The sequence below is a fragment of the Bos mutus genome, chromosome 28, assembly GCF_027580195.1.
Source record: "Bos mutus isolate GX-2022 chromosome 28, NWIPB_WYAK_1.1, whole genome shotgun sequence".
NCBI classification, from domain to species: domain Eukaryota; kingdom Metazoa; phylum Chordata; class Mammalia; order Artiodactyla; family Bovidae; genus Bos; species Bos mutus.
Genome location: NC_091644.1, coordinates 32132954 through 32274725, shown reverse-complemented (window position 1 = coordinate 32274725; position 141772 = coordinate 32132954). Strand labels below are relative to the sequence as shown.

At 52.7% G+C, this 141772-nt stretch overlaps 1 protein-coding gene across 1 annotated transcript; it reads left to right on the top strand.

Annotated features, from left to right (window-relative positions):
- The first annotated feature begins 83456 nt into the window (after positions 1-83456).
- On the top strand, positions 83457-140517 carry RET (ret proto-oncogene). The gene is made up of 20 exons (XM_005906264.2): positions 83457-83713; positions 107696-107959; positions 109709-109996; positions 112365-112606; positions 113890-114085; positions 115418-115617; positions 118033-118291; positions 119009-119134; positions 120635-120745; positions 121541-121663; positions 122609-122865; positions 125339-125486; positions 126882-126989; positions 128183-128397; positions 128480-128602; positions 130714-130784; positions 132036-132173; positions 133231-133330; positions 134788-134935; positions 136256-140517. Exons 1-20 carry the CDS (start codon positions 83644-83646, stop codon positions 136411-136413), a joined length of 3345 nt encoding a protein of 1114 aa, XP_005906326.2. The 5' UTR covers positions 83457-83643; the 3' UTR covers positions 136414-140517.
- The last annotated feature ends 1255 nt before the right edge of the window (positions 140518-141772 follow it).

Genomic DNA, 141772 nt, shown 5'->3' with positions numbered 1-141772 from the left:
GAGGCAGAGCTCAGGTGTGCAGGACGCAGGGTTCCTGGCCAGAGGTGGAGATCCAAGGCCCAAAGATCCCGTCTTCTGGAAGGACAAGGGACACGACACCTCCAGTGAGTGTAATGAGGCCGTTTTAACCAGGCTGTGTGTGAGAATGGGGTCTCAGTTGAGACCTACTGATTAACACTCACTGTGGGGACACGTCATGGGCAGATGAGAAATTCTTGACAGCTTGACAGTCAGGGTCCCTGTGCTCCTGTATATCAAGGAGAGGGAGATGGATTCCACACACCACCCACCCGCCCAAGGCCTGTGTATCAACAGACAGGCTCTGCAGAGGGCGATTGATGGGGGCTGTGACTATGGCTGCGGCTGCTTCCTGAGCACTGGGAGCATTTCTGGAGGGCTCTGGGGTTAATGCAGCCCTCCTTATCTCCAGCTCCACTGGGAGAGGACGTTTTTGTATGATTCAGCTGCCAGCTCTCCCTCCTGCTGGCAGATAAGATTGATATAGTGAGGCTGTGCCCCTGGGAAGCAGAGCTCACAGAGGGTAGCTCTGAAGGGGACAGAGGCTGAGCCCCCTGAGCAGGGGTGGCCTCACTGTCTGGAGTGAGGGCCAGGGCCAGCTGGGACCAGTGCATGCGGATGGAGGCTGGTATTCAGGGCACCACATTCGAGCCCTGCTCCATGTTCTAGACTGGGCTCCTGGGAAGGTTATTAATTCTCTCTGAGCCTTAGTCTGAGGCTTAGTCTCTGAGCCTTATTGCCCTCATCCATATAAGTGTGTTGATGATGATGGTATCTCAGGGGGGATGGGTAAGGAGGAAAGTCTTTGGTGAGAAGTCAGCAAAGGTGACATTTTATGGAAAGTGTTGGTCACTCAGTCGTGTCCAACTCTCTGTGACCCTATGGACTGAATCTGCCAAGCTCCTCTGTCCATGAGATTCTCCAGGCAAGAATTCTGGAGTGGGTGGCCATGCCCTCCTCCAGGGGATCTTCCTAACCCAGGGATCAAACCCTGGTCTCCTGCATTGCAGGCAGATTCTTTACCATCTGAGCCACCAGGGAAGCCCTGGTTTTATGTAAATGCTTGTTATTAGGCAGCCTAAGAAAAGACCAGGGCATTTGGCTCTGCTCCTGAGAAGACCCTGGCAGGTGGGGGGCGGGGCGGGGTGCAGGCAGCAGAGCCTGGGGATAGCCCTTCCCTGATTCAGATCCTCTGGTGGGAACTTCTGCTTTCTTCAGACCCCTGGGATCAGAGCACCTGGATGGACCCTAGATGGGGCTGGAGGCCACAGCAGGACATCATCCTGTACTCAGAGCCCTCTATCTTGTGGGGAAGCACAATCCCCACTGGTGCCAGGGCTCCTGGGTTGGAATGCAAACTCCAGGTCCCACTTGTCTCTGTTTTTGATTTTACAACTTTAAAACAGGTTGAGTGAAAAAGAGCTGTGCAAGTGCTCATTTGCATTAAACTTCTTAAGTGCTAGCAAATTTGGAAAACTCAGCAGTGACCACAGGACTGGAAAAGGTCAGTTTTCATTCCAATCCCAAAGAAAGGCAATGCCAAGGAATGCTCAAACTACTGCACAATTGCACTCATCTCACACGCTAGTAAAGTAATGCTCAAAATTCTCCAAGACAGGCTTCAGCAATAGGTGAACCGTGAACTTCCTGATGTTCAAGCTGGTTTTAGAAAAGGCAGAAGAATGAGAGATCAAATTGCCAACATCCCCTGGATCATGGAAAAAGCAAGAGAGTTCCAGAAAAACATCTATTTCTGCTTTATTGACTATGCCAAAGCCTTTGACTGTGTGGATCACAATTAACTCTGGAAAATTCTGAAAGAGATGGGAATACCAGACCACCTGATCTGCCTCTTGAGAAATTTGTATGCAGGTCAGGAAGAAACAGTTAGAACTGGACATGGAACAACAGACTGGTTCCAAATAGGAAAAGGAGTATGTCAAGGTGTATATTGTCACCCTGCTTATTTAACTTCTATGCAGAGTACATCATGAGAAATGCTGGACTGGAAGAAGTACAAGCTGGAATCAAGATTGCCAGCAGAAATGTTAATAACCTCAGATATGCAGATGACACCACCCTTATGGCAGAAAGTGAAGAGGAACTCAAAAGCCTCTTGATGAAAGTGAAAGAGGAGAGTGAAAAAGTTGGCTTAAAGCTCAACATTCAGAAAACGAAGATCATGGCATCCGGTCCCATCACTTCATGGAAAATAGATGGGGAAACAATGGAAACAGTGTCAGACTTTATTTTGGGGGGCTCCAAAATCACTGCAGATGGTGACTGCAGCCATGAAATTAAAAGATGCTTACTCCTTGGGAGGAAAGTTATGACCAACCTAGATAGCATATTCAAAAGCAGAGACATTACTTTGCCAACAAAGGTTCGTCTAGTCAAGGCTATGGTTTTTCCTGTGGTCATGTATGGATGTGAGAGTTGGACTGTGAAGAAGGCTGAGCACCGAAGAATTGATGCTTTTGAACTGTGGTGTTGGAGAAGACTCTTGAGAGTCCCTTGGACTGCAAGGAGATCCAACCAGTCCATTCTGAAGGAGATCAGCCCTGGGATTTCTTTGGAAGGAATGATGCTAAAGCTGAAACTGCAGTACTTTGGCCACCTCATGCGAAGAGTTGACTCATTGGAAAAGACTCATGCTGGGAGGGATTGGGGGCAGGAGGAGAAGGGGACAACAGAGGACGAGATGGCTGGATGGCATCACTGACTCGATGGATGTGAGTCTGAGTGAACTCCGGGAGTTGGTGATGGACAGGGAGGCCTGGCGTGCTGGGATTCATGGTCAGACATGACTGAGCGACTGAACTGAACTGACGTACTTCATGTTCTTTTTTTTTTATTTTTTGGCTGCATAGGACTTTATTTGTGGCACATGGGATCTTTGTTGTAGTACACCGGTTCCAGATCGTGTGGGCTTGCTCAGTAGCTGCACACGGCATGTGGGGTCTTAGTTCCCCAACCAGGGATCGAACTGGCATCCACTGCGTTGGAAGGCAGCTTGTTAACCACTGGGCCACCAAGGAGGCCCTGCTACTTCAGGTTGATTCTTATAGATTACGTAGAATTTTATGGTTGACCAAGAGTTTGGTCATCCTCAACTCTCCTTTGTTTGCCCCGTATATCTGGGAAGAAAGCAGGGCAGAGACAGGCAAAATTACTTGCCACTGTTTTACAGAACACAGGCTGTCCAAACCACAAAGTCTTAGAGAGTACCCAGGTACCCTGAGAACTAGATGAGTTACCTCTGCCTGGGTCAGAGACCAGGCCTGGAGGGACAAGAGAAGGGGGCACCGAGGTGCCTGGGTTCTCAAAACAGGGTTTCTTCCCTCCTCATCAATTTCATTAGTATTTTAAAAAGTAGAAATAGCTTTCAGCCTTATTTGTGCTTGTTTCTTTTAAAAAGTTTTGATTAATCTCAGCCTTTTAACCCTTCTTTGCTTGCTTTTCCTGTTTTTTTGATTTAAAAACTTTAGAATTTTCCTTCTGGTTCAATGAATGTATTCAAGGCTATACATTTTCCTCTAAATTCTGATTTAGCTGAGTTCCACAAGTTTTATATTCTACAATATATAGTAATTTATATATTATATCCTGCCCTACTATGCTGAATGGTTTGAAATTTCATCTTGAGTTCAGTCAATTAGGAGTATATTTATAAATTTCCAAGTACACTTTTATGCAAGTACTTCAAAAGTTGATTTCCAGCTTACCACACTGTGGCCAGAGTGTTGTTCAATCACTCAATTGTGTCTGACTCTTTGTGATCCCATGGACTGCAGCATACCAGGCCTCCCTATCCTTCACTGTCTCCCAGAGTTTGTTCAAATTCATGTCCATTGAGTCAGTGATGCCATCCAACCATCTCATGTTCTGTCACCCCCTTCTCCTCCTGCCCTCAATCTTTCCCAGCATCAGCGTCTTTGCCAATGAGTTGGCTCTTTGCCGAACTATTGGAGTGGCCAAAGTGGCTAGGTGGCCAAAGTATTGGAGCTTCAGCTTCAGCATCAGTCCTTCCAATGAATATTCAGGGCGGATTTCCTTTAGGATAGACTGTTTTGATCTCCTTGCTGCCCAAGGAACCCTTAAGAGTCTCCTCCAGCACCATAGTTCGAAAGCATTAATTCTCCTGTGCTCAGCCTTCTTGGGCTGTATCAATACCATCCTCTGAACATTCATGAGACTTTTCCTTTTATTTACTAATGTTTGTCTCCTTGAGCTATCTGTCCATTTCCGATTTTTAAATATTTCAAACTTCCATTGAAGGGCAAATTTGTTAGTTTTATGCAAATTCTTGCTAATTTGCAACATCATATTATTAAGTTCACACAAGTCCCTGGTCAATCAGTCATATTGGCAAACATAACCGTGGTTTCTTTCTTTATCCTCAGTATTGCTCTCTGCCTTGCATTCTGTTGTGTCTGAAATTACTATTGCCACGTCAACTTTTTTTGACATTTTGGTCTAAGATTTTCTGGGCATATATTTTATCCCTTTTCCTTTTTTTTTTTTTTTTAAGAGTATTTTATGTGGACCATTTTCAAAGTCTTTACTGAATCTGTGACAATATTGTTTCTGTTTCATGTTTTGGTCTTTTGGCAGCGAGGGATCCCAGTTTCTGGACCAGGGACCAAAGCTGCACCGTCCATTTATCGGAAGGTGAAGTCTCAACTACGAGACTGCCAGCAAGTTGCCCTTTACCTTTTCCTATGATCTGATTAGGTGCATCTGTGATGTCCACTGCATTCATGGGAACCAAGATCTGCTCTGTTGGAGGGACCCTGACTGTCCCGAACCCTCAGGAGGAAAGAACCCAGAAGTATCTGTGCTCAAGTTTGTGCTACAAGTACATTACTGCACGAATACACCTCACAAACACCTACACTCTTACAGCACATACATGTACACATATACACACACACATACACACACTTGAAGCAGTTTTAATTAACAGAAAATTTCCGTTTAAAAATAGCTACTCATTCCTACCTGGGCATTATAGATCCTGGAGGAGATGAAGGAGATTACTGTAATTAGCACAATTCATTATACACAGAAGGAGCCTCAGTGTGACCCTTCTCTCTGGGGCCTTTGTTTTCCCTTCACTAAATGAGGCCCATCTGAGGGCATTTCCTGCTGAGCCACTTCTAGCCACCCTGATGGGGCCTGCTGGGAGGGAAAGTGCTCCCTGGGGACTTTGGTTAGATGGATGTTAACTGCAGGAGGAGATTGGGAGGGGCCTTTGAAGCAAGTCACCCCCTTACCATCAGCCACACACCATGGATGCATGGACACAGGGTTCTGCCTCCAGGTATCAGGCCAGGCAATTTAATTAAACACAAACTGAGCAGCCAGCAATGTGACATAGTTCCTGGAAGCTGAATTGTAGCCATAACTCTAGCAGCTTTTTATGTCCTTTAAGAGTTCTAAAACAATTTTTTTGTAATATGTATCTTTTCAGTGCCCTGGGCTTTGTTTGGTCACCTTCACAGGGGCTGGCCTCTTCATGCGTGAGGCCCACCTGCTTGTTAGCAACCTTTCTCTGGCCTCACTGTGGTCCCACCAGTAATTAAGCCTTTTAAGAGATGTGGGAGCTTCAATATCAGTAATTCAATCTTCCCTGTTTACTGATCTCTGCCATTAGTAGAGTTGAAAGCAAAATGTTTTAATTAAAAAGATTGGCAATAAGTTGGTGTAATGCCATAATTTGCACAGGGCCCTCTAGAAAATGACTTCGCCCTGTCTTGGTTGCTATGACAACTAATGGACGTGATTGTTCCAGCCTGAGAAGCAGCAGGGTGCGGTGGGGACAGGGAATGGGAAGAGGGGCTTCTGAGGGGGACAGAGCCCCGAGGTGAAAAGACCAGGCCTCTTAATGAGCTCCAAGGGCTCTTTCTACTCAGAAATTCCTTCTGGGATCTTCTCTTCATCCCGTTTGGCTTGGAGAATCCAGGCCCCTGGATGGGAGACTCAGCAGTGTCTCCAGGTACCTTAGCTAACGCTGTCACTGGCCAGTGCTGTCGGAAATGGACTGTCTGGCCCGGAGCAGAGGGTGAGACCCAAAGCAGCTCACTTTGGAACAAGCCATGGGAGCCTCCCTGCCTCTAAGCTGTGCAGATATGCAGAGGGGCCATTACAGCTTCAGGTAAAGGCACCGTGTGCTGCCCCTGCCCACATCCCTTTTGCACACAGGGGAAGGTCAGGGCCAAGGAAAGGGATGCTGGTACCCAGCCTAGGTACTGAATGGCGGCCGGGACACCCAGGGCGCAGACCCCGGAGGCCAACATACCACATGTCTCCCCAGATGCTTGGAGGACTGAACAAAGCAGGAGATACTCAGTGTCTGTCCGCGGGGGCAGGCCCACCTGGAAGAGGAATGCTCCTTTAAGGAGCAAAGAAGGAGAAGGTCCTCCTTTCAGAAGCAAAGAAGGTCCCTCATAGAAAGGGACCAGGAGCTTCTGAATCTTAATTCCTCATCTGTGAAATGGGAATAAATGTATCTTTCTCTCGAGTCACTCTAAGGATTGACCAAGACCTCAAGTTGAGTCCTACAGCTCTGCTGGCGCATACATGGGGTGAGGAGAAGGACTGGGGCCCCTGCCGGTCAGACTCTATGATCCCCATCCTTGGCTCAGTTCCAGTCTGCACCGAGGGCCACAGGGCAAAGCTGGGGACTCTGAGGTGGCAGGACACAAAAAGTCTGGGCTTGAACCCCAGGAGAGGGGCACATGTCCTGTCCAGCCAGGATCAAGGAGGGCTGGGGGAAGCAAAAAGTATACAGGTGAGACAGAATGAAAAGGGCTGGTCCTCAGTGTCTTGAGCCATAGCTGAGCAGACCCTGCTGTATTCCAGGCCCCCCAAGTCTGTGCTGTGCCACACCCCCCATGCCCGGCCAGGGCAGGGGACTCTATTCTGTTTTGTTTGTTGTGGGTTTTTGGCCATACAGCACAGCATGTGGAATCTAAGTTCCCTGACTAGGGATCGAACCTACACCCCCTGCATTAGAAGCATGGAGTCTTAACCACTGGACCATCAAGGAAGTCCGGGGAGGTCTATTCTGACAGGTCCAGGAAACACTCCCCAGGGGGCAGCCCTGAGCATGGTGAGGTAGCAACCTTGTGCACAGGGAGGATGACTTATGGGCAGAGGGGGGCCATTTCTGAATGCTAACTCAGGTGTAGGGCTCAACAGTGATGGGTGACATGTGAGAACTAGTGGCTCTCAGCCAGGAGGCCAATGAGGGGTGGCCTCCTCCGCCATGTAGGAGCATCCTCCACCCAGCATCCTCCACCATGACCAGGGCCCCCTTGTTCCCAGGCCAGTCCCAAATCAGATGCCAGGGGCTGCTGTGCCCCCACCACAGGAGCTCCCTTCTGAGTCATCCCAGGCTGGAGGGCCCACTGACAGAGGGCAGAGCTTTCTGAAGCCAGGGAGGTGGGGGGCCAGGAGGCTGCGGGGTCTCAGCTCTGGCGCCTGAAGGCTTGTCTGCCCGAGCGGAGAATGTGCCTTATCAACAGCCAGGAGGGCGATCGATCACTCTCTGCTGTGCTGGTGTGGAAGGACAATAAAACAGATATTGACCGCGATCCTAATCTGGCACGCGTGCGCTGGGCCCCACAGAATGGAGCGTGCTGAATGTTGGATCCTGATGTGAGTGGAGGCCAGCCCACTTCTGAGCAGGAATAAGATAAGAAAATGCCCTGGTTTATTCAATTTAGTGGAGCAAGCACTTAGAATGTCTACTCTTTGCTAAGTGCTATGGGGGTACAGTGACAGATGAGATAACGTGCGTCCTCTTCTGTTCTGATAGGCAGGCCCAGGGCACCGTCCTGGTGGGGATCGGAGGAGGCGGGTGACATATGCTCGGGGGGCCTGGGCTCCAGCCCAGGCAGGGGAAGGAAGGGCAGCACAGGGCTGAGGGGAGCTATGTGTGGAGCTGTGTGAACTGGCAGAGCCCAGGTAGAGCCAGGAGGGTCCTGCTGTGGTCTCAGCCCCGCTACTCCGTTGCCACCTTGCGCTGGCTACTTGGACTCAGGCTTGGGCCCCGCCTCTCCCTGGGCCCCCCTCTCCTAGGCCCTGCCTGTCTTCAGCTGAGTCTCACCTGCCAAATGCACTCTTTGCATCCCCTTGACGCCTGTAGCATGTGGTACCCAGGACCCAGAACCCAGAACCAGACTGAGATCCACCCCCGGTCTCCCTGTCTGAACTGACCCACTCCTGCTACTCAGGTCAAACCTCCTTTGAGTCCCCTCACCACCATCCCCTCACCCCCACACCCAACCAAGGAAGCTCTGTTGCCCACCTCCAGGATAGCTCAGCACAGCGACACCTCACTCGGACCCGTCTCTCGAGGATTCGTCTACTCTGTCACCTCAGCTGCCATCCCAGTCCAGCCAGCCTGCACACTCACCCACCCCCACCTGACATCCATCCCCCACAGCATCATCTTCCCAAATGCACACTGGGTCCCATTGCTTCCAGGCTTGATCCCACCACTAGCTGCCACTGCAGCCAAGACAACCCCTGCTGCTCACTCCTACAGAACTCTCTATGGGCCCTCGCTCCCCTTCCACTTTCACCTCCTCTCCCACCTCTGTGCCTGCATCAGATGCTCCGGCCAGGCTGCCCTCGCCAACCTCACCGCGTCCACCCAGCCTCTGGGTCTTTGCTTTGCTGTGCCTTCTGCTTGGAGCACTTTATCTCCTATCTCGGCAGGCAACCTCCTTCCCTCCAACTCAGACATCCCCTCGGGGGCTTTCTCTCCAGCCCAGCCAGAGTCCCTCCCTGGGGTCCCCCTCTGTACATCCTTATCACCGCCTGAGCCAAGCTGGCCTTGTTATTTGTTTTTACACTGATGGTGAGTTTCCCTCTTTCACTCTGATGTGTCAGCTGTTTGACTCTTCAACTCATTTGTTGTGATGCCCAGAACAGGGCCCTGGAGGTGCTCAGTGCCCTGCATATGCTGACTGAGTGGCCTCCTGTGCCTCTGTTTCCTCATCTGTAAAATGGGGGCAGTTACAATGTCGTTGTGAGGATGAAATGAGGGATACATCTAGGTCCTTAGGACAGTGTGCAGTCTGATTACTATTAATGCAACTCATGTTGAGCTGCTTAGTCTGTTTGGGGCCGTGGAGTCAGGGAGGTGAGCAGGCGGCACAAGGCCACAAGGCCACCATCCATTTGGCTCCACTCAGAGCAAAATGTACCTTCAGCAGAGTCCCTCTTTTTTGTGCTGCTTGTGCCTGCCTGCCGCTGCCTCCCTCACTCAGCAGTCCCCTTGGTCAGCCTGCCCCACACCGCTTCTACTAGCTGGAGCTCTAGTCTCTTTGGTTTGGGGCTGGGAGAGTAGCAGAGTGGCACCATTGAGGGTCCTGGCAGTCCCCATGTACATGGATGCCACGTGGACCCCAGGGCCAGACTCATCTCCAAAGAACCAGGTCCTTGATTTGATTTGGTGCTGGTCTCCGAGCACCTCTCGCCCGTGTCCCAGGGCCTGTCTCTTTAGAGGGTAATGGTAGGAAGTAATTCTATTTGAGGAACAATCAGTCCAGCAACATGACGACGTACTCTAAGCTAACAGATCCAGCGCCCTTGCATACTAAGGACATGTTTCCATTGAACACAGGGTGTTCTTCGAGAGAAAGATCTCATTGCCTGTCAAGGCGCTGCCCTCTGAGCGATCAACTGGCAGGCTGAGAACAGGGCCACCGAGGGGAGGAGGAAGCTCAGAGGTGCGGTGTGCACTTGGCTCCTTCCAGGGTCCGCAGCAGCGCGGGGCAGAGGCTCGGCCTGGGGGCCTGGGCTGTGAGCAGGTTCTCTGCACACCTCCCTCATCGAACCTCAGTCTGCCCTGGAGAGACTCCCACTGTCAGCCCATTTTATAGGTGAGATAATTGAGGAGGGAAAAGATAAAGGAGGGCTTCCCTGATAGCTCAGTTGGTAAAGAATCCGCCTGCAACGCAGGAGACCCCAGTTCTATTCCTGGGTTGGGAAGATCCCCTGGAGAAGGAATAGGCTACCCACTCCAGTAGTCAAAAAAAAAGAAAAGATAAAGGAACATGTCCAAGTCCACACAGCTGGTGAGCAGGGAAGCTGAGAACCCTCCAGAAAATTGCTCACAAGCTCCCTCACTCCCACTCTCCTTTGGCTGACTCGTTTCCCACTCCTGCCTGGCTCATGGCACTGCCTCCTCACTGTTTGCCCTGCATTTTGTCTTCCTCCAATCTGTCCTGCCCACCACCAACTTAAACCTCTAAATGCAAAATCTTCTCACTCCCTCTTTTTAGGTGTCTTTTAAAAATTTATTTTTATTGAAATATAGTTGATATACAATATTGTGTTAATTACTGCTGTATAGCAAAGTGATTCAGTTAAACATGTATATACATTCTTTTATATATTCTTTTCATTCTGTTTTATCATAGGATATTGAATATAGTCCTCTGTGCTATACAGTAGGGCCTTGTTGTTTATCCATTGTAAAAGCTTACATTTGTCCATTGTAAAAGCTTACATCTGTTACCTGGTGGCTCATATGGTAAAGCGTCTGTCTACAATGCAGGAGATCTGAGTTCAATCCCTGAGTCAAGAAGATCCCCTGGAGAAGGCAGTGGCAACCCACTCTAGTACTCTTGCCTGGAAAATCTCGTGGACGGAGGAGCCTGGTAGACTACAGTCCACGGGGTCACAAAGAGTCGGACACGACCGAGTGGCTTTACGTCAGCTAACCCCAACCACCCACCTCTCTCCCCTCTCCCTCAGCAGCCCAAGTCTTCTCTACGTCTGTGAGTCTCTTTCTGTTTCGTAGGTAAGTTCATTCATGTCATATTTGAGATTCCACATATAAGTAAATCATATGGTATCTGTCTTTTTTTTTCTGACTTACTTCGCTTAGAATGATAATCTCTAATTGCATCTGTGTGCATGCATGCTAAATTGCTTCAATCCTGTCCAGCTCTTTGCATCCTCGTGGACCATAGTCTGCCAGGCTCCTCTGTCCATGGGATTCTCCAGGGAAGAATACTGGAGTGGGTTGCCATGTCCTCCTCCAGGGGATCTTCCCAACCCAGGGATCAAATCCAGGTCTCCTGCATTGGCAGGTGTGTTCTTTACCACTACAGCTGCATCCATATTGGTGCAAATGGCACGATTCCCTTTTTATGGCTGAGTAGTATTCCATTGTATATATGTGCTACATCTTCTTTATCCATTCATCTGTCAGTGGACGTTTAGGTTGCTTCCATGTCTTGGCTGTCATGAATAATGCTGCTTTGAACATCGAGGTGCGTGTATCTTTTTGAGTTATAGTTTTGTCCAGATATATACCCACTCACTTTTGCTATTAAAATTCTTCACTGCAGTTCGGGAGATGCTGGGGCTCCATGATGCTGTGCTTGCACCCCTGTGACTAGTGCCTCCCTGCCTCGGGTTCGCATTGGCCAGCCCTCCCCTGGCCACGCTGCACTCCTTGCAGACTCTTGTTCAGACCTGGACACTCTCATTCAATACACACTGACTGAGGGCCCACTGTGCGTCATGCCCAGCTCTGGGCACTCAGACGCCACAGTGACAAAACAAACCAGAATCCTGCCCAAAGGGCTTCAGTGTTCACCAAGGCAGTGTGCAGGTGCCAGGCAGGAGGAGACCCAGGGCCAGGTATGCCCCGGAGGGTTAGAGATGAGCTCGGGTCTAACAGAGCGCAGGAAGTGGAGGGTGAACAGGGCAAGGTCCAAGAAGCTGCTGCGGGGAAGAGGACGGCCACTGCTGGGTTCTGACTTTAGCCTCCAAAGGACTTGTGGCTTGTGGGAAGGGACAGACTGTAGGGCAGGTGGGCACAGAAGGACAGGCACGGGCTGGTGCGGGAACGGAGTGAGAGAAGATAGGGCTCAGGTAGGTAGGTGGGCAGGGGGGTGAGTGGAGGTCTGATTCTGGTGTATAGGAAGGTACAGGTCACAGGGTCTGCTGGAAGCCATGCTGTGGGGGAAGGGAGGAAAAGGCACTGGGAGACACCAAGGCTTGGACCCTGAGAAACTGGAATGTTCCACCTGGGGTGGGGGGAGGGGAGGGAGATCAGGCAGGTGCCTTGTGAACACCTACCAGCCACCCCAGTGGAAGTGTGTCTGAGTGGACATTGGATCTGTGAGCCCGCGGCCCCAGCCCCGGCCCTTGTCCCTGGCCTCCCACGGGGTCAGCACACCACCAAGATGCAGCCAGTCCCCTGGGGACCCTGCTGGGTGTCATGGACCTGACACCGCACCCAGGCCTGGCACACAGGGGTGCCTGGTGGGTGTATTGTCCCTGATGGCTGTTTCTGCTTTAGTGGAAATTCTCTGGGAGCCAGTGCCCCAACCATTGTGAAGTGAGGGACAGTTTTGTGCCTTGGACTGGACACCTCGGTACTCCGACGCCTGCCCTGTGCATCCCAGCCTCCGCTCCCAGAATCGCAGCTGCGTGCCTTCCCTGGGACCAGACCCCTGGGGGTTGAACTCCCTGCCTGTCACTATTGAGGGATGACTTTTCTTCTCTTCGCAAGCCGGCAAATTAATTCATACCATCTATTTCCCCGACTCGGATCAAAGGTTGTCAAATTCCTTCACCCACTTAATGATCTGTAATATACCTTTCTATTTCCTGACCAGGCTATTAGATGAATTAGAATTCATAATAGCCTGCTGACAGCCTCCGTGCACCTGTGTACATGTGTGGGGTCAGGCAGGACCCCAGCATCCCCCTCAGCCAGGACTCAGCATTTTTCAAAAGATTCTTCAAACCAGACTTCAAGCCATGTGGTACTCTTGGTGCCAAATGGATTCTATGGCTCCTGTGAAGCTACAAATATATCACACATGTTCCACAACTGCCAATTTCGTGCCCATGGCAGACATTATTGATTAATTATAGGCACTCTTCACCTCTGAGTTCAGACAGGGGGCTTCCCTACCCAGTCATCAACAGATGATTTAAGTCCAAGCCTGGACAAGGAAACCTCTTGACCATCTAGACAAGAGAAGTAATTGATGGCTCTTCACACACTGCTTTCTTTCTTTCTTTTCTCTCTCCCTCTCTCACTCTCTCCCTTCCTTCTTTTCTTTTTAATGTGCATTACCACTTCTGAGCATGGATAACATCAGGTGACTGAGCTCCTCCCACTGGGCCTCCTCCACGCTGTTAACAGGGGCCCAGCCAGGACCCTATTGCAGGGCCAGGAAAGAGCAGCCCCAAGCCTGCCTACCTCCCACCTTACAGGGCTCTTATGTAGACCACCCCAGCTTTGGGGCCTGGAAACACTTTGCTAGACAAGGCCGGGATTAAAGGCAGTCAGCAGTGAACAAGCCGTGCTCTGTTAGCTTTGTGACATTGAAGCGTGAACACCCAGGCTGACAGTCAAAGCCGAGAAAAGCCTGCGGCCACCCTGTCCTGCCTTCTCCCCTGTGAGGAGGGCTTGCCCTCGGCCTGAGTGTGACACTGGCTCGGGGCCCAGGTTGCTCATCATCTCCCTGGCTGTTGGAGAACTGTGTCAGCTCTGGCCCCTCTGCAGCCTTGGTCCACTGGGACCTGCCTGCTCCCTCCCTTATGTCCTGGCTCACAGGGCCCAGCCTCCTCTCCTGGATCTTCTGAGCTGGACCCGTGGGATGAGCTGTCCAAAAGAGCAGAGGAGGTCAGGACAGAGGTCCTGTGAGTGGGGTGAAGGGAGCCGGGACCTCCCTCTTGTCCTGGCTTCAAGAGAAGGGCTTCTGGAAGAAGAGGCGAGGGACGGAGAGGGAAGCTCGGGGATTGGAGGGGACCCTGAACTGGCTGCCACATGTCCCTCTGTCACCCAGCCCCTTCTGTTCCCTGTTGATCCAGCGTGTTCTTCCTGGGCCTGCAGCCACGCTCTCTGGAGCCGTGAGGCCCACTTCCCTCACCCCTGCCTCAACCTGAGCCTTTTAAGCAAATCAGCAATGTAATTATTGATCTGTAAGAGAAAAGGAATTAATACGGCCGCCCACATCCTTTGTACATAAGAGTATTTAACAATGAACTCTGCTTAAACTTCATAAAAGCCTCTTCAGCAAATCAGCACGCAAGTATTGATCTGGAAGCCCGCCTTCGAATCCCAGCTGTCTGCCTCTCCCACTGAAGGACCATTAGTTGGTCTTGCCGGACTCCTTTCTACGTTTATGGCCTGGCGCTTACCTCCCGGGATGTTTCCGCTGCATCTCAGCGAACGCTGTGCTGCCCTGTTTTGCTGACCCTCCCTTTTCCTGGAGTCCAGGGTATCGACTCAGGAGTACCAGGCGGGTGCTCCCAGGCTGGGTTTCTGCAGGCTTGTCCTGGCCCCATACCCAGAGGCTCACCCCCTCCCCACCCTGCCCCCTGCACAGCCAGGACACCTGAGCACATCTCCTCGCTCAGCCTCCCATCAACTCCAGGCTTCCCATCTCCACCTTGCAAAGCAGAAAACCAAGGCTCGAGGTGTCCTGACCCTCCCAGGATCCCATGGATGGTGAGGGCCAGGTGCAGGAATTTGAGCCAATGGCCTGAGCAACTTCCTTTTCTTTAATTTTTTTTTAATATTTATTTATTTTTTCTGTGCCAGGTCTTAATTGCAGCACACAGAATCTTCGATCTTTGTTGCAGCATGTAGGATCTTTTAATTGCAGCGTGGCTCAGCAGTAAGGAATCCGCCTACAATGCTGGAGATGTGGGTTCAATCCTGGGTCGGGAAGATAGCGGGAAAGAGGGCCTGGCAACCCATCCGGTACTCTTGCCTGGAGAATCCTATGAACAGAGGATCCAGGAGGGCTACAGTCCATGGAGTCACAGAGTCGGACGCGACTGAGCGACTAAACAACAACAGCAATGCCGAGCTCTTAGTTGCAGCATGTGGGATGTAGTTCCCTGACCAGGGATCGAATCTGAGCACCATGCATTGGGAGTGCTGAGTCTTAGCCATTGGAGCACGAGGGAAGTCTCTGAGCAACTTTCTTCTTGGAAATGAGTCCAGGACTCCAGTCAAGCAAACTGGGCCCATTGTTTATGATACCATGGGCTGTAGGGCAGGAAGTGTCCCTCCTTGAGGAGGAATATTTCTCAGGAATGTTTCTCCCTGAGAAAACACTTCATGGCTCAGAGCATCCTGCCAGCTTGGAGTCTGGGACCCCTAACTTCTTCAGGCCTCCCTTAGGGCTTCCTTTAAATGCAGACTGCATCAGGAGGGTGTTCAGACCTCGGCTCAACGGGTTGGGGGAGCATCAGATTTCTCAAGAAGGAAGCTGAGGGGTCCCTGCTGCTCAGGACTGGGAGCCTGGAGGCATCACTGTGCGGGAAGTGTTTTAAGGAGTGTCACTGCAGCTCGTAGTCTCCTAAGGGTTGTAACTGTGGCAAGGGCAGGGAGAATTCCAAGAGAGGTTCTGGAAAATGATCAGCCCAGCCTCCCAGAGCTGACAGCCCTCATGATTGGTCAAGGGATACTAGGGTGCACTAAGCCTGCTCTGGGGTGCCCCCCAGGACCTCCCTGGACTGGCCCCTTCCTCTGCACGCAGTCCCATTCAGGTCAGAGGCCTGCCTCCATAGCCCTGCCCTCCTGTCCCCTCACCTGCCACCCCCATGTCCAGGACAGTCAGGGAGCTGCTCAACACTGGTATCTGTTAGAAGGGCAACCCTCCTTGACCCTTTGCTTCCTGCTGCCCTGAGATCAAAGGGTGTCTCCTGGGTGGCAGTTCCTGTCATCGGCCTTAATGGGAGCTCTCCCTATTAGCACAGGGGCTGGGAGGAAAGGCAGCCAGGAGAGAGGCAGGGGCCTCAGACCTGGGCCCCAGACTGAGAAGGAGAAGGAAGGAGGCTCAATCCCACCCAGGTCCAGCACAGGATTTGAGAGTGCTCGCGTACTGGGCTGTGGGTGAGCCTGGGCCCCTCCAGAACACAGTCTGCAGGGGGGACTCCCCTGCGACCCTGGTGTCTCAGAGCCCCTGCGTGGAGGGGACATGGGGTGATAGGGTAGGAGACTGGGATATCCAGCCTCTGCTTTTCAGAATCTCCAAAGGGTGGCCATTTCCCACAGCGGCCCTCATGAGTGTGCAAAGAGCGTGAGTGGCGGCAGGAGCCAGGGCCTAGGCCTCAGTTCTCTCTGTAGCCCGAGGCCTGAGATCCCACCTCCCTTCACCCATCTCCCCGTGGGTGTAGCAAGGACAAGGTGAGTGTGGGGGGACCAGATGAGACCCAGAGCTCGGAGAACGTGGGCCTCATGGCCGCCTTTGCCCTTGTCCTTCCGTGAGCCCCTTGCTCAGGCGTGTCACAGACGGTGGCCAAGGCCCTGCCTGGAGAAGCTTGTTGGGGAGCTGCACTGGCACCCACATCCCTGGCAGAGTGTGAGCTGGGCCATGTGTGTGCTCAGCAGGGCACTCGGGGACAGCTCCCAGGAGGGCTTCAGGGGCCTGGCAGGTGGCCGTGGGGAGACGTGAGGACTGCTGACATTTCTGCCGAGCGCAGAAGGCTGGCCGTGATAAGGTGAAGGACAGGAGGGACGAGGCCTGCCCAGGAGGTCTCTGGCCAGGCCCGCTGGAAGGGCCCTGCCTGACGACTGAGGCAAAGTGTCCTCCGTGGTCTTGGAGCTGAGGGTTGGCCAGCTCAGCTCCGCAGCCATCACTTGACTCTTCTCCCTGGGCCTCCGGCAGGACACTCCTTATTCCCACAGAAGCCCCTGCCAACAGCAGCAGCTGGAGGAGAACCTGGTTTCCTTGTGGCCAGTGCTGGGCTCGGACACTAAGCCCACCCTTGCAGCATCACTGCACCCAGCACCCTGCCGACTCCAGGCTGTAAAGGTGCTGGAAGGAAGGCCCATGAGACACACAAGCCCTGGGCCATCGAGTGTGACCAGTTGTGGGGAGTGGAATCCAGGCCAGGCCAGGCCAGGCCAGACATCAGAGAGACAGTGGCTCACAACTCAGGGATCTCCCGCCTGGCCCGGCCCAGCTGGCTATGGCAGCCTTGAGCAGGTCCCTTCATACAGTTGGAGCATGAGGGTCACAGCACCCTCCCCCAACCCCGACCTTCGGACACTCTGCGGGCCCAGTGGGGCCAGGGGCTCTTTGTCCCTCATCCCCGCCCCCCATCTGGGCCTGCTGTCTGGAACTTGGAGACTCGCCAGGCCGGGAGGTTCGTGTCTGTCAGCTCCTAGCATTTAGCTGCCTCTCACCAGGTCCCCTCTGTAGTTCAGTGCAGTGATATATGAAGACACGTTTACGGACAGCGCTCCTGTCGGGGAAGAAATGAGGGGATAGTGATGACCATCTGCACCTTCCTTCACAATGCTGGGCCAGGGGCTGGCATCCTGTTTCCACAGACCCTTGTGGTAACTCCAAGGACAGGGAGTTGATAGAAGCCTGTGTGGTTTTTGCTTGTGACCTCGTTTCATTCCCTGGAGTTGGGGATGGGGCAAGGGCAGCAGATTTCTCCTGGACTCCTGATTCCAGAAAGTTTGGATCCCTGTGCTGGCCCAGATAGAGGCTGGGGGCTGAGGGGCAGCTGAGTGGGCTGCACCCTGGCACCCAGGGCCGGACCAGGCCTAGGAGCCAGAGGGCCTGTGCAAAGTGGTGGGGCAGCTGGTATCAGGGCTTCCCTGTGGGTAGGGACCAGGGGTGCCAGTCAGCTCCATGGAGGAGGAGCCCATGTCTCAGCCATACAAGCAGGTGCCTTAGCTGTGACCTCCTTCTTTCACCCCCAGCTCACACCACTGCCTGTTCTGGGCTGCAGAGTGAACCCCGCATGATTCAGAGACCAAGGTCCCTTCCTCTGAAACACCAGCTCAGAGAAACCAGCTGGAGAGCTTAACCCCAGACTTTCAGCAGGATGTGAGCACTCTAGGGTGGACCCGAGAATGCTGTGGGGACCCCTTGTCACATCTAGGCAGGGGCAGGCCCAGAGGGGCTCACTGTGTGGGGGGTTCAGGTAGACACAGGCCCACACGGAAGAAGGAACTCCTGACTGAAGGCCGCCCCCTCTGCCAGGCCCAGGCCCATCACCCCCTCACGGCCAGCCAAGAAGCCCAGACCTCTCGTGGTGCAGCGACTGCCAGTGGAGGTGAGGTGTTCCCCATGGGTCCGCTAAATGCAGCCCTGCAGACCCCTCTCCAGGCTGCATGGGACACCCATGTCCACCACCTGCCCTGTGGGCTGCTTCACAGAGATGACCAGAGGGCAAGCCTGAGGGGGCAGCAGTTGGCCAGGGACTCCCAGAACTCCCTGTGTCACCACGAGGAAGCAAGCCCCCCCGCCCCCAACCTTGTCTCTTCATCCAAACAGGTCCAGGTCAAGGTTCAATTCTGGGAAAGGTAGATTCTGGTCTACCCAGATTCTGGTCTGGGAAAGGTTCAATTCTGGTCAGGAAGCAGGATCGCGCCGGCCGGGCCCTGCAGGCCACAGAGATGGCTGTACAGGCTTCTGGACAAGATGAAGCTGCCGCCAGCTCTCCTGTGAGAGCTCCTTCCACCAGTGCATTCTCCCTGGTGTGTCGGCCACCAGTGAGGACACTCTGTGAGGTGTTGCCTGAGCTCGCTCAGGGTGAAGGTGAGGGTCAGTGGCTTAAAGATCAGCTGATTGAGGCAGCCAAGCCTGAGGCTTGGGGGTGACAGAGAAGGGGTGCAGCCCCAGGCAGGGGTGGGTGAGGCAAGGTGGGTCAAAGAAGGTCACGGCGGCCTGTGACCACCACTCCAAGGGGATGGGGATTCAGAGGCAGCCCCCACATTCCCCTTGCTCTGGGCTGCCAGCTGGGCACAGCTGGGCTCTGCTTCCCACAGCAATAGCTCAGGTGCCCGGAGCTCTGGCCTGCAGTGGACAGGAAGCCTGTTCCTCTGACATTAAGTGTTCAGGGAGGACCTCAGGCTCGGTCTAGCCGGGCCTTTCCAAGGTGCGATCAACCCAAGAGCCGAGCTAATGGGACCCTCCGGGCATTGAGTCCAGGGGCTGGGTTGCCTGTAAGCAAGAATCTCGGGTGCTTTATCAGCAGGCTGCCTCATGCAATATGTAACAGCATATTAACCCGCATGCCCGAGAGGGAGCCAGCACAGCAGAACCTGCCACCACTCAGAAGAAGAGGCCCAAGAACCAGCTGGGGTGGTTCCATGGGGTGCCAGGCTGGGGCCAGGAGATCTGGGCCCACAGCAGAGCCTGCGGGCCCTTTCCTTCTTGCTATACCTTCATCACAGCCATCCGTGGAGACGAGGTGGGCAGCGAAGCTGGCACTTACACAGAGTCACCCATGCCCCCCGAGGAGGGCATTGTTGTAATCACTTGCAGCCCAGATGAGCTCTCAGGATCTTTCTCAACACAGTAGTCACAACCAAGATGCCCAAGTGGACAAGCAGGGTTGAAGCTGTTGGCATTCCCAACACCAGCTCTGGTCCATCTGTTTCCAGCTCTGGTTCATCCCCCCACTAATTCTGGGAGGTTCCTGACAGTCATTGCCCATGGCCTCTGCACTAACACCTTCTCAGGAGTGGGGAAACCAGGCACAGCAAAGCCTGGACTTAAGAGAAGTCAGGGCAGGCAATCCTACCCTGTTCTATATGCCAGGAGACTGAGACCAGAGAAAGCCCAGCATTGGGCTGCTTTCCCCAGACACGTTGGTGGCAGTGGGGGTTGGAGGAGGCTTCCTAACTGGAATTCAAAGTCCCCACATGGATTCCCTGGCTGGAAGCCTGGGGAGGTTTCTGCTCTCCCGACGCCATAAGAGGCACCCCCACTCACCGATGGTGGTGGCCCCACCAAGGTGTAGGGAACCGCAGCCATCTCTCTTCGGGCCAGGCTGCCCTGAGCTGCAGCGCTGGCTCAGGCCTGGCCCCACCCCCTGCGCCCTGCCCTCTGTCTCACGGGTCATCTTGAACCGGAGTGTGAGAGTGGAGACACATCACCGTGGACACTGCCAGCTTCGGAGGACTCAGGAGACTGGATGAGCATTCCAGCTCTGACATTCGCCAAGCAGGGGAAGGTAGAGGCCGTTTTTGCCAGTCTGAGCCTCAGTTACTCATCTGCAAACTGCACGAGTGCTGAGTGTCACACCTGCGGTGACAATCTACTGAAAATGTATATCGTAGGTGCCAGGTCCCTGCGATGGGTAGAGTCATCTACCCATCTGCCCAACTAGAGAGCCCTGGAGCCACACGGGGCTCACAGCCCCTCCTCCTCAAAGCCACTCTGTGGACCATGATGAGGATTTGAATATTCAAAGGAAGATCCTTTGAACCAGGAGGCAGTGTGTGCGTGCTAAGTTGCTTTAGTTGTGTCCGACTCTTTGTGACCTTATGGGCCATAGCCCACCAGTCTCCTCTGTCCATGAGATTCTCCAGGCAAGAATATGGAGTGGGTTGCTATGCCGTCCTCCTGGAGATCTTCCCAACCCAGGGATTGAACCCACATCTCTTATGTCTACCTTCATTGGCAGGTGGGTTCTTTACCACTAGCGCCATCTGGGAAGCCCTGAGGAGGCATACCCAGGGTCAAATCTCAGCTGCACCCCAGTGACTGCAGGACTGCTGTAGGGTGGGTTTCCTGATGCCAGCCTCAGCTTCCTTGTCCACAAAAAGGGCACAGCAGGCTCTGTTTCAATCCTGGAGACCTCAGACATCTTTTACCCCACCCCATCCCCCTCCACACAGGACTTAGAAAGACTGGGATATATTACAAACAACCTTTAAATGCATAGCTGAGCTTTCGAGAAGGTGAGAGGCATTCCCAAGAACAGAAATGAAGAGTGAGAAATCAGAGTGGAATCCCAGGTGCTGATCTGATGCTGTGCTGACTGGAGCCGGGCAGAGGAATGGCTGCCTAGCCAGGACCAAGGCTTGGATACACTCACAAAAGACTAACTGCACTCTGCGACCTCAGCATTCAGTGAGCTGGGCCTTCCTTAGGGGGCTGCCAGGAAACACAACAGTCAGCTAAAACTTCACAGAAATCTTTAGAAACTGTTAAAAATTATACCACCCAATAGCTGCACACTTTATTATCACCAAACAAACAGACATTTCTTAAATTAGTAAATTTGGCATATTGGTCATCTGGCAAATTCTGTCTTCAGCAAATTGATTTTTTGAAAAATTGAGTTTCAGCAAATTGATTTTCCATAAATTGGCCCTTTGGTGAATGTAGCATCTTGGCCTACTTCCAGTTTTAAAGGTACCTACAGGAGAGGTGTCAAGAGCTTGGGCCCATGAGAGAAAATGGGAATTGATATACTGAGGAGCAAAGTCCAGCCCACTCAGGAGGACCAGGGAGTGATGTTAACTACGTCCATGAAGAGTCTACATGCTCCAGCACACAGGCAGAGAATTCCAGCGCAACTTACTAAAGTAATAGAAATAGACAAGATAAGTGCTGTATTAGTTTCCTGTGACTGCTCTAACAAGTTAACACAAAGTTGGTGGTTTGCAACAACAGAAATGTATTCTCCTACAGTTCTGGAGGCCAGAAGACAGAAAGCAAGTGTCAATCAAGAAGGCTCCCTCCTGAGGATTTATGGGAGAATCTTTCCTTGCCTCATCCAGCTTCTGGTGGCTGTCCTAGCATTACTTGCTTATAGTTACTTCAATCTCTGCCAGTTTTCATAAGGCCTTCTTGTCTGTGCAGTTCAGTTCAGTTCAGTTGCTCAGTCGTGTCCGACTCTTCGAGACCCCATGAATGGCAGCACGCCAGGCCTCCCTGTCCATCACCAACTCCCAGAGTTCACTCAGACTCACGTCCATCAAGTCAGTGATGCCATCCAGCCATCTCATCCTCTGTCATCCCCTTCTCCTCCTGCCCTCAATCCCTCCCAGCATCAGAGTCTTTTCCAATGAGTCAACTCTTCGCATGAAGTGGCCAAAGTACTGGAGTTTCAGCTTTAGCATCATTCCTTCCAAAGAAATCCCAGGGCTGATCTCCCTCAGAATGGACTGGTTGGATCTCCTTGCAGTCCAAGGGACTCTCAAGAGTCTTCTCCAACACCACAGTTCAAAACCATCAATTCTTCTGCGCTCAGCTTTCTTCACAGTCCAACTCTCACATCCATACATGACCACTGGAAAAACCATAGCCTTGACTAGACGGATCTTTGTTGGCAAAGTAATGTCTCTGCTTTTTAATGTGCTGTCTACGTTGGTCATAACTTTCCTTCCAAGGCGTAAGCGTCTTTTAATTTCATGGCTGCAGTCACCATCTGCAGTGATGATTTTGGAGCCCCCCAAAATAAAGTCAGCCACTGTTTCCACTGTTTCCTCATCTATTTCCCATGAAGTGATGGGACCAGATGCCATGATCTTCGTTTTCTGAATGTTGAGCTTTAAGCCAACTTTTTCACTCTCCTCTTTCACTTTCATCAGGAGGCTCTTTAGTTCATCTTCACTTTCTGCCGTAAGGGTGGTGTCATCTGCATATCTGAGGTTATTGATATTTCTCCTGGCAATCTTGATTCCAGCTTGTTCTTCCTCCAGCCCAGTGTTTCTCATGATGTACTCTGCATATAAGTTAAATAAGCAAGGTGACAATATACAGCCTTGACATACTCCTTTTCCTATTTGGAACCAGTCTGTTGTTCCATGTCAGGTTCTAACTGTTGCTTCCTGACCTGCATACAGGTTTCTCAAGAGGCAGGTTAGGTGGTCTGGTATTCCCATCTCTTTCAGAATTTTCCATCATTTTATTGTGATCCACACAGTCAAAGGCTTTGACATAGTCAATAAAGCAGAAATAGATGTTTTTCTGGAACTCTCTTGCTTTTTCCATGATCCAGAGGATGTTGGCAATTTGATCTCTGGTTTCTCTGCCTTTTCTAAAACCAGCATGAACATCTAGAAGTTCACAGTTCATGTATTGTTGAAGCCTGGCTTGGAGAATTTTGAGCATTACTTTACTAACATGTGAGATGAGTGCAATTGTATGGTAGTTTGAGCATTCCTTGGCATTGCCTTTCTTTGGGATTGGAATGACAACTGACCTTTTCCAGTCCTGTGGCCACTGCTGAGTTTTCCAAATTTGCTGGCATATTGAGTGCAGCACTTTCACAGCATCATCTTTCAGGATTTGGAATAGCTCAACTGGAATTCCATCACCTCCACTAGCTTTGTTCATAGTGATGCTTAAGGCCCACTTGACTTCACATGCCAGGATGTCTGGCTCTAGGTAAGTGATCATACCATCGTGATTATCTGGGTCATGAAGATCTGTTTTGTACAGTTCTTCTGTGTATTCTTGCCATCTCTTCTTAATATCTTCTGCTTCTGTTAGGCCCATACCATTTCTGTCCTTTATTGAGCCTATCTTTGCATGAAATGTTCCCTTGGTATCTCTAATTTTCTTGAAGAGATCTCTAGTCTTTCTCATTCTGTTGTTTTCCTCTATTTCTTTGCATTGATCGCTGAGGAAGCCTTTCTTATCTCTCCTTGCTATTCTTTGGAACTCTGCATTCAAATGGGTATATCTTTCCTTTTCTCCTTTGCTTTTCGCTTCTCTTCTTTTCACAGCTATTTGTAAGACCTCCTCAGACAGCCATTTTGCTTTTTTGCATTTCTTTTTCTTAGGGATGGTCTTGATTCCTGTATCCTGTACAATGTCATATACCTCCATCCATAGTTCATCAGGCACTCTATCTATCAGATCTAGTCCCTTAAATCTATTTCTCACTTCCACTGTATAATCATAAGAGATTTGATTTAGGTCATACCTGAATGGTCTAGTGGTTTTCTCCACTTTCTTCAATTTCAGTCTGAATTTAGTAATAAGGAGTTCATGATCCGAGCCACAGTCAGCTCCCAGTCTTGTTTTTTGCTGACTGTATAGAGCTTCTCCATCTTTGGCTGCAAAGAATATAATCAATCTGATTTTGGTGTGGACCATCTGGTGATGTCCATGTGTAGAGTCTTCTCTTGTGTTGTTGGAAGAGGGTGTTTGCTATGACCAGTGTGTTCTCTTGACATAACTCTATTAGCCTTTGCCCTGCTTCATTCTGTTACTCCAGGTGTTTCTTGACTTTCTACTTTTTGCATTCCAGTCCCCTATAAAGAAAAAGACATCTTTTTTTGGGTGTTAGTTCTATAAGGTCTTGTAGGTCTTCATAGAACTGTTCAACTTCAGCTTCTTCAGCATTACTGGTTGGGGCATAGACTTGGATTACTGTGATATTGAATGGTTTGCCTTGGAAATGAACAGAGATCATTCTGTCATTTTTGAGATTGCATCCAGATACTGCACTTCAGACTCTTTCATTGACTATGATAGCTACTCCATTTCTTCTAAGGGATTCCTGCCCACAGTAGTAGATATAATGGTCATCTGAGGCTGGGTCATGGTGGAGAGGTCTGACAGAATGTGATCCACTGGAGAAGGAAATGGCAAATCACTTCAGTATTCTTGCCTTGAGAACCCCGTGAACAGTATGAAAAGGCAAAAAGATAGGACACTGAAAGATGAACTCCCCAGGTCAGTAGGTGCCCAATATGCTACTGGAGATCACTGGAGAAATAACTCCAGAAAGAATGAAGGGATGGAGCCAAAGCAAAAACAACACCCAGTTGTGAATGGAACTAGTCATGGAAGCTGGGTAAAGAGCAATATTTCATAGGAACCTGGAATGTTAGGTCCATGAATCAAGGCAAATTGGAATTGGTCAAACAGGAGATGACAAGAGTGAACATCGACGTTCTAGGAATCAGTGAACTAAGATGGACTGGAATGGGTGAATTTAACTCAGATGACCATTATATTTACTACTGTCTGTCCAGGTCTGTTGGAAAACTCCCTCTGCTTCTCTCTTATAAGGATATATGTGATTGCATTTAGGGCCACCCAGAGAGCCTGGGTGCTCAAGTAATGCTCAAAATTCTCTAAGCCAGGCTTCAATAGTACATGAACCATGAACTTCAAACTGTTCAAGCTGGATTTAGAAAAGGCAGAGGAATCAGAGATCAAATTGCCAACATCCATTGGATCATCGAAAAAACAAGAGAATACCAGAAAAACATCTACTTCTGCTTTATTGACTACGCTAAAGTCTTTTGACTTGTAGATCACAGCAAACTGGAAAATTCTGAAAAAGATGAGAATACCAGACCACCTTACCTGCCTCTTGAGAAATCTGTATGCAAGTCAAGAAGCAACAGTTAGAACCAGATATGGAGCAACAGACTGGTTACAAATTGGGAAAGGAGTATGTCAAGACTGTATACTGTCACCCTACTTATTTAACTGATATGCAGAGTACATCACGCAAAATGCTGGGCTGGATGAAGTACAAGCTGGAATCAAGATTTCCAGGAGAAATATCAATAACCTCAGATACACAGATGACACCACCCTTATGGCAGAAAGTGAAGAACTAAAGCTCCTCTTGATGAAAGTGCAAGAGGAAAGTGAAAAAGTTGGCTTAAAGCTCAACATTCAGAAAACGAAGATCATGGCATCCAGTCCCATCACTTCATGGGAAATAGATGGGGAAACAATGGAAATAGTGTCAGACTTAATTTTTTGGGCTCCAGGATCACTGCAGATGGTGACTGCAGCCATGAAATTAAAAGACGCTTGCTCCTTGGAAAAAAGCTATGACCACCTAGACAGCATATTAAATAGCAGAGACATTACTTTGCTGACAAAGGTCTGTCTAGTCAAAGCTATGGTTTTTCCAATAGTCATGTATGAATGTGAGAGTTAGTCTATAAAGAAAGCTGAGTGTCGAAGAATTGATGCTTTTAAACTGTGGTGTTGGAGAAGACTCTGGACAGTCACTCGGACTGCAAGGCGGTCCAACCAGTCAATCCTAAAGGAAATCAGTCCTGAATATTCTTTGGAAGGATTGATGTTGAAGCTGAAACTCCAATACTTTGGCCACCTGATGTGAAGAACTGACTCATTGGAAAATACTCTGATGCTGGGAAATACTGAAGGCAGGTGGAGAAGGGGACAACAGAGGATGAGATGGTTGGATGGCATCACTGACTCGATGGACATGAGTTGAGAAAGCTCTGGGAGTCAGTGATGGACAAGGAAGCCTGGCGTGCTGCAGTCCATGGGGTCTCAAAGAGTCGAACACGACTAAGCGACTGAACTGAACTGAGAGAGCCCAGGATAAGCTCCTGGTCTCAAGATCATCAACCTAATCACATCTTTTGCTAAAAGATGATATTCACAGGTTCTGGGGATTAGCATGTGGTTGTATCCTTGGGAGGATTTCTCAGGTGGTGTTAGTGATTAAAAAAAAAAAAAAAAACGCCTGCCAATGCAGGAGACATAAGAGATGTGGGTTCCATCCCAGGGTTGGAAAGATCCCCTGGAGAAGGAAATGGCAACCCACTCCAGTATTCTTGCCTGGAGAATCCCCAAGGACAGAGGAGTCTGGTGGGCTACAGTCCATGGGGTCACAATGAGTCAGACACGACTGAAGCTACTTGGCAGGCCTACTGTTATCAGCCAATAATAATTTCCAAACCACTAGGAAGAGGAAAAGGGAAGACAGAAAATTTAGTCATTCTAATAGGAGTTAGGAAGCAGAGGGAAAATAGAAGTCTAGAAAAATCCAGGACAAAAATTAAAAGGTGGAATTAAATTCTCATAGTTCAGTGGAAACAATAAACATACATGTACTCCACAGAGACTGTCAGATTGGACACAAAAGCAAAATCTAGCCTTATATTGGTAGCAAGTGTCACACTAAAGCAGAAAAAGGTAGAAGGCAAGAGGACGGGGGGATCCTGTCACATAAATACTAAATGTGAATGTGTACATCCCAAGACAATGTAGACTTTCAGACACCAGGGATAAAGGTGGCCACTTGGACAAGACACAGGAGAAGATGAAGCCCACTCTACTCTAATGAATCCTCAGTCGTATGAAGATGGGTCAGTCACAGCACATGACCTGGATTTACAAAGAAAAAGACATTTTAACAAAGATTATGGGGCTGTGGTTGAGATCAGCCCAGGGCAGCCTGGCTCCCAGAAAACAGCCTGACCAACCCTGTCCTCCTGGGCTGGGGCCACCTCACGGCAGCCTCGGGACCACCCCGTGGGCAGCTGCAGAACAAAGCTTCACTCCTTAAGTCAGGAGCTATCCAAACCGTCTTCATCTCCATGAATTATCTTTGTGAGGGGAGAAGAAACCTAAGTACATTGAAAGACTGATTTGAAGGCTGACATTACTTAAGATGTTCAGTTCAGTTCAGTTCAGTCACTCAACCATGCCCGACTCTTTGCGACCCCATGGACTACAGCATGCCAGGCTTCCCTGTCCACCACCAACTTCCAGAGCTTCATCAATCTCATGTTCATCGAGTCGGTGATGCCATCCAACCATCTCATCCTCCATCTTCCCCTTCTCCTGCCTTCAGTCTTTCCCAGCATCAGGGTCTATTCCAATGAGTCAGTTCTTTGCATCAGGTGGCCAAAGTATTGTAGCTTCAGCTTCAGCATCAGTCCTTCCAAAGAATATGCAGGACTGATTTCCTTAAGGATTGTCTGGTTTGATCTCCTTGCGGTCCAAGGGACTCTCAAGAGTCTTCTCCAACACCACAGTTCAAAAACCAATTCTTCGACACTCAGCTTCCTTTATGGTCCAACTCTCACATCCATACATGACTATTGGAAAAACTAGACAGACCTTTGTCAGCAATGTCTCTGTTATTTAATATGCTGTCTAGGTTGGTCATAGCTTTTCTTCCAAGGAGTGAGTGTTTTTTAATTTCATGACTGCACTCACAATCTGCGGTGATTTTGGAGTCCAAGAAAAGAAAGCCTGTCACTGTTTCCATTGTTTCCCCATCTATTTGCTATGGGGAAACATCTGAATACTATGGTCTTAGTTTTCTGAGTTTTAAGCCAGCTTTTCCACTCTCCTCTTTCACTTTCATCAAGAGGCCCTTTGTTCCTCTTCACTTTCTGCCATAAGGGTGGTGTCATCTGCATATCTGAGGTTATTGATACTTCTCCAGGCAATCTTGATTCCAGCTTGTGCTTCATCCAGGCTGACATTTCACATGATATACTCTACATGTAAGTTAAATAAGCAAAGTGAAAATATACAGCCTTGACATACTCCTTTCCCAATTTGGAACCAGTCCATTGTTCCGTGTCTGGTTCTAACTGTAGCTTCTTGACCTGCATACAGATTTCTCAGGAAGCAGGTAAGGTGGTCTGGTCTTCATCTCTTGAAGAATTTTCCACAATTTGTTGTGATCCACACAGTCAAAGGCTTTACATAGTCAATAAAGCAGAAGTAGATGGTTTTTTTTGGAATTTTCTTGCCTTTTCAATCATTCAATGAATGTTGGCAATTTGATCTTTGGTTCCTTTGCCTCTTCTAAATCCATCTTGAACATTAGGAAGTTCTTGGTTAATGGACCATTGAAGCGTAGCTTGGAGGATTTTGAGTATTATTTTTCTAGCATTGAGATGATTGCAATTGTGCAGTAGTTTGAACATTCTTTGGCATTGCCCTTCTTTGGGATTGGAATAGGTTAAGAAGTAACTTGATTTACAAAAAGTGATAACAAAGCCAATGTGGTATTTGGACACAGCACAGATGGAGAAGGAGGGGCTGACTCCTGGGGTCCGGTGTGGGGCAGTGACCAGCACCTGGCTGGTCTTGGCATCTGGGGCCTGGCAGGACCCCTGTCCCCTGAGGGGCCGCATCTAGAGGACAGGGGATGGGTGTGCTGATCTCTGAGGCCTGGAGGGTGTAAACGGTGTGGACCTGGGTCTCACCGTGAGCAGCCATAGGCCAGGGCTTTCCCTCCCAGAAATGCTCCTTGTTATCTCTGGGTCCTGAGCCCTCGGGGACCCTGTCAAAAGTGTGCCAGCCTTGGGACTTCCCTGGAGGTCCAGTGGTTAAGACTCTGTGCTTTCCAATGCAAGGGGTTCGAGTCCAATCCCTGGCTGGAGAACCAAGATCCCACATGTTCCCAGGTGCAGATAAGAAAATATATATTTAAAAAAATAATAATATATATTATATATTTTAAATGTGCCAGCCTTAATAGGAACCCTGGATCCACCCTCCAGAACCTCAAAGGCCATCCTCTCTAGTTGAAATCCTTAGGGCCACCCTTACCCCCACCACACACACACACACACACAGAACTTTGGACTCAGTTCTACAAATCTCAGCATGTACCAGAATTATTTCAGTATGTAAGAGCCTGTATTGATTTTTAGAAGGAGTTGTTTTTAAACAGCATGTGAACATCATTCTGTCTGGAATCTTATGCCAAGTCTAGGGTCTCCATGATGGAGGGGGAGTCATCTCGCCAAGACATTGGGAGACTTGCCCCCTTCAAGGCCATCCAGCCTTCCTCTGACTGCCTGTCTTGGCCTGCCCCCTGCAAGGCCAGCCCCTGGTGGGTTCCAGGGAGAGACATGGTCCTCTCTCAGCAGGAGGGAGTTGTCTTCACCCCCAGACCTCCCATTCAGCATCAGCTTCCTCTTCATATCCCAGACTGTTCCAAGGACCCTGACTGGCAGGCCACCCAGCTTCAGAAACAGCCACGAGTCAGCAGGAGTGGGGAAAGCACTCCACCCTCAGCAGGAGGCAGAAGGCAGGACAGTCTGGGGCTGGGAGCCAGAGTACTGGGTTCAGATCCCAGCAGTAACTTGGACCGGACTGTGGAACCTCTTCGAACCCCAGTGCCCTGGTCTACCCTGCCTGGGTCACTGGTCATGGACTGTACACTCATGTCCAGAGGAGGAAGGAGGCTCAGAGTGTGAAGGGTGTGCTCAGGAGACGTGCTGTTAAGTGGTCTCACCCACATCCAGGCCATCCAGCCAAAGCCTGTCCCAGAGCAGGGTGTATGGCTGGGAGCTGGTGCACATGTGGGGCTCTTGGGCCTGGACTCTCTGAGCAGAAGATATTTGCATTTTATGTGTCAACATGTATGTAACTTGGTCAGTGGTGTCCCTGGGGCTTCCTAGGTGGTGCAGTGGTAAAGAAGCCACCTGCCAGTGCAGGAGACACAAGAGACTTGAGTTCAATCTCTGAGTGGGAAAGATGCCCTGGAAAAGGAAATGGCAACCCGCTCCATTATTCTTACTTGGAAAATTCTATGGACAGAGGATCCTGGCAGGCTACAGCCCAGTCCATGGGGTTGCAAAGAGTCAAGACACAACTGACCATGCACGCAGTCCCTGGGGTTATTTCTGGAGGATATTAGCACTTGGATCAGTAGAAGGTAGAAAGCAGATTTCCCTCCCTGATGTGGGTGGACCTCATGCAGTCAGTCATAGGCCTGAATAGAACAAAAGGCTGATGCTCCCTGAAGCCAAAGGGAATTCCTCCTGCCTGATAGTTGGACTGGGACATTGATCTTTTCTGACCTTCAGGCCTGAACTGAAATACTGAGTCTCAAACCTGTCAGCCTTCAGACTAGAACTCAGACCATCAGCTCTCCTGGGTCTCCAGCTGCCAACTACAGATCTTGGGACGTCTCAGCCTCCACAATCAGGTGAGTTAGTTCTTTATAATAAATTTCTCTAGATAGATGCATAGATAGACAGGTAGAATATCTCATTGGTCTGCTTCTTTGGAGAACCCTGACTAATACAGAGCCCAGGCATCAGGGTGATACAGAGCCTTGGGGCCATGGTACCCAGAAAGGATCCACTCCTCCATGCTCCCAGGAAGGGGCCCTCAGGTAGGGAAGGGCCACTCTGCCTCAGCCAGCATTTCCGGGGTCTCTGAGGTCAGCAGCCTTGGGCTGAGGGAACCACCTCCAAGGTCAGTGCTGCTATGAAGAGAGGCACCCTGGGCTGTGAAATTCAATGGGTTGATGTGTAAACTCAACTCAGACACTCAACCAGCACGGCCTGGGGCAAGCTACTTCTCCTGTGAAATCTGGGTTTGAGAGCATTTGCCTCACAGGGTCATAAATGCCCAGAACAGTGCTTGGCACAAGGCTGACATTGGATAAGTATTACTGGTGGCTGAAAAAAAAAAAAATGGAAAGTAGACAGCTGACTTCCACAAAAGGGCCAGACTTGTCCCATGTTTGGCTGTGGACAGAGGGTTGAGCCCCATTTCTGAGGACCCCGGGGCTGCATGCCAAGGGGCCCCCGGCCCAGAACACCTGCAGCTGTCCAACAGAAGCATCTACTAGGAGTGGGAGCCCCAGGGGACACAGAGGATGCAGCCTTGGAGGCCCTGGTGCCTCTGCAGTTTGTGTGCCCAGCACCTCCGGGAGTACAGCAGGGTAAGCCCACACTCCCCACTGGGAGGCAGTCAGGGCCTGCATCTGTGCCGTGGGTCACACCCTGCTGGTCAGAACCCATGGAAACCTTTCTCAGATCCCCAGCCAAGAGCAACACCCCGATCGTGCCTGTCCCATGACAGCTGGCCCAAGAGCTAGCTTCCAGGGGCGTGTCGGTCACCTTGCACTGTCAACCTTCTATGCCAGTTTTGTCATCAACCTGTCATCAGTGGTCTCAGGCACCTTTGAGGACTGTTTAGCAACAGAATCCAGCTTCCCAGTGGTCCCAATATGTCCCCTGGCTTTAGAGGGGTTGTCCAGGGGAAGGATCCTCTCAGGGGAGGGGAATTGCATGAGGAGGGGTCCTGCAAGCCCCGGTCCACATAGGCTCCACTTCCAGGCACCTGTGCTCTATGTGCCTCTAGCTGATCTTACCAAGCAGCCACCTTCTGCTGTGTCCTCACATGCCCTGTCCTCTGTGGGTGAGCAAAGAGGGAGAGAGAGGGGTGGAGAACTCTCTGATGTCTTTTCCTCTTCTTATAAGGATGCCAGTCCTGTAGGGGCCCCACTCTTATGACCTCATTTAACCTTAATCTTCTCTCTTAAGACCCTGTCTCCCAATACAGTCACATTAGGAGCCAGGGTTTCAATACAGGCATTTGGGGAGGACACCATTTAATTCATAACTGTTCTCAGGGTGTGTCCCCTGCCCATCTGTGTGCTGGTGACTGCCAGGAGATTCAAGGCTCTCAGAGAGACTGGGAACAGATCCAGTGCATCCCGGGTGTCCTATCTGCCCTCCCTGGAGTCCAAAAACCCTGAACCAGCCTCCCTTTAGAGGGATGGAATTCATTGGCTCCGAGGGCCCTTAGTCCCCAGTTCTCCTCTCCCCACCAATCCCCTTACTGTACTGACCCCATGCCTGTGCTAACCCTGATGACCCCAACAGGAGCTAGGGTTCTCATGACAGATGCAAGACTTGTCATGGTCCTTGCGAGGGCAAGACCCTGAAAGAAAGGGGGCCTTGGAATCTGCATCCCACCTCCAGTGCTCCAGAGCAGGTCTGGGAGCCTCATGAGGTCTGTCCCCAGACCTCTGGGCCTGGGTCCTCTCCTGAGAGCTCCTTTCGTGTCCCCCAAGGCTCTTACGCGGGCAGAGACCATTACTTCCTTTTAGAAAGAGCTCTTTGAAGAGGGAAGACTTTAGAAGGAGATGTTTCCCAGCAGAGATTTCCAACCAGCCCCTGGTGTGGGATTTGTATCATTGATTTTATTGATAAACAGAGAACACAGCTTGACAGAAAACAAGAAAGGGCTATTATAAATACATGAAGATGGAGCACAGCCTGTTTTCTGAAGGGAGTGGGGCTAGCAGACTGGTCCTGAGATGCCCCTCCCTGCTGCCTGCCTGGGCCTGGGCCCTGCCTGGGGAGAGGCAGGGAGAGGTGCTGGGGGCCCCTGACGTGTGGTGGTGGCCTCGTCGAGTGGCCTCACCTGCCTCCCTGTGAGGGGTCCTGGGTCTGCTGCTCTGGGCTGTGCCAGAGCAGAGATGACGTCAGAGCTGGAATCCAGGCACAAGGAGTGTGCTTAGGGAGTGGTGGTTCAGCCCCAGCAGGAGAGGGGACGCAGCAGAGGGTCCCAGGAGGGCTGGATGGGCTGGGGTAGGGGACTGATGCTCAGGAGAGAACCCCCATCATGGGAGCCAAGCCTTAGTGGAGACACAGCCATCACGCCAGGAGGAGGCTGGGGTGGGGCCACCCCTACTCACCTCACAGCCCCGCCCATTCCCAGGTAAATGGACCTGATTAGGTTGGTGAGGGAGGCTTCTCTGGATTCTAGGGAGTGAATCGGGCTGTGAGCAGGAGGGAAGGCCTGGAGTACACCAAGGCCTGTGAGCACCAGCACCTCCTGCCTGACTGCCCAAGCAGGGCTGCAGAGCAAGTGGACAACAGTGTAGACTCCCACTTCCCAGGACCAGGTGAGCGCAGGGGAGACGGCGGTGCAGGCCAGCAGTTCAGGTGGTTGTCTGCATTTTCCAGGCTATGAGATTGCTGTGAGGGGAAGGCCTTTCAGAGGGACATTCAGTCTGGCCCCAAGTGGGGAGGAACACCAACTTAGACAGGCTCTCGGTGTGGCGGGTCAAGTCTCAGACCAGGTTCTCCTGGCCTGGTTGTCCCCCTGAATAAAACGAGGTGACACCAAGGCTGGCGGGCAGCTGGGAGCCAAATTCCACACAGATCCTCCTGGATCCAGAGAGGGACAGAGCCCTGAGTAACAGAGATGCCTGGAGCCAGTCTCTTAAGTACTTTCTTGAAGCTTCGCATCCCATGTTCAGGCTACTTTGACCTGAGTGACATTGTTTAGCTTTCTTTTTGTGAGGAAAAACCCATGGAATTGACTTCCTTTTTATATTTCCACTGGGCTGCAGCCTACACCTTAAATGTATGTCAGGATAAAGGGGTTCAGGGGACATGCTGAGTGACCCCATCTCCAAGTGGTCCATCAGGGCAATAGGAGCATGCCCAAACTCTGCTGGCCCATTTGAGAATGGGACAGGTGCTGGCTGGCTTCATGATGGTCATTCAGGCTCTGTTGAGAAGCTCCCATGGGCCTCAAAGAGATCAGAGCTCCTATGTAATTACACAGCCACAAGGCGAGAGCTGCCACCTACCTGCACAAGCTAAAGCTCAGAGAAGCTCACCCACGTGGCCATCTTTCCCTCCAGGTAATGGGGTCATGGCTTTCCAAGGGAATCTGGCTTTTTAGGGAGTTGGGGATTCTGACTTTGATCTTTCAGCTCTAGTACTTTATCTGCCCATTGTCTGATTAGTTTTTGTCTGACAGGAGCCTTGGGGCCAGCGTTCAGCCCCAGGCTCTTAAGGTTGGAAAGGTCATGCCCCAGATTTCCTACAGAATATTTGATCAAGTGAAGTCGCTCAGTCGTGTCCGACTCTTTGCAACTGCGTGGACTGTAGCCTACCAGCCTCCTCTGTCCATGGAATTTTCCTGGCAAGAGTACTGGAGTGGGTTGCCATTTCCTTCTCCAGGGGATCTTCCCCACCCAGGGATTGAACCCAGGTCTCCCACATTGCAGGCAGACGTTTTACCATCTGAGCCACCAGGAAAGTCCTTGATCATGGTGGAAGAACCATGAAACTTTCAGTTAAAATTGGCTGAAGGAGCATCTCATTTATTTTCACTCTCTCCCCAAATCCTACCGAAATGATCATAAATAAAAAGAAAACTTTGAAAGCTAGAAAGACAAATAAACAAGGGGGTCCATCAAAACACACAGGAAGAGACAACAGAACAACTGATGTCAACACACTTGTGGGAACACGGAGAGCAGATGGTTTGGTAGAAACAGCACTGACTCCCATGGAGGGAAATGAATGAGGAGCAGTGACTGAGCCCCAGAGTCAGGCCCCAGGACCCCCACCAAACGCCTGCAAGAGGTGGGAGCAGTGTTCACAGGAAAAGTGATCCAGAAAGGTCCGGGTATTGGAAACATCAAGAATTAGTATTGGGATTGTAAATTGATGTAGCCACAATGCGGAGAAGTATGGAGGGTCCTTAAAAACTAGAAACTGAGCTACCATATGACATAGCAATCCCACTTCTGGGCATATACCCTGAGAAAAACCATAATTCAAGAAGACACATGTACCCCAGTGTTCATTGCAGCACTATTTACCACAGCCAGGACATGGAAATAACCTAAATGTCCATCAATAGAGGAAATGGATAAAGAAGATGTGGTACATATACACAGTGGAATATTACTTAGCCATAAAAAAGAATAGAATTGGGTCATTCGTGGAGACATGAATGGATCTGTGTCTGTCATACAGAGAGTGAAGTAAGTCAGAAAGAGAAAACCAAATATCCTATGTTAACACATATATGTGGAATCTAGAAAAAAGGTCCAGATTTGTAGGGGGAATAGAGGTGCAGACATGGAGAACAAATGTGTGGACAGGGTGAGGAGGGAAGGGAGTGTGGGATGAATTGGGGGATTAGGATTTACATATATATATTACCATGTGTAGATAGCTAGTGGGAACCTGCTGTAGAGCCCAGGGAGCTCAGCTCAGAGCTCTGTGATGACCTACATGGGTGGGTTGGTGGGGGAGGGTATCCAAAAGGGAGAGGGGGGGGTGTGTCCAAAAGGAAGGGTATATATGTATATATGTAGCTGATTCATTTCATTGTACAGTGGAACTAACACAACATCGTAAAGCAACTATACCCCAATCTTTTAAAAAAGAGAACCCACTGAGAAAGGGAGGTGTCCTGTTGAAAGTGAGGAACAGATGAGTAAACATTTGCCTCCTGAGCACACAGGCTCCCCATCCCCTTCCCCCAGGAAGCAGCAGCCCGAGTATCAGCAGCCAGTCCCATAGTCTCCAGGCCGGAAATCAGAGGGTTTTTCTCAGGGAAGTGAATCATCCCAGAGAAAAGGCATTTAGGAAAATATCCCTTACTTAAATGCCAGCACATCGATGACATCTCTCTATACAAAGTTTCCAATCCACTTTTTTTTAATAAAAATTTTTCTTTTAGAAGAGCTTTAGATTTACAGAAGGATTGTGAAGATAGTACAGAGAGTTCTTGTATACTCCACACCCAGTTCCCCCTGTTATTAGCTTCTTTTGTCAGAAGCAAGGTACCAATGCTGAGGCACTGTCATCAATTAAACAGCACACCTTGTTTGAATTTTTATGGTTTTATCTGATGTACTTTTTCTGCTCCAGGAGCCCATCCGGCAGAACACATTACTTGTGACCATCATATCTCCTTTAGCTCCACTTGGCTGTGGCGGTTTCTCAGACTTTCCTTGTCTTTGATGACCTTCATAGTTTCAAGGAGTACTAATCAGATATTTTGTAGAATATCCATCAGTTGGGATATGTCTGATGTTATATCATGATTAGGCTGGGGTAATATGTTTTGGAGATGAAGACCACAGAGGTAAAAGGCCCATCTCATCCTATCATATCAAGGGTCTTTGCTGTTAATATGTCTTGGAGTTGTCAATATTGACCTTGGTTACTTGGCTGAGATAGTATTTGTGAGTTTCCTCTACTGTAAAATTACCCTCTTTCTTCCTCCCTTCCTTTCTTCCCTCCCTCCCTCCTTTCTTTCTTCCTTCACTCCCACTTTTATTTATTTTTTTTTGCAAAGTATACCGTATTCTATAAAAGAAAGTAACTAAGAACAGCCCACACTTAAGGAGTGGGAATTACACGCTACCCCTAAGTGTGTAGTATCTACAACAATTGTTTGGAATTCTTCTACATGTGATATTTGTCTCTTCCTCCCATTTTATTTATTTACTCAGTAATTTATTTATATAAGGCTTTCCTGGTGGCTCGGTGGTAAAGAATCCGCCTGCAATGCAGTAGACCTGGATTCAATCCCTGGGTTGGGAAGATCCCATGGAGAAGGGCATGGCAACCCACTCCAGTATTCTTGCCTGGAGAATGGACAGAGGAGCCTGGAGGGCTCTAGTTCACGGGGTCACGAAGAGTCAGACACTACTGAATGACTAACACTTTCACTTTCACTTTTATTTACATCAGTAAGGAATCATCAATATTTATTTTATACTTTGGGTTATAATCCAATACTAGTTTATTTTGTCACTCAAATTATTCCAGCTTTGGACATGAGAACTCCTTCACTTGACTCCTGTGCTCCTTTTAGCTCCATCGTTGTAGATTTTTTTTCTTTTTCTCTTTCATTTTTACCATTTTCTTACTTTCTGGCACTACCAGATGCTCCAGCCTCACCTTGCATGTTTCCAGTCCCAGCCTAGATTCAGCCATTCTCCAAAGTGCTCTGGTTCCTTTTATTGGAGAATGGTTTTAGAAACCAAGATCTGAGTGCTGAGTATGATCATTGCTACTGGGGTGTTGTTGCTTCTAGGCTCTCTTAGCTGACAAAGCAAAGAAATAACTGCTCATACTACATGCAATGGTTAGTTTTTATGTGTCAATGTGGCTAGGCTACAGATCATTCTACCTTTCCCTCCTTGTTCAGCTGAAATCTTGCACTCCAACAAGGAGAAACCTGACTTCCAGAATCAACCACCCTTATATTTAATTGCTCAGTTTCAGTATACATATAGAATGGCTTCAGAACTGTTAACTCATACTTTTGTGAGGAACGACTATATCAACTAGAATGTAGTGCTTGTGTACCGTTCCTTTTTAGTCTTACAAACACCATTCATTTTTTAAAAAATATGCATTTATTTATTTATTTGGCTGCACTGGGTCTTAGTCGTGGCGTGTGGGAATCTTCAGTTGCAGCATGTGAGATCTATTTCCTCAATCAGGGATCGAAGCTGGGCCCCCTGCATTAGGAACACAGAGCCTTAGCCACTGGAACACCAAGTAAGTCCCTCCACTCATTTCTGAAGTTACTTAGATCAGCACTTTCCCCCCCATCCTTTTCATGAAGTAATGTCAGACATTTCTAGCGCAACTAGATTCTTTTGTCACATTCTGCATTCTGTTCTAGCACCTTCCAACTTCCTAAATTATGTATTTATTTGGCTGCACCACATGGCATGTGGAATCTTAGTTCCCCAACCAGGGATCCAACCCACACCCCCCTGCATTCGAAGTGCTGGGTCTTTACCACTGGCCCGCCAGGGAGGTCCCTTTAAATGATTTTTTTTTTAGTCAAAGCTTACTGCATATGAATAGCTCTATGCCTAAGGCATTTGTTGACAGCAATGAGCAGCAGTTCTCACTCTGACTGTCTGAGGTAGCAATAGTAGTTGGGGCAGACAAGAGGCTGAACAAAAAACTGCAAAAGAAAGCCTAGGGAACATGATGCTTATAACAGGGGGCTTTAAAAAGCTCTGGCACATTCCTGGGATGTCATATGCCCGTGCAGGGCTATGCACATGCTTAGGAAAACCTGTCATGAACCTAGTCTCTCACTTCTGATGTAACTTGAAGCTCTCTGCAAGCAGAAAGTGAAAGTTAAGGCAGACTTGTAAACTGCCTGCCTGAGTTTTAAAGATGCTCCCCCCCACTCCGCCCCCGTCATTTCTCTCTCTCTCTCTCTCTCACACACACACACACACACAACAAAGTCCCTCAGCACAGGCTAAAGGACTTATTAGTTCCGAGCATTTAAGGAAATCTTCCCAAACATTAGCTGATCATTAATATGTCCACTGTAATCTGCAGGGATCCATTAAGAAAATAACTTTAAAAGTACAGTAAAAGAAACAGCAAGGACAGTGAAACAGTATGCTAGAATATATAACACAAAAGAAGGAAGTAATGGAGAAACAGAGGAACAAACCACAGGTAGACTGATGAGAAAGAGAGAGAGAGGGAGGAGATGGAGAGGGAGAGACAGAGTGAAAGGATTCAAATTACTTAAGTCAGAACTGAAATAAATAGGGAACATTACTACCAACCTTACAGAAACAAAATGGATTATAAAGAAATACTATGACTGAGTTGCCAACAAATTAGGTACCTTGATAAAGAATCTATTTCACAGATGACTGAAATGGATTCAGGAATAAATAGAACATCTGGATAGACTTATAATAGGTACAGAAGTTGAATTAGTAATGAAAAATATTACCCACAAAGAAAAGCCAAAGCCCAGATAGTTCACTGGTGAATTATACCAAACATTGAAAGATGAGTTGCTACAAACCCTTCACATACTCTTCCAAAAAAATAGACGGGATCATTAACCACCTCATTCCATGAGGTCAATAATGCCTTGGTTCCAAAACTCAACAAAGACACCACAATAAAAGAATACTACAGGCCAATATCCCTTATGAATATAGATATAAGAATGCTAGCAAATCAAATCCAGCAACATGATTTTTAAAAAGGATTACATACTGTAAGCAAGTGAGATTTATCTCGGAATGTAAGGTTCGTATAACATCTGAAAAAGAATCAGTGTAAAACACCATATTAAACAGAACAAAGGAAAAAGATTCAGATGATTGTATCAATAGATGTAGAATAAGAGTTAGACAAAATACAATGTATTTTCATGTGAAAAACAATCAACAAACAAGGAGAAGGGAACTTCCTTAATCTTCAGAAGGGCATCCATGAAAAGCCCACAAAATCATACTTAACAGTAAAAAGACTGAGTACTTTCCCACTAAGATAAGAAACAAAACAAGGATGCCTGCTCTCACCATGTCTATTCAATACTGTATTAGAGGTTCGAGCCAGGGCGATTAGACAAAAAAAAAAGGAAAAGGCATATAGATCATAAAGGCAGAAGTAAAACCATCTCTGCTCACAGGTAACATAACATAATCCTGTGCATAAAAAATTCTAAGGAATCCTAAAAAACTACGAAAACTAATATGAGTTCAGCAAGTTTTTGTGATAGAAAGTCAACAGACAAAAATCCGTGTATTAGTACTTCCATATACTTGCAAACAACAATTAGCAGATGAGATGAATAAAAATTCCATTTAATAGAACCAGAAAGAATAAAATGCTAAGAAAAAAGTTAATAAAAGATGTGCAACATTTATTCACTTAAAACTACAAAACATTGCTGAAAGGTGTGAAAGAGGATCTAAATAAATGGAAGGGCAGGACTTCCCTGGTGGGCCAGTGGTTAAAAATCTGTCTGCCAATGCAAGGGACACAGGTTTGATCCCTGATCCCAGAAGATTCCACTTGTTGAGGGGCATCTAGGCCTCCATGCCTCAGCTACTGAAGTGCAAAGTGCCTTAGAGCCCATGCTCTGCAACAAAGAAGCCATCACAATGAGAAGCCCACGTACCTCACCTAGAGAGTAGCCCCCACTTGCCACAACTAGAGAAAGCCTTTGCTCAGCAGCGAAGACCCAGACCAGCCAAAAATTAATAATTGTTTTAAAAAATGCAAAGGCATCCCTACCACCCCTTTGTCAGTTAAACCCACACATAAGGATCTGAGATGAAACACTGGAAATCCCTGAGATAGAGTCGGTGCCCTGGAAACGGCAGTTGCTCTGGTAATAGTTATGAGAACCCACGTGAGGATTAAATAAATGAGATAATGCATTTAGAGAGCCAGGTCCAGCGTGGCTGTGTGGGAAGCCTGAATTCTCTTTATGTCCACCTCTCTAACCTCCCTGCCCAGCCCCGCCTTGCCGACCTCACAGAACGGCTGTATCACACAAGGTCCTGTGTGTGTGTGTGTGTGTGTGACCCCGGGGAGGGCCTAGAGCAAGCGCAGAAGGGAGAAACCATGTGCCACTTTCCCCCGGAGCTAATGGAGCCACTTCCATCACCGCCAGCCTCGGCTTTAATCATCCACACTTTCAAGTGGAAGGCAGCGCTCCCCAGACACCAGCCGGCCGTCAGCTTCCCACCCGGGCTGCGGAGCAGGGCTGCTGAGTGAAAGGAGAGATGCTGGACCTTCCTCGCAGGCCGGCCTCACTCGGGGCCAAGACGGCCTCCAGGCTAGGGGTGGGGCGAGGTGTCAAATCAAACTGCTTCCCATAACCACAGCTCCCACGGTGGACATTGGTGGGGAGGAGGTGTTCTGGACCTCCAGAGAGCTCTGGGTGCCAGGCTGGAAGGACTCAAGGCCGGTCCTGAACTCATCCCAGGGGCTGCCTTTGCCCCAGGTCTCCACGCAGCCTCCGAACCATGTTCAAGGGAAATGTTACTTGGAGGCAGGATGCATAAAAACTGTTGGCTGACATGAGGCAGGGGGTGCTCCCTTTCTGCCCTGCACCCCGACTCCCAGGCTGTCCCTAAGAGGGCACTAAATGGCACACGAGGGGTCCACTCCACCCTACTCCTCCTCCCTGCAGTGACCACCGCTGGGGGGCAGCCACTGTCCCCCAAGACCACGCTGGACCCTTATCACAGCCTCCTCTCTGACCAACCCCTTTTCCCCCACCTGCTCCCACCTGCCTTTTGCAGGCACCTTGGCTCCAATACAATGCTCACTCAGGCTCAGTGCAGAGTGAGTCATGGGCCCCACCTTCAAAAGGCAAGGAAAAAGTACCGAAATGTGAAGCTTCTTCTTTTCCTTTTTTTTCCATCTTCCTCTTTTGCAGTGTTTTAATTTGTTATTTGATGTTATTCTAAGGAAAGAAAAAATTTTTAATTTTAATTATTAGCATGAACCTTACTGTTTCACCTTTCTGGTTTTAAATGCAAGTGTAAGAACATTTAACTGATACCCAAATTCCCAAGACTTCTATAACTTGTATGTTCATGTATGTTTTTTTTTTCTCATCAGAACAGTGAAAATGCTTCACACTACTAACTCAACTATTTTAATTTCACTTCTTGACACCAGGGGACCAACACCCTCAAACCTCAGCTTACTCATGAGGAAGAAGCCCCTCTCCTATCATCATTCTCATCCAAGTGGCTGGCTGATATGAAAAGTGTCAAAGTGACATGAGAGAGAAAGGACACGATGGGCCCTCGTTTGGGTTTCTTACCCGCCAATGCCCAGTGCGTTCAGATTCTACCAGAAAGCAAGGGCCCTCGGGTCTCACCGCCACCCTTACTCAGTGATCGACAGGACAAGCTCTCTTTGTCCTTGCTGAGTCGCTGGCCTAAAACACTGCCCACCCAGCACCCTATGCTCATGAGGCTTCATGAAGGCCTATGTAGTCCACTGAAAAACTAGCCACGCCCTAAAAGTTGAGTTATATTTTGTTCAGCAGAAATTTTTAGGGCTTCAGGCCCTGGAGACAGCATCTCAAGTAACCCTGAAAGAGCTGCTCCAGGGAGGTGGGGGCAGGAGTCAGGTTATACAGAAGTTTTACAACAAAGGTCAGATAGCCCTGAACATCAAGTGCGTACACGTGTAGTTGCTTCAGTCCTATCTGACTCTTTGCAACCCTAGGACCATAGCCCACCTCTGTCCATGGGGCTTCTCCAGTCAAGAATATTGAAGGGGGTTGCCATTTCCTCCTCCAGGGGATCTTCCGTGGAGATTCAACTCAGGGACTGAACACACACCTCTTGCGTCTCCTGCACTGGCAGGCAGGTTCTTACCACTAGTGCCACCTGTTAATTAAAGGAAATTAAATAAAGGAAAAAGATATCCCAAGTTAAGGCATTTAGTGCTTTTCTATATATGAGAAAGATGATAGAGTCTGGGCTCACTGAATCACTCCTTTCATATGCTATCTGAGGCCAGCGTCCTCTGTTTTTCACATCCTGAGCTCACCGTAGAGAGTGGCTGCAGTCTGATAGCTGCCAGATAGCAGGTATTGTTCTCCTTCCTATTTGCCCTGAAGGGCTGGAATCACTGATGACCGTGATGTCCTTGTTTGTTGATATGGCAGGAAATAATCCATTTCTCAATATTAAGGAAGCTGCAACGAATTTGCATGTCTCCCCCGATCACAGGTGCTCTGTTTTTCTCCAGAGCCTCACTCAGAGAACACAAGTTCAAAGGTAAAATGTTAAGAATTTCAAGATGGCCACACCTGAGACTAGCCATGCCAACCATCCCTTGCTCTCTGCCTTGACTGATTCTCTGTCCATGACCCTGGGACCTCACAGGACAGGGGCCGTCATTGTGGCCCAGGGGTTCTTCTCTCAGGTATCCCTCCTGCCACTCAGGCTGCTGTTTATGGGTCTATCTCACCCTCTAGAACACAAGCTCCGGGGGCAGGGCTGTGTCTGTCCTATTGGCCACTGGCACCACACTGAGCCTGGCACCTGTGCTGAATAGCTATTAATGTTTGCTGAATAAATTCATCAACCACTCACTGAGTATTCATTGAACACCTAGGATGGGCTGGGCATGTCCAGGGTCCAGAGATACAGACAATATAACATCTTCTGCCCCCTGGGAGGCGGGGTCCTCCCAGCCTTATTCCCACCTGCATGGCTTCTAACTTTGGGCTCTGTGATGTAAGTGGGGCCCAAAGGATTGACCCATCTTGCTGATGTAAAAGCCTGGTTGCCAGGAGCGTTCCCAGGACATGTGCCGACTGTCCTTTTGGCCCTGAGCCCTCAGGATTCAGACCCTCGGGAGCCTGAGAATGAGAAAGTCTGGGCAGGCCCCCTGTCCAGTCTGGCGCCCAGCTCCCCCTGGCCTCCTCCACTGCCCTGGGCTGCTGGGTTAGGGAGGAGCAGCCTGTGCCTGGAGGGAGGCCTCCCTGACTTGGAGCTGACCTGCTTCACCTTCCACTTTCCACTTCAGAGCTTCCAGGCCTGTGCAAGACCAAACATGGGTCTTCACCTGAATTTTGCACGATTTGCATTTACTGATAGAACACCTGCTGTGTTCAACTGGCCTGTTTTTCCTATTTGTATACCTGTTCTTTTAAGCTCAACCTTAAGATGTTTCCCCAAAGATGACAAAGACTATTTCTAATGTATTATTTGAACCTGTGCATAATAACATGAATTGATCAGACTTACTGCTCACAAGTTTGTTCTGGGACACTGGGCATGTAAATGAGATGTCATCTGAGAGTTGGCTTCTTGCAGATGAGCCAAGGACATGGCCTCTGAGCAGGGCCTCTGGCCCAGAAGACAGTCAGACTGGGAAGGCTGGACCGCAGGAGCCAGTGCCAGGCAGATGGAGGGTGCCAGCCCCAGAAAGGCCTCAGCCCCACCGGGGCTCCCTATCTAGCTGTGTGCTGGGGTCACAAGGAGTGAACATGATACTGTGGCAAAAGCTTTCGGTCTCGGGTGGTGATTGCATTACTATCCTTTCAGGCGCTCCCCGGCTCCGCGCCTCCCTCCCTGGGGTCCACTGAGAGTAGAAACCTCAGCCAGCTCCTTGGGGGTGGGGTGGGGGATTCAGGGCCCAGAGAGGCCACCCTAGCTCCACCCCCACTGCACTCTGACGTGTAAACATGATGGGCTCCAGCAGGAAAAATCAGATGTGACCATGGAATTCTTTGAGTCTAGAGAGTGCTGTGGGCTGTGGAGAGCACGACAGTATGCCAGGTCCCTGGAACTTATTTCCGTTTGTGCCAAGTGCTGGTGAGAAATGAAGAGACCAGCTCCTGCCCACTACTGCCGGGGGGGGGGGAGGTGAACATGGGGACACACCCCAACCTCTGCCCCTGAGACCTGAGTAGGCCAGGTGGGTGCAAGGGTCAGGTGAAGCCTCTGGGTGCCCACACTGTGAGGCTGTGAGGAGGGACCAGAGCTAGAGAGCAAGGGTCCCAACAGGTGATAGCCTAAGACCTTGCAGTGCCTACATCTCTCAGCAATGCCAGCCTGGATCCTGCCTCTCCTGACCCGAGGGCAACCACTTCCTTCCTCCAGGCCCTTCCTCCTGAAGCAGGAGGAAGTCCCAAGCCTGGAGAGGGGCAAGCACTGGGGCACCACTCATTGTTATCCCCATTCACATGTGAGCTCTCTCTGACTTCCATGTGGCTGGGACAAAAAAAAAAGTCAAATAGTTTTCCCAGCCTTTTCCCCCTCCTTGTCTGTTCTGGGTCCTTTTGTTGTTCCTGGGTCTTCAGTGGGCTAAAAGGAACATGGATTTCCCTTGTGAGGGGTCCTGGTCTCCTGGTGTTTGCTTTCCTAGAGGATGGTTGTGAGAGGTAATTCAGGTGATGACAGGGGATTCTAAGTACAGGATAAATGTAGGCTGTTATTTTTATAGCTTGGGTATATACCTACACCTCGCTTCTCCTGAAGCCCCTGAACAGGAGGGGCGTGTGGAGGGCTGCAGTCTCTGAGCTGGTCTGGGCTCTGGAATCTGGTGTAGGAGGGAGTGGACTGGGCTAATATTGGGCTGGGGCCACAGCCACCAGATCCCCAAGTGGCTTCCATGATGAGGGTGAGTTAGAGGCCAGAGGGGCTGCCCAGAGCTGGACCAGAGCTGGAACTGAAACGATGGCCTGCATAGCCTGATCGAACAGTGACCAGCTCTATAATCCAGGGCACCCATAGATGCTTCCAAGGTTAGCCAAGAGCCTCTGCAAACTCAGACCCAGTCACGGGCTGGGCGAGTTCATAAATGAAGCCCTGAGATCCAGCCTGGCCAGGGCCCTGCACTGTTCTGAGAGTAATGGCAGCTGCCACTTTCTCCAAATCCATAAGCCTTTTTTTTAATAGTTGTTTTTTTCCCCAGTTCATTCCCTTGGTTTTCCTTTGTGTTTTTTTTTCCTGTTTAAAATTTTAAAACTGTAGAAAAGTATGGTCTGTAGCAGACACCAGTGTCAGAATTTGTAAATGTTGAGATCTGGTCATGTTTACTTGAGAAGTTTTAAATTCATGTAAAAGCAACAAAATATTGCAGAATTTTTCCTTTCCTCCTAACTCAAGGTGCGTTCCATAGTTTGAGACACACAGACACAGATGCACATACATACGTATACACACATGTACAAAGGGCCCATGAGCATGTATGGATGGTGAAGCCACACGAGCTGTAAACTATAATCTAAATTTGAGTTCATCTACATTGATTTAATTCACTCATTTTAACTTTTCCGCAAGGATTCTATTTCATAAATATCTCACAATTTATTTGTCTGCTTCCCTAATGATTTAAGCTATTTCCAGTTTTGTTCTATGACGAACTTCATACCATAGTGAACATGCTTATTCAGCTTCCCAGTGGTATCCAAGGGCATATACTAAGAGTGGAATTTCCACATCTTCAGGCATGCACTGTTTCGAATTCACACATTTCTTTTCTTCAAGTGGTTGGATTAATTTGCACCCCTGTCCGTGGGTGTGAAAGTTCTCACAATTCATCATTTCATCCCCTCTTGGGATTATCAGATGCCATTTTCCCCCCAAACTGATGGATATGAAATGATACTCCATTTTTATTTGTTTGTATTTTCTCAGTGGATTACTGATGTTGAACAGTTGATTTCACATTTTTATGACCATTCGTGTTTCCTCTTTAGTGAATTGCTCTTTTTTATCCCTTGCCCACTTTTCCTATCATCATCATCAACAGTTGCTCAGTCGTGTCCCACTCTTTGTGTCCCCATGGACTGAAGCTCACCAAGCTCCTCTGTCCACGGAATTCTCCAGGCAAGAATACTGGAGTGGGTTGAGGTTGTTTTTATTTTTTCTTACTGATTTTTAAAGTTGCTAGTCCTCAGTTTGCTGTATGTTAGTTGCTTCTTATTGAAGCAACATCTTTTCTCTGTTGGTTACTTTTCTTATTGAATTGTTTTTGAAGCATAGCACCACACAGCGACAGCATAGCTCCAAATGTGTAGGTCCATGATTTCTCCAGAGTGCCTAAGTCGGTGTCACCCACCCAGGTCAGAGCACTGCTGGGCCCTAAAGCCCCTTTGCACCCCTCCAAACACTGTCCACCATCTGACCCATTAACGAGTGGACTCTGTTAATACCCTTTCTACCAGTGTTATAGCCTTACTTACCAGATGGATGGGCCTCCTGGTTGTGGCATATTATTTTATTTTCTAATAATTTAAGGTTTTTTGCATCTGTCTTCATAGAGGAGAGTGGTCCATGGTCTGGTGCTCTCCATTGTTTTTTGCTGTTTATTGAGTTATGGTATTCATGTTGGGCTGGCTCTGTAATAACTACCTTTCAAATATGACTTTGTATTGATAATTAATCCCAGAAGCTGTGTTAGGGATAAGAAAAAGCAGCAAAGAAATGCCTGTTTAACTCTGGGCATCGAGTGAAGGATCCATCCCATAAGCAGAAGCATGCAGCCTGGGGCAGGTCAGGCTAGGAGCTCAGGGACCAGGGATGTCCGAGAGCAGAGTGACAGATGCGTCCTGCCCATGGGCTCATGAACTGACTCATTCCCAGGCAGAGGCCCAGAGCTTGGCCCATGGGATTGAGCCTGTGATTCTGACTTCATCACTAGGTCTGTGGTCCACTGGTCCAGCTGGGCAGGGCTCTGGAGGGATGGTGACCTGGCTACTGGACCCTCATTCATCCCACCTGCCAGCAGGGCCTAGGGGAGGGGCAGGTGATGTGTAGCCCCTCCCTGGAGCAGAACAGCCTAGAGACTCAGAGAGGCAGCAGACAGGCCCTGTCCCCAGCCCTGCAGTCACAGGAGGCGTCACAGAGGAGGCTCAACTGGGGACACAGAAGGGACAGTGCTGTCAGTGCCTAGGGCCTGGGTACACGTGAGGCTCAGAGAATGGGGTGCCCCAGAATTGCAATGGGAGGGGCCAGGGCCATGGGCTGGCCAGTGGGTAGGGACTGTGTGGCATGATGGGGTGGCCTCCCCAGGGTCGGCATCCTGCCTGTGTGATGACAGTCACTCTGTGCAGGAGTGCTGGGCCTCAGAGGTGGTGGGAAGCAAAAGGTCTCTGTCCAATGCTCTGTGATGCAAGAGGAGGAGGGTTCAGAGGCTGGCACTAGGCTATGGTCCAGCCTTTCCCTCAAGGAGTCCCACCAAGCAGAAGGCATGACCAGGCAGCCTCGGTTCGGCAGCTGGGTTGTCTCATGCTCTGAGGGGATATGCCCAGGCCACGGGAAACACGGGGTACTGGGTGCAGTGTTCTCCAGATTCCATCCCCTGAGATGGCATAAGCACCTGAAGAGCTAGAACAATCCATGCTCAGGGAAAGCCAGCTTGGACAGACGCCGGAGAACACAGGAAAAACCCATCCCAACTCAGCAGGAGGAGAGCTCAGAGGCAACCCTGTGCTGGCGCCCCGATTCAGAGGGAAAACTGAGTTAGAGGGCGAGGCTCCGGGGCTGCCCGCCGGGCACAGACTGCAGTGCCGCAGGCTGAGTTTCTGGTTGGCTGAACACAAGGAATAAACTGTCCATCGTCTCATTCCAGGGAGGCATTCAGCTCAGCCCGGAGCCAGGGGAGTTAGCAGAACTAGGACATGGAGGGCAAAATAATAACCTGGGCTGGCTTGTGTTCATCATTTTTATTACTTCCATCCTTTCACACAGCACTGCCACTTGGACTTCAGGTGGCCCTGGAGCAGGAAGGGCAGACCAAGCTCCCATGACATGGCTGAGGCCTGGGAGGTATAGGGGCTGCCCCCACCCGAAGGCCCCCTCCCTGGGTGGCTGGAGAGCCTTTTCTGACACTGCTCTTGGTTTTTGTTTGTTTAATAGACTGTAATTGGTTTACAATGTTTTGTTAGTTTTGGGTATACAGCAAAGTTATATAAACAATCAGTTATACATATACATGTATCTACCCTTTTTTACATTTTTTTCCATATAGACTATTACAGAGTGTTGAATGGACTTCCCTGTGCTATACAGGAGTTCCTTATTAGTTATCTATGTTATATACAGCTGATTGGGATTGGTCTTCCCTGGTGGCTCAGATGGTAAAGAATTCGCCTATAATGCAGGAGACCTGGATTCGATCCCTGGGTTGGGAAGATTCCAGGAGGAGGGAAGATTCGATCCCAATTCCAGGAGGAGAGAATGGCAACCACTCCAGAATTCTTGCCTGGAGAATCCCATGGACAGAGGAGCCTGGCGAGCTACAGTCCACGGGGCAGCAAAGAATTGGACACGACTGAATGATTAACACAAAGACCCAGATTGGGATTAACTGCTCTTGTTTTTAATCCTCCCCATATCCCAAATCTGGCTGCTGAGGGAGGAGAGCACCTTGGAGAGTGACATGGACCCTGAACCTCCAGAGGACTCGCCCTGGAGGCCTGCGACAAGAGGTGACAGGTGAGGCCTACGAGAAGGAGGGGTTGGTGTGTGATCTCAGCTACCCTATCCCTGCCCCAACAGCCCCAGAAAACCCACAAGCCTGGATGGAGGGGTGGGTGCACTCTCTCTGTGCGGTGTAGCACAGGTGCTGAAGCTTCTTGCCCCTTGCCAGCTTCCAGGGAACCCCTGGGCATCCCCAAGGGCTGGCACTCTCCATCTTCCCAGGCTGGAAGATCTCAGGAGGCTCCAGGGGAAAAAGCAGAGTCCCCAAATAGGCCCACACCCAGCAGTGGAGGCCTGAACAGAGCTCAGATTTCAGCCGTGAGCGTGACGGTCTCTCTAGCTCCTGGCACCGGGCCGGCTTTCTTGGCCTGTATCCTCTCATGGACCTGAGAGGTTGGGAACGAGGTTGCCTCTGAGGTTCCCGGCTTCCTGAGGTCCCGCCACTAAGTGTGCTGGAGCCCGAGGTCTCCCTCCCGCCCCACCCCGGTCCTCTCCGTGACACTTCCCAGCACCTTCTCCAGGTGGGAGTGGCCCTCAGCACTTGTCCTGCATTTTCATCCTCATGGTGATCCTGAGAGTGAGGTAGAATTGTTGCCCTGTTTTATGGATAAGTATACTGAGACTCTTGAGAAGTTGAATGGAGTGGAGCATCAGGAAGTGTGGCCTCTGAGATTCCAAAGCCTTTAGGCAGCCCATGACACTATCTCTTTAAAAAGCAGACCCAACTGTGCTACCTCTCACCCCAGACCCCTCTGTCCCCGAGGAGCAGCTCCACACACTCACGTGCACATGCATGCATACACACACACACACACATACACACGGGCGCATGTGCCTGCATACACACACCTGCAGGGAAGCCCACCCTCCGCCTGCCTGCAGCTGGCCGCTCCCCAGGCTCCAGGGAGCTAATTACATCACAGGAAATCACAGTGTGAGTCTCACATCACCAGGGGCGTCCCCAGTGGAGGGTTCGAGACAGAACACATGTGGCAGAGCTGCAGGCCAGGCCCAGCTGCAGCAGATGTCCGCCGCAGCTGGAGGGCAGCCAGGCGTCAGGCCATGTGCGGCTGGTCAGGGGCAGGGCCTCGGCTGAGGGTCAGCACAGGTCTTCCAGCCAGTGCTGGCCCCACTGCTGCTCCGCTCACTGGGGAGCGCCCCTCCAGGGCACGGGGTCTGGGAGGCAGTGTTTCCTCGTCTGTACAGCGGGAAGAAGATCAGCACTGTGACTCAGTGAACAGAGCCCATGCAGGTCAGGGCATCACACAGTGTACCCGGCTTGGAGGTGGAAGGAGCACTGCCCTCAATGAGCTGACGGCCTGCGGAGGGAGGGGCGACACTCATGTGCCTGCAACCATTCAGAGCATGGGCCAGACAGGTGAGTCCCCTACTTCTGTTAGCAGAGAGATGGCCAACAGGTCAATAAGGAACATGCTCGCCAACTCTGACCAGCAGGCCCCGTGAAGGGGGCAGACGGGCCAAGGGGACAGGGTTTGCTGGGAGGTGATTCACACAGGATGGATGGGAGTGCTCAGGGAGGGCCTTTCCTGAGAAATGACAGCTGAGCTTGAGAAAGACAAAAAGCCAGACAGGAGAGGAGACAAAGGGCCCAACGGAAAGAAAAGTGCAGGGACCTGCGGCTGGAAGGATGGATGGGCATCAGCGTGGTCCCAGGGAAGGCAGTGGCTGAAGATGGAGAGGGGCCAGGAGGCCATGAAGGGCCCTGGGGGGCATCGAAAGGGATGTGGAATTTATTCTGCTGGCAACAGGAAGCTGCAGGGAGGTTTGCATGAAGGAGTGTCAGGGTCTGACTGTCGTTTGGAAAGCTCCCTCTGGCTAATGCTTGTGTGAAGGGGGGTGTTGGGGGACCCGAGGGGAGCAGGGAGGCCAGTGAGAGGCGTCTGCTCTGGTCTAGGACCGAGATGCTGCTGCTCTCCCCTCCCGCCTTTCCCCTCCCTCTTCCCTCTGTGTCCCCTCCCTTTCCCTTTCTTCCCCCACCCTCCCAACCCACCCCCTCCTGTGAGGAGGCCCAGGCCTGACCCCTCAGATAGGCTCTCAGCATCCCGGACTCCGCCCAACCCTATCTGCAGTCAAGACTAATACTCGACCCACAGGGGCGCTTCCTGGCAGGTGGGATCATCCCCACCTCCAGTAAGTAGAATCTGGGCTTCCCAACCCCACCCCCACCTGCTCAGCCCCACCCACTGGGCCGCCCCAGGCCTGGTGGCTCAGTCTCCTCTCAGGAGGCAGGCAGTTGTACTCTCCTAATCCACAGATGTGGAGCCCTTTCATGAAGAATGAGGCCAAGGATCCCTAATTGTCAGTAGTTGATCTCGGTTAAAATGGAAACACTTCCTGTGATTTGCAGGCAGGAGCTGGAGTGGAGGGTGTGGGGTTGTTTACACAGACCTGGAAGGATGCTGCTTGAAATGGGTCCATGGGAGTGATAGCAATTTATAACTATGAGCCAGGCCCGTGGGTGATTTAATTAAGGCCAAACCAGCGCCGATCTTTGCTCCTCCCTGCCAGGTGTCGCTGGATGACAGTGCCAAGCCTGTCCTTCTTCCCTTTTCTCCAGGACAGGTAAGAACACATAGCATTGGAGTGACCAGTGTTCCATCTGCTTGCAAAGCCAGGTTCCAGGACCTCGTACCTAAACTGCATTCCAGTCATGGTGAGGGAGACGGGGACCCCCCAGGCTGCTGCCCTGGGAAAGGTCTAGTAAGCATCCTAGGGCCCCCCAGGGGGCCACTCTGCAGACAGGCCCTCGTCGGCAGCTGTGCAGGGCTGGGACCCACACCCCAGTCAGTGTGACTGTGACACCTTTGTCTGGTGCTGGGGGAGAGGAAAGACCCCAGTGCGGCCACCTCAGAAGTGCCTGGGTGATGGCTGATGGGGAAGGACATTCCTCTGGCCATAGGTGCCTCTGGCACCTTGAGACAGATCCCACAGAGTAACTAGGTTTCTTAGCTCAGAATGGAGCCCGCCAGCCGTTAACTCAGCCCTTTGACTGCGGGGGACCCCCGGCAGATGCTGACAACAAAGACACAAAGAGCAAAGGGCACAGCACACAAGAGCCAGAGACAGGCTAATAGAGGGCACAGCCGATGGAGCTGGCCGGGAGTCCCCCGTGGGGTCATTGACCACAGTCCCACCGAGAAGGAAGCCGTGGTCTTGCCTGGTCTCTATCCTGCCCCTCAGAGCATGGGGCCAAGCAGAGATTGGGAGGATCCCTGCACCTGTGGGGGGCTCCCTAGCACCCCTCCTTTCTCAGGGAAGAAGGGTGGGGGAGAGGCTGGCACCCCTGCTGCCTTACCCGCTCCAGGGCGCTGGGGACCAGAGGCGGAGGGTATAAGCTGTGTGCAAACATCCTGCCTTCTCCCCAGGATATTTTCTTTAATAAAAGACCATGGAAATGTCAGCTAGTCTAAACAAATAGCCAGGCTTTACAGAGGACGAACAGCCTGCATACAAGCACCTCCAGGGCCCGCTTTCCAGGGTGGCTTTGCAAAATCGTGTGCCAGGAAAGAAGCTCAGAAGCCTTCATGGTGGGGCAAGCCTTTAGTGCCCAGACAGGTGAGGTTTACAGGGTTCCCGGGGAGGAAGGGGCAGCTGGACCAGGGCCTGATGTAGGGGTAACTGTCCCAGGTGGTCCTGAGGACCTGGGCTCCCATCAGACCGGGGCTCGCTCCTGAGGACCCTCAGACAAGGCTGCACCCTGTGGGCAAGGAGGTGGATGAAGGGGCTGTCGGCAGAGGACCCTCAGGCTCTGTTCCTCCCCTCCCCCTACAGGGAGCCCCATCTTCCTGGTCCATTACACAGATCTCTTAGATGTTAGGGGAGGCACCCATGGAGTCTGATCCTGAGGGGCCTCCCAGGATGAGGTGGGCCTCCCTGCTGGGCCAGGGGACCGGGAGGCCCAGAATGGAGGAGAGAACTTACAACAGAGCAGTTAAGTGATGGAGCCACCAGCTCCCCACTCCTCATCTGTGGAGCGAGGCAGTGATTTCCACTGCGTGTGCCATGAAGAAGAGGCAGGCACAGGGCAGGGCACTCAGTCAGTGGAGGTTTGTTCCCCCCTCATGATCCCTCTGCAGCAGGCACCAAGGCTGGTGTTTCTTAAGGCCGAGGACACCATCTTCAGGCCTCCAGGAAGGGATCCAAGGCAGCAGGTGATATCTCCCAAAACTGGCCACAAAAGCGTTCTAGTTCCACATGCTGTCTTAGAAACTGCCCCTCCCCCGCCAACAGGGAGTCCGTTTCCTCTCCGCTTGAACTTGAGTTGGGTGCTGAGCATAGGAGGCTGGGTGCCCACATCACCTGATCCACCTCTGGTCAGACTTAACCCAGCAGAGCCCTTGCCTGTTGGCGAGGCCTCACTCAGAAGACCAGGCCCCCTGACCATTCTGTCCCTCCCATCCCCAGGACAAGACTGAACTCGAATTCCTTGGCCTAGAATTCCTTGACAGTCAGGAATACAGCCCCACCTGCCATGAGCCCTCGCCATGCCACTCACCATCCCACCTCTGTCTCATTTAGTCCACGGGAGAATCCCAGATTATCAGCCCTGTTGTTTTTCACATGAGAAAATGGAGGCTCTGAGACCGGCTGAGTCCCTTGTCTTATGTGTCCTGGTTTGACCTTGGGAGAGGCACACTGGGGAGTGATTTAAAAGCCCCCACTCAGGATCACTTCCCGGTGCCCCCATGCCAGCAGCTGCCCCACATTGCTGGGGAGAAGCAGCCGCTTTCGGCCCCTGGCGCCCCCATCAATCAATATTTTTAATTACTTACATGATTGACTAATAAAATTCTCTACCAACTAATTGATTTTGTGATCAAGCAAGAGCCTCTGTTTTTATTAAAAGGCTACTTAGATGAATTTTTTTTCCCCCACTGAAATGGGAGGTTGTATTTCTTTTGGTCATTTTGGAAGAAGAAAAATGGGAGGGGCCAGGGACAGGAGGAGACCCAGAGGCCAAGAAGACTCCAGGCCCAAACCAAGAGGCCCTGGGATCCATGAATCGGCAACCGGCTCACTTCTGTGTCCTGCCAAACACCCAGAGGCTCCGCAGCGGGTCAGGCACTGGCCAGAAGACCCCTCGGGCGCCCACTTTACCCAACTCAGCTTGGCCAGAGCAGCTTCTATTGATTTTATAAATAAACTGTAAACTTTCCTCTGAATCTTAATGGAAGTATTGGCTTTTCAGTTATAAAGGTAACTCACGCTTGGTGCACAGTTTGGAAAAGACAGGCTAATCTAACAAAACAACAAAGTGATGAGAGGGTTCTCACCCTGGAGACTCGGCTGAAAAGGCAGTTGATGGAGATGCTGTGAGAAGAACTGCAGCGCACATTTCCAGGGGTCCAAAGCCCCAAAGAACCATCACCATAGAAACCACCCAGAGCTCAGGGTCCAGAGAAAGCTGCTTACGGTTATTGAGTCAGCCGACTTCTTCTGGTTTTTGTTTTTTTGTTTTACCGTGTTGATTTTCGACTGGCTTGGAGTTGTCCTGTGATGTGTTTGTAAATGACTCCAGTGTGGCCTGTCCTGTGGAGAAGCCCTGCCTGTGACCTGTCCCTGTGGTACAGGCCAAGGTCACCTTTCCTGGGCAGTATGCCAGGTGGGGCCAGGGGCTCAGCATGGGCAGTTAGGGTAAGGGAGCGTGGAATGTTTTGTGAAGGAGGGGCAGGGAGTGGGCTGAGGCTGGGAGAAGGGTACTCGCTCACGGCCCTGGGCAGCACTTTATGCCCCAGTCCTCAGACTCCTCACCTGCTGTGGAGGAGTCTGAGGAGCCCCTCCTCACCTGGGCTCCCAGGCCTGGCCACTCTCAGTTCTCCGCTAGGAGAGGCACTGTGGACTGGACTGTGGCAGCAGCTCAGCTCGGGGCCTTGGGCCCACCTCTGCTCGTTGCATCCAGGTCATCCCCCTGTTCCTGACCTCTGTTGCTTTTGTTCGGTCGCTCAGTCGCATCCCACCCTTTGCAACCCCACAGACTGCAGCATGCCAGGCCTCTCTGTCCTTCACTGTCTCCTGAGTTTGCTCAGACTCTTGTCCATTGAGTCAATGATGCCATCCAACCAGAGGATGAGATGTTTAGGTGGTCCCTAACCTTACTCTGACTGCATCTTCTCTTAACTGCTACATTCCCAGCAGCCAGAATAGTAGACGGCACAGAGTGGGTGCTCAGTTGCCATGTAACAGGTGAATGCTGAATAAATCTATCTTAACCATGACTACTTGTGATGTCGGTCAGATGGTCCTGCTGAGCCAGCCTTGGGGCCAGGAGACGATGACCTCCACGCCTGTTCTCTGAGGAAGGTCATGGCAGACAAACAGCATGACCAGCAGTGATGCCCCTCTGCTCCTCACCAACCCAGTGTACAGAGGCCACTCTTCCGTCCTCATGGACAAAGGCAGGAGCACCACAGAGGGGTCAAGAGACTCCACACAGGCTGTCTGAAATGGGGCTCTGGTTCTCTCCAGGGAAAGCCACTCAGGATCAACTAGAAGTCCAGCCCCACTGAACCAAAACCCAGGTGAACTGCCCTCCCTTGGGTGTAAAGTCCCCAGATGCACTTGGGAGCCATGAGTTATCACTAGCCCACCACTGTGCCTAAAGAATCTAGAACATGTCTGGAACCTAACTTACTTTTTTTTTTTTGGCTACAGACATGTAATTTGAAAAAAAAAAAAAAAGCAGTGTTTGTGACGCACAGTACAGCAAAGCATGCTGAAAGGAGGTATGTCTGTATTCAGGTCCTTTGCCCATTTTAAATCAAATTTCTTTCATTCTTTTTCTTTTTTTGCTTTTGAGTTGTATGAGTTTGTTGTATATATATTTTGGATATTAACCCTGTAGCTGATATATAATTTACAAATATCCTAACTTACTTTTAAATAAAATAAAATTCACTGTTTTTTTCTTACACAAAAAAATAACATCTGCTCAAAGTAGAAAACAGATTTTAAAAAAGCCATAAAGGAAAAAAGGTCAGTTGTCCTCCCAAGTGCTAATGACACGTCAGCGATGCAGTGGCTCCTGAGGCAGCCGACCCCTCCTCCCTGGATCTCAGGATGTCTGAGGGGTGCGCTCGCATCCAGGCTGTCGCGCCCTCCACACTGCTGGCTGCCCTTGACGGGGTGAGTCACTCCCTCCTGGCAGCGCTCCGCTCCCTGGCTGGGACCCGCAGAGCAGCAGCAGAATCCCGGCTCACACGGCTGGCTCGGAGTCTCACCTCACCTGCCACCCGCCCTCCTTGGTCCCCTGGCTGGCCTCACCCTCTTGTCCTGACATGTGGACTTTGGAATGTCCCAGGAGCCTCTGTTCTTGGTTGCTTCCTCTCTTCCCCACTCCCTCCACAGTGAGCTCATCCAGGCTATGGCTTCATGCATCTGTGCACTGATGCCACCCACGAAGGTCACTCTGACGCTCCAGAAGGCACCTCCAGGGTAACTAATAGCCCTTGCACAGCTCTGCCCGGAACTCTCCTGCATAGCAGCAGGTGGCAACCTCGTCCTTTCAGTGCTCCATTCCAAAGCCTGGGGGCAGAGCCACCATGACTGTGCTGTTGTCCCCCTTGCTCTATCGGCAAACTCTCCAACCCCACCCAGGGGTCCCACCCACAGTGGCCCTTAACTCAACCATGGTAGTTGCTCCTGACTGGTCTCCCCAAGCTGCATGGGCACCCTGGGGCTCAGCATCCCACCAAGCAGGTTGCCTTGGTCCCCACCAAAGCAGGGCCTGAGATAGGACTTGGGGTAGGAGTTGGTTTGGGAGGCGATGGCAAGAGGCAGGAGTAAGAGAGAAGAAAACCCAATAGAGTGGGTGGTCATCATGGGGACTGGGGGCTGCTGGGCCCCCCTGAGAAGCTTTCAGAATCATCCACTAGGAGGACGTGAAGCTGGAACTCTGTCTATCCTCCCCTCCCCTGTAAGGACCACTATAACTATCTCCCAGACCCCCGCTCTGCCTTGGGAAAGCCCCACGTTACTACTTTTCCTTTTGTAATAAACAAGTTCAGTGATTCCACTATTCCATTCAAACTTTCACCCACAAATTTGGCATCCGCTGCTGATCCTTGTCTGTATCAGTTATCATTACAATTGTTGCCAAATGATAATTTTTCTAAGTTCTATTTATACTTATTAGCTGACATTCTACTAGAAGGCTAGCCTTTCCTTTTCTTTTTACCAGGCTTCCCAGGTGGCTCAGATGGTAAAGAATCTGAGTGCCAATGCAGGAGATGCGGGTTCAATCTCTGGATTGGAAAGCTCCCCTGAAGAAGGAAATGGCAATCCACTTCAGTATTCTTGCCTGGAGAATCCCATGGACAGAGGAGCCTAGCAAGCTACAGTCCATAGGGTTGCAAAGAGTGGGACATGATTGAGCAAGCATGCAATCTCATAGGATGCATGGAGTTTCTAAGTTCTAGTGGTTATAATTCATTTCTGTAATTACTTATTTTGATGCTCAAAATATCCCAGGTGGGTCAATGGGAACTCCTTCAAGTTGCCTCCTGTGTCTCTGACACACCCCCATCATAGTTTGATTACTTCCTTACTTTCTGTCACAGCAAGCTATTCTAAGCCCATTAAAGAAAATTATTTATTTATCTGGCTGTGCCGGGTCTTAGTTGTGGCATATGGGATCTAGTTCCCTGATCAGGGCTCAAACCCTAGCCCCCTGCATTGGGAGCACAGAGTCTTAGCCACTGGACCACGAAAGAAGTCCCTCTAACCCCATTTTTAAGTTCCCTGTCCCAACCCTGAAATCAATCACTTCTCCAAGGAGCCTTGGTTCCTGGTTCCTTTCAGTGGGGCTGTATTTAGAAACCAAGATTAGGGTACTGCATGTTGTGCCTGGGGTGTTTGCAACATTTTGAAGTATTGAAAGTATCTACAATTAGCGAGGCATGGATGAGGAACACTCTTGTCCTCAGTCAGTGGGGGAGGGCCTGGGACAGCAGAGAGAAAGGGCACTTGGCCATGCCTGTCACACCTATTTGATGGTGATAGGTGTGCACATGCACACAACCATACCACTTGTCAGAACCCCTTCAACCCAAACTAGCACACAAGTACACAAAAGCAACACATTGGAAACAATCAGTGTGCATGGACACAAAGTTAACTGAGGGAATTGCAGTACTTCCTTCCTAAAATGAGTCCAGAGTTCCTTCCAAACTTAAGTCCATGAATTATTTTTAGAGAAGCAGCAATTTACAGAATGCCATGTATAGTCTGATTTTTTTTAATTTAAGATAAGAGATGTGCATCTTACAAAGGTGAGCACGTTTGTTAGGGAAAACTAAAAGGACACACTCCAATCTCATAGGCAATGTTATCCCTCTTAATTATGGGGAAAGGCCCTGGAGGTTGAAAACATAGGAGCAGAAAATCATACTTTGCATTTCACACACTTCTGAACTATGTTAAGGGTTTATGGCAGCCATGTATTTCTTTCACAATTGAAAAAACAGCTTTAAGGACTTCCCTGGGGGTACAGTGGATAAGGCAAGTAGATACCTGCCAATGCAGGAGTTCAATCCCAAGTCCGGGAAGATTCTGTATGCCGAGGAGCAACTAAGCCCACGCACTGCAACTACTGAGCCAGTGTGCCTGGAGCCTGTGCTCAGCAACAAGAGAAGCCACGGCATTGAGAAGCCTTCGCACCTCAACAAAGAGGAGCCTTGGTTCACCGTGACTACAGGAAGCCCGCATAGCAACATAGCACACTAAAAATAAATAAATGAATAATGAGAAAAATGCTTTAAGTGATAATAGGTGAAGAAGAGACAGCCAGCTCCCCGGCCTATAAGACTCACCAGTATTACTGAATACTAAAGTTGCTTTAAAAATAAATGAAAAAGATGTTCATCAGACGTGGGGTCAATCAACTTGGGAAATGGGAGAAGGAAGAGAATACTGACAGTGGTCACTCGAACATGCCCTGGAGCAGAGGAGGGGTCTTGGCCAAGGTCTTGACTGTCTGTGAAGTCGCCCCACAGGCTGCCCCGGCCTGAGGCTGTCAAACACTGCAGATCACAGTTCCCCAGCTCTGATCCTAGCTCTCCACCCTCCTTTAGCAGGTAGCTGGCTTCCCCGGAGAAGTGCGTGAAAGGAAGGAATGAGGCAGCCATGAAGCTCAGGACAAGAAGCCTCGATCAGGGCTGTGCTGGTCTCCCCTGACTCCTGATGGTAGAGAGAGAGAGAGGGTGAGTATCACATGTGACTGTGAGGATGCATCCTGGAGCCAGGCTTTCTGAATTCACATCTTGGCTCACTGCTTACTAACTTGAGCAAGTTCCCTCCACCTCTCTGTGCCTTAGTTTAACACCTGTAAAACATTCCCCATGGGATTTGTTGGAAGATCAGATGAGTCAATATGCCAAGTGCTTAGGATAGTTGGCATGTAATGAACACTCAGAAATGTTATTTGTATTATTATCATTCCTGGTGGTTACAGCAGACACACCCCTGTCTCAAAATGTGATGGGAGTGCAGGTAGGGTTTCGCTGTCACCTGTGATCCTGGCTGATCCTTTGTCATAGTGGTGTGCGTTAGCCAGCAATGCTTTCAGCTGCAGAAATTCCAGACACAACAGCTTAAACAAATAAAGCTTGGTTTTACCTCAGTTTACGAGGCCTGCAAGTTGACAGCTGCTGGCCTTGGTTCAGCAGCTCAGCCACGTCAAGGCCTGTCTCCATAAGGGCTTTGCCTCTTTTTCATGTGTTCTGCCTCAGTGTTACAACATGACTGCCACAACTCCTGGCGTCACATCCACCTGCAAGGCAGGAAGAAGGGAAATGCAGTGAAAATTAGAAATACCAGCCACCTATGGCTCTTTAATCAAGAAAACAAGTCTTCCCAGAATCCCCCAGCTGACTGCCAATTATATCTCATTTACCAGAACTGTATTATTTGACCACACTTAGTTCAAGACAGGCTGGGAATTTAATTAGCTTTCCAGCCTCAATTAGTGCAGATCATAAGGGAAAGGAAGGTAAGAATGACCTTGCTGAGTCTGCCACTATTTTCTTTACCCCATGAAAGGAAAATCCGTGACCATGTTCAGTGAATCAGGAGTGGGTGGGGAAGTTCACCAAATGTTTTCTCAGCAGCAGAACCCTCTCCTGCTCTTGGGGTCCATCTAAATAGAAGCCCACCTGTTGTGAAACAAGAGGCAAATATCGAGCCATGGGGACCACCTGGGAGCCCACATTTTCTTGAGACTTAGCAAAGCTGAGAACTGTGCAGACCAGGATCCAAGGTTTCCAAAGAACCCCTTTCCAACTTTCAAACCCAGACACCCTTATGCCAGAAATGACCATCACTACCCAGCCTTAGGCCGGTGAGGAAGCCAGAAGTAATCAGGTTGCTGACCCAAGCCCTTGGCAGCAAAGGCATCTCTGCTCATTTCCTCCTGGACTTGTTAACCTGTTTTCCATCTTCCGGGCTCTCAGGAGCACTGGGCAGGCCAGCCAGAGAGTAGGCAGCTCCCATGTGTGACCGCCCTAGATTTCCTTCATGTCCTCTGGGCAGGCCAGGCTGATGGTATCTAGTTCCTGAGACCCTGCAGTGAACTCAGCCCTCAGATACCGCCTCTTGATAACAGCTTCACCTTTTCCATCTCTTTTAACAAATATCAACTCCTGGCCAAAGCCCAAACTCCTGGCTGAAGACCAACTGCTGGCTGAGAGCTCCTTGCTCCTTCTCAGAAGCAAACCTGGTCTGAGATGGCCTGGAGAGTGGGGCAGGGAGAAGCAGGCCAGCTGCCAGAACTCCCTGCCTGCCCCAGGCAGCTCAGCGCCTTCTCTGGGCCTGGTTCCCCACAACAAAAGGGGTGCGTTAGATGCTTCCTGGGGTCGCTGCCCTCTGCATGCCTTCTGCAGGCTCCCCTGGCTCGCCCATCATGGCCCCCGGACTCTGCCCCCGTGCCAGCCACAGACTCTGTGACCAGCCACAGGCCACCTTCAGCAAGAGGGTCCTTGCACGGTCCCAGGCCTCAGTGGAAAGGCGGCTCGTTATTTCTGAGTCTGTGAAAAGTGCACTTTGAACACATTTGCATCAATGCAGGACACAATATCTCTCCCAGGAGGCCAGAAAAGAAGGAAAATTCAATTTGTCAAGACATCCAGCCCTCGGGTCCTGCTCTCACTACCTGCTTTCTTGGCCCATGAGAGGCAGCAAATCCTCCTGGGCCCAGACGAAAAGGAAGGGAAGCAGATGCTGTTTCAGACGGCATTTTTCCTCAGTTCAGTGGCAGGTTTATACTTTCACATATGTGATTTTGCACCCCCCACCCCCATCACTCAGAGCAACACTTTGACTCTCCAGGACACTCTCCCCCTGCCACTGCTGGTGCCACCTGGGTTCCTCTCCCAGAAGGACACAGGGTCACTGCCCACCTCCTGCTCCTGAGCTACAGCCTGTGAGGTAGTGTTCCCAGTCATTCCATTTGTCTGATGGAGAAACTGAGGCTTGGGAAGTCCAGCCCCACAGCGGGTGCCTGACTGGGGCTGGTCTTATAGCCTGGCACACTTAGCATCCCCTGGCTGCACCCTCAGCTTTGACCCATGCACCCTGAGTCTCTGTCCTTCTCCCCACTGACACCTTGGAGCTCACTTAAAACATCTTGGGTTGGTCTCTCCTCCCCTCTGTGAAGCTTATCAGCCCTTTTCTTTTTTTCCCCCAGCTTTTCACAAACCACATGAGACAAGGCTGTAGATGCAACATGAGATTAAAGGCGGAACCTCATCCAGGTCAGGAAATTCCAAAGGCAGTCGCCCAGTTCGTCTCCAGCCCTGCTGACACCCCCAGGGTCACTCGTCTGCCAGTGAAGTGGGGGGCGGGGGGCAGGCACGAGCTGCAGAGGCACCCGGGTCCTTGGAACTTCCCGAGGACCAGGTGCCCTGACTCCCCACCAGCTCCCAGGGCTGTTGCCCTCTCCCTGTGTTGGGCCTGGTTCCCTTGATGCTGTGTCCCGAGTGTGTCCCTCTCCAGCCAGACTGTTCCCACCAGGTCCAAATATACTCTTACTTTCCCATCCTTCAGACAGGCCTCTGTTGGACTCACTCTGCACTGACCGTCCCAGTTGCTAAGTCAGTGCTCGGCCTCAACTCTCGGTAACCCAGCACTTTGGTCCCATGCTCTCCTCAGCTGGACTACAGACTCCCTGCCTTACTCGCACCCCTGGGTCCTCTCCTCACCTCCCCCCACACTCACTCTTGTCCTGTGGCCCTAAACACCGTACACACTGCCTGATCCAACTCCCTGCTCAGCCCTCCGCCTCAAGGTCAGACAGGCGTCTGGGGCCTGTGAACCCCAACCACCAGGTTTCCCCAAACCTGTGCCCTCCACCCGCCCTTAGATGCAGGGACTCTTCCCTCACACCCTCCGTCTATTATTATGGTCACCTTTCAAGTAAACTAGGGACCTAACACCTCTGGCCGTCTCCCTGCTACTGCCCCCACCTTCCCTTAAACCTATTGCCTACCTGGACCCTGTTGAAATGTGCATTTGCTCAAAGTCCCCTTTCCCCAAGTTCAGGGTCCAAAAAAAAAAAAATGTTAGTGTGACATCCTTCCATCCCTCTCTTTCCTACCCCTGCCTCTTGCCCCTCTTGCTCTATTCCAGCCACCCTGGTAAGTGCCATCCCAGAATCCAACTCTGCCCCTGGAATCCCGAGGCTCAGTCTCCCCCTTCTTCAAGTCTTCTCAAATAATTCCTTCCCTCCTATCCTATTTTAAACTGCATCCCCTCCCCTGGCACTCTCGATTCCCCTTTGTGTGAGTTAGCTACTGCTGTGTAACAAGTTAGCCCAAAACGTAGAGGCTTAAAGACAGTATTTGCACGTTTATCTTATGGTTTCTATGAGTCAGGAATATGGGTGTGGCCTTGCCATTCCTCTGGGTCTCTCATAACTTCAGGCAAGCTAGGCTGGGGTCCTTTCAGGGCTGGGTCTGCATAAGGCTGTCTTACGAGGCAGCAATTGTCTCCTCCCAGGCTGCCATCAATCCCTGGCACATGGGCTCTCCCAGTGTTGCTCAAAACATCAAGGTGAGCAAGGGGAAAGGGAGAGTGTGCCAGTGAGACAGACTCACAGACATCTGTTTTGTTTTTAAATTAAGTAATTCGGCTGTGCCAAATCTTTAGTTGCAGCATGTGGGATTTGTTCCCCAATCAGGGCTCGAAGCTGAGCCCCTTGCATTGGGAGTGGAGTCTTGGCCACTGGACCAAGGGAAGTCCCCTCACAGGCATTTGTAACCTAGTCTTGGAAGTGCCAGCCCATCACTGTGACTTTCCTAGTCATTAAAAGCAAGTCCCAGGTCCAGTCCAAACTTGGAGGGGGGGGAACTACACAAGAGTGTGAGAATCCAGAGGTATGAACACCTGAAGCCACTTCTGAAACTGGCAACCCCACAGTTTCTGCTGGTTTGGTTTTCTCATAGCCTTCCTTCCTATCTGACGTACTCTTCTGTTCATTACCTGTCTCCTCGAGTGCCCTGCAAGCTCTTAGAGGGCCAAGCTGTTCTGTGTTGTTGAAGGCTGTGTCCACACCGTTGCAGCACATAGCCAGCACTGAATAGATCCTTATTGGGTTGGTGCTTCAGGAAGTTCCTGACAACATAGAATAACAGCCCTCCACTCTCAGTGACTGTCCTTTAAGTTTTCCCAAAGTCAGCCAGTGACAGGCACTGAAGGCTGACTTCTGTAAGAGTGAAAGAGGCTGGGGTGTGGGATGCCAGTGCTGGACGGTGCTGGATGGTGCCACGGCCAAGGAATGACTGTCCCTGTGCCCTCCCTGAGACTCAGCCTCGCCCTTGTGAAATGACCCTCAGTCCCAGGGCCTGATCTCAGTTTCAAGTGCTCTTTAAAGGAGTGAGGCTAATTCATTCTTTGACATATGGATTTTCAAATATTTTAAAAATTCAAAAATCATAGTTTGGTAAAAAATACTCTTGGGTGACCATTTAGCATTATCTACCAAAGCTTTAAATGCACACACTCCTTGATCCAGCAAGTGCAGAGCTTGGAATTATTGATTTTTCACTATATTCACACATAAATGCAAAGATAGGTGTACAAAGATGTGCAATGCAACTTTGTTTATTGTAGCTAAAGAATAAGAATGCTAAATGTCCTCAAGTGAGGGGCCAGCTAGTTAAACCTAGGCATGTCCACCTGTGGAATAGCACACAGCTACTGGGGAGACCCGGGAAGCCACATGTCCTGATGTGAATGCAACATCATCTCATTTATTGAGTTAATCAACAGCTACTTCTTGAGCATCTACTATGTTCCAAGTATTATTCTAGGCGCCAGGGACACAAAAGAGCAAACTCCCTGTTCTTGGAAGCTTACATTCATGTGAACCCATACACGCATGTGCAAAGCACACCAACAAATACAACCATGAGAACATAACAGGATTCTAAAGAAAGCCCAGTGGAGCAGGGGGAGCATGGGAGACTGCTTCTTAGAGCATGGCCGCTGAGGAACATCTGAGCTGACATCTGGGCAAAGTGAAGGAGAGGTCAAGGGCAGGCATCTCCCAGATAGAAGGGACAGCCAGTGCAGAGCCCGCAGAACCAACAGGCTTGCTATATTTAAAGAAGAGCAGTCCCGGGGCAGGCGGGGCGCGTCCCAACTGGCCTAGTGGCTCAGTGGCTCCGTCTGCCAATGCAGGAGACACGGGAGACAAGGGCTCCATCCCTGAGAGGGGAAGATCCCCTGGAGGAGGAAATGGCAACCAACTCAAGAATTCTGGCCTGGAGAATCCCCATGGACAAAGGAGCCTGGCAGGCTGCAGTCCATGGGGCCGCAGAGAGTTGGACATGACTGAGCGATTGAGCACACACCTACAGCAGGCTGGAGAGCCCAAGTGGAGTGAGGAGGAGGAGAAGAGAGAGGGGAGGAAGAGGCAGGGGGAGGCTGAGGTCAGGGAGGTGGGGTGAGCAGAGGTGGGTGGGTGAGCATCAGATGGGTGACGCTGGCTGTGGACCACTTACCCTTCAGGCTGCAGGCTCAGGGGCACGTGAGCCAGTGCAGCTGCTCAGACTCCACCCTGGTAGGGTTGGGACCTCAGCTGCCTGCTCCATGCAATGGGCTGAGTTTTTCCCCAGCATCCCTCTGGGACTGTGAGAAGGGGATGAGGACAACAGTGGGAGCCTGAGAAGGCCACTGCGACAGCCTGGAGAAGACAGCAGCTTGGACCAATGCAGATGGATGAGATTCTCAGTATGTTCTGGAGACCCAGCAGAACATGCCGTTGGGTCAGATTCAAGGTACGAAAGAGAGAAGGGAATCGTTTGGAACTTTTTGGTCTTCGTCCTGAGAAACTGAGTGAATATGGCCCCTTTTACTAAGATGGGAATAACTGAAGGACAAGCAAGATTTGGGGATGGGAAGAGTGGAAATTAAGAGTTTGTTTTTGGGAATTCCTTGGTAATCTAGTGGTTAAGACACCATACTTTCAATGCTGAGGTCACTGGTTCAATCCCAGTTTGGGGAACTGCTGCTGCTGCTGCTAAGTCACTTCAGTCGTGTCTGACTCTGTGCGACCCCATAGACAGCAGCCCACCAGGCTCCCCCGTCCCTGGGATTCTCCAGGCAAGAACACTGGAGTGGGTTGCCATTTCCTTCTCCAATGCATGAAAGTGAAAGTGAAGTCGCTCAGTCGTGTCCGACTCTTCGCGACCCCATGGACTGCAGCTTACCAGGCTCCTCTGTCCATGGGATTTTCCAGGCAAGAGTACTGGAGTGGGGTGCCATTGCCTTCTCTGAGTTTGGGGAACTAAAATCCTGCAAACCACATGACACAGCCACACACACACACACACACACACACACACACACACACAAAAAGAGAGAGTTTGATTTTGATGCATTAAACCTGAGATGCCCTCTGGGGGTCGTGCAGAGAGTCCATGGAGGGCAGGCATCTTAGTGAGTGGACTTTAGTGGGGAGGAGAGTCCGGGAGTAGATGGGGGACGGAGGAGAGTGTTGGGGGTGGGGTGGACTGGGTTTCAAGCTGGATCTGGATGAGGTCACTGAGGAGTCATTGTGGGCTAAACTGATGGCCCAGGTTGGAGATCATTTGTGAACACATCCATGTTGAGTAATGGAGATGAGGAAGGCGCACGAATGAAGGGGAAGGGGTGCGTCTGGGAAGCCAAGTGAGGAGAGGTCCAGGGGTGGGGGCGGGGGTGGGGGTGGGGCACGCAGGCAGGTGGATGAGCGGTCCAGCACCGCCAGGAGCTGAGTGTACGTGGACAGCAGAGGGTCACTTCTGGCCCATTGGGTGGAGGTCCTTCAGCTTTCAGGCTTAGACAAAGCCAGAGTCAGGGCAGGGTGGGGACCACAGGGGTTTCAGGGGGCTGCAGGGACCACAGGGGCCAGAAGAGGAGGCGGTTACAAAGAAAACACCTGTCAAGAGAACCAAGGGAATTCCCAGGCAGTCCAGTGGCTAGAACTCCATGCTTCCACCGCAGGAGATACAGGTTTGATCCCTGGTTGGGGAACAAAGATCCTGCAAGCCATGAGGCCCCCCTCCCCTCCCCAAAAAAGCCAAGGAATAAGGGACAGGCACAAGGTCTTGGAGTTTGGGTTTGAAGATGAGGAGCATTCCAGCATGTTCTGGAGGGAGTGATCCAGGAAGCCTGAGAAGTGGTTCAAGCTGCAGCAAGATGATGCACAAGGTTCAGGAGCTGTGACTGAGTGCATGGTGCAGACGGACTGGAAAAGGCTGAGTAGGTCCTTCCAGGAGAGCCAGAGGCCCAGGGAGGTGGGTGTGAGGGTTGGAGAGGCATAGAAAACAGGGAGCGAGCAAGCAGGGTGGCTGAGACTGTTGTTGCGGGGAGAGGGTCCTGAACACAGGCAGCCTCCCTCACGTCCTCCAGCCAGGGGAGGACTCGGGGGAGGAAGAAAACTGGGCCACGTGAGGTCGAGCTTCGCCGGGTGAATAGGAACACTTGGGGGGCGGTGTTGGGGGGAAGAGGGAGAGAGACATCTGTGGATTGTCCTTGTCACACTCAGTTCCTGGAGCCCTCGCCTATACTCTGCTCTGTTGCACCCCACCCTGGGGCAGGCACCACTTTGAGCCCTTTCTGCCCTGACGAACACACCCACCCCAGGCCTCTGGGGTCCTCGCAGCAGCCCTGCCCAGCATCATAGCCACAGCCCACTCCACCCCGTCTCAGAGACCCTGGGGTCCATGTCTTCCTTGACCTGTTCTGAGAATGAGCAGGAGGCCACAGGACCCCGTGTGTGCCCAGCACTGTGCTAGGCCTCACAGGGAGAGCAAGGGAAGGAGGAAGGGGTGTGTCCCTGGCATCCAGCACTCCCGGGCTGAGCCCTTTGACACCTGTCGCTGCCAGGTGGGTGTCACCTGTGCACAGGTGCACAGGCCTCAGGCGGTGGTGCACACTCACCCACACCAGGCAGTGGAAGACCGGGGTATGGGCCTGGGTCCTGGGTGCAGACAGCTGTCTTTGCGGCCTGGCCAGCTCCTCCCTTGTGTTGGGGGTCCCGGGGAGCCCAGCTCAGGGTCGTTTTGTCACTCACACAGGTGTCATAAGTGTAGAGTGCAAGCTTGAGCCTGCAGCCCCCACCCCCATAATATCTTGTCTGGGAGGAGCTGACCACCCAGGGTCCCCCTCAGGTACGTGGGAGGAGGCAGCCATGGCACGGGTCACCCGTCCCTCCCATGTGCCCTTGATCCAAGCATCCGCCCTGGCAGCATCACCTCATGCTGGCTGTATTGTTCCTAATGGAATCACAGCCTGCCAGACGAAGCAACAAGATCCATAAAATGCCCCAGGCATGACAAATCTTCCCTTTGAATGGGTCATTTGCTGAAGGAGATGCCACTGATGACTCATTCCATAGATCAGAGTCCTGGCATCACAGACAGCCAAAGCTGAGGAGTCTTGAGAGAGGATTATTGCTGGTCTTTGTGCTGATGGCCCACGGGGCCAAAGGGGACACAGGTGTGGCCTGTTCAGTGTTAGCTCAGACTCCCTTCAGGAGCAGTAGGAAGGCATTTTTGGACTGTGTCCCTAACTCTTGATGGTGAACCACATTGGGAACCTGCCCCCCTGACCCAGACTCCCCAGTGTGACCTCTGGACCAGGATGTGGCAGGCTGCAAATGACCACAGCAATATTTCTGTCCTACATGCTCTTCCATAATCCTGCCCCCACCACCCCCATCCAGAGATGGATTCTGTTTCCCCTCTCCTAGAAATTGGGCTGGACTTGGTGACTGCTATGATGAATAGAATGTGACGGAGGGATGCAGGGGACTTTGGAGGCGAGGATACAGAAGGTGATACGACTTTGACTGCCATATTGTAAGGAAGCCCAGCTCCTACAGGGCTGTATGTCTGTGTCCTGGTGGACAGTTTCAGTGAAGGCAGCGGGTCTGGGCTGGTAACCAGTACCACACACAGTCACGTGAGGAAGCCCGTGTGATTCTACACGACACAAGTCATGTGATTCCAGTCCTGCCTGTGAGCCACCCTAAGCTAAGTGGAGTGCAGCAGAGACAAGGCACGCCTGCTGAGGCCTGCCCATGTTGCAGACTCGTGAGCAAAAGAAATAACGGTGTTGTTTTAAGACAGTTTGGGGATGGTTTGTTATTGAGTAATAGATGGTGAGAACGGTGCCCTCGGTGATCTCTTGGCCTTCCCTGAATTCCTCTGACCCAGGGACGCAACACCCACTCTGTGGATGACCGACTGAGAACATGGGTAGGCACAGGGTTCCTTGTTCTGGAGGAGCTCCAGTTGGTTTGGGTCAGTGAGAGCTACTCCAGAGGGTCTGCCATATGTGGGAGGGGAAGCGTCTCATGCCTGGAAGTGGTTTCTATTTATTTTTTTATAAGATTTTTTGATGTGGACCATTTAAAAAGTCTTTATTGAATTTGTTACAACTTTGAAAGTGGAAGTGTTAGTCACTCAGTTGTGTCTGACTCTTTGCAACTCCAGGGACTGTAGCCCTCCAGGCTCCTCTGTCCATGGAATTCTCCAGGCAAGAATACTGGGGTGGGTTGCCATTTCCTTCTCCAGGGGATCTTCCCAACACAGGGATCACACCCAGGTCTCCTTCATTGCAGGCAGATCCTTTACTGTCTGGAGCCACCAGGAAAGTTAATATTTACAACATCGCTTCTGTTTTATTTATTTATTTTGCGTCAAGGCATGTGGGAATCTTAACTCCCCCGACCAGGGATCAAACCCACACTCCCTACACTGGAAGGTGAAGTTGTAACCACTGGACCACCAGGGAAGTCCCTGGGGCTTTCTATTTAATGGGAAATGTTTTCTTGGAGGCAAAATGTTAGGTATTAGTTTTCAGAATATTTGGTCATTTTCCCAAAGGTTGCGAGGTCTGTGAATCCCTCCTGTGATCTTACAGCAAGCTGAGCTCTGGCCTGCAGAGAAATTGCTTTTTTTAAGCCTCCACTGAAACTCAGTAGTGACAGGGCTGCTGTGAGAGCAAAAATGCACTGAGCAGGGTGAGTCAACGGGGTGTCAAACAATACACTGAAATCCCCTGGAATAAGTTTCACCAAGCTGGGGTCTGTGATTTTGTTTAGAATTCATATTGTGTGATTATGCCTGCAGCAGTAATGCCCACAAAGTCCTTTTCATTAGAACAACACTGACCTGTTATTATGTGAAACGACAAGCAAGCACTCAGGAGCCCATTGCTTCCATCTCTTTGGCTGGATGGAGGTGCCCTGTATGGGTCACCATGGGGTTCCTGATCAACATCACTGCCATCAATGGGCACAGAAAATATCACTAAGTCAGCGAGAGATGTGGGCTGTAGCGTCCTCACCCACTCCACACCTCAGTGGCCCCCCACATATCCAGCAATTCTCTGCCCTCTATCCCAGCAACCTGGGAACCCACGTCCCAGGAGGGCCTCGGCCCCTAGAATGCACTGAGCAGACTTCCCCATCAGCACCCTCTCCTGAATCTCTGACCGTTGATAAATACACCCCAGTTTGTGGATTCATAATAAAAACTAAAAGCATACAAATAATTGGAAACTGGAGAAGAAAATGGCAACCCACTCCAGTATGATTGCCTGGAAAATCCCATGGACGGAAGAGCCTGCAGGCTACTGTCCATGGGGTCACGAAGAGTCAGACACAACTTAGTGACTAAACAACAGCAAAATCTGAAACACCAACAGCGCCACCCCCCCAAAAAAAATAAAACCAAAATTAACAGTGCTCTAAGTTCATTACCAGGACCTTCTTTCCAGTCTGCATCAGTTTCTGGTGACTGCGCGGCTTGAACAGCAGACATGTTATTATCTCACAGTTCTGGAGGCCGGAAGTCTAAAATCAGGGCTGGTCCCTATGAGGGCTGTGATGGGAGCCTGTTTTGGCAGCCTCTCTCCTCAGCTTATATCTCTTCACCTCACCTTCCCTCTGGGCCTGACTGTGTCCAAATTCCCTCTTTTTATAAGGACACCAGTGATATTGGATTGGGGCCCACCCCAGTGACCTCATTTTAACCTGATTATATCTGTAAAAACCCTATTTCTGAATCAGGTCACATTCTGAGTTACAGAGAGGCCTCCAATATATGGATCTGGGGGGACACCATTCAACTCCTGAGACAATGAAAATAATATTTGAGTTCATGTTTCTCCCTTTAGTAAGATTGAGGATGACTGCACGGTAGCCTAGACCAGCATCACGGGTGATTTGGCAGGCAGAGGGCAGAGGGCACTGCCCTGGGGCCGGAGGCTGGCTTTACCCTGTGGCCTTGGCCAGTCTCGGTGGAACCTCAGTCTTTCCGTGGTGAGACTTAGACCGAGTGGTCCCTTTGGGCCTTTCTGTCCCTGAGATTGCTCAGGGTCACTTGTCCCTGGCTTTAGGTCACATGAGGCATGGAGGCCTGTGCTGGGCCCACTCAGTGTGGGTGTGAACAGAAGTGTGGTGGCCACCAGGGCACTTGGCCACGCTGCTCAGGATGGGCATGCAAAGGAGACATCAGTAGGCCTCCCCAGGAAAGGCCAGGTTCTTGTGGCATCAAGAACAAGGAACCCGAGTTTCCCTTTCCCCCAGACATTCCTCACTGCCAGCCGTACAGGAATTTCCCTTGGGGGCTGTATGGTCAGAGCAGCAGATGACACTCCTGAAGGGCAATGACTAGGGCTTAACACTAGAGCAGAGGGCTGGGCAAGGCAAGATGAGAGGCTGGTGCCCCTTCCCCCGACAGCTGCTGCAACTCCAGAGTAGAGAGTGTGGCTGACGGACCATGGGAGGCTTGGCAGGGAGGGGCTGAGGAGTAAACACTTTGTCTTCCTTGCTTTGGCCTCTTCCCGGGCCTCCACACTGAGAGCCAGATGACAGGGCATTCCTCTGCCCACCCCTCCACCCACAGGAGCAGCCTGGCTGGCCTTGACACCGGCTGGTCCAACCCACTGCCCAGCTCCCGCCAAGTGTGGCTGGTGCACACTGGGGCAAAACTGAGCAGGCACAGCCCTCACCGTGGAGGAGTGGGGATAACTCACGGCTCACCCAGCACAGCAGGGAAGCCAGCCCTGCAGCTGCGGTGAGGCCCGTCTGCTTCCAGGCACGAGCCCCAGCCTGAAGCTCCCTGCAGAGAAGCACCCCAGGAATGCCCAACAGGAGCTTAGATCCAACAGCAGATCCTAAGTCTGGAACAGTGGGAATAAATAGTTGCTTAGGCAAGTTTCACCCTAAACCAAGACTTGGGGACAGTAATTGTTGCAGAGCAAAGATGGCTGTGTGATTGATTACTGTCAGGAGGTTCACCCAGGCTTCCAGGGTTGGGGTGCGGGTCCCACTGCTCTCGTCTTGGGAAGCACCTGGCTTAGCCTACCCTGCCCTCCTCTCCCTAGGCTGCCTCCTGTATACCTGGAGGATTTGGGCACAGGAGTAAGGACCAGTGGGACCATGCCATGGCCCAAGCTTCCAGAAATACGTGGGCCACAGACCTGGAGCTCACCAGGGAGGCAGAGGAAGGGGAAGAAGGGGCGGGCAGCTCAGATGGGCTGTTGCTCCCAGCAGCCTGCAGGGCTGCCCTGTGCCCCCTCGGTTTCCCTCCCCAGCCCTGCGGGCAGGCACGGCCGGATGGCCCCATTTCTCATCCCTATCGATTATGCCGGCAGAGCCCTGCAGCACAGAATGTAAATCATCATCCCTGGGGTATTTAACCCAGGGAGGGTTAGCTGGAGGTGGCATCCCTTATAAGTCCTGCATCTGATGTTTTTATATTAATTCCTATAGTAGCCAGATTAATTTTTATTCCACTGACTATTATCTCTTCTTCATTGACTAGGAGACATTTCTGAGCAGTGCATATCTTGTGGAGTATCAGTCATTTAGTGGGGTGCTTCCTCTGGCTGCAAGTTTTTCATTAATGTAAAAGGAATGAAAATTCCTTTGCTTCAAAGACTCAGTCTTTGGAGATAACAATGCACAGGCCAGCCAGAGTCACTGCTACCAGCACCATCACTGCCGTGTGTGTGCGCTGTCTGGAGGGGCTTGTGAGCCCCTGACTAAGGGTGCAGAGTCCCCTGGCCTCCTGTCTTTCCTCAGCTTCCCCAGTCCCCCTTGGCCATGCACGGGACCTGAATCAGCCTCTGTCAAGTGACCATGGCTTGGCAGAGACTGGGTCCCTGAGAGCCAAGCACATGGTCATCAGGATGATGGCAATAACAGTCTTTCTCTGAGGACCCAGTTGAAGACATGGGTGTTAGGGGAAGAAAGCTGTCTGGAAATGCAGGTGGGTCCCTGCAGAGGAGTGGAGCAGGCATATTCTGGGTGATGGCGACAGCCCACTTGCTCAGCAAATGAGAGAATCGTGTTTGCTGGAGACTCTGAAGCTCCACCTCGTGCAAGAGTTGGATGGCAGTAGAATCCAGCTCAATCAGAGAGATGACCACCCCTTACCCACACAGTGAGGTGCTGGATCGCCCAGTGGACTCCACTGGGTCTGAGTCCCCCACGAGAGACCCAGCTGAAAAAACGGGTGTTAGGAGGAGACAGCTGTCTGCAAACACAGGTGGGTCCCTGCAGAGGAGCCGAGAAGGTGTGTTCTGGGCAGGCTCCCAGCAAAGGAGGGCCATGGCCATAAACCAGGGGCAGATGAAGGACAAGGAGGAGAAACAGAGGAGGGGAGGCTCACTGGGGACAGGGCGTGCTGGCAGCAGAGTGAAGCGGGCACCTTCCATTTTGAGATCCTCACCTGTGTCTCTCCCATTGCACCATGCTCCAGGGCAGTTGATCCCCACCGAGTGGGCTGGGTACCAGCAGCATCAGCAGCCCCAGATCTAGTCCCAAGGACAGCCTGTCGCCCTACCCCCACACCCAGAGTTAGAACCTGGGGGGCGGGCTCACAGTGTGTTTGACCAGCCTTGCACTAGAATTTGGAAACGGGGAGCACAGTGAAGTGAGGGCAAGAAGCCCAGAGAAGGAACAGCTGGGTTTGCACCTCAGCGATCTGCCTGGAAAATGGGGCACTGCTCCTACCCAGGAGGGTGCTGTGACCCTGAATGAGTTGGACGCTCCAGTCCAGGGCTGCCCCCACATAGGTTCTCCACAGCCATGAGCCATCCCCACCCGTGCCCACTCAAGGCCTGCCTCCTCTTCTAGGAGAGAAGATTCGGGCCTCAAAGCTTTGCCTCCCAGGGAAACCTCACTCAGCTTTTCTTCTAGGGGTCAGACATGCATAATTCAACCTTTAGGATTTTGAGATTGCTGGTAAACTACAGATACAAATGGATAACCAGGCAAAACCCCTCTGCAGCCTGGGTATCCACCTGGGAAATAAAACAGAGGTCATTCCCTCCTGCCCCCCGCCACAGGCAAGGTCACAGGAGCCCCCGAACATATAGTTTATGGGCTGCTTTCATCTGTGGGCAGCTGCTTCCAAGACAACCGTGAAGAAAACAAAAAAAGGTTGTGAATGGTGTTAGAGAATCAGCCGAATCCAAGCGTCTGGATCCTGTAAGGAAACAGTTCTGAGGCAGGAGCGAAGCTTTAGATCTTAGGTGCTTCATCCAAACTTTTCTCTTCCATCCCTGAGGTGGACTCCTGATGAGGGTCTGGGCAAGTCCCAGGGGGCCTGGGGCAGGGGTGAGGGGGGGAGAGCAGGCACCCAGGTCCCTGCTCAGTCCCGGCCTCTCTGCATCAGTCTCCCTGTTCATTCATTGCCTGACATAGCCCTGGATGAAATGACTAGGACAGGGAGTGAACTGGTCATTTAGATAAATACATCTTTGTGGACCAGCCATCAGATTCCTGTGGATGGGAGCGGGGATTGGGGAGGGGAAGGAGAGTTGCTGTGAGTGAGGAGGATGCTTCTAAGCTTCTGAATCAGCTTTCCATGAGACCCTGGGGGTCTGGGGCAAGGAGAGGGTCTGAGACAGGCCTCTGAGGGCCAGGGCTAGTGGGTGGAAGATGGAGGAGCAGAGTGGGAGGGCAGAATTATCCACAGACATGGAAAAACCAAGGTTGAGTTTCTCAGTTACAGCAGTTTCACAGTTACAGGAGTGGTTGAAAATGTGGTTCCAGGTGTCCTCAGAAGTCACCTATGGGAAACGAAAGGCCATCCCTGAAATCAGTGTGGAGTCTTGGTATATTGATTGATTAGAACCTTTCTCCTGCCCCCGGGAGATGTCCTGTGTGGAGAACCGCACAGACACAGCGGTCCCTTCTCTCCCATCCCACACCATCCCAGTGCTCATCTCACAGCTGTACTAGGAGGTGGCCTGCTGTGCCCACAAAGTTCACATGGGCTTCCCTTCAGTTCCATTCATGTGTTTTCTGTGAGCCAGGTCGTGGGCCTCCCTGTGTGCCCCCAGCCCATCCTCATCCACGTGTGGTGGGAGGACAAGCCCGAGTTCTGCCTGGCTCAGCCAGGGGGCCTCCCCGTGTGGCCCAGAGTCACAGCACAGACCATCTGCCGTGAGTTCTTCCATGCTGGCCTCGTTCGAGGACGGGTTGCAATTCGTGGAGGTTGCAACTGCGTCCACCCCCTAACAATGCAGCCCCTGTCTTGGGGGGCAGGGCAAGGATTGAGCAGTACACACGGGGTAGTAGAAGCAGCCCCACTAGTGGCTGCTTGGTGTCCGGGCTGGAGTTGGGCAGAGGGCAGCCGCAAGGCTCCCTGGAGGTCCTGGGGCAGAGCCCAGGATGGGCAGGTGGGGGCCTGTCTCTAAGCCGGAAGGGAGAAGCTTCCAGACATGATTGCATCTGACCTTCTCCTCATGTCTCCTCTCTCTGGCGTAGGGCCTGGAGTGAGCTCAGCTCCTTCGTACTCCTGGGCTTCAGCGTGGGGGAACTTTGTAAAGTTTCCAACCCACAGAAAATTGTCAACCTCTGGAGGCTTGAGGGGGACCCACGACCTCCACACAGAGTCCTTCTCATCCCTGTGGACCTCTGTGGGAGGGAGGATTTGGGGGTGGGGGTGGGAGAGCTGCTCTGAGTGAGGAGGGTGCTTCTAAGCTTCTAAATCAGCTTCCCGAGAGACCCTCCACCCCCCACCCTGCTGGCCTGGAGCACCGAGGTCTTCAGAACCTTCCAGAACATTCCTCAGTTGAGCAATCCCGGCCCAGGGCCAGTCCCCAGGGAACCTGGAGAAAGAGAAGCTCCCCTTGCTGAGGATCCCTGTATCCTTCTGTTTAAAGGGCCAGAGGGAGGAGAAGGATTCTGAGCTTTTAAGAGAAGGTCTTTCAACAAAACACTTCCTGATGCTCGTCTGACACTAAAAACCTATTAAAGTCATAAACTTCTCCTGCAGAACACGTCTCAAAAATGTATTTATCTAAAGGGCATCTGTGTTTGGTCTCAAACTCAAACGCTCCAAATGTCAGGCCCCGAATGATTTATTTGGGGCATCTTGTTCCCTCCCTGTGAATTGTCTTCCGGCTCCAGCCCTGCTCCTGTCGCCCCTTCTGCTAATGTTTACAGACTCAACAGGCTTCTGTTCACACCGAGGAGGCAGCCCAGAGGAAGAAGGGGCATAGAAGGGTGTGACTGTGCACCGGTGAGGACTGATGCTGTTGCAGCAGATGGCCCTGCCCCACCTCCTGCCTCCTGAATGCACCTTGTGCCTCTGCCCAGGCTGTCTTCTTAGCTTCCAGGGCCAATCCTCATAGCAGGTCATCCAACTAGCCCCCTGAGTCCTCACCATGTCCCCACGGAGAGGGCCAGGAGATAAATCCAGCACAGTTAAACCAGGAAGCAGGACTTCACTGGCTGTGCAGTGGTTAAGACTCCATGCTCCTGATGCAGGGGACACAAGTTTGATCCCTGGTTGGAGAACTAAGATTGCACATGCTGCAGGGCGTGGCCAAAACAACAACAACAACAACAAAATCCAGGAAGCACACCTTGTGCGTGTGTTTGTGCTCAGTTGCTTCAATCACGTCCAGATTCTTTGCGACCCCATGGACTGTAGCCCGCCAGTCTGCTCTGTCCGTGAAATTCTCCAGGCAAGAATACTGGGGTGGTTGCCATCAGATCAGATCAGTCGCTCAGTCATGTCCGACTCTTTGTGACCCCATGAATCACAGCACGCCAGGCCTCCCTGTCCATCACCAACTCCCAGAGTTCACTCAGACTCATGTCCATCAAGTCAGTGATGCCATCCAGCCATCTCATCCTCTGTTGTCCCCTTCTCCTCTTGCCCCCAATCCCTCCCAGCATCAGAGTCTTTTCAAATGAGTCAACTCTTCGCATGAGGTGGCCAAAGTATTGGAGTTTCAGCTTTAGCATCAGTCCTTTCAAAGAAATCCCAGGGCTAATCTCCTTCAGAATGGACTGGTTGGATCTCCTTGCAGTCCAAGGGACTCTCAAGAGTCTTCTCCAACACCACAGTTCAAAACCATCAATTCTTTGGCGCTCAGCCTTCTTCACAGTCCAATTCTCACATCCATACGTGACCACAGGAAAAACCATAGCCTTGACTAGACAAACCTTTGTTGGCAAAATAATGTCTCTGCTTTTGAATATGCTATCTAGGTTGGTCATAACTTTCCTTCCAAGGAGTAAGCATCTTTTAATTTCATGGCTGCAGTCACCATCTGCAGTGATTTTGGAGCCCAGAAAATAAAGTCTGACACTGTTTCCACTGTTTCCCCATCTATTTCCCATGAAGTGATGGGACCAGATGCCATGATCTTCATTTTCTGAATGTTGAGCTTTAAGCGAATTTTTTCACTCTCCTCTTTCACTTTCATCAGGAGGCTTTTTAGTTCCTCTTCACTTTCTGCCACAAGGGTGGTGTCATCTGCATATCTGGGGTTATTGATATTTCTCCTGGCAATCTTGATTCCAGCTTGTGTTTCTTCCAGTCCAGCGTTTCTCATGATGTACTCTGCATAGAAGTTAAATAAGCAGGGTAACAATATACAGCCTTGACGTACTCCTTTTCCTATTTGAAACCAGTCTGTTGTTCCATGTCCAGTTCTAACTGTTTCTTCCTGACCTGCATACAAATTTCTCAAGAGGCAGGTCAGGTGGTCTGGTATTCCCATCTCTTTCAGAATTTTCCACAGTTAATTGTGATCCACACAGTCAAAGGCTTTGGCATAGTCAATAAAGCAGAAATAGATGTTTTTCTGGAACTCTCTTGCTTTTTCCATGATCCAGCGAATGTTGCCATATCCGGGGTAGTTGCCATATCCTCCTCCAAAGATCTTCCCAACCCAGGGATCAAACCCACATCTCCTGTGACTGTTGCAATGGAGGCAGATTCTTTACCACTGAGCCACCAGGGAAACCCAGGAAGCATATTGGGTTCCCTTCAAATTGTTTAGATGGAGCATGAGTATCGGCTGGGGAGAGGGGTATCTTGGAGCCCAGACTTCTGAATGATGATTAAGAGTTGAACAACAGAGGGGGCCAGGAGCAGGCAGAAAGAGCTTTCTAGACAGAAGGAACAGCCAGTGGAGGTCAGTGGCCAGAGAATATGTGGGGAGTCTGAAGTCATTGGGGACAGGGTGGCTTGGGAGCAGAGGGATGTGGGCCCTGGAGAGGGGCTAGATGCTGAGTTCCCAGCCCCAGTGAGCAGGGCCTTGGGTCTCAGGCTGCTGCACAGAGTCCCCTGACAGCCCTTCATTACCACATATTAATATGCACGAGCTCATCAGCCCTTTTCCAAAGAGGCCCCTGAGAACAGGGCCCTCCAGCGCCCACTCTGCCTACAGGAGGCAGGGGTTTCAGGAGATGTGGTCAGGCTTGGTGCTGGGTCTGGAGGGGAACAGAAGATTCCCCAGGATGAGAGACAGTGTGCCCGGGGGAACCCCAGCAAGACTGCTGCTGTTGGGGTGGGGCTGGGGGCTCTGGCACTTTCAATCCACCAGGAAACAGAGTGGAAGCTGCTGGATCAGAGCGCCCACTGGGACTCAGCAGGCTCTGGCTTCTCTGCTCTCCCCACGGCGGGGGAGGTTTGGGCTAGGAGCCTGCCCAGCCCCCCAGGAGCCCCAGGGAGAGGCTGGGAAGGTGTTTCTTAGAGCATTAGAGTGCCCAATAAGTATACTAGCCATGTATGACTACTTAATTTTACATTATTATAAATTCAGTTCCTGAGTCGCACCATCCACAGCCACACTTGGCTAGTGGCCATCACATTGGATGGGACAGAAGAGGAAGCTGCCGCCATCACAGAACCTTCTGTGGACAGCACTGGGGATGAAGGCCAGGCTGGCCAGCTTCCCAGTAATCAGGGGTGCTGAGGGGTGCCCACCGGGACCGGGTAAAGGGTCAACAGCAGGGCTTGGAGCTACCCCCCCTCCCCCCGCAATTACCTAGGTTCAGACAGCCACCTTTAGGGAGCTGTTGGAAAGGAAGCAATGGGGGCACCCTAGCTCTACCCGAGACAGCACCCCCCCGACCTGGGGCTGCTCCCATCGCTGAACAAGGTCTTTAGGAGCACTTCCTGGATCGGGGTGGGAGCCCGGGGGTCAGTCAGTGCCCTGCTGCTCGTGGGCCTGTCTGTAAGCACAGGGGGTTGGGGGAACCACACAGGTTGTGCCCTCCCACAGGCAGGTGGCCGGCCCCCCTCCCCATCCCTTCCAGGGACAGCGGCAGCCCCCCACACACTGTCTCAGCACCCGCAGGCCTGAGACGGATGTAGAAGCAGCACAGCGTGCTGGAGCTGCACCCACCCCATCCTGGGCAAGGAGGCCTCGGAAGCCATTTACAGGACATTAAGTCAATGGACTTCCTATTTGTCAGCACACCAACAACACAGCAGGCTTTTTCCGCTCCGAAAGATTGCCTGGGTCAGAGCACTCACTGTGCCAATCCTGCAGGCTGTAACCCTCTCAGAGACCAGAAGTGCACCTTCTAGAGGGGTGGGGTGAGGCTACCGAGGAGGTGCTTCAAGGGGAGACAAAGACCCCTTATCCCTGCTGGGGCAACAAAGGAAACCCAAGGGCCACCCTGTCACCTCCCCACTCCCTGTGGGCAGCACCCAGAGCTCTATCTTCTTTGCCCAAAGTCAACTCCTCGGGACATCCGCCCTGATACCCTGCCCCATGTCCTTCCCCATCTGGGGTCACTTGTGAATGCCCTGTGTGTCTCTGCCTTACCTGTTGGCGATTGTCCTTGGGAAGTACCCCAAAGGGAGGGTCTTGGTTTAGTTCACTATAGTTTGAAAGGGTGCTGGGAAAACAGTCAGTGCCTGGCAAATATTTATTAAATAGATGAACTTTTCAAGAAGAAGAGCAAATGATAAATGTGCAGATCGGGTGAAATACAGACTCAGATATGAATTTTTGAGCAAAAACAAGGCTCAACTTCATGCTTGTTGATCATTTTAGGTTACTTGACCAGGGACGGACAACCAAGGCTCCTCCCTGTGGATCCTGGCTAAGTAAGCAACCCTGCCACAAGGCAGACCTCCCTGGCTTTGTGATTCTGCCCTCCCGAAGCACATGCTACCTGTCACCAGTTTCGTTTTGTTTTTCCACTGTGGGCCACAGACCAAATCGAGATGCATCATCCATCTTACCTGAAGGTTTTGCCATTTCAGTTTGAAAACCGGAGAAGTCATAAATAGGTTTTGCGATAGTAAAGGTAAGCTTAATTTTTCATTCACCTCTAGCTAATAACTGATGGGGAGGTTTGCCTTCGCTTCTAGAAGCAAAAGGGAAAAGAAAAGGCTTCCCAGTGACAGAATAATTTGTCAAAAAGTTATGAGTGAGCACAAGCAGGGCTGTATAGGAAGTGTGTATTGAATGATATGACATACTGGCTTCTAATTGCTGCTGTCTTTCTGATCAATAATACATGTTTTCAAAAAGCCTTCTGTTTGCATTTACACAATGGACTGTAACTACTGCAAAGGATCCATTAAGACCTATTTTAAAAAGTGCATTCGTAAAAACTTGTCTAAATCTGCATTACGAGGCAGATTATGAAACTGCCCTGGGAGATGTTTTTTTCTAAAGAGCATTCAGGCCATATCTGTCGGACTGGCCAATTCGAGCTCCCTGTTACTGTTATGGCTTGCTTGTAAGCCAGGACAGGCCTTCTCCTTGGTGTCCTTGAGGCAAGAGGCAGGCACTGCCAGGCCTGAGGCCCCATCAGGTTCCAGCAGTCTCTGGCCAGAGGTACCCTTGGGCTGGGGACTTGATGTGAGCAAAGCCCCCAAAGCCCAGGTGAGATATGAGCATAAATCAACCCACCACTCCCGAATGTGTAATTACATGCTCAGATAAGTGCTGTAGTGGCAAAGAGGACTCTGGGGTTCTAGGGCTCTCTCTCCTTCCACTAAGAAAGCTGTAGGTCCTGTGGGGAGGGCTGGAGACAGGCATTGGCTCCTGCAGGCTGGTATCTTTGGCTGCCATCCCCATACAGGTAACATACTTGTTACCTGTGCAGGTGGGAAGCCAGAGCTAAGGGCAGCAGACAGCTCGTTTTAGGGGCCACCTGTGTTTTGTGCTACCTGAACAAGGTCCACTAACCACTCTGGCCTCGGCCTCAGCTTCCACAGCTGATGGGAATCAGTGATGACCAGGACAGCTCCTGCCCATTGCCGCGGATTCACCTGTCCTCAGGCACCTAAGGGGAGGGAGCTCTGCTTTCCTGAGGCCCAGAGATGTTGCAAACATGCTAAGGTCACACAGACTAGAGACAGACAGCTGGGATACAATTCAGAGCCCACCTACAACCTTCACACCAGGTCGCTGCCCCCAGCCTACCACCCAGACAGCACCTTGGACTTTAGAGGACCCCTGGAAGAAGAGCCAAAAAAAAAAGCTCATTTTCTTGAAAGCCAGAAACTGTGCTGATTCTGTCAAAGTTTCATTTGGGTTCAGCCTCACAGCACTGCCAGGTAGTTAGTTACTGTATTATTACTTCCATGTTCTAGTACATGATGAAGACCCTGAGGCCCCAGTGATGCAGCTAGCCTGGTTCTTGTGCTGCAGGGAGGAATGGAGAAGAGATTCTTCCAGAGAAGGGGGAGGGAAGCAGGCAGGGAGGAAAACGAAGAACAGAGGAAGGAAGGGAAAAGAGCAAGGTGGGGCCAGAAATTCAGAGGAGAAAAACAACTCCATTGAGGTGGCTCATGGAAGGGTGATTGGGGCCAAGAGTTGACATCAGGCTTTCTGGTGGAGGTGGGCCTTGTTTGGGTCTCGTGGGTGTCTCATGGATATGCAGGACCCGAGGCCAGAAAGCCCAGCGCTTCACCTCTGCCCTCTCCTGGATGACTGTCTGGTCGGGTCTCTGGGCATACACATGGGGGAGAGTGTGCATCCGCGTCCCTGTACATGACACAGGTACATGCTCATGCATACATGTGTACATACACAGGTGGGGACAGAACTGCACATAGGCGGCTCCCTGGACTTTTTTCTAAGAAGAAGGCAATACCCCCACCATAGTGTCAGATGTCCTCTCAAGACCCCCAAGGGTGGTGGTGGAGAGGGAGTGGAAGGGCCTGAGGGGATCAGGCAGGAGCACAGTGTCCAACAGGCCCTTGAGATGGTCACCCAGAGCACGACTGGACATTCGGCCTGACCAGTGTCAGCCAAGGCTTGGCCGGGGCGGTTCCACAAGGGTGGGGCCAGTTGGAAGAATGCTCCAGGCTACCCCTCTTCCTTCTGCATCCTCCTGCCACAGAAGCCTGTAACAAAGAAGTCTCTCTTGGGATCTCCCTTCCTAACTCAGGTCCCTTCGCTGTGCACAGGCCTGAGCGCTCAGCCTTGGTGGATATTATTAGCACAAGAGGTAGGGCCGGTCCACACCCAGGGGAGTCCCCCACAGCCAACTCCAGCCCCAGAGGTCCAAGGGCCTGAGGCCCTGGGAGGGTGAGGCAGGAAACACCAGGTCTGGTGGCCGCAGGGTGGCTCTCCTGAGCTGGCAGCACTGTGCCCTGGCCTTCTGCCAACAGGCCGGCTTGGACATCTCGGCTGGCAGAGCCCCCAGCCAGCCTGTCTTGGCAGCTCCTCCTCCTGACGGCGAGTGACTTCACTTTGACTTCATATCTGCAGTGATGTGCACAGCTCTTACTCAGCCCTGAGCTCAGCCAGGCAGGAGGGCGCGGCTCTGTGCACAGCAGGAAGAAAAGACCCTGAAATAGGGGCACCTCAGGCTTAGGGACGTGGGATCCTCCCACCCCAAGGTCCAATGTGCTTCCCATTCCTCTGCGCCTTGGTGGGGGCCAGACCTCAAAAGGCAGCTTGCAGGCGGGAGGAGAACAGTGGACTTTTCCCACAGGAGTCTAGCACTCACCCACCACCTCTCCCCAGGACCTCCCACGTTAGGGATCCAGAATCTTCCCTCTTTAGTATCAGATGTGTTTTTCTTGGGGCAAAAATTTAATTCCTTTGGGCTCCAGTTCCTCCTTGCTACTTGCTCTGCTACCCTGTCAGCCCCACATCCTAAGAATTCTAATGTGTGGTGGGGGAGAAAGGGTACTACCCTTCAAGCATCCCGTTAAAGCCAGCTCCCGTCTCTTTGAAAGGTGTGCCCAGTCTGATTCTTGTTTTCATTGGCTGGACCAGTCCTAAAGAGGGGTTCACAAACTAACGCTAGGACACCCCCGAAGGGACTACAGAAGCCACGCGCCAGGCGCACCCCTGGAGTGCGCAGAAGGCGCGCCGGCTCGCGGCCGCTCGCGGGGGCTCTTCCCCTCCTCCCTCCTCCGGCCCCAAGAGAGGCCGCGCTCCCACCGCACCTCCCCCTCCGAGAAATGGCGGAGGATGCGCGCCGCGCCCGGAGCCTGGAGGCGGGGCGCCTGCCTAGTCTGCATGTCCGCTCCGGCGCACCCCCCAGACCCCGCATCCCCGCCTGGTTCCCCTGCCCTCTCTGGGCGGCAGGGAAGCTCGAAGCGCAGAGACAGCGAGAGGACGCACAGGCTGAGGAAGAGTGACTGTGCGTGCGGAGGTGCGCGGCTTGGGGCTGCGGCTGCCAGGCCGGTACCCGGGTCCCACACCTCGCCCCTACTCGCGGAGCTGCACCCTGCGTCCGGCTCTGGTCTCCTAACCCTCGCCCCGGGGAAACCGCACCGGGCATCGCCTGGAGTGGTACCCCGCGCCCCGCCCTTACTCCCGCACCCTGGCCCCTCCCGCCCCGCCCCCGGCCCGCCCCCCTCACCGCCCCGCCCCGCCCCTGCCCTCGCTTCGGGTGCAGCCCGCGCCCTCCCCGCCTCAGTCCCGCGCCCGGAGCCCCGCGCACAGCTGCGGAGAGTGCCTGGGAGCCGGCGCCCCGACGCTAGGCGCCCGCAGTGTTCGCCGCGTCCTCCGCTCCGGGACGGGCATGGGGCGGCCCGGCTGAGTACCGCACCCCGCCGCTGAGCCCCCCAGCCCAAGGAAGCGTCCCTCTCGCCGCGGCCGCAGCGTGCATCGGCGATGGCGAAGGCGACGGCCAGCACCGTGGGGCTGCGGTTGCTGCTTCTGCTGCTGCCCCTGCTCGGCGAAGGTGAGTTCTGTCGGGGACTGGTGCCCGCGGCGGCCGGGGCGAAGTTGGCTCCGCGCGGTGGAGTGGACGCGTTCGAAAACGCCCTTCTGTTTGCGGCGGGCAGCGGGCCACGCAGTTACTGGCCTCCTGGGCTCCACTGGGAGTGGGGTTGTGTGGCGGGCAGCGCGCCTCGGGCCCCAGGCTGGGCGGGTCTCGGGCCGGAGCGGGACACGGGCCGGGCGGCCAGGGTCGGTGCCCAGGGCCCGAGTCGCAGCCGCGCTTGCCTGCCTGGTTGCGCCTCGCGCCACAGCGGCGTCTCGGGGCGAACCGAGCGGGTCTTGTCGACGTTTCGGTGCAGGTGGGGGAGGACGGTAAGGTAGCCCTAGAAAGCCTGTCACTGGGGCAGGAGGACTTGTGTTTCTGTAAACGATTGCTCCGTCTTGGTTTCCTTTTCGCACTCCACGTCGGTGCGTTTCTCCTCCAGCTCTGATGTCTTTTCTCAGGTGAGAGCGGAGGAGATCTGCTCTTTTTAAAACGGTTGCTTTTCCCTTGTGCGTTCTTGCCACCCTACTCCTTAAAAATCCCCCAAGCCTGTGGCCTCCAGGGAGGCTGCCCTCGAGGGCCCGCTCGGGCTGGCCCAGCGCCTCCGGCCCTGGTTCCAGTCCCACCTGCGTCTTTAGAGTCTCCTGCTGCTGCCCCGCAGGGGCACCTGAAGGTGTGGCCTTTGGTACCAATTAACGGTTCGGGGCCAACCTGCACCAAGCGCTCTGACCATCCTGGAGTGGAGTAGGGGTGTGTGCCATCAGCATCGGTGCTGGGAGGATTCAAAGGCCCCCACCTCCAAAACTCTTGACAAGATGAATGAACCCCAAGGCTGTGGAATCTTTCCTCCTTACCCCCGTGGCCACGAATTTTAGTTTCTCTCAAATTGTCCCCGATTTCTCTTTCTTAAATACTTAAATGTATGCACCAAATTTCCCTCTGAGAGTAGCCCCCGCCACCCTCCCCCACCCTTCCCTGCGGCCTTTGGTAATACAAAAGGTTTCCTGCTTCTGGCCCTGGGTCCTGCATAGACCGTGGGTTCACAGGCCTGCCCAAGGTTTCATTTGTGTGACTGGATCCTAAGCTCTAGAGGCAGATACTTAGACTAGGATGGGCCCCCAGCCCATCACAGGAAAGGCAGGGGAAAAATCCTTTCCATGCCCGGGGGAAGAATGGGGAAACACTGGGAGTCTGGGGTCAAGATGCTGTGAGGGGGAAACAGGCAGGAGAAGGCTGAAGACAGGACAGAAGTAAACACAGACGAGGTGTTCAGAAGATTTCTTGTTAACTCTGCTTTGCAACTTTGTAGTGATGGGCGGGTGATCAGGTGAGAGCCGGAAGCCAGGGTGGGCTGGGCGGCCTCAGAACCTAGCAGAGGACTTCCCATGCCTTTCCTATGTTTAGCCAGGGTGTCCAGCTGAGGCTAGGAGGACTGGACTGGGAGCGGGGCCGCTAGCATGGACCTGTGACGCTTGGTAGGAATGCAAGTGGCTTTTTCACAGCCTGGACTCACGGAGTTGGGTGGTCGGAGAAAGGCCCTCCAATCCAGGGAAAGCAGCTTTCCTGCCCCACCCACCCTTCCAACGGGATGAGTAAGAAACATGATTGGTGACACTGAGAGTGGAGAGGTGGCCCCGCGGTACCCAGGAGGAGACAGCGGGGCGTTTGGAGAGGCCTGCGGGCACACTTTACTCAGAGTGGCAGTCCTGGGGCTCTCTTGGTGTGCTCCAGCCTGCCGCTAGTGAGCCGGGGCCACTGCTCCGGGACGCGCCCAGGCTGGGAGTAGCCCGGCCTCGGGGCGCCCCCTTGTGGATGCAGCCCTTCAGTGGCCTTCCTTCATGGTACCCTCCTTCCTCAAATGAGTTACCTGGGGGATGGGCTGGGTCTCTAGGGGATGAAAGCCTTCCCTGCTGGCCTAGACCTACCTCCCCGAGACCGGAAGCTCTCTTCTGTGCTGGACGGCTGATGAGAGGTCGGGTAGGGAGGCAACCAGATGGAGCGGCGATGGCCTGGACCCGAGTGTTGGGGAAGCAAAGCACTGCCTCAGGGCTGGCAGGGATGGGCTAGAGGGCTCAGGGGTGCTCAGAGCAAGGTCATAGGACATCACCAGACCCCTAGGGTGTGACCCCCCTCCACGTGTACACACTCTCATTGTGTAAGAATGCGCATGCCTTCAGAAAAAGGTGCCATCCCAGACACAGACTTCCAGAGTAGGGCAGGACTACTCACCCACACTCTGGAATCAGTGTGAGGGCACACACGGGCACACACACACTCCTAAATCCATGCTCACACACTCTCACACTCACTCTTGGCGATCATTGAGACACCACTGCCCTTTCTCAAGGATACGTTATCATGAGACCTGTAGACACACTCACGCCCATGCCCGGCTCCTCACACTACACCCTCATCTGGGAAACCCAGCTCCCCTCCCTGCCACTCCCACACACTGGGACCCCCGTGTGTATACACAGGGACACCTGCCCCTCCCTGCTCACACTCAGGGGCACAGCCCGTCCACCTGGGGCATCCTGGATCCAGAGCTAAAGAACTCCCATCTAGAAGTTGTTCTCAGAAGAGTGTGTGGCGTTTGGCTGCTCCAGTGCAGGTACGGCGTCCCTGTGGCGTGGATGAGGAAACTGAGTCCCAGCTTCCAGGGCTCGCCCTGAATGTCTCAGGCTGACCGCTCACCCAGCACCTTCTCCCTGACCCCCTGCTCTTCCTCACTAGGCCTCACACCTCCCATTTTCCTGGCCTGGATTCTGGGGTCCCATTTTGCTCAGCCCCTCTGCCCACTAGGAGGAACCTGCCCTCTGTGCCTGCACGCCCCTGGGGCCTCTCACTCCCAATACTGGCCATGACTTACAGCCTGCTCTCCAGGCTGCGGGCCCTTCCCCTCTGCAGTTGGACCTGGGTGTGCCACTTCTGCCCGGACCAGCGGGTGCCAGCACAGCCCCTCAGCCAGGAAGGCTGCTCTTCCAACCTCTTTGTTTCTCTTTCCGCCCCTTCCCTCTCTGGCCAGGGACGAGTGATGGTGTGCTTCACCAGGCTCACCCGGGTCCGGCTCCTTTCTCCTCCTCCTAAGCCCTTCTGGCCTCTGGGAGCTGCCTGCGCCCCACACTGACTGTCCTGGGCCCTAGCAGAGTCCAGCCTTCTGAGGGAGCAAGGGATTGGGTCATATGGTAGGCTCCTAAGGGTGGGGTCTCTGAGCAGAGAGCAAATGGGGAAGTTTATTGAAACCATTGCAAAATTGCCTTTATTCTGCAGAATTGCATTAGGGACGGCTAAGTAAATCACTGTTTCCTTGGTGGTGTGAAGAAAATGGGATTCTTTCACCTAATGGGGTGCTAATGGCCTTTTAGCCAGGGGAGGAGAAAACAAATTAAAAATTATGGTATCTGTAAAACTGGAGTATGGGGTGCCAAGGGGAAGCGGGGTGGGGGGCAGGAAACTGCTGCCTCGCCTGAGGGCTTCTCCCCCTGTGATCCTAGAGAGGTGTCCTCTGCCCATTGGTCTTAACTGGATCAGGTGATGCCAGCAAAGGCCACCCCAGGAGGCCCACGGCCTGCTGATCCTGTGCTCAGCACCGCCTGTCTGCTACTCACTGTATCCTCCTGAAACCCTGAGGGATGTGGCCTTGTTTTCCCATTTCATAGGTAAGGAAACTGAGGCTCCTACAGCCTGTGTACCTGAGCCTGTGAAGAGGACTTCATGACTCTGCATCCCTGGTCCTCTGGTTTTCAGCAAGCCCCTCTTCTGGGCCAGTGGCGGTGGGGACCTGAGACAGGGCTCAGGAGGGGTCCTGGCAGGAGAGGTGGCCCTGAGCCTGCTCACCCACTGGTCACCCTCTGGTGGGGTGCTCCGGGGCCCGAGGGACAGCCTGGCCTGGCTCTGGGAGGGACGTGTGCTGCCATGCTCCCCAACACCTGAGTCAGGAGCCCCCAGGACTCTGGCTGATTCTCAGGTGGGACTGCTACTGTAGCTGATGTCTGGGAATCCTAGGGGTCCAGGAACTGCCTCCAGGTGGGGTCCTGTCATAATTGGCCCCAGGGGAGGGGGCGTGCTAGTGGTGTAGGCTGAGAATGTAACCCTTGTACCCGCCTCTGCCTGGGGACCTAGAACCTGACAGAAGCCACTGCGCTGAGGAGTGGGGGTGGGGGGCAGGGGCTGGGCTTCAGGGCGCGTGGGTACAACTATGTCTCCTTACTTGGACTCCAGGACACGCTGGGAGAAGAAAGTGCCCACTGGGCACCCCAGGAAAGAGGCAGAGCTGGAGAAGTGCCCCCCGCAACAGTATTGCTTCCTTCTATTCTGAAGAAGTGGCTAGTTTCCATTGTGGAGACCCAACCCCTTCCTGTGGATGTGGGGGAGGACACTTCCTCTTGTGGGGGCTGTGTTCTGGCTCCAGTCCCTCATCTCCTTCTCTTCATTTCTTTCTCTTCTTCCTCCTGGTTTCTGCAATTGTTTTTCTGAGAGAGTGACTTAATAGTAACAATAACACTATAACACTATTTCTATTACTAGTAGTAATAATAACACAATAACACTGGTGAGCAGCCCACAAACACCCTCTGAGGGTCCACCTGCTGCCCAGGGAGCTTCTCCAGGACTAGGGGTACACCCAGGGAGAACGCAGAAGGTGACTTTGACCTCAGAGCTGTCTCCCTATAGGAGAAAGGGGCAATAAAGGAAGCGCCAAGCGGTCACTTATCTCAGATGTGTGTGTGTGATTTCAAACGGAAGTGCCTGGCAGAAGGCAGGCTGGGGGGCCGGGTGGGAGGGCCGATGGTGGGCTGCCAGGCAGGAAAGGGGCACTCCTGGGCTTGGGCCACAGGGTGTGATGGCAGTGGAGGTCATCCCCTCCCTCCCTCCCTCTCACTTGCTTCCCCTGGGTCTTCACGGGCCGAGTGCTATGTTTTATGGGTGGGCACGCTTCAGCCCCTGGAAGGCTGGGGGGTCAGTATGACTCAGAGAGATCAGCCCAGGATGTCCCTCTGAGAGCCATGACCTGGGTGGTCTCAGGGGGACTGTAAGGGATGTGAAGACTCAGACCTCCAGAGCCCACACGGCTTTCCCTCCCTGCTGCAGAGCAGAAGAGTGGCAGCCCAGGCACCCCCACCAACCCCCGTGTTGCCATGCTCAAGGGAGGCTGTGGCTCCTAAGACAGGCTCCGCCACACCTCAGAGGACCTGAGAGTATTGTCCTCTTCAGGCCGAAGCCCTGGGAGCCCCTGTGGACAGAGCCTACCTCCTGCCTGGCTTTGCCTCCCAACCTTCCCCCCATCCACCTTGCCTGAGCTCTGGGCCAGACGAGACCTGGGCTTCCGTCAAACTCTGGCCTCACAGCTGGGTAATGTGGGAGCCCCTAGCACCTGTCCACTGGCTGGCGGCTGTAAGCCAGTGGCCCTGTGAGTTGTTCACTCCGAGACCCTGGGCAAGGTAGGGCGGAGCGAGAGAGGGTGGGGAGGCAGAACTGACTCCCCCTAGAAAGCGTGGTTGTGGGGGTGATGACGCCAGCGGGACCTTGGGGAAGACAGTTCAGGCGCCACCTGGCCCTCAAGGAGAGCAGGTGGCCAGCCCTGAGCAAACACCTCTGTTTGCTTTTGCCTGGTGAGTGGCTCCACAGAGTATAGCAGCCAAGGCACCACTGTAGAAAGGTCACCTGTGCACCTGGACAGGTGTGTGCCCACCTGTTGGTCTGGCCAATGCAGGCTCTCCATGACATCAGCGATACCTAGTGGGGCTGGGGGGCTCTGTGGCAGGCAGGGCCCAGTCCTGGGACCAGTTCAGGGAAGATGCCCCTGCCCTTACAGACCCAGGTCCTGGGGGCCTCAGCCCACCGCCCCCAGATTCAGGTACTGTGACTTTACTTTATCCCCATCTTAAGCCTTCACTCTTCTGACCTGGGAGCTACTGTCTGGGTTCCACAGAGCTGTGGGCTCCAGAAAAGTGCCCAAGGGGCAGGGTGGCTGGGAGAGCGAGGCAGAGCTCCGAGCTGTGCCCTGAGTACCAGCTCTGACTGCCCTGTGATTGGAGAAAGGATTCTGCTTCTGAAACAATCAGAACCTCCCTGGTGAGACAATGGACATCAGAACTGGTTCTAGTCCCCCATTCCCGCCTATGGGATTGCCAGAAATTTCCAGTGGTTCTTAGTCTTAGCAAACGGGGAAAAGACACCATGTAAGTTCTTAAACTTTAATTAACAAAAAGAGGAAAAGAGAAAGTATAAGTTCCTAAGCTTTAATGAACAGCCTGGAAAATGCTTGGGAAGATATACGTTCTGTGTGCCAGAACCTGAGAGTGAGACAGGTGTGGGGGTGGGGGTGATCTGGGGTGCACAGCGTGGTGGTGGGAGTCCGAGTGGAGGGAAAGAGGTTATGGAGTTTCTTCCTCAAGTTTTTCTGCCCCTCAAACAGTCAAAGACACTGATACATTGAAACAGGGAAAGACCCAGAAGCTGGGGGGCTGGTCATGAGTGGGCTTTCTCCTTGCCTCCTCCCCCATCCTGCCCTTCCAGCATTACCCGTGGCACATCCACTGCTGTCTCTTTTTTTTCTTTCTGTGAAGGAGAAAGGATGGAATCAGGGCTCCATTCCGCCACCTCTTAGCCATGACATGGGCTCAAGGTTACCGTGTACTCTGTGCTGTGAGCACATGCTTTGCCACTGGGTTGAGCCGCCTCATCAGATTGGCACCTGCAGGGGATCTTTACAGGAGACCACACGTGTGACTCCACAGAGCCTTGGGAAGTCTCACCTGGGACCCTCTTGAATCTGCTTCTGCAGCCTCCTATCCCCTGTACCTATATGAGCAGGAAAGACTGTGAACTTGGAGGTGACAGAAACCCCCAGTCTCAACGTCTCAACACTATTCATTTGTCTCCTGCTCCTGGCCGCCCCCCACCCTTGGTAGCCACTCCCCACCTGACTGTGTGCACAGGAGGGGCCCAGAGCTCTGAGGAGTCAGGCCTGTAGGGCCCTGGGCTCTTTGCCCGTGTCCACAGGCTGGAATCCCATCACAGGGTCCTTCTCTCTGCAAGAGAAGCCGCTGTGCAGAGGAGAGCATGGTGGTTAAGTGGGATGCACACTGGGGCACCTGTGCAGACTCCTGGGGTCCCCTCTGGACTTGTGCCCCTGCCTCTTCCAGGGTGGTCTTTCCTGCAGAGATGGGGAAAGAATGGGGTGGTAAACAATTAAAATTCACTTCTTTTGAGGTATGAAATTCACATAACAAAATTAAAGTGAACAATTCAGTGGGATTTAGTACATTCAAAGCATTGCATATTCATCACCCCTGTGTAGTTCCAGAACATTATTGTCAACCCCCCAAAGGAAACCCCATACCCATGAGGCAGTACACCTAGGTCCCCCACACTAGCCCCTGGTGAATGCCACTCTGCACCTATCTCTATGGACTTGTCTATTTTGGATATTTAATATCAATTGACCTTTGGTTTGTATCAGGTTCCTTTTACTTGGTTGGAGGTATATCCACATTGTAGCATGTATTGGTATTTCATTCCTTTTTAAGGGTAATATTCCATTGAATGTATTGGGCTGGCCAGGAAGTTTGTTTGGGTCTATGAACTTTTGGGCCAATGCAACATTATCACATTTATTTATTCATTCATCTCTTGGTGGACATTTGGGTTGTTTACATCTTTTGACTTCCGTGAATAATGCTGCTGTGAACATTTATGTGTGAGTATCTGTTTGAATCCCTGTTTTCAGTTCTCTTAGGTGTTTACTTTGGAGTAGAATTGCTGGGTCATGCGATAATTTTAACTTTTCTTTTTTGAGGAACTGCCAAGCTATTTTCTGGTAACAACTGAAACATTTGACAATTTTAGTAGCTGTGTGTGAGGGTTCTAGTTTTACCACATCCTCACCAACACTTGTTACTTTCTGTTTATACTTTTAAATTGTATCCATCTTCTTGGATACACAGCAGTGTCCTTACCTATGGTTTTGATTTGCTTTTTCTTAATTATCAGTGATGCTGAGAGTCTTTTCACTAGCTTCTTGGCCATTTGTATCTTTTTTGGAGAAGTAACTATTGTGCCCCTGTTTTAATTGGGTGGACCTCCTTTTGTTGTTGAGTTTACTTTGCTTTATCAGATTTCCACCAGGTGTTGCCAAGAAGCAGTTTTTGGCCAGAGACATTTCAGTGTCTGAACCCCAGGTCCCTTTTGAAGAGGACATGGGTTCATCCAGTGTCCTTCTGTGGGGTTGAGTCACTGGGACCCTAAGGATAGTCTCAGAAGACACAGACCCTAAAGCCACTTTGAGCTCAAATGTCCCAGAAGCAATGGTGTCCCTGCTTATATGTGAGATGCCAGTGGCCAAGGACCCTCATGGCAGAAAGTGAAGAGGAACTAAAAAAAAAAGCCTCTTGATGAAAGTGAAAGAGGAGAGTGAAAAAGTTGGCTTAAAGCTCAACATTCAGAAAACAAAGATCATGGCATCTGGTCCCATCACTCCATGGGAAATAGATGGGGAAACAGTGGAAACAGTGGCAGACTTTATTTTTGGGGCTCCAAAATCACTGCAGATGGTGACTGCAGCCATGAAATTAAAAGACACTTACTCCGTGGAAGGATAGTTATAACTAACCTAGATAGCGTATTAAAAAGCAGAGACATTACTTTGCCAACAAAGGTCCATCTAGTCAGGGCTATGGTTTTTCCAGTGGTCATGTATGGATGTGAGAGTTGGACTGTGAAGAAAGCTGAGCCCCGAAGAATTGATGGTTTTGAACTGTGGTGTTGGAGAAGACTCTTGAGAGTTCCCTTGGACTGCAAGGAGATCCAACCAGTCCATTCTAAAGGAGATCAGTCCTGGGTGTTCTTTGGAAGAACTGATGCTAAAGCTGAAACTCCAATTCTTCAGCCATCTCATGCAAAGAGTTGACTCATTGGAAAAGACTGATGGTGGGAGGGATTGGGGACATGAGGAGAAGGGGACGACAGAGGATGAGATGGCTTGATGGCATCACCGACTCGATGCACATGAGTTTGGGTGAACTCCGGGAGTTGGTGATGGACAGGGAGACCTGGCGTGCTGCAATTCATGGGGTCGCAGAGAGTCGGACACGACTGAGCGACTGAACTGAACTGAAGGACCATCCTGTAGAAGCTCTGGGGCTGGGGAGGAAGGTGGGGGGTTCTGGGGACCAGTGACCTACCCAGCCCACTTGACAAGGCAGGACTGAGCAATAGAAGAACCCAGGGCTGTCTTGTCTTACTAAACCTCAATCCAGACTCTAAAAATAACCAGGCAGATCTGGGGTAAGTTGATTACCGTAATTGCAGCTGTGTGATGTCGTGCCGCCAGTCCCTTGAAGCTGTTTCCTGGGACAGCAGAATGTACCAAAGCAGTGCGCCCCACGCCTCGCACCCAGAAGCTGCATGAGCGCTGGGACCCTGCTCAGGGTGGGACGGCCTTGACCGGGGTTAGCAGGAAGCCTTTGTGGGCCCAGGGAGGTCTCATTCAGCAGTCAGGGAGGAGGCGGCTCCTTGCCAGGCTGTCCTGTGGATGCTTCTGGGACTTTGTATGCTTCCCTTCTTCTTCCTCTTCCCACACAGGATCTGGGAGATTTTTGCTCTTTATTCAGACTCCTGGTTATTTATTGCAGGTTGGCAAGTGCTTGATTTGGAAATGAAGGGTAAGTCTGGAAAGGAGGAAGCCAGTTGGAGACATGGTCTTCCTGACCTTCCAGAGTCTCAGCATCCTCTCTCCCTACCTCTGGGACCTTCCTGGTTTTCCAGGAGGTCCTGGCTGGGGGAGCACTGAGCTCTGTAATAGGACTGGGTATAAGGGAGAACTAGGGTGTAAAGACCCCAGTATGGGGCAGAAACACACCTCCTCCCAGCAGCCTGGCTCGCCCTCGTCCCAGAACGTATCTGCTGGTGGTCAGCCCCTGCGTGATCCCTTCACAGGCTGAGGCTGGGGCCCCAGCCTGTGACCCAGCAGACACTGACCAGGACCCCAGTGCATTCCCTCTTGCCTGTCCCTCTGCCTTGCTCTTGCTTGGGACCGTCCTCCTTGAATCATTGCATCTCATTTGCCTCAGTGGCAGACCTGGGTCCAGTGCCCTCTCCTTGACCTTGTGATGAAGGTCAAAAGAGCACAGGGACCATACCCAGGTTAGACTGAGTTCCCCCAATGAGAGGATCTTCCTTTGGCAATTCCCCCTCCCAAGACTCTCAAGGGAGGTGCCAAGAGACCCCGAGACTCCAAGGCTTCCTCCTGGGAAGCTGCCCCTAGGACTCTGGACACTGGGCTGAATGAATCCTGTCGGTCTCACTCCAAGGGTCAGAATGTTAGTCTGCTTTTATTTTTTTATCTGTTTTGTTCTTTGAATAAATGCTGCTGATGACAAGTCGTCTTTAATAAACCATGTGTTCTTTGTTTAAAAAAAAAAAAAGAAAGAAAGAAAGGCGGAGAAGTGGCTCTGGCTCCCAGCAGTAGGCGCTTGGTCCCAGCAGCCCTTCCAGGGAGGGTCCCTGTCCTGTTCACAGCTGGGAACAGACGCAGAGAGGCTGAGCACTGAGCCAGCATGTGGCAAGGCAGAGAAGGAGCGTGGCCTGGGCCTCTGCACTTGTCTCTCTGCTTCCATGAGTCATGCTGAAATCTCTCCTTTGTATCTAGACTCACTTCTCAAGGTGAAATGTGTGTGTGTGTGTGTGTGTACACATGCATGTGCACACACACATGCTCAGTTGTATCCTACTCTTTGCGACCACATGGACTCTAGCCTGCCAGGCTCCTCTCTCCATGGGACTCGCCAGGCAAGAATACTGGAGTGGGTTGCTATTTCCTCCTCCAGGGGATCTTCCCGACCTGGGGATCAAACTGGCAATAGTAGCATCTAAGAGTGGCAGAGAGAAGGACCCCTCAAGGCTCACTCCTGTGTCCAGGGGCCATGGGCGCATCAAGTGCCCAGCATCCCCAGGTGCCTGCACATTCAGCAACCTTGACCATGTCCATCCCTGTTGGACAGCGCTGGCTGAGCAAACTCCCACCTGGTCGCGCCTTCCTGGGCCTTTGCTCTGTTTCACTGAGATATGAAAGAGCAAATTTCCATGAGGAGACTTTTAGGGGCACCTGCCTTTTCGAGGAGGCTGAAGAAGGCTATGGAGGATTATTTAGGTTGCATTTTTCACCTGGTCAGCAAGCAGGTGGATGGGTGGCCTGGAGTCCCAGGTCATGGTTCCCTGGCTTTTCTGCATGTGTGTGCACAGCCGTCACTGAGCAGAGGAGCCTGGTGGCCACACACACTTAAGTCCTGGCTCACTCACTCTGTATGGCCTTGGGCAAGGTAGCCTCTCTCTGCCTTGGTTTCCCTGCTCTAAGACAGGAACCAGAAATTGTCCTTACCTCTGGCAGTTGCCATGTCCATTAGTAGGGTGAAGCACTTGAAGCATTTGGAATAGAGCCTGTCAGGAAGATGCGTTGGCTTGCCAAACTGTTCGTTTGGGTTTTTCTGTAATATGGTGTATAAAAACTCGAACGAACTTTTTGGCCAGCCCAATAGAAGTTTCACCCGTGCTTAGGCAAATCCAACTCTTTGCAACCCCATAGACTGTAGCCCACCAGGCTCCTCTGTCCATGGGATTCTCCAGGCAAGAATACTGGAGTGGGTTGCCATTTCCTCCTCCAGGGGATCTTCCCAACCCAGGGATCGAACCCGTGTCTCGTGTGTCTCCTGCATTGCAGGCAGATTCTTTACCTGATGAGCCTTTGGGGAAGCCCTTGCTGGTTAATGTTAAACCTGGGCTGGGCGAGAACGATGCTGGGGGGAGGGCCAGAAACGGGCAGGACCGTGGCTATTCAAGGAGATCCAGCAAGGTGACGGATTTGTTGAGATCTGAGTCATAGTGCCCTTCTGGGTGTGAGGGGGACAGAGTCAAAGCGGGGATGTCATGACCTGTCGCCCCCACCCCAGGCCAGGGCTGACACACCTGCCGTTGGCTGGGGCCACAGAGCACAGGAACCCCAGAGCCAAGGGAGCCTGGTGACCTGCACACAGTCATCAGCAGACCACTTGGGTGGCCAGTCTTTTTCCAACCAGGCCTTGCCCTGGGTAAAGAAATTAATTGTAACCTAATTGGCTGTTTCCTTTGCATAGAAGCCGGAAGGAACTGCCAGTGAGGCTGGTGATTAACTCAGCGGCAGCTGGGAAATCACATTTGGGCAGGAGTGTCCATCATCTGAGCGAGGCTGTTGCAGCTGGTCCGGGCGGGTGGGGACGTGGGTGGTGGCCGCGGGCGCTTGCTGGGTGCAGCCTGGTCCCCAGGCCTCTGGGAGCAGAAGGTGGGGCCTGGGCTCAAGGGAGGAGTTTGGGCTGCTGGCTCCATGCATCTGGGCTGCAGACCTCGTGTGCACACCTCACTACCCCAAACTTCAGCCACAGCCTGACCCCTTCCCTCCCATCAGCGGAGGACTATGTGGATGGCATGGTGAAGGAGGGGGTTGTCAGGAGACCTAGGCCAGGTCGCAGTTCCATTCTGAGAGCAAGAGGTGAATTCTCTTTCCCAGAACTGGGAAACAGACGGGGAGAGTGAGGTCTGCAGTGAGAGCTTGGGCAAGGCGGGCAAGTCAGAGCTTTTCACGTGTGGAGGAAGGTGCCCGTGCGTACAGGTCTGTGGTGCCTCTGAGGCAAGGCCTGCTCCTCGGGTCTCTCCCCCTCTCTCCACCTGCTCTTCCAGGTCCCCAGCCACCCTGTCCAGGCAGGGCCCAGGCAGACAGGTGTGTGGGGAGACACAGTGCCCCTGCATGGGGTCGCCTGTCCTGCCCACCGTGGATCACACAGTGAGGCCCAGTCTGAAGGGATGATGGAGGGAAGGCCTGCAGAGCTGGGCTGTGTGTGAAGCCCCTGACCAGACAGGCAGGCAGGAGCCTGGGCTCTGCGCTAGACAGAATCCTCAGGAGCGTGGAGAGCCCCGGGCACCCAGGGTGTGCCAGGGTGACTGCTCACTCCTCCTTGTGTGCCAGGCCATCCAGCTGGCCCTTGTTGGTTGCTCAGGCCAGACCCGGAAGGCCACTCAGCCTTGTGGCCACAGTGGCACACAAGCTGCCCACTGAGGGCTGCTGGCAGCATTTGGGAAGAGGGAATTTAAGACTGGAATTGAGGCTGCCCTCGTGGTGACTAGTGTCCTCACAGGGCACCAGGTAAAGTAGCCAGCCCTGGCTTTTATTCACCACCCACGTATGCACTTAGCTGTCCAGCTTTGGGAACGCCTGCACAGGCCAGAGTTTTCTTGATGATTTTGTAGACAGAAGCTTCAGTTCCCAGCATCAGGACTGGGACAAGCTGTCATATTCCCCGCATGGAGGCAGTGGCTTGTGAGCGCTAAGCTGAGCCCAGGACCCGTGAACAGAGGTGGCTGGCTCTCAAAGTGAGGTGTCCGTGAACCATCAAATTACTGAAGCCAACCCAGGCCTTCCCTTCTCGCCTGCTCTGTGCCGGGCGTCAGGCAAGGTTCTGGGAATGTAGCAGTGAGCAGGACAGGCCCAGGGCTGGCCTGGTGAGTCTTTCCAGTCCAGCTTTCTTCCCACATCTTATGTGGGTCAAATCTGGCAAAGTTGCTTCATTTGGAAGCCTCTGGATGCCTGGCAGAGTGAAGATGGTGATGATGGTTGGACGGTGGAGTGATGGTGGCTGGTGATGCTGTAGGCATGGTCAGCAGTGGTGCTGAAGGTGGTAGGTGAAGGTGTGAGGTGACAGTTGTGGGGAGGGTGGTAATGGTGTCAGTGGTTAGGGTGTGGGGATGATAATATAGTGGGGGGCTGAGTTCAGGGGAAGTTAGTGATGGTGGTGGTGATGCTGTGTAGGTGGGGGGTGAAGGTGATGGTGGATGTGGGGACAATAGTGGTCACGGTGTAGCTGGGGTGGTGATTGGGGTTGTGTAATGGTGGTGATGGTGGTGATGGTTTTATGGCCACACACAGGAGGAACGGAGCATCCCACCAGTCCCACTTACGCCCACAGTGGGGCTAGCCTGCGGGGCTCGCTCTGCGCTCATAGGCACAGGCTCTCCTGATCTGTGCTTTTCTCCTAAAAAGCAGAAATTACATTACAATCCCTTGCAAAACTAGCCTCCACCTGCGACAAAACATGGAGATTGTAGGGTTTGTGGAGCGTCCTACAGGGTGACCCTGCTTGTGAGTGCACGCACGTGTGTGTGTGTGTGTGCACACGTGTGCCGTTCTGCCTAACGTCTCCCTGTTGGCAGTGTTCCTCAGTTACCGGGTCGTCATTTCCTGAGCCGTGGTCAGTGATTTCGTTCTTTGCTGTCCTCAGGGCTTGTTTGCTCAATGCCAACTCTGGTCTCACCCAGGCAGGTTGTGCACTAGAGGGCGCTGTGTGCCCCACGCGAGCCTCATGAGCATTTTGCCCAGGGCAGGGGGCATCCGCGAGGCTGCATTGGGCTCATCCTGCCACTGGCCACCCAGCTGTGGCTCCCAGTGCCTGTCAGACCAAGCCAGGGGTCTGGGCCAAGGTGATCTCACCCACCTCTCTGATCCCCTACCCCCTCTCCTGTCCCAAATTCTCACTGTTTTCCAAATTTGCCCAGCCGTTACCCTCCCGCCCACTCCCTGCCACTCTGTCCATGAAACCATTTACATATTAGTTTGTTCCTTCCTAGATCATTTGTTGTTTCGCTCACTAGCTTGTTCCTTCAGACAGTTCTTTCAGGCAGATGGTGACCTGATCTGACTGACCCTGGCTGCTCTGGGGCAAGGCGCCTCTGGGGTCAAGAGTGGTCTCAAGGAGGGACTTCCCTGGTGGTCTGGTGACTAAGACTCTGTGCTCCCGAAGCAGGAGGCCTGGCTTCAGTCCTGGTCGGGGAACTTAAATCTTGCATGCCACAGCTAAGATCCAGTACAGCCAAAAAAAAAAAAGAGTGGGCTCAGGGAGGCTAAGTGGTCCCTAAGCTGAGCTGAGATGAGGGAGAGGGTGGAGCGAGTTGGTAGGGATGTCTCTGGTCCTCGGGAGGAGGTCAGGGCTGGTGAGCGTGGCAGTTCTTGGCCCAGAGGCAGCCGTTCAAGCTGTGGGACTGGCTGCCCTGTGCTAAGGAGACTCTGGAGAGAACACCTAGAAGATAAGCTGAGACGGAGGAAACCCACATGGGGGCGAGCAGGCTGGCTCATCAGAGTGAAATAGGAGAGCTCCGAACACAGGAGGTCCTGAAGCAACCAGAGGGAAGAGAGAACGAAGAAGGGACCATTAGAGCGAGTACAGAGCGCTCAGAAGCAGGGCAGCGGAATCGTGCTTTTGAAGGACAGAATAACTGACCTGTAGAAGTCTCAGGGCTTCCCAAGTGGGCTTCCCAGTTGGTGCAGTTGCTGAAGGATCTGCCTGCCAGTGCAGGAGATGCAAGTTCAGTCCCTGGGTCGGGAAGATCCCCCTGGAGGAGAAAATGGCAACTCACTCCAGATATTCTTGCCTGGAAAATTCCATGGACAGAGGAGCCTGGCAGGCTACAGTCCATGGGGTCCCAAAAGAGTTGGACATGACTGAGCACTCTTGCACACACAGAATTCTCTGCCCAGAAGTGCCTTTCAAGAATGAGGTAAAAGTGATTTAAAAAGAAGGGCAAGGAAAACACAGACCCAGATTCATGTTTGCTGTGAGTGGATGAGGTGGAAGGGGGGGTGTGAGGGGGCAGCACCGTTGCTAAATGTCCAGTTAAGTTGTCCGTGGGATCGTGAGTGTCTGTTGCAGAATACTATTTTGACATAAATGTTCTGCAAAATATACTGTTTGTACATATCAAATATTCAACTAGAATAAAGAGAAAACGTGAACAGGATATGAGAGGAGGGGCGTGGGGTGGACGAGGAGAGGGTAATGGTGCCAAAAGTTGTTGTCTGGGCGGTGGGGCTGGGGGGACCCCCCACAGGGACAGCTGGCCCTCAGGGAGAGGGGCCGTCCCTGGGGAGGAGTCCATGAGGCCTGCTTCCTGTTTGCAGCGAAGATGATGGCATTAGGAAACCGTCTGTTAAGGAGATTGTGCTGGGCCATAATAAAGCTGTCATCTGCAGGATCTGGTGCTCGTCACAGGCAGGAGCAGGGCTGCCCGGTGAGTGGATTTTGTGGGAAGGTACTGCCTTGCACACAGATGTGGGTACTATGGTCACCCCACTCCATTCTTAGATCAGACTATCTCGTCGTGTGTTTTTTTCTTGAGAGCCCCAAATTGTGGCTTTTACATTGCAGTCCTAGGACATTCGTTGTCCGGGGCCTTGTGTAGGATGACTACAGTGACTGCCACTCACTCTGATTAGTCAAGGGTGCCCAGTTAGGACGGAGAAGGCAATGGCACCCCACTCCAGTACTCTTGCCTGGAAAATCCCATGGATGGAGGAGCCTGGCAGGCTGCAGTCCATGGGGTCTCGAAGAGTCGGACACGGCTGAGCGACTTCACTTTCACTTTTCACTTCCTGCATTGGAGAAGGAAATGGCAACCCACTCCAGTGTTCTTGCCTGGAGAATCCCAGGGATGGGGGAGCCTGGTGGCTGCCATCTATGGGGTCACACAGAGTCAGACACAACTGAAGTGACTTAGCAGTAGCAGCAGCAGCCCAGTTAGGAAGCACCTGCCTGGATCTGGGCTGGTATGGTCAGACTGGCAGCACATCCTCTGTTGAGGGTAGCAAGGAGTTGGAAGGAACCTCAGGGAAGCTGTGCATGGCCTCTCATGGCCAGGGCTGACCAGGGGGCACTGGTGAGGTGAGCCTGCAGTCAGGGCTGGTAGGCTCGGTATGTCTTACTAAATGAGCAAGAGGATGGGGGAGGTGGGAGTGGGTCTGCAACAGTGTGAGAGAACGTGCATGTGAGATGCTAAGTGTAAGAGAGATGTGTGTATCAGTCTGGGTCCAATCCAGAGACACCCACACAACGACTGGACCAGACAAGGTTAACATAAGAGTTGATTGGCAGTGATGAGTGTAGGAAAGCTCTGTGGACCACCTGGAGGCAGAGGGCGGGAACTCGGGGAAGGGGCTCCCTTCCCAGAGTAGGGTCACAGCTCACTGCATGTTGAGAAGTTCGCTGGGTTGCAGGGGCCAGGACTGGTCTGCAGCCTTGGGGCCAGCGGGAGGTGACCCTCCAGTACACGGGAGAGCTGAGGCTGGTGTGCAGAGGCTGTCAATGAGTGCATCTGGGGGCTGTGGGACATGATCACAGGGCAAGGGCGTGGGCTACACTAGCACCAAGGGGCTGCGTGCATTTGGCGTGGACTGAGGAGGAGCATGCAGGATGTCCCCACACCCTGAGCTGCAGAAGTGAGGGATGACAACCAGAAACGCTAGTCCACCTGCATGGTCCTCTACCGCACAGGAGGGGGCTCACAGCATCTGTGTAGGTCTGAGAATGTGTGCGAGTGTGACCGGTGTGGGTAGGAGTGCACGTGTGAGTGTTCACATGGGGCTGAGCTTGTGGATGGTTGAATGAGTGAAAGTGAAGTAGAGACTTGGGCCTGCTTCTCTCTGCATACAAATGTGAGTAAATGACACATCCAGCCAGGTGTGGAACATTGAAGACTGCCTTTCCAGGATACCAAAAGGCTGATGACTGCGTGCGCTGAATGAGACCATCCGTGCCTGATGGCTCTGCTTGTAAAGATGCTGGAGGAGGCCCTGCTTGGAGCAGGACAGCCCGTTGTCCTCACTGACCATTAGCTGCACATCTTCTCCGGCAGGGGTGGGAGCGATGGGATCTTGGGCCACGTGCCTGTCTCTCTCTCCTGTTGCATACTTGTGCATACACACTCACGCACATACACACTCATGCACATACACACACAGGCCATGAAGGGGGCCTGGGGTCTCTGCAAATGCGAGCAGCAGCCTGGGCCTTTGGCAGGTATGTCATGAGCAGTGTGGGTCCCTCCCGCTCCTGTGAGAGCAAAGCCCAGCTCCTCACTCCCTGGTGTGATGCCAGAGCAACTTGAGGGGCCAGAACCCCAGGTGGTGCTGGCCACACCTGTCGAGGCAGAAACGTGAGACTAAGTGTGGGGGGAGGACCCTGTCACCCAGCAGCATTCATGGGTAGAAGGCGTGGGTGGGACAGGTTTTGCAAGTCCTGCTGTGTCGACCTGCCCCAAGTTCCAGGGGAGACTCTCATCAGAGGTTGGTCAAGAAGCCCTTCCTGGCAAAACGGTGCCAGCAGGGAGGGGTGGTCAGCTGGCGGGGCCTGGGGCTTCCCAGAGGGGATGGCGTTTGCCCTGGTCCTGAGTCCCATCGCTGCTTTGTTAGTCATCGTACCAAACCCCAAGATGCCCAACCTCCAGCTGTTTGGTCCTGGGAAGGCTTCTCACCTCCCAGCCTCTGTGTTCTTACCTGTTTACTGGGGCAGTGAAGGGGTTTGCCCAATGATTATAAATCGGAAGTGAGAACTTCATACTGTGTGTACCTGTGCAAAGGTGAGGTCTGTCTGCACCTGCCCCAGCTCCTTCTCTCCCTAGCCTGCCCTTCTCTTGTTCACAGTCAGAGAAAGCGAGGCCCAGAGGAGGCCAGAACTCTACAAAGGCTGCACAGCCCAGGAAACTGGACACCTCTGATGGCCCATTCCGGGCTCTTCTCCTTCACCCCCTGGGGTTGGCCCCATCATTTGTGGGGCCCAGCATGGCATGCGGATTGTTCTAGAATTATGAATTATTTTAGGACAATGACAGGAAAGCATTAAACCAAGCATGGGGACCTGTGGTCTCCCCAGGCTACACCCACCTGAGGCCAGCCCTGCCTGCACCCACACCCTCATTCCCTGACTTGGACCATGTGTTTTTCCATCTAAAAGTGTCTGTGACAAGGAGGAGCATTAAGGCGGCCATGCCCTGAGCAGGGACCACCTGGGAAGCATTTTAAGTGCATTTAAGACTGTTTCTGTTCACAATCAACGCCCAACCCACAAATCCCTTTTGGCAGCAACAGACCAGGCCTCACATGGATCCCGTAGGACCTGGCTCAGAGATGAGAGCAGGCAGTGCTGTCATCCCGCACGTGAGGTCTGTGTGGTGGGGACTCGACCAGCTCGGAGGTGGGGGCTGCCTGGAGCTCAGGCACCTCCCAGCCCCCCGACCATTGAAAGTACATGTGCTCAAGGGGGCCCAAAGGGAGGAGCCCCATCTGGATCTGCTCCTCGCTACCTGGCAGGTGGAGTGAGCATCTCACCCCCTTAGAAGACCCATCTGCAAGGTCCCCCCGCCACGTGTGGCTCCCAGGGCTGCCGGTTCTTGCACAGCTGACCAAGGCCACAGGGGTTATATCCTGAGAGAATAAGGAGGCAGAAGTCATGATACTCCTCTGATGTGGGTGCAGGCATCCCACGGTATCCTTCCCAGTACTCCGGGGACCAGATTGCAGACCTCACTTCTCCACAGAGAGCTCTGGCACACCAAGGAGAGCTGGTGGCCAGGCAGGCTGGGAGACACAGGCTGCCCTCTGCTGCGTGCCATCTGGGGGACGCACCCTGGGCTCACCCCCCTCCCCACCAGCCGAGTCTCCTGCAGCTCTGGGGTTGGGGCCCTGCAGGCAGCATCTCAGATTGCTAGTGGTTGGTGCTCACCTTTCTGCCAGGATGAGGAAGAGGCTGGCAGCACCAGCCCCAGCCGAGCCTCCTTTCCATCCAGCATGGTGTCACGAGCCTGGACTGCCACCAGGCCACCACCCTGTCAAGCCACTGGGAAATCTCTCATTCTCTTTATGGCCAGAAAGTCAAGCTTCCCGAGAGACGGTGTGCCCTCAGGGACTGCTTTCTTCTGCAGGCCAGCATCCCTGACTTGCAGTCACCACTCAGGGCTTGGGGTGGGGATGGAGGGTGGGCACAGTAACCGTGGGTTCCAGACTGTGGGACATGGGGTTGAGCAGGCTGGTGAGGTCTGTGCCGCTGGAAAGACGGCCTTCCGAATCCCAATCCCCTGGCTGGCTATGCGTGTGCCCTCGACCATACAAACAGCTTTCTTCCTGTCCTGCCCCGGTGCCTGCTTGCAAAGCAGTGATCCCATCAGCAGCTCCGTCTGGGGCTGCAAGAAAGTGGAGGGTCACATGTGCACGGGGCCTGGCCTCGCGCTGTGTGGGTCCACCTGGCCACGCTCACCCCACTCTGTACCTTTGAGAGGCAGGGTGGGCAGATGCGGCGGGCCAGGTCCTCTGGAGAAGGTGGCAGTGGAGGGAAAAGCAAGCCACTCCTCTTCCTGTCCACGGGGGTGAGCATTATCTTCCCCGCCCCTTCCCCAGCCCCCCACAGCCCACTCCAGAGCTCCCCCAAGACCCTCTGACTTGCAAACTTCATGGAGCGTTGGAGGGAAAGGAAGCCAGGCTGCTGCTTATGAATCAGGCACTTGTCTTGGGGCAGCAGGGCTGGGTCTGGTGTTGACCCCCACTTTGAATCTGCCTTCCCAGATCTGGCCTTACTGGGGCGGGACAGGGGGCTGCTGTGCACTGGGAGCCCTTCTGGTTTCTGTGAGGAGGGAAGACCCAGGGTTATTACTCTACCAGGCAGTGCAGTGGGGTTCCAGTGCATTACAGGTGGGGAGCCTCTCTGCGGCTGCCCCTTCCCTCCCGTTGGCTGAGGAAACACCACAGGGGCACTCCTGCCTTTGTCACAAGAGCAGTGATGAGCAATGCTGTAGGGTCCTCTGTAGAAGTGTATGTACTTTTCAGGAAGCGTGAGCCAGTGGAGTGAATCCTAGCTGTGCAGGAGGATCGATCTGTCAGCTGCGGCCCATCACTCTGCCCAGCTTGCAAAAGGCCTGCTCCGAGCTGGTGCCATTGGCCGCCCTTTCACAGAAGCAGGGACAAGGCCAGTCTTGAGGCCATTTAGGGCTGACACAGTTCTCTGAGCTGCCAGCCATCCCTGCTAGAGTTGGCTGCTGCTGCTGCTGAGTTGCTCAGTCGTGTCCGACTCTGTGCGACCCAAAGACTGCAGCCCACCAGGCTCCGCCGTCCCTGGGATCCTCCGGGCAAGAACACTGGAGTGGGTTGCCGTTTCCTTCTCCAATGCATGAAAGTGAAAAGTGAAAGGGAAGTCGCTCAGTCGTGTCCGACTTTTAGCCACCCCATGGACTGCAGCCCTCTAGACTTCTCCATCCATGGGATTTTCCAGGCAAGAGTACTGGAGTGGGGTGCCATTGCCTTCTCTGAGAGTTGGCTACTAAATCCAAAAGAAATGAGCATCCTGAGTGCATCTGAGAGGAAGCCCATGTCCTTGTGGCCAGTTGGGAGGCTGTGGGACAGGAGGGTGGCATCCAGCCATGTGTGGGCGGCTCCTGTCGTGGTCTCTACCAGTGAGACCCCTGGCAGGGGAAGTCAGGTCTCCGTGCTCCCTCCCCAGAGTTCCTCAGGGTGACTTATTCTGGGGCTCCTGGAACTGCCACCCCCTTGGACGGCAGGCAGCATGATGCTCTGGGTGGATCCCCTCCCTCAAGAGGTGGTGGGGCAGGAAGGCCCCAGTGCAGAGCCCAACTTGGGCACAGTGCCAGCTCCTTGAAGTCCAGCTGCCCTTCCCAACACCTCACCTGAAGAGGCCCAGTGATTCTGGGTCCCACTCCAGGGACAGCACTCCTAGGGAGCAGTTTTCCAAAGGTCTAATAGGTCAGCGCTGTGCCTGCAGCCCCTTCCTTCCATCTCTGTCTTTAGTCCCGGGTGTGCAGGGCCAGACCTTTGACTACTGGCCAGAGCATCTCTCGCCTGCATCCTCTACCCCTTACTCCTTACCCTCCTTTGTCTTTTCCCTCCTTCCGTCTCTCTCCGTTTCTCTTCCTGTTCCCTCCCTCTCCTGCTGGCTCCGTGGTCCAGGCCTGTCCGGCAGGGCAGCACCCACTCTGGGTGGGCGGAACCCAATCAATGCACACTTCCCTCCAAGTTGGCATTCCCAGCCGGGTTGCCTTTGAAGTCATCCTTGGGAAACCTGGCACAGTGCTGGCAACCTTCCAGTTTTCTTACTGTTTCGCCACTTTGGGATCCAAAAGGTCTTAACCTGTTCTCCTCACCTGACTCCACTCGGCACTTGTTGCCCACACACAAGTGTGTCTTCGAGGACCCAGGCAGCCCCAGGGTGTCTTCCACTGTGCCGAGCGGACCAACCACTCACCCTGGTGGCTGCAAGAGAAGCAGAATGTATGTGGAAACAAATTGATTGAAAAGAGAACTTGTACTTACACACAAGTACAATGTTTCTCATGTTTGTTTTGTGCGGTAGTATTTTTTGTGCTTTGTAGAGAATGTTGGCAGGTTTTCAGTCGTTTTTTTAAGCATTGCCTGCCCATTTATCCATCTTTTTAAAACTTCTTACTATTTAAAAATAACTTTTTATGATGCAAAATGTTGAACCTACACCAAGTCAAGAGAGTAGTAGGCTGAGCAGTCCTTGGGTTCACCCAGCGTGGCCATGGTCAGCACCCCTCTTCCTCATGGCATTTTACAGCTCTCCCACAGCCCCTCAGTGATCAATTTAGGCCACATTTACATAGGCTGAAACGCAGAAATCTTGGCTGTATGTTGTTGACAAATGGATGTGCCTGTGTGACCCCATCAGGATATGAAGCCTGTATGTTTCCCAAAATGTGCCCCCTGCTTTTCTAGTCTGTTGCCCCTCCCACCCCCAGCTGGTTCAGTTCAGTTCAGTCGCTCAGTCATGGCCTACTCTTTGCGACCCCATGAATCGCAGCACGCCAGGCCTCCCTGTCCATCACCAACTCCCAGAGTTCACTCAAACTCATGTCCATCGAGTCGGTGATGCCATCCAGCCATCTCATCCTCTGTCGTCCCCTTCTTCTCCTGCCCCCAATCCCTCCCAGCATCAGGGTCTTTTCCAATGAGTCACCTCTTCACATGAGGTGGTCGAAGTACTGGAGTTTCAGCTTTAGCATCAGTTCTTCCAGTGAACACCCAGGGCTGATTTTCTGTCACCTAAAATCAATCTGGAACAGTGCCATGTGATTCTTTTGTGCTGTTCCTTCTACTTGGCAGGATGTCTAAGAGATGTGTCCAGGCTGTCGTGTGTATCAATAGTTTGTGCCCCGTCCTGACTGCATAGAGTTCCATGGTGTGATGGACCGAGGTTTGTTATCTGATCACCTGCTGGAGCACATCTGGGTTCTTTCCAGTTCTTGGCTCTGTGAATAACCCCAGCATTTGTGAACAAGTCACTTGACGGACATATGTTTTCATTTTTCTCAGAAAAATGGAGTGGAATTTTTCGGTACTATGGTAGAAGCATGTTTGACTTTAGATGAAGATTTTGTTCCTTATAGGGGCTTCCCAGGTGGCACAAGTGGTAAAGAACCCACCTGCCAATGCAGGAGGTGTAAGCGATGCAGGTTCGATCTCTGGGTCAGTAAGATCTCTTAGAGGAGGGTGTGGCAACCCACTCCAGTATTCTTGTCTGGAGAACTCCAAGGACAGAGGAGCCTGGAGGGCTATAGTGCATAGGGTTACAAAGAGTCGGACACAACTGAAGCAACTTAGCACGCATACACGTTGTTACTTATAAAGTACTCTAGTTCATCTTTGGGGACCCCTGCCTGCTCTGCTTGTCTGGCAGCGTCTTGTACACTTGAAAACTCTGGCTCCAGGTGATGTGAGCAGAAGCCTGGGTGAAAGCCGAGTGGCTTACGTGCTTATCTATCTTGGGTAATTGAGGATGATTTTGTAGCTGTTTATGCTTCCTCACTTCCTTCTCTTTGTGTTTTAAAGCAGTGTATTTGCAGCTAGTGTTTAGCTATACAGATAACTGTGTGTTGATGTTCTTAGGACTACAGATGAGAAAGACCTACTTAGATCAGAATTTTAAATTAGTGAGGTTTTCTTTTTTGGCCCACAAGGAAGCTATTGCTAAAATGTGAAGTCAAGCCGCTGGGAAAGCTGATCTGCCTGGGAGGGCTGCTGGGCTCTGCCATCACGGTCACCGTGGTCATCCCTCCCTCCCTCACGTGTTTCCCTGCCTCCCACAGCCCCGCTGGGACTCTACTTCTCCAGGGATGCTTACTGGGAGAAGCTATACGTGGACCAGCCGGCCGGCACGCCCCTGCTCTATGTCCACGCCCTGCAGGACGTGCCGGAGGAGGTGCCCAGCTTCCGCCTGGGCCAGCACCTCTACGGCGCCTACCGCACGCGGCTGCACGAGAACGACTGGGTCCGCATCCAGGAGGACACGGGGCTTCTCTACCTTAACCAGAGTCTGGACCACAGCTCCTGGGAGAAGCTCAACATCCGCAGTAAGGGGGCGGCCCTGACCCCACCCCCACACGCCTCACTGCCCACACCCCGCCCTGCCCTCTCCTTGTCCCTCCTTAGCGCCCATCACACAGCTCCCAGGGAGTGAGATGGTGCTGGCCTGTCTTCTTTGTCCAGCCTGTGAGGGAGCCAGGATGAGCTTGAGGACCACTGATGACCCTCAGGCCTTCTGAGGCTGTTGGCATTTTGGAGAACTTATGTGTAGAACTTGAGGGGCTCTCTCCATGATGGCTCCAAATGTCTTTTCCAGTTGGATTAACAGAGATGTGGGGTTGTGAGAGAAGAGTTAAGAAAGGCTAGAAAAGTCCCAAGATCTTGATTTAGTGGATGATCTGGAACTTGGTGGAGAAGCAGCTGTTTGCACGGAGAACCCACCTTGCCATCAGCAGCAGGCTGCCCTTGGCACCTGGTGAGGACGGGGGCCTGGTGCCAGGGAGGAAAGTGGAGCAGGAGGAAGGCCTGGCCGGCTCCTCAGAGCAGGGGTCCAAGCTGGAGTGAAGCCCACATGTGCCCTGGCACTGGGAGGAGAGTGTTTGTGGAGCAGAGTGCTGCCTTGTGGCACCAAGTGGTGGTCACAACCCCACCTCCTGCTCCATAGACAGGGCCTCCCTGGACCCTCACGCCAGCCCCGAACTCCTGTGAGTGCTGGGAACAGTACTGCCAGAGTGGAATTTGCCGAGGGTCTGAGTTTGATAGGAGGCGTGTTCTGTTCATAATTAGAGAGTGGCCCCATGCACCTGCCAGCTCAAGTCAGGAGAGAAGTCACGGTAATTAGAACAGAGAAAGTTTATATGGAGAATTATTAATCACAGCAGGGGACTGGAGCAACAGAGGACAGGCTAGGAAGAAGCAGAGGACTGATACATATGGGAGGAGCAGATGTGAGGCGGGGACACTTCCCTAGGGCTGAGATAGAAGGCCCAGGAAGAGCCCCTGCCCCAGCTGAGATCCAGACGGGTTGGAGGGGGGTTGCTATAGTGCCTCCATGATGGAACTTGCCAGAAATCCCCTCTCTGGGGAAGTCGGTGTCTATGCAGGGGTGGCATGGTATTCCCTGGGGGTCCAGTGGTTAGGACTCTGCACTTTCATTGTTGAGATCCTGGGGTCAGTCCCTGGTCAGGGAACTAAGATCCCACAAGCAGCAACATGGGCAAAAATAGAATAAGTATTTTATTTTTATTTATTTTTAATTGAGGGATAATTACAATATTGTGTTGGCTTCTGCCATACATCACAATGAATCAGCCACAGGTATACATATGTCCCCTCCCTCTTGAACCTCTCTCCCACCTCCCACCCAATCCCACCCCTGTAGTGTTTTTAAAAGTGAGAAAAGAAAGAAAGTGCTTGGGGCAGTGGGTGAGGGAGGGAAAGGAGGTCGCCTGAGGTGCCAAGAGCCCACCTTGGGGAAGCACTCCGTCTTAGACCCAGGGCTCAGGGCACCTCTCTGAGGAAGGGTATTTGAACTGAGTCTTGGAATAACCAGAGAGGTGGGCCTGTGAGGACAAGGGAGCAGAGCCACAGGGCCCTGAGGCTGCAAGATCCCAAGTCCAGGGCCGTAGGGGGCAAGCAGGAGGTGGGGGCCAGGGCGGGGTGCCCAGCAGAGCCCTGCGGGCCTTGGTGAGGGCTAGGCTTTGCACCGGCCCCGAGCTCCTGCCCTCTCCCCATTCAGGTCCCAGCTGGGCAGGTGTGGCTGATGCCCCAGCGGGGCCTGACTTGTCTCTCTGCAGACGGCGGCTTCCCACTGCTTACCGTCTATCTCCGGGTCTTCCTGTCACCCGCGTCCGTTCGTGAGGGCGAGTGCCAGTGGCCGGGCTGTGCCCGTGTGTACTTCTCCGTCATCAATGCCTCCTTCCCAGCTTGCGGCGCCCTCAAACCCCGGGAGCTCTGCTTCCCCGAGTCAGGCCTGTCCTTCCGCATCCGGGAGAACAGGCCCCCCGGCACCTTCCACCAGTTCCGCCTGCTGCCCGTGCAGTTCCTCTGCCCCAACGTCAGCGTGGCCTACAGGCTCCTGGGAGGTGAGTGCCAGCCGCATGGAGCCTTCCTCGATGCCTGCCGAGTGCCAGGCACAGCGCTGTGGTTCCTCTACATGAGCTGTCCAAGTTGACTCTGCACCACCCCATCACCCATTCATTCAGAGGTCCGTGTGTATCTCATGTATGCAGGCCACAGGCCAGGCATGGTTCTAGGGACCAAGGATGAAACAGTGAACAATTCAGGCCCAAATCCCGCCTGTCTGGACCTTCCACGCCCATAGCAGGTGGAGCCCACAAGGGTGCTAAGGACATTGGGTGGCCTCTGAAGAGACTAGTTGGAGGTAAAGCTGAGAGGGCATAGAGTGGTGGAGACCACTGTCCCAAGTCAGGTGGCTGGAGCAAGGTAAAGGAGGGTGCCCAGCAAGCAGGGCGAGCTCTTTTGAAAGTGCCAAGGGGGAATTGTAGCTGGAAGGGAGGGCAGAGGCTGCTGAGGGCAGAAAAATTCAAGGGAAGGGGCAGGACTTCCTGGTAAGGGGACTAGGGACCCATAGAAGGTATTTGCAGGGGTGGAGGGGAGGGTGTCATTGACAGGATATAACTTCCCTTTAAAAGGTTTGTCTGGCTGATGTGTGAGAAATGATTTGGGGTGAGTGGTTTGGAGGAAGCAGGAAAACAATTAAGAGGCAGGAGAAATCCTTGAGTGAGAGGATGAGGACTGGGGTTGAGGGTGGAAGCCTTTAGGCCACAAGAAGCAGGAAGGCTCCTGGCATGTTTTTGCAGGAAGATCCAGCAAGATTTCCTGGGGAGTTGAATGTGGGGTGTTGAGAGATTCACAAAGGGACAAACCTTGGTTCCAGGATTCCACCTGAGCCACTGTAAGGACAGTGGACCTTGTCACAAGATGGTCCTAACATACGATGGCCCTGGGGAGGCCATATGGATATGGGGTAGGGGAAGGGCACTGGATTCGAGTGGAGATGAGATAAGGCAACTGAGCCGCCATGTGTGAGGTGCCATTAGACAGTTTAAAGGGGACTTAAAGGGGACACTTACTATGCTGGTCGGCTAGGAAATGAAGCCTGGATTCCCACCAGGTTGATGGCACCCACACATGGTCATAATGTTAGACGAAACCTCAGTAGTGTAAGGAAAGTAGTCACTCACATTCCCAGCATCCTTTCATTTATCCTGCAACAAGGATGGATGTCTTTGTACAAAATTGTCCCCAAAGCTTATGCTTTAGTGTGCTGCCTTTTTCACTTAAAAGAAAAATAAAAGCTGTTTTTGTAACCATAATCAATAGAGGGAAACGTGTAATTCACATGTAATATGGGCTTTGATGTGATTTTTCCACCAAGTGGAGTTGACAACCCTCCTGAGGTTGGCTATGGGGTGGTCACTGTTCACCTTCAAGCCTTCAGCTTTTCCCCCTTTCTGGGTCGTTTCTGGAGGACGAATTCCGGGACAGGCTTGGGTTGAAGAGTATGTTGTTATTACTGGTCCTCCCCTCATCACGTTGCAGTGAGTCATTGAACTTTTGGCAGTGTCTGGTGACGAATACACACAGCATCTCATCTTCTGGGGCTTCCCTGGTGGCTCAGCTGATAGAGAATCCGCCTGCAGTGCAGGAGACCTGGGTTCGATCCCTGGGTTGGAAAGACCCCCCCGCCTGGAGAGGGGAACGGCTACCCACTCCAATATTCTGGCCTGGAGAATTCCATGGACTGTATAGTCCATGGGGTCGCAAAGAGTCAGACACGACTGAGCAACTTTCACTTCACTTCGTCTTCTGGCGAGGAAACTGAAGCACAAAGAGACAAGAACCATCAGCCTCAGGCCACGCAGCCTGCAGGTGTATAGGGCAGGGATCCAAACCAGACAGTCAGAAATATTTGTGTGTTAACATGAAATCACACCACATGTCCCCCATGTTGGTTTTCAAGTGGTGGAATTGTGGCTTTTTTCTCACATTCTCTAAAATGAGCATGTCTTGCTTCCATAGTTAAGGAAATTCCTAACAGTTTTTCGAAAACCAGCAAACGCTAGGAGCTGGATCTCTGGGCTGCAGCCTGACTGGTGCCAGCCCTCGCCATAGAGGAGGCAGGCAGGGTGTGTGAAGGGGTGTGCCTCTCCTAGGTGATCAGGTTGAGGACCTGAGGCAGACCTCCTGGTTCCCTCTCTTCCCTATCAGCACCGGTGCAGGCTGCAGGCACAGTGATGCTCAGAGCAGTGTCTTCACTGCAAACTGTGCTTGGAGGCTGTGCTCCACTGTGGAGCTGAACAGGGGTCACGGCGCAGGGCCAGCATGCACCCCAGCTCTGTCTCCTCTCCTGTGGGCCCCTGAGGAAGGCAGCTCGCCCTCCCCGCAGCTCGGGGTCATCCCGGGGTTGCTGGTCTGCTTGGTGCTCAGGTGAGAGTCTGCCTTTCCGCTGCGATCCGGACAGCCTGGAGGTGAGCACGCGCTGGGCCCTGGACCGCGAGCAGCGGGAGAAGTATGAGCTGGTGGCCGCGTGCACGGTTCGCGTGGGCGCGCGCGAGGAGGAGGTGATGGTGCCCTTCCCCGTGACCGTGTACGACGAGGACGACTCTGCGCCCACCTTCCTCGGGGGCGTCGACAGCGCCAGCGCCGTGGTGGAGTTCAAGCGGAAGGAGGTGCCTATGCGTTTGTCTGGTGCTCGTCTAGTGTCTGTCGTCTCTCTGTTGGGCATCTGGGTCCCTCCATTCGTCATTTGTTCCTTGGTCTATTCAGCTGTCCATCTAGCCATCCAGTCATGTGGCTGACCACTCTAGTTATTCGTCTTTCATTTGTCCATCAGTCTGTCTGTCGGGGTTTTGTTGGTTTCCAGGACAGCTGAGGAGGAGAGAGGACCAGCCCCACTGGCACCGAGCTGATCCCTGCCCCGGGAGGAGGGTGAGGGGAGGGGCTGGGGTGCCGGTGGGGTTGGGGGTAGGGGTGCCCAGCCTCTGAGTCATCCGGCAGGGCTCACATCAGAGGGGCGCAACTGTGCTGCTGCACAGGCGGGGCGCGCTGCCCCAAGGAGACGGAGAGGACATCTGCAGGAGGGCTTTCCCTTCTTCGGGCTGTCGGCCCCTCAAGGGAGGGCCAGTGAGTTCAGGGAAGGTACCCCGGAGTGGAGGAAGACAGGCCAGTGGACCTGACAGGGATGTCCCTGCGCCGCCCCGCCCATCGTGTCCCGTCTTCCTCTGGCCCGCGCAGGCGGAGCGTGACTACCACCTGCTGGGCCCTGGGCTCTCCTGCAGCCGGCAGGCTGGCGGGAGCAAGGGGAGGGTCGGAGTCGGATATGCAGTGGTTGCCTGCTTCTCTGGGCACCCCGGGAGCAGGTTTGGTGGATGGATGGGCAGGAGGAAAGCACATGGCGTAGGGAAATGTCTCATGAGCCTTGCAGGGCAACTCCATGGTGACACTGTGGAGCCTGGTCAGTAGTGAGAGCAGAGATGACCTGTGACTTTACTCAGAAAGCCCCTCATGACCCCATCCAGCCTGGGGTACAGAAGAAGCTTTAGGAGAGACACTGGTGGACACTGTGCTTAGGTCCCAGCTCTGTCGTCTGTCACTCCATGACACTGAGCTAACTTATCCACTGTGCGGGGCCCAGCTTCCTCGAAGGAGAGTGGGGGTGACCACTCTGCACTGTGGGGACCTGAATGAGGTCTTCCACAGAGCACCAGGGCGTCTGTTCTAACCAATAATCATGGGAAGTCTGGAGATGCCATCGCACCTGTTGCAAAGGTGAGGTGCAGTGGCCCAGGAAGGGTGACAAGCATACTGGCTGGGGGCCCCTTGCAGCTCGAATCCTGGTCAGTCTGACCCTGAAGCCAGCTCTGACCGCACACACGTGATCGACCTGTGGGGCACGTGCCCTCCTATGGGCTCTGGCTTTCGGGGCCCTGACTGGCCCCCGTATTCTTTGCAGGGCACAGTGGTAGCCACGTTACGTGTCTTCGATGCAGACGTGGTGCCAGCCTCCGGGGAGCTCCTGAGACGGTACACGAACACGCTGCTCTCTGGGGACCCCAAGGCCCTCCGGACCTTCCGAGTGGAGCACGCGCCCAATGAGACCTTGGCCCAGGCCAACGGCAGCTTTGTGAGGGCAACCGTGCATGACTACAGTAAGAGGGGAGCAGTGTGGCCTGACGAGGCCCCCTGGGGAACTGGCAGCCCGCTCTCCGTGGGCAGGGCAGCACCCTGCACACGTAAACACCTATCCTGGCCCTCTCAGCCCAGGTGGCCACCCCTTCCAACCCTCTTCCCAGCCTTTGTCTCTGCTGGGCTCACCTTGGCCACCTTGGTGGGTGTTTACAGGCCGTCCTTTCTCCCTGAACTGCCTCAAGCCCGAGGCCGACCCTGGCAGGACCCAACCACACTACCCTGTGCTGACCACACCAGGGCTCACTGCAACACCTATCTCCCTCTGGCCCCTGGCACCAGCTGTGCCACCTCCTAGGTGCCCAAGTGCTCAGGGATCCTTGACCCCCCACCAGAAACTCTCTGCTGACAGGAATTGATGTCCAGTAGCAGCTCTGTGCCCTCAAATTGGAGGGTTCTGGGATGACTATCCCGTCTGGCTTCTGAAACGTGCCCACCCTCAGGCCTAAGCACCATGTGCCCCCAGGGCTCACCTGCAGGATGGGGTGTCCTCATCAGTTGCCAAACCCCGCCTCCCTCGCCTGCCCTCCTGCCTGTATTTTGTAGGATCACCTTGCAAATATGCCCCTTGTGCTTGCATCTTTGTTTGGGGGCCTGCTTCTGGGGAGCCCAGGATCACTGGTGCCTGTACCCCTTTCTGCCTGGCCTGATCCTGTTTCCCGTCTTCTCCTTCCTCACCAAGCCTCTGATGACCTCTGTTCTGTGCGAGGGAAAATGTCATCCTTGCCCCTGCACACTCACTCTGTGCCATGTGCTCCCAGAGATCCTCGCCTCCTTTGTGCTCCACTAAATGGGGATCTTAGCCTTGGCACATGGTGGCTGCTTAGGAGTGTGGAAGCTCCCGGGTGCTTGAGGCCTGTGGAATCTGAGGGTCCACAGGAGGCTGGTGCTGTTGCAATAAGTGCTCAGGGGCCAGGACAGTCTTCCTAGGATCTTGAAGGTGGTGATGGTGGTGATGGTGGTGGTGGTGGGTCTTTACCTGTGTGTGCTTGCCCCCGACATGCATCTTCCTTATACACAGGCGCACACACACACACACCTCGCTGAGGTTACCTCCCAGCTGAGGAGGGTCTTCTGGGCTCAGCTCAGCACAGTGACTCATGTTTAAAATAGTTCAACCTTAGTGCCTCCTGCCAGGTCTGTTGTTTGTGTACTGTGTGGGTAGAAGTACCTGTTGACACACATATGCCCATGTGTCCAGGGAATGCTTTGCAGGGGAGATGTGCAGCAGCGTGGGGCAGTGGTCTCCACCCTCGGCAGGGCCCCTGCCCATCATCACATGTCTCCACCTGCAGAGCTGGTTCTCAACCGGAGCCTCCCCATCTCGGAGAGCTGGGCTGTGCAGCTGGCCGTGCTGGTCAACGACTCAGACTTCCAGGGCCCAGGGGAGGGTGTCGTCCTCCTCCACTTCAACGTGTCCGTGCTGCCCGTCAGCCTGCGCCTGCCCAGCGCCTACTCCTTCTCCGTGAGCAGGCGGGCCCACCGATTCGCCCAGGTGAGCCCCTGGCCTCTTGCCAACCTAGGGAGGGGAATGGAGGAGCAGGGACCCCCAGGATGGGGGTCACATGGGGGACATATGTGGACACCCCCTCCCTGAGTACAAAGAGTGTCCCTGGGGAGCAACAGGCACAGAGCCAGGGAGGCTAAGGCTGTGGGAGAATGGAGCAGTCGTGAGAGGGGCTGGGGGGCTTTGTGGGCCCCTCTTTGGCCTCTCCCTTCTCGGCATTTTTGCAGTTTTTACTAATGAAAGAGCAGTGCCAGGTAAATCTGTGCCAACTTGAAAAGACGTTCCTGAGGGTGAATGAAGTGGGAAAAAGTACTTTGCAGAAGTATTGGTCTCAGGTGGCTCCATATGTTCAAAACCAAGTCTTCGTTGCCGGAAATTTCCAAGTGTGCAAACACAGGCATTAGTGGAGACCTCTGCAGGGAAAGCGGAAAAGGCAATGGCACCCCACTCCAGTACTCTTGCCTAGAAAATCCCATGAACTGAGGAGCCTGGTGGGCTGCAGTCCATGGGGTCGATAGAGTCGGACACGACTGAGCGACTTCACTTTCACTTTTCAGTTTCATGCACTGGAGAAGGAAATGGCAACCCACTCCAGTGTTCTTGCCTAGAGAATCACAGGGACTGGGGAGCCTGGTGGGCTGCGGTCTATGGGGTCGCACAGAGTCGGACACGACTGAAGCGACTTAGCAGCAGCAGCAGGGAAAGACAGGGAGTGCTTCTACTTCTTTCCTGCAAGTCTGCTTGCTAGAGCTTATTTTGCATTTGTCATCAGAAAATAGTGATTAATAGTAGGGGGAAAAAAGGAAAAGTAGTAAGAATTCGTCAGAAGGGTATAAAGGATAGACAGGAGCGATTTCGTTTCCTCATATCAGCCAGTGTTTAACGTTTTGGTGCAGTTCTGTCTAGAATGTTTCTCTGAAGCACTTTTTAAAGTTTACTTGCAGTTACGGGAAGCATATGACTTAACATACTGCATTCTCCTAATCGCATAGCTGTGGCCATGTCCCCTTTAGAATGTCCCATTTAGGGTCATCTCCTACATAGGACAGCGGCTCTGCCAGTTTCTGTGGTTGGTTCCCATGCCCTCTCCACTCCTGGCAGCCACTCAGGACCCAGCACAAGAAGAGTCCCACTCTTGGGCACAGCCAGACTCCCCACTTGCCACCCCTGCCAGGCCTTTCCTGGAGGCAGAGGGCAAGGGTGGTGAGAGGTGATGAAGCAGAGGAGCCTGAGGGGTGTCCAGGGGGGCTGAGGTGGGCACAGGCATTGCCAGGCAGAGCCAGGCAGTGGGGAGGGTGATGAGGGCTGAGTGGGAGTGGCGTCTGGGAGGGCAGGCCCTGCCAACCTCTGCGATGCCCCCCAGCCCTGCCCACTAAGTCTTTCCCTGAGCCTGGACTCAGGAGGGTGCAGGGACCTGAGTCCCATCCCGGCCTTACACACACTGCAGTCTCTCACCAGCTCCCCACCCCCCCCCCCGCCCCCGCTTAGTATTCATGATTATAAATTGAAGGTGGTGACTTCAGGCAATCTTGAGGATCACAGGAGAAAGTGGAAGTGAACCTGCTGTGTACAAGGAAGTGCTCGGAGCCCAGGAGGTGGTTTTGTTGTCGTATCAGGAGTGGGCTTGGTGGAGCCTGGCTCTGCCCTGGGCCTGAGCAAGGGCCTGTGGCTGCAGGCAGGGGGCCCTCTGCCTGCCTCCAGTCCCCCAGCCCTCAGCCCTGACTAGTCAGAGCTTCTGATCTCAAGCCCCAGCAACCCTAACTCCAACTTGGGTGGTGAGGGAGGGAAAAGGAGAGTTCCAGGCCCCAGTGACCACTGCGGCCATGAGGCATCCCTAGAGAAGTATCCCTTCTCTCTCAGGGGTTCCGGCCCAAGTCTTAGGAGGCTGCGGGTCCTGGGTGGGACAGTAACCCTGCTGTGTGAACTGTGGCCCAAGTGCCGTGCTCTGACTGACCAGGCAGGTGACCCGGACAGGACACTAAGGATGGACCCTAGTGGTCCCCAGAGCACGACGGGCCTGCCCAGAGGAGAGGGAGGTGTGTGGGAGGCATCCAGGCTGCCTTTGTGCTCGAATGAGGAAGCAAGTGAGGGGTGAGCCGGGCAAGCCGGCAAGCGCCTCCCTGGAGGGCCAGTCCCTAAACCAAAGCTTGGAACCCTGTGTTCTTTCCACCTCCGCCTCCCAGGAACAGGAGTGAAGGGTGGTGTCATGGCCTGGGCAGGGCCAGGCCAGGCAGGCAGATGGGTCTAAAGACTCCAGGGGCCTGGAGGATGGGAAGATTGGGGGCCGCCATCTCTGGGCTGAGTGGGAAACTGTCCTGGGACTCAAGCTGGCACGGAGCCCCTCCAGCCACTGTCCCAGGTGGTCCAGCCACCCGGCTAAGGGTTCCCTGATCCCATGCCTAGATCGGGAAAGTCTGCGTGGAAAACTGCCAGGAGTTCAGTGGCATCCAAGTGCAGTACAGGCTGCAGCCCTCCAGCGCCAACTGCAGCGCCCTGGGGATGGTCACCTCGGCTGAGGACACCTCGGGGACCCTGTTCGTGAATGACATGGAGGCCCTGCAGCGGCCTGAGTGTGCCCAGCTCCAGTACACGGTGGTGGCCGCCGAGAAACCAACCCGCCAGCAAGCCCAGGCCCCGCTGCTCGTTAGCGTGGAAGGGATATGTGAGTGCCCGGGCTGCGGGAAGGGTCGGGGTGGACGGGGTGTGGCAGAGCCTCAGGCTGTCCCTGTAGAAGGGTGCGGTCCTGTACCCCATCACTGACTGGTGGGCTTCCTTGAGCCTCCTTCTCTGTAAGATGAGAAAACAGCGCCCAGCTGCGCTAGAAGGATGACGGGGAGAGGTGTGACACGGTTTAGTTCAGAATGACAGCGTTGTGGGTGGCCCCTGCTGCCCATCGAGTCTGTCAGCAGGTCCTACCTGTGCACTCGTTTTAGGGCTGCCAGGTACAATATAGGATTCGGGTGGAGTGTGAGTTTCAGGTAAACAACAAGCAATTTTTGTGGTGTGAGTATGTCTCATGTAGCCTTTGCAGTGTGTTAGAAGACAAACTCCCCTATGTCCCTGTGATGTTAGGGCCGTGTTTATGCAAAGCAGGTATTCACTGTTCTCTGAAGTTCAAGTTTAACCGGGTGTCCTGTGTGTCCCTGGCTGAGTCTGGCCACCTCCCATCCCCACTCCATACTCAGCCCCCTAGCTGCCCCGCTGTGTGACTGCGATGCCACCCCTCCCCCAGCAGCCCCCTCACTACCCCGCAGCCCCAGAGTTTAGTGACTGCCTCCCCTCTGGGCTCAACTTGTGGGGACAGCTCAGCCAGTGCTGCCTGCACCCATGGGTGCCCGTGGCAGGCTGGCCCCCTGTGACTGCTTTCTGCCACCCCTAGACGTGCCTGAGGAGCCTGGCTGTCCCCTGTCCTGCGCGGTCAGCAAGAGGCGGCCCGAATGTGAGGAATGCGGCGGCCTGGGCTCTCTGACGGGCAGGTGCGAGTGGAGACAGGGAGACGGCAAAGGTAGGCCCTGGGCAGAGCAGGCGGTGGGGAGCGTGATGAGGGCTGAGTGGGAGTGGGGTCTGTGCGTGCGGGCCCTGCCAGCCTCTGCGACACCTCCCACCCCTGCCCATCGAGTCTTCCCCTGTGCTCGGTCCCTGCCATGGCTACTGATGCCGAGAGACGATGGTCACAAGCGCAGGGAGCAGGGAACTTTCCAACTGTTTATCACCGATGGCATCACAGGCGCCTGAGCCTGAACTTGCTCTAGACTTGAGAAGGTTGGGGCCAAAGTTGAGATGTGTGTGTTTTTTTTTTACTTTATTCTAAAATTCTGAATTTCTGTATTGGTGCCCAAACCAGATGGTAATTAATATGAGTATATCCATTTCTCTACCCATGTACACATAGATACACATGCAGTTGTGAATGTGAAAGTTAAAGTGTTAGTCGCTCACTCGTGTCTGACTCTTTGCGACTCCGTGGACTACAGCCCGCCAGGCTCCTCTGTCCATGGAATCTTCTGACAAGAATGCTGGAGTGGTAGCCAGTTCCTTCTCCAGGGATCGTCCCAAGCCAGACAGAGATTGAACCCAGGTCTCCAGCATTGCAGGCAGACTCTTTACTATCTGAGCCACTGTATTCACCCAATGCCTTCTTTTTTTGAACTTTTTATGTTATATTGGAGCATAGTTCATGAAGAAGGTTGTGTTAGTTCCCAGTCTACAGCACAGTGATTCAGTTATACATACACATGTATATATTCTTTTTCAAATTTTTTTTCCATTGAGGCTTTTTTTAGAATATTGAGCAGAGTTCCATGTGCCATACAGTAGGTTCTTTTTGGTTATTTTAAATATAGCATGTGTACATGTATATCCCAAACTCCCTGAATATCCCTTCTCCCCACTCTTCCCCCCATTCACCCAATGCTTTTAGACACATAGTTCACAGACCCTTTTCGAAGATCTCTTGGTAATATTACTGTGCGTCCAAGAAGTGGAGGAATTAAGGTAGGCTACACTGTTGACATGTCATTTGTAGTTGGCTTTACTTCATGAAAACACAAACCTTAAAATAATTCAAAATATCCAAAATGGTCTTCAGAGAGGCTGTACCCGGGAAGTCCCAGTCCAGGGGACGTGGACCCAAATAGGAGGGACCTGAGCAGGCTTGGGTGTGGACAGTGGCTGGCTGCCAGCTGGGTCCGCCAATCAGAGGGTTCCACCCACACTGCGGCCTAGAGAGGGTCCCAGCCTCGTCTGGTCTCCCTGGCACAGCTCTGGGACTGCCTGGCTCCTCCGGCCCTCACCATCCTGGCTGCCCTGCACCTCAGGCATGCCCCGCTAGTGGGGCTCTGTGTGTGGTTCTTCTTTGCTCAGATCTCAGTTTGCTTTTCCTTGTAGGGGATGGGGTGGGGTACAGGGTTGACCTGGAAGGCCCTGGGGTGCGACCCTCCTGGCCCTGCAGTCCAAACAGGGCAGCTGCTCCTTTGTGGTCATACCTGCCCGCTCTGTGTTGTAGGGATCACCAGGAACTTCTCCACCTGCTCCCCCAGCATCAGGACCTGCCCCGATGGCCACTGTGACGCCGTGGAGAGCAGAGACCCCAACATCTGCCCCCAGGACTGCCTCCGTAAGCAACCTGAGGAGTCTGCACCATGAGCCTGAGCGAGCAGGAGCCTGGATGGGTGGGGAGTAACGACTCTCACCTGCACTTCGGCCAGACCAGCCGAGTTCCTGGGTTTTGAGTGCAGAACCCTTTCCTAACATTTTGTTTGAATAAAGGCGCTCCTCCCCCAAAACTAGAGCTTGCCGGCTTGACCCACATTCTCCAGTGTTTCCCTGGCCAACTCCTGTCCATGACTCCCTGTCCCTTGTTTTGCTGACTCCCAGCTGCCCCCACTACCCCTTTTCTGCTTCTGAAAAGTAACCAAGTGTGGACCTTGGCCAGGGCCCAGGGCAGCCTGCAGGTTCCTCCTCTCGCCCAATGCGGCCAGGGAGCTGGTTTGGAGGCCCATCATGCTGCGACTGGGGCTTCCCAGATGGCGCTAGTGGTAAAGAAACCCACCTGCCAATGCAGGAGATGCGCGGGTTTGATCCCTGGATCGGTAAGATCCCCTGAAGAAGGGCCTGGTGACCCACTCCAGTATTTCTGCCTGGAGAATCTCATGGACAGAGGAGCTTGGTGGGCTACAGTCCATAGTGTTGCAAAGAGTTGACATGACTGAAGCAACTTAGCACACACGCATGCATGCTGAGGCTCCTGCCCAGGGTGACCCAGACTTCTGAGCTCACTGTGCTTCCTGGGCCTGAGAGTGCTGACATCAGGTGGGAAGGGGCCTCTCATGACCCTGTCTGGTGGTCCTGGCTGGCCAGGTCCCCCTGGAGGCTGAGAGTGGGCTGCTGAGTGGGTGATGTCTGTCCTCAGGGGGCGGCAGCATCATTGGTGGGCACGAGCCTGGGGAGCGCCGGGGGATTAAAGCTGGCTTCGGTATCTGCAACTGCTTCCCTGAGGAGAAGAAGTGCTTCTGCGAGCCAGAGGACAGCCAGGGTGCGTTGGGGGGAGGGGGATGGCACAGCTGGCTGGGATCCCCGTGCCTCCCTGAGCCTCCAGGGAGCGAGGGAGAAGATTGCAGGAAGGAAGAGATACCTAGGAGAACTTCTCCTTCCCTGGGGTCTTGGTTCCCCCATGTGTGCAGACAAGGAGCTGGCTCAGGGCTACTAAGACCGCCTTGTGGCTTGAAGTTCCTTTTTTTTTTTTTTGCAAGGCTTGTAGGATCTTAGTTCCCCAACCAAGGATTGAATCTTGGCCACGGCAGTGAAAGCTCCCTGTACTAACCGCTGGACCACCAAAGAATTCCCTGGCCTCAAGTTCTATAATAAAGATTGGACTGAAAAATTAGTTCTTCCACCAAATAACTCAGCATCTCCTCAGACTGTCCCTGTGTAAAGCCTTTTCTGGGCCTGTGGCATTGGCCAGCTGGGTCCCCCCTCCCAGCAGCTTCCAGGTGCTTCTTCTAGAACAGGGGGGCCCCACTGAACACATGGGGAGCTTTTCTGGCATTTGAGTGGTCATTGCACAGCCCAGATCCTGGGCTACTTGTCTTTCCTCTCCAGTATATATCGAACATAAAGAAAATACAGACGATATTAGGAGCGCAGGAGAAGAGCTTCTCCTCCCACCCTCAAAGCCCCTGGGCCTCTGGCTTCAGTGCAGCATTCCAGGGTCGGGGGTGGTGGGGTGCAGGGGTGCACAACCTCTGGTGTGTGACCTCAGGCAGGCTGCTTATGAGTGCTCATTCCTTCCAGAAAAGGGCAATAACAGTCTCCTGTAGCAAAAACATACGAACAGTACCTGCCATGGGTCCGGAGGGTTGGCAGGCAGCTCACAGTCAGTCACAGCAGCCACTTCCTGGCTGTCACAGGCGTGGCTCGGTTGGGAGTTGGGGGTCCCTCTCCCGGGGTGTCTTCTCTCACGGCCCCCGCCTGCCCGCAGACTCCCTGTGTGATGAGCTGTGCCGCACAGTGATCACGGCGGCCGTGCTCTTCTCCTTCATCGTGTCTGTGCTGCTGTCCACCTTCTGCATCCACCGCTACCACAAGAACGCCCACAAGCCGCCCATTGCCTCGGCCGAGATGACCTTCCGCCGGCCCGCCCAAGCCTTCCCGGTCAGCTACTCCTCGTCTGGCGCCCGCCGGCCCTCTCTGGACTCCATGGAGAACCAGGTCTCGGTGGACACCTTCAAGATCCCGGTGAGGTTCTCCAGGTGGCAGCAGGGCCAGGGAGGCAGCCCTTCCAGGGAGCCCTGTGGGTATCCTCTGGTCCAGGGCAGCTGGGGAAGGGATGGCGGGGACAGAGGGTGCAGGGCCCCCGGGGCTATTGCACCCTTGCCCGCTAGGAGGACCCTGTGAGCTTCCAGTCGTCCTCTACCTCCACCGAGCTGCCTTTCAGGGAGGGCAGAAGGCAGGGGTGGGGCAGAGAGTGTGAAGCAGGGTGGAGAAGGATGCGTGCTGATTTAAATGAGTGAGATCTGGGCTGTTAGGCTCCAAGAAAAGGGCAGGCCACTCTGTACCCTCCTGAGATCGCTCCTGCGGAGGCCCCAAGTGCTAGAGGACGAAGTCTGGGGGGAGGCCCTGAGAAGGAGTGTGAGTTTTATTATCAGAGGGTAGGACCGCCCTAGGGCTGGAGGCCACTGTTCTGCCTTCATTTCCACAGGTCGCTCTGGTGGGGAGCCTGTTGGGTAGGAGCCCCGTGATGAAACACTGTCCCCACCCAGGCGAGAGAGACTGGCAGGTGGGGGGCTTGGCCATGGCGGCAGCAGCCGGGAGGGGAGTCTGTCTGTGGCTTGGAGAGTGGGGGCGCTGAGAGGCCTCTCAGGCATCTGCGGGGGAGCCTGGCCCCAGGACTCAGTGACTGACCTGCCAAGTGGGGAGAGTCAGCCCAAGCCTCCTCCTCCAGGGCATGGTCTTGGCCTATGGTCAGTGCAGGAGCCTCAGACACCACTTCCTGCCCGACCAGGCCGCTCCTCTGCCTGTCTGCCCTCCAGTGTGCTTGCTAAGGAGACTGAAATGCTACGGGGACTGGGGGCTGCTGAGTGATTGGAACCAGCAAAGTCAGGAGGGAGGCCCCTGAGGCCACCACATCTGGGGATGGCCCTCGTGGCCCAGGGACGAGCCATTTGATTCCCTTATATACCCTGGCGGTTTGTGCTGAGATGCACAATGAGAGTGGTTCTTCTGTCGGGGGGCCACGGACCATTTTTGGCTTCCAGCCCAGAGTGCAGAGAAGCCAGAGCTGGGCCTGAGGCCCAGGGGCCACACTGACGAGCTCTGAGGTCTTAGACACATTACTCGACCCTTTGGCCTTAGTTGTGTTTTACATAAAGTGGGGAGGACACTTTGCGTTTTTAGCACTTTTAAAGAGAGACAAATCCGTGATATCCCCTCTTAGCCCAGTCTCTGCGTGCAGTCAGCTGTTATCCAGTGCAGTGTGGACACCAGGGCGGTGGTGACTGTGTTGTCACCTTTGAGCCTGACTATGGGTTCTTGGTGGAGGAGGAAATGGGAACCCACTCCAGTATTCTTGCCTGGAGAATCTCATGGACAGAGGAGCCTCATGGGCTACAGTCCCTGGGAGTCAGACACGACTGACTCTTTTGCAACTTAAAGAACAAACAAAATGGGTTCTTGGGGAAGCTGAGACACCAGGACGCCTGAGGAGCTGGCTGGAAGGCGCCCCTGGCCATGGTGCTGAGAGGAGGCTGCCTCTGCTCCCAGACGTAAGAACACAGGGCTCTGGTCTCTGGAGGGCAGTGGGTCCCCAGTGGTGGTGTGTCTGTGGGTTAGGCGAGCCTGGCAGGCACATCATAAGCAGCCCCTGGAGCCACGCCCACACCCAGCTGCAGCGAGACTTGGGGACCTGGGCACCCAGGGCTGACAGGAGGGCAGGTTCCAGACAGGCTTCAGCATCCCCAGAGTTCAGGTCTTCGAGCCAGCCTCAGGGTCTGGGAAGGCCCCACCCCAGAGGGGTCTTCAGTGGGCGTGGCGTGTTGGGAAGGCTGGTGTGTGCAAGTTCTGGGCAGTGGCTGGGCTGTGGGGGGACCAGACCCTTCCACATGTTGGCAGGGAGGGGTGGGGGGGAGGTTTCTGAGGGGCACAGTGGTAACTTTCTAGAGGCTGCCACACCAGAAAGGTGTCCTTGACACTCCCACCTGTAGCTGGGAGTCCAGGGCTGGTAGGCATCTGGGGCCACAGGTGCCGCTCGAGTTCTCTTTGAAGTCCTGGAGCCTGGGCCGCTGTCAATGCCTGATGTCCAAAGCAGAGGAGGCGCCATGAGGCTTGGGCCTGACTCCTGGGGAAGAGGCTGTGCTCCCCTGTGAGCACTGGGTGCTGAGTAAACCCTGAGTCCCTCACTGGAGATACCAGGCCCTGGGCCTGGGGTGGCCCAGGGCATCTACAGTAGATGGAGGCCAGTGAGGGTATGAGCATACGGAGTCCAGCCGGTCTGTGGCAACACCTGCCTTCCTGTCGGGGGGACGCATCTTGTCATGGCACCTCAGGGCTTGACTGTGGGGTCTTGCCCTTGGACATGGTGACTGTCACCTGTCACTTCAGGTGACAGTCGGTCATCTGCACACTGGAGCTTGTCTGCCGGCTCTTGCCTTCTTCCTTTCCTCTTACCTTCACCATCTCTCTTCTCTCTCTTCTTCCTTCACACCCAATGTAGGAGGATCCCAAGTGGGAATTCCCTCGGAAGAACTTGGTGCTTGGAAAAACTCTGGGAGAAGGCGAATTTGGAAAAGTGGTCAAGGCCACAGCCTTCCGGCTGAAAGGCAAAGCGGGGTACACGACTGTGGCTGTGAAGATGCTGAAAGGTACCTGACTGGGCAGTACACAGAGGGGGCTCTGCCAGTCACACCTTCGGGGGCCCCAGCGAGTGGATGAAGCCCTAGTGACAGCCAGGACTCTGGCAGTCAGCCTGCTGCCTCCTGAAGAACCAATCCCCCACCCCTGCTCTTCTTGAGCGGCTGCAGTCTAGGGACCCCCCACCACGGATGATGTGGGCTGGTGTGGTCCCTGGCGAAGCGGGGTAAGGCATTCCTCCCTTGAAAGCTTCCAGAGCCATGCTGCTTCTGTTGGGTAAAGATCGGAGTTGAAAAGCCCTTTAGTTCAAAACTGACAGCTCTCCCCACCCCAGTCTGCCGCATTTATTCCTTTCGCCAAGCGTCCACTGAAGTCCTGGTGAACAGACCACCTGTAAGGACTGGCCCCTGCCCCCCGGGGCCCTGCCTTGCCCAGTCCCCCACTGGCCCTTAGCGGGCAAGCACTGCTCCAGTCTTGGCACAAGCTGGGTGTCTTCACTGCTGCTTCTCGGCAGGGACTGGGTAGCCGGTCCTCTGCCATGGCCCAGCTCTGGCTCAGCTGGACCAACTGGGCCCAGCGGCCATGTGGTGGGCACACTTTGGGCACACTGATCTTCAGCAGTTGGGGAGCCATGCAGTGCCGGGTACTTCTGTGTACTTACCCAGGCCCTCAGACTGGGGTCACCCCTTGCCTATGAGACCCCAGGCCCTAAGAGGGCACAGTGAGACTGGCCCTGGGTCACCTACGTGTGGTCCAAATGCCCCATCTCCCAGCTGTGTTCTTATTTCCAGACAAGTCTACAGCCAGAGGTGGTGGCACAGCTGGGCAGTGGGATGTGGGGCCATAACCCAGGAGAATGGTTTGGCCAGGAGACCTCCACACCCAAGCTCCTGAGCACAACTCTGTCTGCCCTTGGGACTCACATGCTCAGTGTGGCGAGAGGACTTCCGTGAAGTCTCATGGCCTTCACCTTTCTCCAGGGCCTCACACCCCCATTGCCAAGTGCTTGGTCAGCAGGTGTTTGGGGACACCAGGGAGTCCCTTTACCTCCCCAGAAGGGTTAATGGAGGGGTGTCTTTGTGCACCACTGTCGTTGAGAGATGGTGATTGCAGGGAAATAATGCCATTTGCGTGCATAGCCCAGCCCAGAAGGCTTTCCATGGAAAGATCTTCTCACATGAAAGTGCGCTCCTCCAGTTCTTACTCCCTGGAGGCACTGGAGGCCCCTGTTGACCCTCCATGGGCTGAGAGTAGCCCCAAGCAGTGAAGTCCTGGCAGGCCTCAGTCTGAACCTGGGTAGGATGTCTGGGAAGGAGACGAATCTGTATAGACCCCTCGTGTGCGTCTGTGACCCAGCAAGGTGGTAGCAGGGGCTTTGCGACCCGCTTTGTTTCTGTGCGTTTCAGAGAATGCCTCCCCAAGCGAGCTGCGGGACCTGCTATCAGAGTTCAACCTCCTGAAGCAGGTCAACCACCCGCAAGTCATCAAGCTGTACGGGGCCTGCAGCCAGGACGGTAAGAGCGGCCAGGGCCTAGCAGCTGCCGGGCACAGGCCAGGGGCTCTGGGCCGCTGCATTCTGCATTCTCCCTCTTCCCCATCCTTTTCTTCTCTGGCCCCTGTCCTCTCTCTTCCCGGAAGCACGGTCTCTGACTCTGGCCCTTGCCTGGAACTTGTGTGTCAGTGGACCATGAGGGGAGCCACAGGAGCATTCCCTGGGCCTTCCAGGGCTGCCGTGAGGTCTCTGGCAACATCCTGGTTGTCAGCACCCTGCCCCAGGCCAAGCGCCTAAGACAGGGAAGTCCAGAGACGAGCAGTGTCTCCTGGGCACCTACTGGGAACTAGATATGCCATAACCTCCAGGTGATTTCAGCCCCACCCCAGCTTGGGGTGGCAAAGGCAGCATCACCATTTTTCACATAAGAGCATCTTGCTCTACTGGTCTTCCAAAACTGCTTTGCCACCCTGGGGGCCTCTCACTTTGTGTGTGTGTGCACATGTGTGTGGGGTGTGAGGGAGACGGGAGGCCGACAGGGAGAGAGCAGCAGGGACACCGGTCAGCACCAATAGCACTCAGGGCCGGGCCTCGGGCAGGACTGCGCCCAAGAGCAGGCAGGGCAGGGAGAGGGTGGCCACGGGCAGTCCAGAACCTCTTCCTCCATCAGCCGTCCCCAGGTAATAGTATGGCAAGACCAGGGGTACAGAAAGGCCTGACATCTGTGCAGCAGCGGTTATCTCCCAGGGCAGCTCCAAATGCAGTGACTGCTTGCCCTGGGCACCCAGGAAAGAGATTGTGGTCAACCGTCCAGGCAGCTGGCTTTGGAATCCAAAGCCCCTGCAAGATAGAGGAGCTTCCCAAGTGGCACTAGTAATAAAGAACCTGCTTGCCAATGCAGGAGACGTTAAAGACGTGGGTTCAATCCCTGGGTTGGGAAGATCCCTTGGAGGGGGACGTGGCAACCCACTCCATTATTCTTGCCTGGAAAATCCCACGGACGAGGAACCTGGCGGGCTATAGTCTGCAGGGTCACAAAGAGTCAGACACGGCTGAAGCAACATAGCGCTGCAAGGTGGAGAGCAGAGTGATGTGAGAGTGAGCTGGGGCTTGAGTCCTCAGGCTGCCGGAAGTGACTGCCCCATGCTGGCCCAACTTCTGCCTGCCCAGGGCCACCTAGGCAGCCAGCCCACGTACCTACCACTCTGCCCCCAGGGCCACTGCTCCTCATCGTGGAGTATGCCAAGTACGGCTCCCTGCGGGGCTTCCTCCGAGAGAGCCGCAAGGCGGGGCCTGGCTACGTGGGCAGCGGGGGCAGCCGCAATTCCAGTTACCTGGACAACCCGGAGGAGCGGGCCCTGACCATGGGCGACCTCATCTCCTTTGCCTGGCAGATCTCACGAGGGATGCAGTACCTGGCTGAGATGAAGGTGCGTGCCACCCCAGCCCTGCGCCCCGTCTGCCGGTGATGGGCCCGGGTTTCAGGGGTCCCTGCTGTTGTCTTCCCCACAGCTTGTCCATCGGGACTTGGCAGCCAGAAACGTCCTGGTAGCTGAGGGCCGCAGGATGAAGATCTCAGATTTTGGTCTGTCCCGAGATGTTTATGAAGAGGATTCCTATGTGAAGAGGAGCAAGGTACCAGGTCCTGGGGTGTGTTGGCCTGAGGGCAGAGGGCAGTGGTCAGGGTGCCCACAGGGTGGGGACAGATTTTAATCTGAAGAAGATAAAGCAGGTTTTTAGAGTGTAAACTTCCAGTCCACATCCCCTAACTCTTCCCTAGTCCTGGGTCTCCAGAGACCCAGAGCAGGACTCAGTCCTGAGCCTGTTCCTTCTCTTCCTCACAGCCACACGTGCTGTTTCGGAGCTGCCTGCTGGGGAGCGGGGTTCCTGCAGCTTCTCTTGCTTTTCATCACTATCACTTCTAAAGGTCACCTACCACTGCAGAAATAACAGTCTTCTTGTCTGCAGTTGTTCCTCTCCCTGCTGCAGAGTGAAGGTCACTGTTTTACTCTGTGTAACTTTAGTCCTTCGCTTGGGGAAAAAAAATGAATTAAACCCAAGCTTGCTAGTCATTCTTCACAGAAGGGGATGAACCACTTTACAGCAGGGTATGCTCCTGGTCCAAGGGCCTAGGAAGGGCTGACTAAGCGAGTTTGGAAGGCAATCAAGAGGGTCCTGGAGACAAAGTCCGGAGTCGCAGGGTAGAGATTTGGGAAGCTTTTTTCCAAGTCACTGAAACAGGTGGTTCGGGCCCCTTCTTGGAAAACCTGGTTCCCTGGTGTGGTCCCCTTCCCTGTGACATTGGTCTTGACTGTCTTGATGCTGTTATTCTCTCAACCCCTCTCCAGTAGCTTCCCTGTGACAGACTAGACAGGGTAGATCACAGGCCCCCTCAAAACACACAGCTAAGCTGGCATTCAGAACAGATGCTGCTCAAAAAGAAAAACACAGAAAGCCACGACATACACTTCAGCTTTGTTCTGAGGGACAAGAGAAGCCCAGGTGGTCCCGGGGCTGTGAGGATGACGTTTGATTTCTTGTTGGGTTTCCGTTGTGACAGCACGTCTTAGAAGTGCTGAAGGGGAAGTGGAGAGGGGTGCTCTGTACCCCGTGGAGAGGGGTGGATGGAACTTCCTGTTGATGCACTGGTCCTCGGGAAGGCCCTGTGTCACCCAGCAAGGAAGCACAAGGTGCCCAAACTCGGCCCCTGAGAGCACAGCCTGCGGGTGGCATTGTTAGAAACACACACCCTCGAAGCAGTCACATTTCATGTAGGGTATGAATCCTAAATAGTACTTTTTTAAAAAGGAATTATAATAAATGCATTAAAATCCAAAGCAAATGCCTTTTTTAAAATTGATTTGTGCCTTGAGGCTGACCTATTTGTTGTTGTTTAATCAATCAGTCATGTCCAACTCTTTGCAACCCATGGACTGTAGCCCAGCAGGATCCTCTGTCCATGAAATTCTCCAGGCAAGAATACTGGAGTGGGATGCCATTTCCTCCTCCAGGGGATTTTCCTGACCCACAGATCAAACCCGCATCTCCTGCACTGCAGGTGGATTCTTTACCACTGAGCCACCAGGAAAGCCACCTGATCTATTTGTACCAAAAAGCTCTTTCTTAAGTTGCATTAGAGAGGATTTGTTAGGTTGAACCCCAACCTCTCCATGGTGGAGGGCAGTCTTTCAGAGGATGCTAAAAGGGCCCTGGGATAAAATAAGCGGGAAAAACCAGACTCAAGACACTCACACTGATTTCTTCCCTCAGAGCTTCTCAGAAGGGCCTTTAGTGTGTTCATTTGTGTCAGAAATTGCCAAGGTGGAAACACTGGATGTCGGTTTCCCAAACTCCTTCACCCTCAGATATCAGGGGAGATCTCGATGGAAGTGCTTCCAGCCTACGCACTGGGCAGCACTCAGGGTGCCCCTGATCTCCCCAGAAGTGGCCACAGTGGGGCCTGGCTTGCACTCAGCATCAGTTCCTTGGGAAGTGGTGCGTGACCAGCACGCCTTGTACAGCTGTGGGCAGGCCGACTGGCTCCCTCCAGTGTCTCAGCCAAGCTTTGGAAGGTGGGGCTGGGACGCCAGCCCCTGTGAGGCTGTGCTGCTGGTCTGCACCCAGGAACACACTGGAGTCATTACTCAGCATCCCCTCAGAGCTGAAACAGCCTGAGACATGCCCCCCCACACCAGGTCCCAGGATCTCAGAGCAACATTAATGCCTTTCTTTGACTCCCTCCTTAGGGTCGGATCCCAGTCAAGTGGATGGCCATTGAGTCCCTCTTCGATCATATCTATACCACCCAGAGTGATGTGTGAGTCTGGATGTTGCCTTCCTGGGGTGGAGGTTACACGTATGCACCTGTCTGGGCAGCTCCACTGGGGAACAGAGCTGCCCTGAGTGCCTGTCAACTCATTCCAACCGTCCAGAATGACCTCCCCAAACTCGGGGGCTGCGGGTGGGGGAGCTTTGTGTACTCACACAGCAGATGGCAAGGGCCCAGGCAGTAGTCCTGAGTGCCACCGTGGAATGCATGAGGGCATGAGCCATGGCTGCAGACCCCATCGCCTGCCCCGCCTCCCCTGCCCTCTCTTTGGACATCTCAGTGACACACAGTCCCAGCCAAACAGTCCCCTCTCTGTGGGCCTGAGTATGAGCTGGCTTCAAGCAGGTCCCCGGGGACTTGTCCCCACCCAGAGACAAGTTTAGGGTGGGGTGACCTTGAGTGGGTTTCCGGTACCCCAAGCTGCTCCAAGACCAAAACTCAGTCTTTCAAGTCCAACTACATTCTCGATAGTTTTCAAAACCACAACAGACTTGTTTCCAAATGTTCTGCTGTAAACAGCCGTGCATGTTTTGAATAAGGTAGGCTGTGAAAAGGCAATTCTTTACAGTTTTAACAGCTGTGTTCTGATTACCAAGCTGACTGTAAAACAACTGGAAATGCAGGGGAGAGCGTAACGAAGACTAAAAGTCACTGGGACCCCACCATCCCTAAATAACTCGGCCCAGCCCTCACAGGCCTTGCCTAGATTTGTCTGTGACATGCAGGTATATATTCTTAATTACTGTAAGCGGGCTTGTGTGATAATGCTGTTTTGTCCCCACTTCACAGTAAATTTTCCCTCGCAGTTAGGTATTTTCCCGTTGCAGTGTTTTTTCCTTCTAACATCTTATGAAAATTTCCAAGCACACAGAATAAGTTAAGGGGTTTTGCAGAGTGCCCCCAGCACCCCACGGCCTTGGTTCCACCTGCTTTTCACTGTGCTTGTTTGCATTCCCTGATGCTACAGAGCTTGACCTCGGGTCAGCCACCTGCCCCTTCTGGGTGTGGGGGCTGAGCTTGGGCAGCAGCTTGTCGGGGGTCAGGGAGGGGCAGGCAGACACCTGGTCCCATCTCCATTCCACTTTCATCTGTCTGGTCAGCCCAGGCTGAAACCGTGGGCACTTGGACCAATCTCAGTACGGGGAACTCGGGTCCTGTTGCTGCTCGGGAGGGGATATCTGGGGTGCTGAGGGCGCCAGAGACCCAGTGCAGCCACTCATTGGCCCTTTGGTTCTGCAGGTGGTCCTTTGGCGTTCTGCTGTGGGAGATTGTGACCCTGGGCGGCAACCCCTACCCTGGGATTCCTCCAGAGCGGCTCTTCAACCTTCTGAAGACAGGCTACCGGATGGAGAGGCCGGACAACTGCAGTGAGGAGATGTGAGCATGCTTTCTCTGGTCCAGCCTCCCCAGACACTGACGCTCCGGGCTTTGGCAGAGTGGGGTCACGTGCACTCATCCTTTTCCGCTGCTGGGCAGCCCTGGGTGCCAGCCCCAGGCGGACTGGGCAGCTGGAAGCGACAGGCTGAGACAAAAGCACAGAAAACCACCCTTGGGCATGATGGCAGATGCTGGGGACCCAGATTCCACTGGGGGCTGGGTGGGCCTCCTGGGGGGCACTTACAAGGCTGAGGGGGAGCAGGACCCCAGGAGAGGTGGTGGAAGGATGAGGGGGTGCTTCAGACTGAGGGAGCAGCCTCAGTCCAAGGCTGAAGACCTGTCCCAGGGTGCTTGGGGAGGGGAAGGTAATTCAGAATGGCCCCAGGGGTGCATACAGGGGAGCACCCAAGTGGAGACACCAAGGCAGCCAAAGAGCAGGCAGGTGGCGCCTGGACTTCAGCTCAAAGGGCACCAGAATTCTCTCATCAAATGGTGGTTCCATCAGATGATCCTTGAAGGATAGGTGGAGAACACATGAGAGGGGGTCATCCATGGGCGAAAACACACTGGTCCATTCATTCTACAAGATCTGTCATGCACCTGCCATGTGCCTGGCTCGGGGCTGTGGGAGTGCAAGGGTGAGTAGGTGCTGCTTCCCTGGGCACCCTGGACTGGCAAGCACAGGCCCAGCACTCACCCACAGGGTGGCCCCTGCAGCCCTGCCAGAGCCCCAGGGGAGGGAGGGAGGTGCAAGACAGAGTGTGCTTGGCAGGTGTTTGTGTTCATACCCAGTTCATCCTTCATAAGAGTTTTAAGGACTGGCATTTCTGCAGTAGCTGCCATAGTGAGCATGGCTGGACCACAGCACCAGACACTGAGCCCCCCTGCTGACCCATCATACCCTGGCCCAACTCAGAGGACGATGTCAGTGACACAGGAACAGCCTTGGGGTTTGGGAACACAGCCTCTGGGGCCCAGGGTGCACTGTACTGGGTGTGGTGGCTGTGACTGGGCAATCCTTGCTGGATTGTCACCACCCACCTGTTTGTCCCACCAGGTACAATCTGATGCTGCAGTGCTGGAAGCAGGAACCAGACAAGAGGCCAGTGTTTGCCGACATCAGCAAAGACCTGGATAAGATGATGGTTAAGAGCAGAGTGAGTACCCAGAGCCAATCCCTGGTGCCACCTCCCTCATCCCGGTTCGTGGAATTCCCAGTGCAAAGGCAGAGTGCGGCTGTGCAGAGTGAGATGGTCATGTCTCCAGGTGGGGAGAGTGGGGGGCGGGCACGAGCCTTTATCCTTAATCCAGGCCTCTTGGACTTCTAGGACTTTTACCTTGACACTTAGGAAGAGCCCTTCCACACACAGGGGTGGGAAGAAGATGTTCCAAAGCCGAACAAAATTATTTTCAATAATGGAACTTGAAAAAGTAGAGTTGGAATGAATGTGTCCTAAATTCAGATTCTATGAAGGGTCCGGCTAGAGGTGGGAAGTGAAAGGAGCAGTGGAAACTGTGACAAACAGCAGCCCACCAGCTGCCTCTGAAGGACCTCTCACCGTAGACACATGTAACCTGTAGGAATATGAGCGCCAGGGCTTTTGAATTTTCAGGGATGTTTATGTTTCCCAGTTTTTATAGCAATTTCCAAAAGCTCAGTGTGGGCCAAACAACATATCCGTGTGCCTCCAGTTTACAACTCTAGGTGATGGAGGAAGTCAACAGTTTCCACTAATATTGATTGGGCAATGGGCCGCCTCCCTTATTCTGCCTTAGATGCTGGGGATACAGGTAAAGAAAATAGACACAGACCTTGCTTGCCCTCTGGTGGTTTCATCCTTACATTAACACAGTTACTGAAAGTTGTCATTTCTCCAAACATGGAAAGCAAGATGCATGGACTGGGCCCCTTGGAATAAAACCCAACCTCAGTGTATCGTTTGGGCAAATCCTATGATTCACCCTAAACAGAGGTAATAGCTGATGCCTACAGACAGCTTTCCTAGAACAATGCTGAGAACCAGCCAGAAACACACTGAAAGCATTCTTGACACCTTTAACCAGGGCAGTGGAAGTAGCTGGTCCTCACAAATCATCCTGCTTGGGAGCTGAAGCCTCTAGCAGCGTCTTATCCAAAATCCACACCGATGACTCAGATTTCTCCGTCCTGACTTGATGTTGGAGATGGCAGGAGTGCCTGGAGGGAAGCCGGAAAGTGTGGAGCAGACGGGGAATGTGTCTTGGCCTTCCCACATGAGTCATGGGGCTGCAATCCCAGAGCCTCAGGTTTTATAAACAGGCCCGTTCTCCAGTGCCGGGGCTGGTGCCCCCAGCGCTGCAGAGAGAGGACCAGGACAATGAATGAACACCTTTCTGCCTCCAAGGAGGTGATTCTCTGCGATGAGGACCACAGAGCAGGGCCAGATGAGGCAGAGGCTGGGGGAACTCAGTTCTGGCAACCCTGGCCAGGGGCTCAGATCTCGCGAGAGGTTGATAGGTGCAGGGTGGGACTCGGCTGGGGCTTCTGCTCTCAGGCAGGGTGTGGGTGGGGGCTGGGGTCGGCGTGTCCAGCAGTGGCCCGCTCCAGGGGTGACCAGCTGTCTCTCCCTTCCAGGACTACCTGGACCTGGCTGCGTCCACCCCATCTGATTCCCTGCTGTATGACGACGGCCTGTCGGAGGAGGAGACGCCCCTGGTGGACTGTAATAACGCTCCCCTCCCTCGCACCCTCCCCTCCACGTGGATTGAAAACAAACTCTATGGTAGAATTTCACATGCATTTACTAGATTCTAGTCACGTTGTTCCTGCTCTCTGCACTGTCCTTACTCTCTGTAATGCTTTTTAAGAGTTTCTGGTTTGAATGAAACCAAAGTCTGCTCTGAACCTTTTTGTTTGTAAATGTCTGACTTTGCATCCGTTTACATTCAGGCATTTTTTTTTTTAACTGTGTTTTTTTTAAAGGATGTGAAAATATGTGTGATGACCACATTGCCCAGCAGCTTAAGATGTTAGAGGAGAGGGCGGGGCAGAACTCTCAGGGGTTATTGAGAAATGATGACTCAATCATTTCCAGGGTGGGGATATAGTCATGGTACTTCTAATTTAACTACTGGGGTACATTTTCCTGACCTGGGGAGGCATTTAATCTAGAAAGGCGGAACCAGCACTACCCTGCCTGCACGGAGAACACAGCCAGCATCCCCCCAGGCTCTGTCTGGGTGAGTGGGGGTGGGGGGGCTTGGAGGCCACCCAGTGCTGGGGACCACCATTGGCTGGGGGGACACACACAGACTACTGTTTTCACATCCTTTGTATCACACACTGTCATGACAGTTGTCACTTATGAAGTCAGTGCTAAAAGCTGGAGCAAAATGCTTTTTGAAAGAACGTAGTCTGTGGTGCTGTGGTCTTGCAATGGACAGTAAATGCGGTTCTTGCCAAAACTCCTTCTTCTGTCTTCAATACTTGAAATTTTTTTCCTGTTTCCTAACTTCATCATGGAGTGTTTTGAAATCTTGGAGTCTGAAGCCTTTCTCAGCCGAGGTTGTTCCTTTTGCATGCCTCCTGGGTCAGTGATTCCTTGCTGGCTAGTGTTTCTTGCCATTTGTCCCGTCGACGCTGTGGGACTGGGCTGCGTGCGCCCTTGATTTGGAAGATCCTCTCCTCTGTAGTAGGCTGGGATGGAAGACAAGTAGGCTCCTTTACGTTAGAGCACTTTTTATAGAAGCTTTCTGCTGCAGTAAGCCAGGCAGTACAGCAAGGTGCTGATGCTTTATGCTGCCTTACAGAAAGAGTTAAACAGGTCACCAGAGATTGATCAGATTTGAGAATCTGAAGCTTGTAAAAGTCAAAATTGGTAGTTTCTGGTAAGCTACAGTTACCAAGAGAACATGTGATGTTCCCCCCTTCCCCCAAACATTACCCATGTTTTGGAAACCTGGAGCACGAAACCCTGCAGGCAGTTGGCCCAGAAACCAGAAGTTTGGTTTGAACCTCAAAGGGAGTTTTGCCAAGGCCTTACTGTCTGCACATGAAGTTTGGGTTCTTCAGCGCAGAACAAATGATCTGTTTTCATTTTTAGGCATGTCAGACCCGAACTGGCCTGAAGAGAGTCCTGTACCACTCACGAGAGCCGCTGGCACCAACATTGGGTGTCCGAGATATGCAAATGATAGTGTATATGCTAACTGGATGGTTTCACCCTCAGCGGCACAATTAATGGACGCGTTTGATAGTTAACATTTGTTTGTGAAAAGTAATGGACTCGCAAGGGGAAGACACATGCTGAGAACAGAAGGTCTGCCGGCCCCTACTTGCACATTTCACACTGGCTGGCAGGCTTGCCACCCAGCAGATGTAGCGCGCCGGACGGTGCAGGTGTTCCTTCTTCTTCCGCCCTCGGCAGCGCCCAGCCGGTGCATCCGTGGGCACCACGCACTCCGCGCTCACACGTATGGGTCCCTCACTCACTACCTGAACTGTTTGATTTTTTCTGGTTGCCTCCAAACAAGGCCACATGATTTAAACATGAAGCACACACACCAAAAAAGGCAGCAGGGGAAAAAAAACCTGGCCCAGACGACCTGTCCTTGTTCAGAACAAGAGCCCGGCCAGGCCGCATAGGGATGTCAGAGCCCAACCAGGGCTGGAGGGGAAGAGGGGACTTCTGGACAGGCCTCACCCCAACCTTCAATATCCTGGTTTTTTTTTTTTAATCATGTAACCTTTTCTTAGGAAGACATTTGATTCTTATTATGATTAAAATGATCCTTAGGTTTAGCACAATGGAGAAACATGATGCCACATTTAGTATGTAGGTAGGTGGGTGTGAGGGGAGGGGGCTTTTAGGACACATTTGTCCACCTGGCTAAGAGATCACACCCCTGTGATGAGAAGTGTATGGAGGAGGGGGCCTTGGAGTGGAGTGGACTCATATCCAAGGATTGCTGACCACAGAGACTTGGCTGCTGCAAACTTCCCAGCCTCCCCCACCACAGCCTTCAGTACCTACCCATCCAGTGCCCCAAAGTGGCAGGGGCTCATCTCACACGTTTGTGGTTGGGACTTGAGCTCAGTCTCAGCTAGTTAGGTTAGAAGTAGGGTCGACAAATGACCAAGGACTGTGACACCTCTGATGACGATTCTGATGGGGAAACGACAGTGTTTTGGCTCTTATAGAGCTTGTGTGAAAAGCTACATGTGTCCATTCTTCCTGTGTTTGTAACGTAACGCTGCTATGGCAAGACATTTTTGTTCTTAGGTTCTGACCATGACTCATAAGCTTCTTGTCATTCTTCACTGCTTGTTTGTGGTCACAGACACTCAGCACTCCTCCCATCCTGCGGGGGTGGCTTTTGGGAAGTCCCAGGGGCTCTTCTTTCTGTCCAAACGCTGTCACTTTGCAGGAGACGGTTGGTTGCCAAAACACTGCCTGGGTTTCAAACTTAAAGCACTGTGAAAGAACTTAACGATGTCTCATGAAAACGCTGGATTTTATAGCCATTTCACCAAAGTGGTAAAGTGGTAAAATTATGGCATTTTTGTGGCCAAGAAGGCTTGGATGAGTTATGTGGAGGAGCCGTATGTGTGTGAGTGTGTGTATGTGCACGCACGTGTGTGTGCACACACCCAGGGAGAGCACGGGAAAAACACTTAACTGCAGATGCAACATGGCTTTAGTTTGAGCCATTGTTCAGACACACTGTGATAAGTTCTTTTACAGGTATCTAGTCATGGTAGTAAACTTGTGGGTTTCAGATGTGCTTAATGATCGTCTTGTTAAATGCAGAAGGAGGGAGAAACTTTCTCAAGTTATTAAAAATGCCTACTCAGCGTGAGAGGCTGTAGCAGTTTGTCCTCAGCACGGGGAGAACTCCAAGTCTAACTGGCTGACCCAGTGGTGGGGAGTTAACCCTTGACTCATAACCTAATTGTCTGTTCCTGAGTTATCCAGGTATTCATACTTGTTAGTCTATCAGACAATTTTCATATGCATATGCACAGAAGTTACTAAGTATTTAAGTGTTACTGAGTATTAAGTAACAATCTGTTTTAAAATTTGTTAAATCTATTTATGAAAGGTTATTAAATCATCCCGTGTCAATTTGCTTTTGTAGTCAAGGTGACTAAGAAAATCATTTCAGTTATGTAAATAAAATCATGTATTGTACAATGTGTAAACTTCTTTTCTCTTGTTAACTTTCTGGTTGGAAACATTAGGTTTCTGATTTTAAAGTTTCCATATAAGGAGTAAGATGTCACAAGGGCATCTATTGTGGTGACCACTGGGGAAGTAAGACTGATTGAAGGACTGTGGGGCCACTTGGTGATGTTGTTGACTTGCCTTGTATAATATGTACACAAACAGCTGCATTTATAGTAATTGTGAAAACTAAGCTTGTTCTGCCACTCAAAGGATTCCTTCCCTAAACCAGAGCAGCAGCCAATGTCGAGTTCAGGTATTTGCTCTTCTCTGCAATTTGCTGTTTGTTTCTTGAAGCTGGAGTTGGACACTTCTGAGAGAGACTGTAAAAGGCATTGTCATGACTGAAAGGTCTGCTGGAGGAAAAACTTTGCCCTGAGCCACTATGAAATCTAAAATACTAAATGCTTCTGTTTATGACTTCCTGTTGGGTTATGCAGGAATGCTATGAGCTCCTCAGAAACCTGGCAAGGAGCAGGTGGTGGGTCAGTAGGGAAACACGAGTTATTAGCAACATAAGTCTGATTAGCGGTTACATTGTGCTCTGGACACTGAGGGCCTTGGGTGCACACGTGTGCACACAGTCATGCGTGAGCCACCCAGGGGCTGCCCCAGGCCCACGGTGCTCCAGCTCTTGGCCCTCAGTGCCTCCTTCAATCTAGACCTCAGGGATGGGAAGTGAATATAATTTCTAGACTCAGTTGTTTGCCTCTGAATGTTTAGAAACCCGTGTTGAAAAAAGCTAATACTAAAATACGAAAAACTCCTTTTTCAAGCAGAGAAACATTCCATAAGTAGTGTGTGTGTCTACATGTGGTTTATTTTTCTGAAAAGGCACATTCTCCACCAGGCTCCACACAGGATTGCTTAGCCACAAGGTCAGCTTATTTGGCTAGAAATGTAGTTGAATATTGGAGGAGGGAATGGTTACCTGTTCCAGTATTCTTGCCTGGAAAATTCCATGGACAGAGGAGCCTGGTGGGCTACAGGCCATGGGGTCACAAAAGAGTCAGACACAATTGAGCAACTGAGCAGGTATTTGAATATAATGTCTGAGAACGTCTTGGACAAACACTTAGCATAAAAGGGAAAGCAGAGTTTCCCCCACTAGAAACAGAGCATTTTTCCAGGCAGAGGAGTGGATATTTCCCTCTTCTCCTTTGAGCATGTTTATATATGGGGTATTTGGATGGTGGTATATAGGGTGATTCTAGAAAGTGTGGAAGAAATCCTTACCTCTCTGTCCCTGGAAAGATGCAGTAAGAGTGGGTCTGAAGGGCATGTGCTGCAGTGGGGGCACACCCTCCCTTCCACGTGATTTGGCCCGTGGTGCTTACCCTCTGGGTGGGCCTCTACATCCAGAAAGCACCATCCACTCAGGTTGCCTGCACCACTCCGTACCTTCTCCACGGCAACAACCATGGCAGGCTCACTAGAACTTTATAGGAACTTCCCTGGCAGTCCAGTGGTTAAGACTCTGTGCTTCCATGGCAGGGGTTATGAGTTTGATCCCTGGTCAGGGAACTAAGATCCCCACATGTCACCCAGCACAGCCAAAGGTTTTTTTTTTTTTTTTTTTAATAATTAAAAGAACTTTGTAGAGTTTCCCACTTCTTTAGGGAGCTGGGATTCACATGAATAATTCTTGGCTGAGATCAGGAGAAACCAGAACCTGTATGTAGAGAGTTTTTCAGTGTGGAGTATGGTGCTGTGCCTCCAGAAGAGGCTGGATGGGTGGCTGTGTTAACTAACAGCTGGGAGGATAAGCTTCACTCTCGGAATTAAAGAGGCACGTACATGAATGCTTGAAAGAAATCCCGTTAATCTGTGCACCTCAGGTTTCAATTGCTGTGCCAAGTGACGAGATATTTTTGCAGATGTTTCTGGAATGTGCTAAGTCACAGGACCTGGCGAATGGCGATCTCTCAGAGGAGCTGTGACAGGGAGGCCGTCTCGCTGTGTCAGCTTCAGGGACATCAGTGTCACAGGAACTGGGCCAGGCACATGGAGGGAGCCGTGACCAGAGACCACGCCAATCACTGACCATAGGACTTCTGTACCACCCCAGGAGAGACCGTGATCTTGCGTCCTTTCAGATGACACTGTGCAGTTCAAGTTCAAAACTGGTGTGGGCAGGTGAGGTAAGTGCATTCTAAAACTAAGGGGGAAAAAATCATTTTTGAAGAAAAATAAATTTAGATCCTTCAGACAGAGACTGTATTTATCATGCATATCATCAGTTTTTTTAATAAAAATGCAAAGTTCATTTTTTACATCCCTATTTTTATTGATGTCAGTTTTGTCAGTGGTATTCTTTCAGGCTGCACTTGGTTTTCACCTGTGGTCCAGTCCTTTTCTGCACTTTTCAGTTTCCCTTAGAGGAAAGTCATTCCTGTGGGTTGCAAAGGGTCTAGCCATAGGTGGCACAGTGGTGAAGAATCCACTTGCCAATGCAGAAGGTACAAGAGACTGGGGTTCAATCTCTGGGTTGGGAAGATCCCTTGGAGTAGGAAATTGCAGCCCCCTCCAGTATTCTTGCCTGGGAAATCCCACGGACACAGGAGCCTGGCGGGCTGCAGTCTATGGGGGCGCAGAGAGTTGGACACGACTGAGCAACTGATCACACATAGCCTGGAAGAAAAGAACATAAGGCTGCCTCTTGTTACCGGAGGCAAGGGACTTTGAAGGACTTCAGGGAGCCCATATGTGCCTTGTCACAGCTTCTGCCCTTAGGAGCTCCTCTCAACAAGAGCAAGTGACTTGCTCCATGCTTTGTACCTTTTTTTTCTGGGAGTTTTAAAAAGCTTGAAAATTTTCCTTGAGACTCTCTGGCCACAGGACATGAGAAGTCAAAGTTCTTGGATTTTTTCAGAAGTCCAGGGCAAAGGGGTTGGAGGACTTCATGAACATATTAAAAGAAAGATAAGATTACAGGAAACAAATGTATGTATGTATGTGTTTATTTAGCGTGGGGTCTTAGCCATTGGACCAACGGGGAAGTGCCCATAGGAAAGAATTTTTAATGTCAGGAATGACCCAGAAGAGGGAAAGATGGAAGTTTCTCAGAGGATAGTCATTGAAAGAAATGAAAAGAAGCGTTGTGGCAAAAAATAGAATTGTTTTTTGTCTGCACTGTTGTGGCTTGCAGGATCTAAGTTCCCCAACCAGGGACTGAACCCATGCCCCCTGCAATAGAAGCATGGAGTCATAACCACTGGGCCACCATGGAATTCCCAGGAAATTGTACTTTTTCAGAGAGTTGAATCATCTATATAGCTTTGTAGAAATAAATAAGACCACCAAAAGAGAATGAGCAGGGTTTATTTATTCTGCACTTGCTCTTGCAAAGGAAGAGGCCACCATCTTCTTGCTTTTGGCGAGACTCAAAGGCAGGCA

Excerpts from the sequence above, each read along its gene's own strand:
- RET (XM_005906264.2), top strand. The coding sequence starts at position 83,644 with ATGGCGAAGGCGACGGCCAGCACCGTGGGGCTGCGGTTGCTGCTTCTG. Across the intron at positions 109,997-112,364 it reads GGCCTACAGGCTCCTGGGAG|GTGAGAGTCTGCCTTTCCGC; the intron begins GTGAGTGCCAGC and ends CTTGGTGCTCAG. Across the intron at positions 126,990-128,182 it reads CGGGGCCTGCAGCCAGGACG|GGCCACTGCTCCTCATCGTG; the intron begins GTAAGAGCGGCC and ends CTCTGCCCCCAG.